Here is a 144,179-nt window from a genome sequence, read left to right as displayed (position 1 = left end):
ATAATCATAGTTTGAAGCGCCAACCAAGAGAGGTGGTCTGGTAACAAAACCTCCTTCTTTGTCCATCCTTGCCAGAAACGATTTCCCTGGAGCTCACCCTAAAATTCAGAACAGGGTGCCTGCTCTGATGCCAATTGAAATTCCTGGCACACAGTGGACAGGTGTTGCTCAAGGTGTAGCAACACTTGTCTGTTGTAGACAGATGTTGTCACTGGTGCGCCAACACTTGTCTATAAACAGAGCAAATAACATAAAACAACACAAACAGTAAAGTAAATAACACACGAGAGTTGTTAACCCAGTTCAGCCTAAAGCCTACTCTGGGGGATACCAATCCAGGAATGAAGTCCACTATCAGCAGTATTACTTCGAAGCTAAACTCACCCGTTTACAACTTCTCACTTAATCACTACCCAATGACCCTTCTACCTAGGAACTCCTAGATATGAGACCCCGTCCCAATTCCCACCTTAGCAACACAGACAGCGCTGCTATTCAACTCAGACGATTACAACGATTGGAGACACACTCCTAAAAACTAGGATTCACTCTTGCTTAAAAGCTTGCGAGTAAACCACACAACACAATAGAACAATCTCCGTACTTCAAAGCTTAGGAGAAGTTCACACTTACAACTCAATAACACTCAGGTCCTAAGCTTGCATCAATGAGACACAAGATAGGCTCACAATTAACACTCTAAAATCCCTAAAACACACGCTTTGTAAGAACACGATTTTAGATGCTTGAAACCTTATGCTTGCCTTCGTATTTATAGTAGTAGAACGACTTGGGCTTCAAGACAAAATTAGGGCTTCTAGAATTGCGGCAGCAGTGATATATTTTTGAAAACAATAGTTATATTTTTGAAACCGCAAAAATATATTTTCCAAAAATATAATTCCTTTGGAAAATAAAACTAGGGTTTAGCTGCCTCATGAAACACATTAAACACGTGCGCCTTCCTCTGTAAGAAACCTTGACATAATTCTTCAAACAGATCTTCAAAAGATTGAGTAGAAAATAATAACATCCAGCTGGCGCGCGCAGAACAGAGTCAGGTGTTGTTCCAAAGTGTCACAACATTTGTCACAACACTTGGGGTCAGCACACTTGTCTCAACACTTGGCTAAAATATGTTTTTGCAAAATGTAGCCAACTTACAAAAACCCAACAGGTACCAAAAGCTGAAATTATGTATCATTCAGATTTACCAACTAGGAAAGGATATGTCCTACCTAGAGTATGGAAACAAGTCCTATGCAAAGGAAGAAGGGCTTATGTCCTTGACCAATGGCTGACAAGCTCTCAAGTTAACAATCAGAACTTGATAAATGAAGAGGAAGAATATTGGGATGACTTTATCATTAACTGTGATAAAGAGTTTCACCGTAGTGATTAAAGTTGTTTCTCATACAACCTATCACTCAAAGAAGTATCATGAATCATTCATGGTATCTGGATAGTGGGTGTTCAAGGCACATGACTGGTGACAAGCAACTGTTTTCCAAGCTAACCATGAAAGAAGGAGGTTCTGTTGGCTTTGGAGGAAATCAGAAAGGAAAGATAATAGGTACAGGTACAGTAGGTAATTCCTCCCTATCTATTAATGATGTTTGGTTAGTAGATGGACTCAAACATAACCTATTGAGCATAAGTCAATTTTGCGACAATGGTTATGTAGTTGTCTTTAATAAGGAATCATGTACTGTGTCTAAACAATCTGATAACACCATGATATTCAAAGGTCTGAGAAAGAACAATGTTTATAAAATTAATCTTTCTGATTTGAATGAACAAAAAGTGATGTGTCTTTTGACCTTGAGTGAAGAAAAATGGATCTGGCATAAGAGGTTAGGCCACGCTAACTGGAGATTAATCTCAAAGCTTAGCAAGCTTGACCTTGTCAGAGGTTTACCTAAAATCAAATATCACTCAAACACACTTTGTGGTTCATGTCAAAAAGGAAAGATTACAAAATCTTCTTTTAAACCTAAGAACATTGTCTCTACCTCAAGACCATTGGAACTACTTCACATTGATCTTTTTGGACCAGTTAACACTGCTTCAATCAATGGGAAGAAGTATGGATTAGTGATTGTTGATGATTACAGTAGATGGACTTGGGTAAAATTCCTAAGAACAAAAGATGAAGCTTATGATGAGTTTAGCATCTTCTGCAAACAAATTCAAAATGAAAAAGGCTACACTATTTTAAAAGTTAGAAGTGATCATGGTGGAGAATTTGAAAATGAACCTTTTGAAAACTTTTGTGAAAAATATGGCATTTTGCATGAATTCTCTTCTCCTAGAACACCTCAACAAAATGGGGTTGTAGAAAGGAAGAATAGAACTCTGCAAGAAATGGCCAGAACCATGATGCATGAAACAAATGTAGCAAAGTTTTTATGGGCAGAAGCTGTAAACACAGCATGTTATGTTCAAAATAGAATCTATATCAGATCTAAGTTGAATAAAACTGCTTATGAATTGTTCAAAGGAAGAAAACCTGATATTTCTTATTTTCATCAGTTTGGATGTACGTGTTACATCTTAAATAACAAAGTCCATCTAAAGAAATTTGATGCTAGAGGTTACAAGGGTATCTTTATAGGATATTCTGAACGCTCAAAAGCATACAGACTGTATATTTCTGAAACACACACTGTGGAAGAAAGTATGCATGTCAAATTTGATGACAAAGAGCCTGACCAAGTGTCAGAGCTTGTGGAAGGTTTGTCTAGATTTCAGGTATCAGAGGATCAATATTCAGATATTCCTAACTACTCAGAACATCCATTCTCTGAAGTACCTCTGAACACAATAGTTCCTACAGACTCTGAACAACCAAGGACTGAAGCATCTGCTGAACATGATGTTGATGAGTCTGAAGATGATGAGCCCCCAAGAAATACTTTCAAATACAAATCATCACATCCAGAGGAACTGATATTAGGCAACAAGGATAGTCCAAGGAAGACAAGATCTCAACTAAGAAATGAGGAATCATTAGTTGGTCTTATCTCAATGATGGAACCTTCAAAGATTGAAGAAGCGCTGAAGGATGATGCTTGGATTGTAGCAATGCAAGAAGAGCTGAATCAATTCCAAAGGAATGATGTATGGACTCTAGTGCCCAAACCTTCACACAAGAACATTATTGGAACAAAATGGGTATTCAGAAACAAGCTGAATGAACAAGGTGAAGTGGTAAGGAACAAGGCTAGATTGGTTGCACAAGGTTATAGTCAACAAGAGGGGATTGACTATACTGAAACCTTTGCACCAGTTGCTAGACTTGAAGCAATCAGGTTACTTTTATCTTATGCTGTTAATCATGGAATAACCTTGTATCAGATGGATGTTAAAAGTGCCTTCTTAAATGGTTTTATTTCTGAAGAAGTGTATGTTAAGCAACCTCCTGGTTTTGAAGATGTCTCAAACCCAGAACATGTTTTTAAACTAAAGAAATCACTGTATGGTCTGAAACAAGCTCCAAGAGCTTGGTATGATAGACTCAGTAATTTTCTTCTTGAAAAGGGTTTTGAAAAAGGAAAGGTTGACTGCACACTCTTTAGAAAAACAACCAAAGAAGACATTTTAATTATTCAAATTTATGTTGATGATATTATTTTTGGTTCTACTAATGCTGCTTTGTGCAAGAATTTTTCTAAGATAATGCAGGATGAATTTGAAATGAGCATGATGGGAGAGTTGAAATTCTTTCTTGGAATTCAAATCAATCAGAAGAAGGAAGGAACTTATGTTCATCAATCAAAATACACTAAAGAACTTCTGAAGAAATTCAATCTAGATGACTGCAAGATAATGAATACTCCCATGCATCCAACTACCAACATGGGCAAGTCAGATGATGAAGGAAAAGTAGATCAAAAGGTCTACAGAGGTATGATTGGTTCCTTACTCTATCTGACAGCCTCTAGACCAGATATTTTATTCAGTGTATGCTTATGTGCAAGATTTCAGTCAGATCCTAGAGAATCTCATCTTACAGCTGTAAAGAGAATCTTTAGGTATCTGAAAGGAACAACTAATCTTGGACTTCTCTATAAGAAATCCAATGATTATGTGCTAAATGGATTCTGTGATGCTGACTATGCTGGAGATAAAATTGAAAGAAAATCCACAAGTGGCAATTGTCAATTTGTTGGTGAAAACCTTATCTCCTGGGCTAGTAAGAGACAAACTACTATAGCTTTGTCTACAGCAGAAGCAGAATACATTTCAGCAGCTAAGTGTTGCACACAACTACTCTGGTTAAAATATCAGTTAGAAGATTATCAGGTAAGCAGTAACAATATTCCTTTATATTGTGATAATACTGCAGCCATTCATTTATCTAAAAATCCTATCCTACACTCTAGAGCCAAACATATTGAAATTAAACACCATTTTATCAGAGATTATGTTCAGAGAGGCATTATAGATATTAAGTTTGTTGATACTGAAAATCAATGGGCTGACATATTTACTAAAGCCTTATCTGTTGAAAGATTTGATTTTATAAAGAAACATCTGAACATGTTTTCAATCTCTGAATGAAAATTGTTTTTGGCAATTAAAGTGTAAGAGGTTATGTATATCAGAACTTATGATTCAGAACATCTGAAACACAAGCTCTGAAGTACTTAACTCTGATAGAGAATTTTAAATAACTCAGAGGCTCTGAACTATTTAAGTGGGAAACGTTTAGTATTCACTGCTGAACAGTTGTCCATTAAAATAGCAGTTACCGAGTAACTTTCTGCACGTGGTCTACGTGTGTCAGGTAGTGGGTGGTTAATGATGATTTTTGGTATTCAACTTTCTGTCAATTAGCGTAACTTCCCAAATTTGCTATTTTCGTGTTAACTGTGTGCATTTAAATAAAACTTACACAATACACTTGCACACTATTCACTTTCACAACCTACACTTTCATATTCTCTCTAAACCTCCAACACAATTTCTTTCTCTCTCGCTAGTTTTCCAAACCCTACCCTAATCTCCAACATGGCTGGACCTTCGTCATCTTCTTCAACAAAGATTCCTCCGTTCATGTTCAAGAATCTTCAGATCGTTGGGAACGAAATGGAGTTTCCAGAATCTGAACTCACGTTTCTGTCTGAGAAGATTGTGGACTTTGATAGTCTTTCTGCAAACGGCTTTGAAGTTAAACAGTACTTTACATCACAAAGATGGGATAAGTACTTCGACATGCTTAACGGTCCTATCTACCCAGACCTGCTTAAGAAATTTTGGATGAAAGCAAGAGTGTTTGATAAACATGAAGCAAAGAAGGAAGAGATTGCTGCTATTGAGAGGAATCCTAGTCTGAAGGGTAAAACTAGGAAGGAAATGGGCTTGCTGGAATTTACAGGTGTTCAGATTAGGTCTAACATCTGTGGGATGAATATGGCCTTCTCACCCATCCATTTCAATGCTCTTCTTGGTCTACCCAACTCTGGGATAGAGTTAGATGTCTTTGAAAAGGATACAAGATATAGAGATGATCTTCTGCATCTCATCTGCACTGACTTTAAGCTGAAAGGGAAAGTCAAAGGTTTGACTGACGAGTGCAGAGTAATGTTCAAGATAATTCTTGCTTCTATCAGTCCAAGAGTTGGAGGGACTGATACAATCTCCTGGACACATCGTCATTTGTTATATTTCCTTCTGACAAGGAAGAGAGTTAATCTTGGAGATTATTTCTTTGAACGGATTTGTGAAGCAATTTTTGCTAGTAAGTCTCAGAGGAAAACTACTATAGTTTATCCCAGGTTATTGTCAGATCTTCTATATCAAGGTCACGTGATTCAGAATCTGCAGAAGTTTCACCCAGAACTAGTTCAGAAGAAGTTTTATCCAGAGATTCTGAATGCTAGTTTTCTATCCAAGATGCGTTTGATTGCATCTAAGCCTGTTGCTCCTCCTAAAGAATTGTCTGTTAGGCTTGAAAATCGTCTGTACGTTGAAGGCTACCCTGTTATTTCTGAAGCTGATGCTGAGCATGTAATCCAAGACTATTTGGAAGTGCTCAGACAAGAAGGATTTGTTGTTGATAGAAGTATGGTTCCTCCAGCCCCTGTAAACTTGTATAATCCTAAGAGGAAGCCAAAGAGGAAAGCTGAACAAGAAAAACCAGATCTTTTGGCTCAGAAGAAAGTTAAAGTTGAACAATCTATGGCTGAGCAAAGGACTAAGAGGAAGCATGAAGAAACTGCAATCAAGGCTGCTGAGGGAGCTTCTAAAAAGCCTATTGTTGTTGAGGAAGATAGTTCATCTGAAGAATCTGAGTCTGAAGATGAGACTGAATCTGATGAAGAGACACTTGCTGAAAGACTTCGTAGAAGACCTGTTCCTATTTCCAAAGATAAAGGTAAGTCTACTACGTATGTCTTTAATGAAAATGAGATTGGATTAGGTTACACCAAACCACTCAAAACTGTTTTACCAACCTCTGATATTCCAACCTCTGATAACCCCTTATCTGAACTAGAAAAACATCTGAGCCCTGACCCTCTTAACAATCAAACTTTCACCCAGAAGCCTTCATCACCTCCCAAACCTAAATCACCTCAACCTCAACCTGAAATTCCACCATCTGAACCTCAACCAGATATTCCAAATGTTGAACCAACCTCTCCTATCAAACAACCCTCTCCACTTAGATCTCCTAACACAACTCCTGAACAAATTGCTCCTGAACCAACACCTGACCATAAATCTCCTGAACCATCTCCTGAGCATATTTACCCTGAATCCACTTCTGACATCTCATCATCTGAACCAACCCCTGAACCCCATCCTAATCCAAGTACTGAACATGCTTCTCCTGAGCGTATTCATACTTGTGCCCCCAAGCCTTCAGAGGCAGAAGTTGTTATTATTGACAACCCTGCTAATGAAACACCCAACCTCTCTACCATTCCCAATCCTTCACCATCATCATCCAACCCTTTTGGTAATCTATCCACTCAGATTCATGAAGACTTAGTTAGATTATCTCTGCTTAAGGACAGGTTTCTAGTTTGTCCTTCTGATGTGGACTTGGAAGTTTCAAACATTAAGGCAAGGATTTGCAATGCTTTGGATGGTGCTGCTGAGAAAATTAAGGCTGAGATTGGAAGAAGAGACTTGGATATGATAAGCTTCTTGAGAGATAGTATGGCTAGGGCTGAATTGAAAAGGTTAACCATGTTCAATCATGCTGGATTTGAACTTGCTAAGCTGGAAGAAATTGCTGCTGTTGAACACCGTCTGAATGCTTTCAAAGTCATCTGGATAGACTCCAAGCTGTTTCAGAGTCTTGAAGCTCAGAGGTCTGAGTCTGAAAGGTTAGAAGAAGCTGCTGCAAGAATTGCCCAGTTGGCAAATGAGTTGCAACAAGAGGATATTTCAGAAGATGATGTGCTGGCTTCTCAGAATCAAGAGGATGTGCTGATGATTGACTATCCAGAGGAAGGTGAACCCTCTGATAAAGGCAAGGCACCTATGGTTGAAGAACAAGTACCTTTGGCTGAAGAACAAGCACCTGTGATTGAAGATCAAGCTCCTGTGATGGCTAATCAGTTGCAGATTTTTCAAGAAGCCCTGAGGGAACAGCAAGAAGGGTTAGAACGTCAAAGAGCTGCTCATGAGACATTGGAAACCAAGGTGGATGGTTTAGTTTCCAATGTGGGATCCTTGAATGATAAATTCGACCAACTCCTAGCCTTTCTTAAGAAACCCTAGGATTCTCTGCACTTATTTTAAGCTTTATTTTATTTTTTTTATTTATCTTCTGAACACTTTTTCTGGTTTATCTATTTCAAGTTGTTTTGTTTATGTTTTGCTTGATTAATTATTTCATGTTCACTTGATAATTATATTGTCTTGATAAATAAGCACATAAGAACACAAGATGTTTTTTTTTAAAACGAAAATTTTATTAATGCTCTAACCATGTGGAGTACATTGGTAAAAAGAAAAAGAAAAAGACAAATCCTAATCAGATGGATAATACTCAGAAGAAATCTCAGATTTCTCCTCAGCATCCTCTGATGAAATCTCTATGGGATCTGGGTTTTGTGCTTCTTCTTCTTCTTCTTGTTCCTCCTCTGGAACATAGCTCGCCAAGAACTCAACATAGTCAGCATCATCTTCATTCTCTTCAGCTTCAGAATCTGATGAGATGATTATTATCTCAGCATCTTGTGGTTTCTTGTTGTCTTCTTTATCTTTCTCATCGTCTTCGCGTTTCTCTTCGTTCTTCTTTCTCTTAAACTCAGCGATGCGTAAACTGAATCTTTTCATTATTCCTACCTTCTCTTGCTTCACTTGTTTATTCCTGTTTTTACGTGAAGCAGGCATGTTAACTTGTTCCTTTTTATAAACCTTTGAGCGCGTTGGTTTTCGTTTTTTGAAATTAATTCACCTTTGTAACAACCTCTCTTCTTTCTTTGATTGTCTTGGTTATATATGTTTTTTTCTTTTTGATAATGACAAAAGGGGGAGTAGTTACGCATTAATTGATATGTTCCAAAACTGAAACCACGCCTTTTATCTCGCTTTTATCCGTTAAATTAAAAGTTGTTACTTTTAAGTTGTTTTACGTATTTCAATGCGGAGACTAAGTTAGTTGAAACTAAAATAAATTTCATAAGTAAGGATAAGTTAAGAGTGCAATTTTAACTTAGCCTTATGAGACTTAGGGGGAGAGCTTGCAAACCTCTCACTATGAAGAAAGATATGAAACTTGTTTTATTTCAGATTATCTTAATCTTATACTAAATTAAAATATCATGGATATAACTTAAAGTTTTGGCTTTAAGGAGTATCAATCTTAGGGGGAGCTTGCAAACCTCATAAACCTAAGAGAAACATGATAAGGTAATTTAACAACAATTGTCAATTAATACTAATGTTTGTCATCATCAAAAAGGGGGAGATTGTTGGAACAAAATTGATTTAAAAATGTTTGCCCCTAAATCTATAAAGGTTTTGATGATAACAAAGTATTAATCAACAATTGGAAGGACTAAAGATTTATTTTGAGTGCGCAGATATAAGCATCATATAAGCTCTGAGTGAAGTTCAGAGGATGTGAATTCAGAAGTTCACAAGCGCTCAGAAGATGTTGGACTTCAGAAGTTACAACATTCAGAGGATGAAGACTTCAGAACTTCTTGTCTGTCTACAAGCTTCATCAACCTCTGAAGATCTCTTTGAAAGTGGTGAAGATTCCCTTTGCTAGTCAACTCTTCTACCAATGAAGAAAAGGACGTTTCAAGTCTGATCAGTTCAGCTACCTCTGTTTTGTCTGTCCTCTTTTGAGAACGTGGGTCTTCAGGTTTGTTAGCTGAATAAGGAAAGTCTTCTCTGCAGTAGTCAAAGTATCTGAAACTCTTTCTTAGTTTTGGATACAACCAAACTGCATCAAGACAGGCTGCTTGAAGACAAAAGATTATCAACTCCAACGGCTCCTTTTGCAACGACTCTTTTCTAGTGGTATATATACTAGAAGATTCAGCTACAACATATATACAATTATTAAGATTTGAACGTGCGCTGAACAAACTCTGAACTCTGTGATATACAAGCTCTGAACCTCTGTTAAGTGTTTTTGCACTTTAGTCAAATACTCTGTACTATTTGTATTTGCTCTCTTTAGGTTCATCTAAGAGCATTTGTATATTTTTATATACTTTATTATTCTTGAGAAACTTAAGCTTGTGTGCTTAAGTGTGAAGTCTTAAGCTTGTGTGCTTGAGCATTGTTGAGAAGTCTCTTGCTTGTGTGCTTGAGCAGGTGTAATCTTGTGTGATTATAGTGAACTCCCTTGGAAGTGCAAGGGGACTGGACTACTCTCGTTTTGTGAGAGGAACCAGTATAAATTGCTTGTGTGATCTCTCTCTCTCTCTCTCTTGTTATTATTTGTGTTATTTATCCGCTGCGAACGTAGTTGAGTTAAGAACTTGAAAAAGTTTTAACTTAGCTAAAACACAATTCAACCCCCCCCTCCCCTTCTTGTGTTTTCACACCTTCAAAGACTGGTATGCAGCTCAAAACATAAGCAAAGATGCTTTGATCGTTGAGATGTTTACTGATGAAGGAGCTCACAGGGAACAACCACCATCATCTCTGCTTAAGAAGGAGTTTAAAATCTTCCACAACATGTGCCAACATTCTTTCTTTCCTAGGACAGGAAGCAAAGATAAGGTAACTGATAATGATCTACTTGTCATGTATCATCTATCTAAAGGTATTCCACTTGATTTACCTTTTTTGATTCTTCAACACATGATCACAATTGCAAATTCTGGAATCAAAAAGATAGCCTTACCTTATGGAATGTTACTCACTAGGATTTTTAGAGATAACCATGTAGATGAGTCTAAACAACTCTTTGATAATCAATGGTTTACTTTTGGAACAAAAAATCTGAGTCACATGAAAAAGGAAATCACTCCTGGCAACACCTCTACTGATATTGGAAACAAAAGGAAGAGAATTGATCCTGATAACAACTTGGATATGCTTGCTAAAGCATCTGGAGAACAATCAGAGAACGTTCTCCCAACTGATGAAAATGTGGATATTCACAACACCATTTCTGATACACAGCCAATCCATTTGAATACCTCATTGAATTTAGGACCAACCTTCTCTCAAGAAGTAGAAACTTCATCTCAACAAGCTGGGAAGATTCTCCAAGGGTTTCATTCTACAACTGCTCCATTCAATACCTCTGTGTTTTCACCACTTATGTCATCATCTCATGGAAGCCTGCAATCCATGTTTAGCACTGATTTTGTAAGGAATTTAATGACTTCCAACAGCCCTGATCCATCACAAATACCTGTTCCCATCTTCTCTGCTGGTACACTACCATCTTTACCAAATTCTTTTGCAACTTTGGACTCTTTTTGCTCCTCTGCAAATGCTGCTGCTGCTACTTGGTCTATGCCTGCTGGTTTTGAAGGAAATTTTCAACATGAGGCTGGTACTTCCACTGATCCCAGGCCTCCCAAACTTACCAAGCTTGAAAAGAGAATGTCTCAAATGAGAAAGGATTTAACTCAGCTGATGAGAGGCATGTCAATGCAAAATGACATGTTAATGTATATTATGCTTGAGTTTCAGATCATGAGAAACTGGTTGAATGAGTGTGTTTGTACTCCTCTTCAGATTGTTCCACCTCCTCCAAATCCACCACCACCTGTTGAGCCATTCCCACAACCTGAAAACTCCACATCCTCTGATGATTCCAGCCCCACCATTCCTGAATAAACTTCTGCTGCAACCCTCTTTTTTCTACCCTTTTCAATGATGACAAAGGGGGAGAATGATTTGAGAAAATGAGGGGGAGATTGAACTTGTCTTTTTGAATGCTTAATCATGTTTTAATTTACCTGTTTAGAGGATTAGATATTTTGGGAAGTTCCTTTTGCTGCTATAAGAACTTCTCCTACTATGTTTTTATTTTCTAAACTAGGATTTATGTTTTATCTTTTGCTTGAATCATTATGTGTTAATCATGAACTAGAAATCATGTTGGATTCTCACTTTGTGAGCTTGATGATTAATGAAATCTGTTTTGATTCATATTATGTGTTTTTGCTCAATTCTTTATGCTTAAGCAATTATGAAAATTGGATGCTTGAATTGAGGGGGAGCTTGAAAATTAAAACACTAAACAATTTATTTATGTTTACTAAATTGATTATATCAGAATCCCATTTTTAAAACATAATTCAAGAAGTTTGTCATCATCAAAAAGGGGGAGATTGTTGAGGCAAAATGCAAAATCCCAAATTTGATGTTTTAAAGATAACAAACATCTTAATTATATTTTAAATGTAATTCTGATCTCATTGTTATCTAACAAGTGCTCTTGAGTGTTTTAATTAGTCAGGAACAATTAAGCTTCTAATCTCAATGATATTCATTATGTTTTGGCAAAAAGAGAAGCTTCAGGATCAGTCTGAGAATGATCTCTGGTTTAATTGCAACATTCTCCTCATGAACAAGAATAAATGCAAAAGCACTTATTTCATTAAGTCAACCATATACAAGACAAAGAAGCACTTTATCTTGGTTTTAACTCACAAGATCACAACAGTTCATGAACATTTAAGGCAAGGAATAAGTTGGAAAGAAAGTGACTTTCCTCTTTGGACAAAGTTAATGATCAAGCATGTGCAACATGAAAATTTCTCAAGGCATCATCTAATCAGGTGTATCAAGAATATTTGGACAAGAATTACATAGACCAATAAGGATGAGACAACACACACTCAACTCATAGTTGTCATGTACCTTCAATGTCAATATTTAATGAACATTCTCCAAGAAATTGATTCTTAATCAAGAAAAGGAAGTACATGGAAAGGACAAGTGAATAGTTATGCAAGGACATCACAGCTGCATTCCCTTCACACTACAGCTGGCCACAGTTCTGCATCATTCTCCATTTGAAGATCAAGTGCAAAAATCGCCCAGATTGGAGAACGATCTCAGAATGATGCTGAGAATGACTGTCCTTTGCTTTTGAAGTTGCAAGCTCATCTACAGCTGGCCAAAACGTGCCTAAATGGTCTATAACGGATATACTTGGTGAGGAAGCAATGAACAACTATCTACAGCCCATTGCAAGCTGTCATTTTGGCCCTTTAAAGTGAAAATATGAAGAACAGCAGGGAGAACGTTCTGAGAAAGATCAGTTTGAGCTTATCCACTCAACAACTCAGCATGAGCTGTCTATTTTGAATCAACTAGCCGTTGGAGAACTTCCTTTGGGACCAAGGAACTGAAGACTCAAGGTTCATCTATAAAAGGAAGGCTTTGGCAACATTGAAGAGCAAGAGTTTAAGCTACAACAATCAATCTACTTGTCTTTGTGATACAAGTTTTTCAAGCTCTTCTTTAAAGATCTCTTTCACTCCATATATTGTAATATCATACTAGGATCAGTATCCATTTTGAGTGAACAAAGAGAGATTTTATTGTAACTAGCTTTTCAACTTAGTTTGAGTGAGAAAGCTTTAAAGATCCAAACCATTATCAATATTGTAAAGATTGGCTCAAGTCAATACGTAACTATTGATTGAGTGACACCTCATAAAGTCTAGGAAAGACTTAGGTAGATCAAGCAAGTGAAGCTTGGAAGATTGTGATCTTGGATTAGATCAAAGAAGAAGTGTATCTTGAGATCGGTAGAATCTCTTAGTGGACAATCTCACAGGAGCGTGGGGACTGGAGTAGCCCATACTATTAAGGGGTGAACCAGGATAAAATTATTGTGTCTCTTCTCTCCCTTAAACTCATATTAATTTTGTGCAAACACTAACACACACAAATCACTTATTGTTTTTGTTTGCAGCTCAGAGATCGTTCTAAGATCATTCTCCTAACTTATATTATTTATTCTGAGAACATTCTAACGTATGTTTTGATATCTAATTTTTAAAAGGACAATTTTTAAAGATTCACAATTCAAACCCCCCTTTCTTGTGAAAAACTTTGCTACTTCAGTGCTGATTGATATTAATTAATTGATTCACTCATCAATACATTTTTTTTACTGCAATTAAAATCATATATGGCAAGAATTCAAAGAATTCTAATTCTAATAAATGTTTACTAGCTCATTTTTTTCAGCAAATAAAATAATGAAATTGAAATATATTAATATATTTGGGCGTAAATTAGCCACACGTTTTGTTTAATTAAAATCGAAATATCAATCTATATAATTATAGCAAATTCGAATTAAAAGTATGAATAAAAGAATATCCTCTAAAAATAATTTTGTATTAATCTTTGGCATAAAATAAAAAACTAATTAAAAGAAGTATTTATCTAAATGATTTTTTTTATATTTTAAGGAAAAATATTTTAATTTTTATATTTTAAATAAAAGGTTTTTAATAATTTTTATTTTTTAAAAACTATAGGTACATTAAAACGAAATAAATTTTTTTAAAATGAAATATTTTTTATAAATAATTATAGCTAAACTAATTTCTTTTTATGAATACATTAAAAAAAATTGACTGTAGTATATTTAAAATAGTTGGAAAATATATGGTAATGCAATATATTTTTGGAAATGTCAAATATTGGATGAACCCCATAAATTAAGGCATTTTAAAAAATTAAGGGATTAGTAAAAGCTTGTGGTGGTAAACAATTTCTCTACCATAAATTCATATTACATTTTTTCATCGATGGTTGAGATGTAGAAAACCCTGCATTTATACTTTTTTTCTTTGCTCGGGGGCTTTATTTTAACACGTTTATACGGGATTTTATACTTTTACTCATATATTCATATATTGACCTATTTTTTTGTATTTTTTATGGGGCCTGGGTTCATTTTTTTGTTGTTGTTATTTATATATAACTTTTTTTTTTTGTTGATTTATATGAAGACTATATATTTATATTCATATATTAAGACGAGAATCTATCTTTATTCTATAATTTATGTGAGACTTTTGTATTTATAATTTATATGGGCATATATTTTTGCACATGTATTATTTTGGGGCTATACTTACATGGCGGTTGAACTCTGAATTATCAGAGAATTCTTCCATGAGAACAAGAGGGTTAATACCAAAAAAATATATTACTATAAGGACTATATTTGTATTCATATATTAACACAAAGACAATTTTTTTTTTAATTTATACGATGTTCTATATTTTTTTATTTTGAGGATATTGATGTGAAAATTAACTAATATAAGATATATTCAGATAACCTTTTTAGGGTATTTTTGTTTCATATTTATTTTCATATGGATATTATGATATTAATTTAACTTTTTTTGTTTGTTTGGGGGACTCTTTTTTTTTTTTTTTTTTAAAGTTTACACACAAGTCTATATTTTTTTTTTGTCTTAGATGAAGTGATAATCCACTGAAATTAAACTCACGTATAATTGTGAGATCCCGGATTCGAACCTGGGTCACGACGTCCAGCGTAACAATTTCGGCATTTTGTCAGTTGAGCTAGGACTTATGGGACCAGCAGTCTATATTTTTATGTATAAGAGAAATGATTTATTTTTTGTAATTTATACGAGGCCTCCTTTTTTTTTTTGTGATTTACACATGAACTATATTTATATATTAATACAGGATCATATTTTATTTAACTTTTGACAAATACGGGATCCTTCTTTCTTTTCTTTTTTTCTTTTTTTAAGTTATAACTTTTCATTTTTCATTCTTTTTATTTGAGAATTATGAAAATTTTAATATTAAAATGTTAGATTTTTGTCTCATTTTACCCGTGCTTGGCACGGGTCCGGATACTAGTATGTAATAAGTCAGACTTATTTGTCTTTCTCTCTCCTCTCCTCATTCCTCACATTTAATGTTGATATACATTCAATAGCTGTCCAATTACTTTGAAAAATAATAGCTGTCCAATTTTTTCCATAAACATTCAATATAGCTGTCCAATTTTTTCCATAAACATTCCCCCGTGCTGTCCAATTTTTTACATCAACATTCAATTTTTTATAATAAAATGGAATATGCCTTATATTCTTTTTTTTAAAACAGTAATATTCTAATATGCCTTATTTCAAAAAGGAATGAAATATGCCTTATATTAAATTGCCTACTTAAAAAGGAAATAATTTATAATGAAATAATTCAAATTAATTAAAATATTCGATTTAAAAATAATAATAAAAATATTTCATTTATTATTATTTCAACTTCAAATATTTTGTTTTTTGACTAACTTCAAATAATTTTAAAAACCAATTTTTATTTATTTATTTATTTTTGTGGATGAAATGATTTAAACAAAATGAAAAAACGTGAAAATAATATTTTATATTTTTTTTAAATGAATCATGGGTTGACCAAAAAAACAAAAGAATCATGGAATTTTCTTTTTTGAAAAAGATGTGATAATATATGAATGTTTTTGATTGTTGATGAATCATGTAATTTATTATTTTGACTAATTGGTCATATTTGTTATTAATGATTTTAATTTCATATTAAAGACAAAATTATTCATATCTCCATTTTTTTCTCTCTCTCTCTCTCTCTCTCTCTCTCTCTCTCTCTCTCTCTCTCTCTCTCTCTCTCTATATATATATATATATATATATATATATATATATATATATATATATATATATATATATATGATCTTTGTGTGAATACTACAACTCACAATTTTTCAAATCTTTTCTTTTGGTTATTTCACTTAGTTATTTTCATTGTTATTTATTTACTTGAATTTTTAATTTATTCTCTCTTTTATCAATCATATTTGTTGTCTTTATAATTTTCTTCAACTTTTTCTTCTTTATTTTATTATTTTGTTGATCATTCTCTCTTCTTCTATTTTTCAGGAATGTGATCATAAAGAAAGATATGAAACACGAAAAACAAAGTTGTTTTCATGGGAGAATGCAAGAATATTGAGAACATTTTGTGGGGCCTCAAATTAACTTCTTAATTTGGATGCTAATAGTGTTTATTCTTTTGCTTGATAGTGTAATAATCATATTAGTTGTCTTCATTGTTAATCATTTGTTGTAATGGGTTGAAGTACATCTTCCTGCATCTTATTTTGATTTTGCCTATAAAAAAAAAACTAAACCACATTTGTTGTCAAATATTAATTAATAAAATTATTTTTGTGTATATCGGTCAATTTCTGGCGTTTTTTTTTCTTTGGTGCCTTAAAAAAAGGTTTCCTCTTTAATATTTGATTGAAAGTTTTCTCTTTACATTCAACTACTCACTCCGTCCCATATTATAACTTATAAGAAAAAAAAATCACTTTTTTATGTCCAAAATTATAAGCAAAAAAAACTAACTTTTATCATTTTCAAGATTTACTTTTATTTATTCTCATAAAATTAAATGCAAATTGCATTTAATTTACTCTCTCTTCTTTCCTCAATAATAAATAACCAATAAAAATTCTTTTTACATCTTCCCATGAAACTTATTTCAAGAAAAACACAAAAAATCATACTTCAAATCATCATATTCCACTTTTCTTAATAAGTGTGATTTTTTTTTTTTGCTTATATTATGGGATGGAGGGAGTATGATAGAAATTTGCATTTATTTTTTTTACAAAAATTTGCATATATAACAAGTTTTTTTTTTTTCTAAAAAAACAAGTTTATTTTTCGGTACCAAAATATTATCACATATAACAAGCTAATTATTACTGATCATCATCATCTACGCGACATTTAATACAATCAATTAATTCAATTGTATTAATCAATTTAGTCCATAAAACTACTAACAAAACACAATTTTAGTGTTGTTTTATAATTTCGAGATCCGAGTCATTTAAACATCTCCACTTCCACTTCAAATCATAAGGAACTTTTTTTAAAAAAAATAAAAAATAAAGAACCTTATTTTATTATTTTAAAACATGCTGTATTTTTAATTTTATAAATAGACCAAATAACAAGTCATGAAAATTGACATACACAAAAAAAAAAAAAACTATACTTATTTATAATGCAACAAAAAAAAATTGTACTACAGGCTATTTTGGCACTACCATATATATCATTATGTTGCACTAGCTTATTTGTACTACAAATATATTTTTAGCATATTTTCTATTAATTTCTATTAATAAGATTATTAAACCAATTAAAGCAAATACGTTTTTAGCATATTTTTAATGCAAATACATTTTTCATTTCTATATTCATAATATCAATTAATTGATTGATATTAATTAATTGATTCACTCATCAATAAAATAGAATGAATTAAAATCATATAAGGCAACAATTCAAAGAATTCTAATTCTAATAAATGTTTACTAGCTCATTTTTTCAGTAAATAAAAAAAATGAATTTGAAATTGAAATATATTTATTTGGGCGTGAATTAGCCACACGTTTTGTTTAATAAAAATGGAAATATCAATCTCTATAATTATAGTAAATTCGAATTCAAAGAATAAAATAAAATCCTCTAAATAATTTTGTATTAATCTTTGACATAAAATAAAAAAACTAATTAAAAGAAGTATTTATCTAAATGATTTTTTATATTGTAAGGAAAAGGTTTTTAATTTTTATATTGTAAATAAAAGCTTTTTAATAATTTTATTTTTAAAAAAACTATAGGTACATTAAATCGAAATATATATTTTTTAAATGAAATATTTTTTATAAATAATTATAGCAACACTAATTTCTTTTTCTGAATACATTAAAAAAAAATTGACCGTAGTAGTATATAATTATTGACCGTAGTATATTTAAAATATTTGGAAAATATGGTAATGCAATATATTTTTGGAAATGTTAAATATAGAATGAACCTCATAAATTAAGGCAATTTCAAAAATTAAGGGATTAGTAAAAGCTTGGGGTGGTAAACGATTTCTCTATCGTAAATTCATATTACTCATTTTAATTTTTAAATCTATTTTATATATAGATCTGTTTGGTAGAATGATGACAGACTCATCTAAGGCATGGGTTTAAGACATTGAAGAATAATTCTTTACATTTTTTAGTTTTGTTTGTCTTTTCAATTTGCTACTTTTACGTTTTGGAGATTTATGTTCAGTTGTTGCAATGTAATGTAATTTGATTTATGATGTAGACATATATAACTTTTTTTTAATTTCAATGTTTGTGTCGAATGCATTATTTATGACAATTTTTTATTACATAAGGTGATTTTATTAATCAAGGCATAAGATATGCTAAAATCGGAACACTCGCACTGTCCAATAAAGTCATATAATAGAAAAGTGGAAGAAGAGGATCTCATCACAGGACATCGTGTTCCTGGAGTTAAACAACAACAACCCCAAGTCTCTTAAAAACTCAAAATTAGAAAAATTATGTCGCGCAATTAAATTAGTGTAGACTATTAATGTGTACGATTAAATAATAAAAAATTATGTCCGCAATTTGTGACTAATTTTTTGGGTCATGTTAATTCTTAGAGTACATGTTAAAGAATCCAAATATCAAAATATTCTCTTCAATTTTGTGCATTTTTTTATATAATAAATTTTTCTGCATTTTATTTATGAAAATTTAAACTTGAATTAACCGCATGAATTTTAATAAAATATTTTTTTATTTAAATCATTATATGTGTTACATTAATTTTAAGGGAACAAGTTAGCATTTTCCTATTTTTTCATAGTTATTTTACTTTAGATATTATGAAATTACTTTAACTTTTTCTGTTTGCTTGGGGGCTTTATTTTAAGATATTTATACGAGATTTTATATTTTTACTCATATATTCATACATTGATCTATTTTTTGTATTTTTTATCGGGTTTGTGTTCATTTTTTTTGTTATTTATATATAACTTTTTTTTTGTTGATTTATATGAAGATTATATATTTATATTCATATATTAAGACGGAAATTTATTTTTATTTTATAATTTACGTGAGACTTTTGTATTTATAATTTACAACCGCATATATTTTTGCACATGTATTACTTTGGGGCTATACTTACCTGATAGTCGAACTGTGAATTATCAGCGAATTCTTCCATGAGAACAAGAGTGTTAATACTACTTAATACCAAAAAAAATATATTAAAATAAATACGTTATTTTTATTCATGTATTAACACAAAGACATATTTTTTTCCAATAATTTATACGATGTTCTATATTTATTTTATTTGGAGGATATTGATGTGGAAATTAAATTAACTAATATAAGATATATTCAAATAATTTTTTTAGGATATTTTTGTTTCATATTTATTTTACTATGGGTATTATGAGATTATTTTAACTTTGTTTTGTTTGTTTGGGGGGTTTTTTTTAAAAAAGTTTACACACGAGTCTATATTTTTATGTATATATTAAGAGACATGATTTATTTTTTTGTAATTTATACGGGGCCTACTCTTTTTTTTTTTTTTGTGATTCACGCGGGAAATATATTAAAATTGTACGTTTAATTTTCGGTAAAATAAAAAATCAGAGGTACAATTTTAATTGAATTGTAAATGATTTTAAAACTATTTTAATTGATTATATTTATATATTAATACGGAATCTTAATTTATTTTATTTTTGACAAATACGGGATCCTACTTTTTTTATGTTATAGTTTTTCATTTTTCATCCTTTTTATTTCAGAATGATGAAAATTTTAATATTAAAATGTTAATTTTTTAGTCTCATTTTACCCGTGCTTGGCACGGGTCCGAATACTAGTAAATGTCAAATATAGAAAAGTACAATCAACAAAAATTGTTGAACGATTTCCATCAATTAATAATTTTTAATGCAGACGAGAGAGAAAGTGCACCCAAATATTAATAATACTGATGCTTTATGGATACAACAGATTCACAACTAAATGACAAACATGTATCTGATTGTTAATGTCATCTTATCAAGAATATTGCTAATAAAAAATTGAAGATTTAATGTCCTAAAAAATTATAATTTCTAAAATCATAAACGGGTATGTTACTTTACAATAGAAATTCAAAAGTTAGGATTAATTAGATAAATAAAATTTAATCAACATAAAGACATGCATATCCAAATTCAAGTTCTACAATATTTACTAGTTTGTAAAAAAAAATAGCATTTATAATTGAAATTTGCATGAATCCCATTCACCCTTTTCTATACAAATATTTATACCCAAAAATTGAAAGGAAAAAAAAAAATGAAAAAAATCCAACTAACATAAAAATGAGAGAACATGAAAAAAACTCACAAATATGAAAGAGAAAAAAAAAAGAACTAGAAAGTTCGGTATGCACCTTCTCTGTTCTCAAGATTGTATAGCTCTCTCGTTAGTATTATGTATATATGAGATGAGATGATATGAGATAATGAACTTTGTGTGTTAATAGTATTCTTTATTTATAAATAATAAATAATATAAGGATTGCAACCTCATAGTACTGCTTGACTACTTTTGGATTGTAACCAGTGAGAAGTCAAGCCCTAATGACGATTATCTAGAGTAGTGACTCTCTTTTTATGTTGTTCAAAAAGAAAGTTACTCTCTTTTTATTTACTTTATTTATATTTTGATTTTTCTTGCGTAATTACTTCTACTTTTTTTCTTCCAATACATCACAATTAGTACCTTTTTCTCTTTTTATGTTGGTCCCAACCCATATTTTTCTTCTAAAAATGGAGGATTTTCGGCGTCCTAAAAGGCGATATATTGTTTCTAACATTCAACCTAAAGATGGAATATCACATTTGAGATTAAAATTCACCTCTTTTGGCATCAAAAGTCGTCACTTTTAGGGCAAACAATATGAATTAGGACCAAAATTGCAAGAAAGGTGAAAATAGAGGGAAAAAAAATTTTGATTTTAAAATAGAGAGACTATTTTTGTGAGTTTGAGGTGAGTGACTCCAACTCTCAAGTAAGTGACACCTCAAGAAAAAAGTGTGTGAATTGGGAGAAATGTGTGTACTTTTGAGGTGAGTGACTCTGGTTGACAGCTTCACTAGACATCAATGATGGAAGAATGAAGTTGTGAAGGATATGGAGATGGAGGCCACCAAATTCTCTCTTAGAGTTTCAAACCTCTCTTAGGCTACCAAATTCATATTGCAAGTCTCATGATAATTGAGTTTTCTCTACCTGTCCTCTAAGAATAGCCCAAAGAATAAAACATATTCCTTTGTTTAGTATTATGATAGTACACTGCAACACACAGGAGGTAACAATTGTGCTGACCTTCTAAATGTCTCTTATCCAGACGCCGGTTGTCTTGCCTTAGATATAGAAACCGATTGATCTTATCTATTTGCCAGCTCACGCCTTGACTGCTCTTTGACTGCCCACATTTCTCGGTTGTATATGGACTCAAGTGTCATGACACTTGTTATCAGATGAAAGAACTGAAACCTTTGCATTTAACCTCTCGTAGGAATGTCATGACACTATCACCAAGCTAAACTCTACATATCAAAATAACGTGAAATCCACCTCACACCTAGTGTGCTTGTCTCAATAATTCTAAAATCTAACTAAAATGACTCAATAAAGGAAATGATCACCATATTAGTAGGTAATAATCCAATTAATAAATGCCTGAAAATATCACATAAAGAGAGTCATCAGGCGTCATATTGAGGGGTTATGTTTAGTCATACAGTGGAAAATATTGATGGACTTAGTGTAGAATGAATCACTTATCTTAAGAGTCTTTGGTCAATCCGGAACAGTTGTCCCCTAATCTTTGTTATGGAATATGGATATAATATTAGTAATGATTTGAATCTCTTCCAAAAGCTTGTCCGAATAAACTACGACCATACGCCTCACCACAATTTGACAAAGATTCAAATCCTTACTAATACTATATCCATATTCCATAACAAAGACTTGGAATATTATCTGTGATAAGTAATTGAACTTAATTTTGTCCTATTAAATAAGTCCAAGGCTTTTTTACCTTTAGACCAAAGAAACTATTTGGATTATAGGCTAATGTAGGTTAATTGGAACTAAAGTAGATCTCTAATTAAGTGCCAAAGCTTGATACATTGTTGATCGTATAATACAAACATCTTCATTAAATTAACAAAAACCACTCAAACCATGCGCAAACAAAATAAATACAAATCAAGAAGTTGAAACAACATGAACAGTCCCCAGGGCTAGTAAAAAGATCTCCCAAAGGGAATTTTTCATCTTGTCATAGCTGGTGAAATAGGTGGTGCCACTGTAACTGATCTTTGCCCTTGTCTTTCCATGTTAGCTTTCCACCCTATATTTCAGTTAATTGTCAAAAACAAATTCGGATCAAACAAAAACAAAAGCTTATGACATTAGACAATTTTATTAAAAAAAATTAGATTTAAATATGTTTTTAGTCCATACAAAATTATGAGTTTTTAAGTTTAATCTAAAATAAATTTATTCGTTTTTAGTCTCTTTTTTTTTTTTTGCATTTTATAGAAACTAATCTGAGGGACTAGAAATATTATTTTTTATAAATAGTTTTTAAAATAGGGACTATTCTTATGAACCGTAATATTATGGAGGATTAAAATTACCATTAAAATTTAATACTATAGACTAAACTTGATAGAAAATGATTTTGTAGGAATTAGAATGTAGGGGTATAGAATTGAAGAAAGAAATGAACAATTTGGTACCTATGCTCATGTCATATCCACGGTTTTTGAGCTCTCTATATTCCTGACAAAGAGCACAAGTTTCACAACAAAAATGAACTAAGCAATCCATACAAGGTGCCTCTGGCAAGTCATATTGTGCCCTTAGTTTGGACCGATAATAACATGAATATAAACATGCAAGTCCTGTCACAGCCAGTAGTGCCCCATAAATTGTTCCATCACAAGTGCAAGCTACATATATAAACCATCATAATTAATAATTAATATTAATTTTAGATCATAGGCTTAAATGCAATTTTGACTCCTAAAATTTTACAATTGTACAATTTTTACCCTCTAAAATTCAATTGCTTGATTTTAACTCTTTAAGTTTTTACGATTGTTCGATTTTGTCCCTCAAGTTTATTCTAGCCTCCGTTGACTTTTTTGCTAAAAATTGCGTATGTGATATTTTAAAATTTTTAAAAATAAAATTAAAAAGATGTTTTAAAATTAAAAATTATAATAATATAAATGATAAATTGTTTTTTTTAAATAACTTATAAAATAATTTTTTTTGTTATATGTAGTTCCTAAAAGAATTTAGTTATAACAAAATAATTATTAAACCTTTTATTAAAAAACAATTTTTAATTATTTCAAAAAAAAACAATTTTTAATACTTTTTTTAAAGCAAATAATAATATTTTATAAACAAATGCTAATTTTAAATTTTTAGTCAAGAATGTCAACGAGAGACTAGCGAATGCAAAAAGAGGTAAACATAGGGAGTCAAAATGAGCAATTAAAATCGAACAAAATTAAAACTTAGGGGGTTAAAGTCAAACAATTTAAATTTGAGGGCTAAAAATAGCACAATTGTAAAACTTGGTGAATGAAAATTGCATTTAATTCTAGATTATATATACATATATATAACTAGGGTGCCCCTAATATGGTCCTCAAATTTAAGGGTCCATTGGTGGTCCTTTCTATTTGACTGCCTATTTCCGGATAATTTTTTTTTGTTTTGTTTTGATTTTTTTGGTTAATTTGGATCAATATCTTTCACTGTTAGATTTTACTAGCTTGTACTCTATTAAGGTATACTTTATACATCCGGTTACTTTTCTTTCTCCGAGTCCTCTCTTTGTCATTGACACATTCTCATCCTCATCCTCCATTGCTTTGGCTAAGCTTACTTACAAGAACATTTTTGAGTTTCTACTAATCCTGCTATAGGTTAATTATTAACTAATACTATGATTCATGAACACTAAAATGGGTACCCTTCCTGCTGCACTATAAGTTAGCAATTTTCGCTGAAAAATATATGATTTTTGAAGAGATGGGTGGTGACCCAAAACGTGAAAACGCCAATAAACCCTTTTTGTGAGGTTGCCTTTGAAGATGGGTGGCTTAAGAGGTTAAGACTGCTAGATCTGGAGTTGTCATGGGAGCTGATAGAGGAATCCATGTGGAGGCTCTATTCCCTCTTTGTGGCCAAGATTTTGAAGAAATTTGGGAAAATTGAAAAACCTAGTCTTTTGATCCTTAAAAAACTGATATTATACTTTTTTCTTCTTTGAGGAAGGAGAAGGAAGAGTGTTTGTGGAAATTGAGGGATGTTTTATTGGTGATGTTTCATAGTGAAGGTTTTGTGAATTAAATTGTTTCATTATTTGATTTTCTCGGGGTTATTAGTTTATGGTGATGAGATGAGTTTGAAATTTTGGTTATCTTGGCCACAAATCAGAGTATATTTTAGTTTGTTTTGTAGAGGCATCAAAATGAACAACAATTGTAATGATATTGGTAGGTCATTCATGTGTTGATCGAAGAGAATGATGAACAATAAGCAATAAAATAGAAAACAAAATTGAGCACAGTTACAATTTGTTAAAACTACTTAATCCTTCCAAATTTGGTCCACCATAGACTATATAGGTAATTATCCAAGTCTTCTGCTGTGGAGAGGGTAACCGGCTATAGAATGTAAAATGCTGAGGATCACCAGTGGACCCTTAAATTTGAGGACCATATTAGGGGCACCCATATAACTAATTTGTTTAAGTTTAAATATTATATGAAAGCTTACTTGAATTGCCTTTATCTACTCTCTCTGCTATCAATCCAAAAGTAATACAAGGGCAGAAGCAAGTGACCAAACCTTGTTAATTAGAAAGAAAAAATAAAAATAATTAACCATAATATATATGTTTTAAAGAAAGATGAATAATGAATATAGGTACTACACGACTCTTTCTTACAGATTCCAGGATCATCAAGACAACGGCAAAGACCAGTTGACCATTGATGTGTCCTTGGGATGACCCTAGAATTGGTGCTGGTCATATATAGAGGAGGAGGAGGAGGAGGAGGAGCATACTGATACTGTTGTGGCATGCCATAACTTGGTATTTGTTGGACATGGCCTTGAGGGGTATGCCTATTTTGACTATGAACTGCATATCCATCTGTTACATTTACTGGAGGATACATATATAATTTTTCGATCTGGTGGAATTACACGAACAATAGTAGAAAACTTTCGCAAGTAGAAAAAAGTACAAGACCTCTTTCTAAATTCAAGGAGTACGAACAATTACATCCTCTCATGAAAATAAAAGAATACTAACATTAGATGAAATCTCACAAGAGAAACTATTTTTACCTTTTTCTATATTTTTTCTAGAAGTTCTACTTGTAGTTGTGTTACTATGATGATTTGGGATAATTAAAATGTTACAAAGAGGTGGGTATTTATAGGAGTGAAAAATCATTGCTCCACACACTTACATTTATGGCATCGTAGTCATTAATAACACAATGGCCAAGCAACTTGTTTGACAATATGCACCCAAAATCTTCATTGATTGATTTTTAGTTATACAGTTCGTAAGTACAAGTTCAAATATACGGTTAATTTTTCTTAAAGAGTTAGATAGTTAGGAGTATACATAGTTGATATGTTGTTTGAGTTCGTGGTACATTCAAATATATATAATAATCGGTATGTTTACGTATAAAAATATTTAATTAACAAAAAAAAAACGATGATAGTATTGATTTATATCATAACAAAAATTAACTTCTACAAATATTAGAGTCTCAAAGTTAACAATAAAATTGAAAGCAAATTTCGAAACATGAGAAATAATTTGTTAAAATCAACAAATAAATGCTCAATTTTTTATTTATTTTTTCAATAAAAAAGCATCGATCTTTTTCAATAAAATAAATAAGCATTTTTCTTAGCCCTGCCCTTCATATTTTTCTATAAAAATAAAAAAGACCCTTTCAACTTTGGTAAATAAGGAAGAATTTTCTCTGCACTATCAAAAGAAAAAAAAAACAAAAGAGTCTACAATAAGGTTAAAACAACAAACAAATTTAGCCACACAAAATTTTAGACAATAAGAATGAGCTAAAGGCTATATAAAGTCTTCGACGACTTGAAAGCTATAGCAGCAAACAAGACACTGCATTAGTAGGTCCACTGATGTTTTACTTTGTTTTTGTTTTATTTTTTGTTAAAAAGTCCTCCAACTTTAAATATAAGCAATAAATTAGATTGACCCTGGTCAAATTAGATTAATTAAATATTATTTAATGAATTTAAAAATTATTAATTGATTACTCGATCAATTTAAAAAATTATTTTTCCTATATTTAAAAATCAAAGGAAACAATACTCACTTCCCAATGCAGTGACTGTGCATGTGTACAATTTAAAAATTAGTTTAAATATTTTTTATATTTATTTCATTTTGACGAAATATTTATTTCATTTGTTGGGAATTTAGTTCACTGTTTATATTTATATTTAAAAATCCAGTTCACTGTTTTTAGTGAATTTAGTTACTATTTAATGAGAATTGCCCCGGACCAATTTGTGAAAGAACCAGGAATAAAAAAAAAGGGTTCGTAATTTCGTACAAACGGATTCGCGGTTGCCACAAATTATATATGTGTATTTGATCTGCTAAAAAGTAAGGGGTCGCGCATGATAACTTCTGTTGTATATTATGTTTGATTTTAAAACTGTTTCTGGTACTGGACAAACTGTGAGCTAAGGAACATGACAAAACTGAAATTATTGTCCTCCACAGAACCACGTAACAACTTTTTGTCCTCTGCACAAGTTGTCTAAAATACCAAAATAACATTTTGTCCATGAAACATCGTACAACACAAAGTTTGTTCAATATCTTAAACGTTTGTCCTAGGTTGTTCTGTCTTGTATTGTTATGTCAAGTACTTATATTTTGCAGATCAAAATGACCCAGATTGACTTAGTACACTAAAGTCAACAATATTGGCTTAAAGTGACGATTATATATAACAAACATGCTTGCTTGGAGATCAAGCTACACAAAACCTTCTACATTTATAGATAGCAATAATAGCAGCACCTCAAGAACAATAGTTTAAGCTATTGATGTGTCCTTGACCATTGGGATTGCCCTAGAGCTGGTGCTGACCATAACTTGGCATTTGTTGGACATATCCTTGAGCGGGGTGATTATTATGACTATGAATCTATGATTATGAGCTGTTCAGGAACGGATACAGGAATTTTAGTAAGTGAGGTCAAAATTATAACGTAAAAAAATATAAATTGTTATTTATATAATTTTAACATTTTCTTATACAAAATTACTTATTTTGATTTATTAGTCAATACTCTTAAGATACTCTTTAGTATTATAAATTAGTCTTATTAATTTTATATTTGTTATAGTGCAATAAATTGACCATATAAAAACAATAATACCAAATATATGAAGTCACATTACATAAATAATACTAGTATTAACTAAAAATATAATAAGCAAGTGGGGTCGACTGACCCCACTACCCCACACTAAATCCGTCCCTGGAGCTGTATATCCATTTGTTTCATTTACGGGAGGATACATATTTTTGGTGGAATTATACACAAACTTTTCTTCCTTATTATTATTATTATTATTATTATTATTATTATTATTATTATTATTATTATTATTATTATTATTATTATTATTATTATTATTATTATTATTATTATTATATAGGAGGAGGAGTTTATAAAGGGTATTTATTTCACACTATGACCCTAACATGTAGGACCAACAACATGTGGGTTTTTGACTATGTTACACAACATGTGGGTTTGTTGTATGGAATTATGCACAACATGTGTGTTATGTCCGGCTAAAATAAATAAAAATAATAATATTATATAAATAATAATAAATAAATATAAACAGACGGCCTATCAAGCTTTGTAGGCTTTTTTAAAAGCATGAGCTTGGCCTATTTATGTAAACAGACGTTTTTCAAAGTCTAAGCATAACATTTTTAATAAATAGGCCAGGCCAGACCAGACTTACACAGGTCAGGCCGAAAGCGCCTGTAGGCCGCCTGACCTATTCCCAACCCTATCCAATACTGCTACTTCTATATGGAAATATATGTGGGTGTATTGAATCAAAACTTTTATAAAATATAAATGAATTTTGTGTTATTCAATTAAAACAATTAAGATATTTTTTAAGACACAAAATCTGTTGATATTTAATTAATTAATTTATTTTTGGATAATAAAGTCATTCCATACTTCTGAGTTGAGTTCAATTGTTGATAATATTATTCATATTATTGTTGAGGCAAAATCCATTTTAGTGTTTTAATGACAACAAACCTTATGGAATAAATGTTAAGTTTTATGAATGGTGATCTACTGATGTTTGCACTTGAGTTTTTGTTGAAAGATAGGTAATGACAAAAGTGGACAAGCTAGAAGCCACTCACATCAACAAGTGCATTTTATATACTCAAACAATGAAAGAATCGGAGTAGCATAAGATGATCATAACAATAGAATCACAAGCTTCATGAAGATTTTTAAAGGATGTTGTTTGAATCATAAGAGGTTTCATTTGAAGATTCAAACAAGAAAGCAAGTTTCATGGTTAATAGTCTTCCTCATCACCACAAGGTTCACAATGAGTATTAAAGATTCAAGGAAGAATATGAAGATCATAGTTGATGGAAATACTTGCATCACGAGCTATAGAAGAACATATTTGATGTTATCATGTCAAAGCTCACATTGAGTTTTGTTACATGCTTTGGGGATTTACTACTACAATTAACATCAATGCAAATGATGCATATGTTGAAGATCTTCAAAACCTACTCAAAGTTTCATCTTAGCTTCTCAAGACAAGAATGATCTAAGAATGATTTTCCATGAATTTACAAAGGAGTTTATGCACCACAAGGCATAAAAGTTTCAATCATTGTCTAAGCTAGAAAATGATAATCCTCATGATGAATACTCCCACGCCTCCACTAAAAGCATCTCAAAGTACTCAATGAACAAGCAACAATGTGTGCAAAACATTAAGAGGAATTGTGGAAAGTTTTGCAGCAACATGAAGATCCCTCCTTAAGAAAATCTTGAGATACTGTTTCAAGAATGATCTGAGAACATTCTTAACAGACAGACTGCACTTTTGAATATAAGCACATTTTGGATTAAGTGCTTTCTGATTTTATAAGTCAACTTTGGACAAAACAAATAAGCACTTTACAAAGGAAATATGGATCAAATCTCTACAGAAGATAATATCTTTTTGGATCAACACTTTTGATGGAAAATGAGCATATACCTTTCCTAGTCATAATTCATGCAATGAATTATAAGTTTGATCTTTTATGATCTTTTATGGTATTGATCATCCAATGAAAATACCTGATCATATATCATAGGCCAATCAGATTGCAACAACACATTATGAACTATGAGTTGTGATGTACTTGCAAAATGACTATGTTGGAACATTCTTCAATGGTGTTGTCATACAAGTACATTTTTGTCTCACATGCCTTTGTACTAATCCAGCTGGTTTATTCCCAAGCTAAGGCTATCTCTGAGTTGTCCTTGAGCCTACTGAACAGCTGCATATCACAAAGGAAATAGAGATGAAGTTTCATCACACTTGCTGATACAGTCAAGACTGGTTCAAGACTGATTCAAGAACGTTCCTGCACACAGTTTTGCAAAACCACCTCCAACTGTCATGAGTCCTTTTACTGAGGTTCCAAACGGCTATATCTGACCTCTGACATTGGAAGGAAGCAGGAAACAACTCATTTGTACTTGCCAACAGCTCACACTTCTTTGGCTCTTGTGGATCAAAGCAAAATTCAGTTCAAGACTGTTTCAAGACTGATGCAAGAATGATCCTGCACACAGTTTTTCAAAACCATTTCCAACTGTCATAAGTCCTTTTTCTGAGGTTCCAAACGGCTATATCTGATACATGACAGTGGAAGGAAGTAAGAAACAACTCATATGTACTTGGTAACAGCTCACACATATTTGGATCTTATGGATCAAAGCAAAATGAAGATCAAGACTGTTCCAAGACTGAACAGAGAATCTGCAATTTTGCAGCAGCTGTCTAAAGCATCTTTGGCACTGAGTAACAGCTATAATTTGCTCTCTAACTGATATACTTGAAGGCCAAGACTCACACATAAGGTTGCATCTATAAAAGGCAAGCAAATCCAAGAGAAAGAGCAAGAGTTCAAGCTAAAAATCATCAAATACTTGTTTTTGTCTACAAGTCATAAAGCTCTTCTTTCATCACTCAAACTCAGGCTCTTCATTCACATCATATTTCTGAGTTTACTGAGTGTTTCTATTTGCTTCTCAAACAACCTTTGAGTTTCTACAAGCAAATTTCTCAAGAGACCACTTTTCAACATAACCCACTTTTAAGTGGTTATATCTTTGTCTCTCAATTTTACCACTCACACTCCAGCTCTCTATCAACCTATTGGATCACAATATTACTGAGTGTATTGAGTGTATTTTGTATAAGCTTCTCAAACTAGTTTTGAGTTTTTGTATAAGCTTAGATCCAGAACAACTTCCCTTTGTAAAAAGAAGATTGGCTCAAGTCAATACATAACTATTGATTGAGTGACACCTCTGTAAGGCTGAGGTAGATCAAGCTTGTAGGGATTGGAGGTTTCTGATCATGGTTTAGATCAAAGAAGATTTGTATTTGAGATCGGTAGTATCTCAAGATCATAGTGGAAAACTCACAGGCGTGGGGACTGGACTAGCCCAGGATTTGGGTGAACCAGTATAACTTTTGTGTGTGAATCTCTCTTACCTTTAACTATTTATTTACTGCAAACACACATCACACAAACCACTTAATCTACATTCACTTTGAATTCTCACGCAGCAGAGAACATTCTCAGAACAAGCTCACGCAGCAGAGAACATTCTCAGAACAAGCTGTTTTATATTCCACTAACTTTTATCCAAGTATACACTTGAGATTAATTTTGTAGAGTGCAGGATTAATTTTAAAAGGGTCACAATTCAAACCCCCCCTTTCTTGTGACTATTTCTTCCACTTCAATTGGCATCAGAGCTCTGGCTCTAAGGTTTGAGCACTTAACAGTGTTAGAGAAAAAGATTCAGGAAGAAGTGATGTCAAAACCTGCAAATCAAAGTGCATGCCGTAAGTGCAAAAAGAAGGGACATCCCAAAACGAAATGTTCTCAAAACAAGAAAATGCAAAGAGAGCTCGCTTCCAAGAAGAAATTCATGATGACAACAAAAGGTGACTTTGATGATTCAAAAATAGAATTAAAAGGCAACAAATGCCTAATGGTAAATAAAGAGGTAACATATTCTAAACCTTGTTCTTTATGTATTAAAAGGGAAGTTGAATTTAATAATATTCTAAATGACTCAAACTCGCTATCTCAAAAGTGTACTTTACTAGAAAATCAACTATTTGAGATGAAGAAAGAAAATGAGAAATTACAAATCTTGAATGATAAATATTTTAAAATTATTCAAGAATTGCAATACTCTCATCTTAATATGTTTGAGCAACAAAAGATTCTCCATGATAAACAAACCACTAATCATCTTTTAGAATGTTCTAAAATTCATAAAAAGGATGTTGTTTTAAAAGAAAATATTTCAGATTTGGAAAAAGACATAACAAGCTCTGTAAAATCTACAAAGAATTTTCAAAACATTAAGGAATCACAAGTTATAATCTTTGACAAAACTAGTTTAGGTTGTAGAACTTTTCAAAAACAAAAGTCATTTGAGGATTGTTTTGTTCCTCATAATGATCAAAGAATACAAAGATACAAATGCTCATATTGTTCCAAATATGGTCATATTGAATCCTTTTGTTTTAAGAAAAAATTCAAAAGAAAAGAACATTCTCATCAGAAACAAGAACAGTCTCAGAATGTTCTGAAAATGCATTTTTATTCCAAATCTTCCTATAAGAGATCAACTTATTATCATAAGAAGAAATCTTATAAGAGGAACAACACTAACCTCCAAGGACCCAAATCACTATGGGTACCAAAATCATTATTAACTTGTGTTGCAGGAATGTCTTTAAGCAATCAAGAAAAAGCTTTGAGGCTTGGAAAATTGATGCTCAAGGAATATGACTTTAGAAAGACAATATTTCCTCACATTTAAAAAGGGAGGAATGGTGAATCTACAACCGTTGCAATCATCGACAAAAATCAAACCAAAGGTACATGTATCATTAAGTAAAATGATTTTGCATAAATTAAGGATGATTGATATGTTAAAGGTCTACCACATAACTTCATTAAATTTTGGGAAAATTGGAATTAAAGTTATTTCATACTCATCCTCATGATTATGATACTTAGATGATTTTTAAATCAAATCATGTTTTAAATGCCCTTGAAAAAGATAAATATTTTGGACATAAAATGGCCTGTCAATTAAGTATGAAAACTCTGGCAAATTTATTCAATTTTGATCTAGTTAGATATTTGTTAAAAACTGATTTTTGAAAAGGATAAAGTTTGTGAAACTTGTATGTATTGTGTCAAGAGCAGTTTTCATTTCAAAAATACAATTTCAACCAAAAACCTCTTGAATTACTACTTACTAGTTTGCTCTTGTCAAAACTACAAGTATTATGACTTTTTAATACTTGATGATTTATTCAAAGATACATATATTCTTAAAACATGAGAATGATTTCTTTAAATACTTTTATGTTCTTTGAAAAATGGTTTAAACTTTAAATCTCAAAAATCATCTCTTAGTAGTAGTGATCATGGGGAGATTATGAAAAACTATATATCAAAACATTCTTTGAAGAAAATGATATTTCACTTGATTTTCTTGGTTTAGAATTTCAGCAAAAACAGAATTGTTATAAAGAAAAATTCATTAGATGAAATATTTTTAATCAAGTGTTGAAAAATATTTTTGAAAGAAACCATAGACATTGCATATGTTTTTGCATCATGTTTCTACTTGAGTAAAATTTCATCCCATGTGAAAATATAAAAATTTAATCATATCATGCATTTATAATTTTGATGTCATTACTATACTTGACATAGTAAAGAAAACATTGAGAAAATTGTTTTAAAATATAAAAAGCATATTTTGTTTACTCTCTACATTAAAGATTATAAAATATGCAATCTCAAAACTCATATTTTAAAAAGCATGCATATTATTTTTTATAATAAGAGAAACATTGATAATAGTGTTGATGATGAATGACAACAAAATATAAAGAACATTCATTACATGAGATAATTGATGTTGAAGCCAAACCTGGAAACAAAAGCTTTTTCAAAACATTTGTTGAAGCTGAATTTTTCAAGGAGTACAATCTGAGAACGTTCTTGCTGTTATGATAACAACTTCCAAAGGCAAATGATCTTTCACTAAGGGTACTGGATTTTAGTCTAAGTCTATTCCCTTTGTGGACCTTGATGCATGCATCGCTGCATTTTGACTCAAGTATATTGGTGTTGATCTCACTCCTTCACAAAGTTACTACAAGAGTTCTTGGAAATTTTCAACCATACCTCATCCTTTCGACAACTCTTTGTTTTTCCCATCTGAGAATCACTATCAAAGATATTTTGATTCAATTTTTAGCTCTGAATTCCTAAACAAAAATTGCTCAAAATACCAATCCCAAAAACCCCAGAATATTTGTTTCCATATTCTCTACATCCGCTGCACCAGTTTGAGATGAAGAAAACATCAGGTCTAAACATTCTAAAATGGGAAGAGAGGACCTTGAAAAATAGAGGAACTTGGATGAGTTACTTTATACTATGTTGAATCCAGTAGATTAATCTGAGAACGTTCTTCCTGCCAAGGCAACAAGTGAAAAGGCAAAGAAGTTCTACTTGAAGATAACCAATTGCAGCTCTATTTTTTAATCTTAACACCTCATTATTCAAGCATTGACATTGGATAAAACTTTTCTACTCAACCGTCAACCAAGTGTTTTATATTTCCAATGACGAGCATGTGGTGAAATTTCAAACAATTAAAGATGCTCTCATCTCAAGTGACGAAATCCATTATATAAGGTACACAAAATTCTAGATCTTATAACATTTGCATTATATTAAGCTTGAATACATTTATGCAATGTTATTATGTGATTGATTTGATGATCTTGAAATCTAGAATTCAGTGTGAAATTTTCTCTATGCAAATATATGACTTTAAAAGCTTAAATTGCATATCATTGTTTGTTAATGACTAATATGTGCAGATGCTTAATTCATATCTTTAATGCACTCTTTGTTCTTACACTTTTTCATGATTTTTGTTCATATAATGTAAAATCATCTCTTTCAAAATATCATGCTAAGTGTTAAATGAATGAACATTGTTGCTATGCAAAATCATCTTTCTACACCTTTGTAAGGAATACATTTTCAAAAATGCTATACTCATATTGCTATCAAAGTTTTTGTTAAGGGTTATTTTATCAAGTTAGATTTTCTCCATATGTCTTAGTCACATTTTTTCAATGATCAATTTTATTTTGACATACCAAAAGACAATTTTATTTTAAATTAACACTTGTCTTAATTTATGATCTCGTGATAAATATTTTAAAAGTTCATAATCACATTGTTGATAAATATTTTTAAAATACAAGTCATGTTATGTGCTTAATGAAAAATTATCCTTAATGATCAATGAATAATTTTTGGAGTTAGTCTCTTAATTATCCTTCATGATAGACCAAAACTTTTAGAACAAGAAAAATGACATAAAACTCATAATTTTGATAAACAATTATATGTCATATTTGTTCTTACATAAGTCCGGCTTATAGTATACTTTTTTTTTTTAAAACACATTTTTTCTATAAGTCTTTTATATGTGCACCGCTCTTAATATAAAACTTTGGATGAATCCAATTTTGTTGCACATTTTGATTAGCCTATAGTTTGCTTAATTGATGATTAAGTAGAACTTTTTGAACATGGCTTCTCAAAAATTGAGATTTTGTTATGACTTATGTAAAAGATCCTCCTTCAAAGGTTTTAAATGAATATCCATTTTTTGTTGAATTTATTATTTGAAGGATTTTAACAAGAGAACATATGATTGGTCTTCATGAGAATAATTTGTGTGTCTACTCTCCATAAAATTAGAATTTGGTCTAAGAATAATAGTTCTTGCACATTATGTTCATAAACTCATATTTGACTTTTTTCTAAACTTATGTGTTTTGATCAGATGTTTTAACATAAAATCCTCTTGAATTTTTTGCTATAAAAAGGAAACATCTTCATCATAGAAGTATTTGGAAAAGAGAGAAATTTATTTTTGAGATATTGTCAATTTACTCTGATTTCAAAGTTTTTCATATGCGCAATTTTCTCTCTAATTTCAAAGTTTTTGGACAATTCTAAATTATATTTTATTGTTAAAATGACCACAACATAGTCTTGTCCATCATTTTTTTTTGGAATGATCATGTTTTAAAAGAAAAAAGTTACCTCTACCCAAATTATTTTGAAACTTTTAGAGAATATTCATCTCATAAGATTTAGGGAGAGTTTTTCTAAATTTTGAGAATATTTGTTTCTTTAGAACTTGCAATATCTTTGAGGTCAAAATCCTTTTTTAAATTGAGAATGTATAACATTATCTTTTAAAATCAAATATGTTTACATGTGATTTAATCATTATTCATGTTGTGATTGCAATATTTGATGATCATACATGCTATGTGCTTTAATGTTTAAATGCAAACTTGATAAGTTTGATATATGAATGAACTTCTCAACTTCATGTATGCAATGTTTATTACATTTGAATCCTATCATTGCACTTCATATTTAAAATTACTCCCAATACTTTTTGATAGATGACAAAAGGGGGAGAGATATATATATGATGGGAGAGAAATGTTAGATGAAACTAATTAATGAAGAATGTTATGAATTAACCTCTTGCATGAATTTAGGGGGAGTTTAATTAGAATGATAAGAATTAAACCCTTGCATGTGTTTAGGGGGAGCTTAATTGCATATCTACGAACATTCTTGCATTTGTTATTATTTCCATCCATAAAACATAAGATTTATTCAAAAGGTTTGTCATCATCAAAAAGGGGGAGATTGTTGAGGCAAAATCCATTTTAGTGTTTTAATGACAACAAACCTTATGGAATAAATGTTAAGTTTTATGAATGGTGATCTACTGATGTTTGCACTTGAGTTTTTGTTGAAAGATAGGTAATGACAAAAGTGGACAAGCTAGAAGCCACTCACATCAACAAGTGCATTTTATATACTCAAACAATGAAAGAATCGGAGTAGCATAAGATGATCATAACAATAGCATCACAAGCTTCATGAAGATTTTTAAAGGATGTTGTTTGAATCATAAGAGGTTTCATTTGAAGATTCAAACAAGAAAGCAAGTTTCATGGTTAATAGTCTTCCTCATCACCACAAGGTTCACAATGAGTATTAAAGATTCAAGGAAGAATATGAAGATCATAGTTGATGGAAATACTTGCATCACGAGCTATAGAAGAACATATTTGATGTTATCATGTCAAAGCTCACATTGAGTTTTGTTACATGCTTTGGGGATTTACTACTACAATTAACATCAATGCAAATGATGCATATGTTGAAGATCTTCAAAACCTACTCAAAGTTTCATCTTAGCTTCTCAAGACAAGAATGATCTAAGAATGATTTTCCATGAATTTACAAAGGAGTTTATGCACCACAAGGCATAAAAGTTTCAATCATTGTCTAAGCTAGAAAATGATAATCCTCATGATGAATACTCCCACGCCTCCACTAAAAGCATCTCAAAGTACTCAATGAACAAGCAACAATGTGTGCAAAACATTAAGAGGAATTGTGGAAAGTTTTGCAGCAACATGAAGATCCCTCCTTAAGAAAATCTTGAGATACTGTTTCAAGAATGATCTGAGAACATTCTTAACAGACAGACTGCACTTTTGAATATAAGCACATTTTGGATTAAGTGCTTTCTGATTTTATAAGTCAACTTTGGACAAAACAAATAAGCACTTTACAAAGGAAATATGGATCAAATCTCTACAGAAGATAATATCTTTTTGGATCAACACTTTTGATGGAAAATGAGCATATACCTTTCCTAGTCATAATTCATGCAATGAATTATAAGTTTGATCTTTTATGATCTTTTATGGTATTGATCATCCAATGAAAATACCTGATCATATATCATAGGCCAATCAGATTGCAACAACACATTATGAACTATGAGTTGTGATGTACTTGCAAAATGACTATGTTGGAACATTCTTCAATGGTGTTGTCATACAAGTACATTTTTGTCTCACATGCCTTTGTACTAATCCAGCTGGTTTATTCCCAAGCTAAGGCTATCTCTGAGTTGTCCTTGAGCCTACTGAACAGCTGCATATCACAAAGGAAATAGAGATGAAGTTTCATCACACTTGCTGATACAGTCAAGACTGGTTCAAGACTGATTCAAGAACGTTCCTGCACACAGTTTTGCAAAACCACCTCCAACTGTCATGAGTCCTTTTACTGAGGTTCCAAACGGCTATATCTGACCTCTGACATTGGAAGGAAGCAGGAAACAACTCATTTGTACTTGCCAACAGCTCACACTTCTTTGGCTCTTGTGGATCAAAGCAAAATTCAGTTCAAGACTGTTTCAAGACTGATGCAAGAATGATCCTGCACACAGTTTTTCAAAACCATTTCCAACTGTCATAAGTCCTTTTTCTGAGGTTCCAAACGGCTATATCTGATACATGACAGTGGAAGGAAGTAAGAAACAACTCATATGTACTTGGTAACAGCTCACACATATTTGGATCTTATGGATCAAAGCAAAATGAAGATCAAGACTGTTCCAAGACTGAACAGAGAATCTGCAATTTTGCAGCAGCTGTCTAAAGCATCTTTGGCACTGAGTAACAGCTATAATTTGCTCTCTAACTGATATACTTGAAGGCCAAGACTCACACATAAGGTTGCATCTATAAAAGGCAAGCAAATCCAAGAGAAAGAGCAAGAGTTCAAGCTAAAAATCATCAAATACTTGTTTTTGTCTACAAGTCATAAAGCTCTTCTTTCATCACTCAAACTCAGGCTCTTCATTCACATCATATTTCTGAGTTTACTGAGTGTTTCTATTTGCTTCTCAAACAACCTTTGAGTTTCTACAAGCAAATTTCTCAAGAGACCACTTTTCAACATAACCCACTTTTAAGTGGTTATATCTTTGTCTCTCAATTTTACCACTCACACTCCAGCTCTCTATCAACCTATTGGATCACAATATTACTGAGTGTATTGAGTGTATTTTGTATAAGCTTCTCAAACTAGTTTTGAGTTTTTGTATAAGCTTAGATCCAGAACAACTTCCCTTTGTAAAAAGAAGATTGGCTCAAGTCAATACGTAACTATTGATTGAGTGACACCTCTGTAAGGCTGAGGTAGATCAAGCTTGTAGGGATTGGAGGTTTCTGATCATGGTTTAGATCAAAGAAGATTTGTATTTGAGATCGGTAGTATCTCAAGATCATAGTGGAAAACTCACAGGCGTGGGGACTGGACTAGCCCAGGATTTGGGTGAACCAGTATAACTTTTGTGTGTGAATCTCTCTTACCTTTAACTATTTATTTACTGCAAACACACATCACACAAACCACTTAATCTACATTCACTTTGAATTCTCACGCAGCAGAGAACATTCTCAGAACAAGCTCACGCAGCAGAGAACATTCTCAGAACAAGCTGTTTTATATTCCACTAACTTTTATCCAAGTATACACTTGAGATTAATTTTGTAGAGTGCAGGATTAATTTTAAAAGGGTCACAATTCAAACCCCCCCTTTCTTGTGACTATTTCTTCCACTTCAATTATGTCGTCATTTGTAAACTTTGAAGTAAAGTTTAGTTAGGAGATAAATGAATTTTGTTGCTCATACTCTTGTTAGGATGGTCAATTCTTGTGCTAATTTTCATAGATTTGATGTTATTCCTTTTTGTATTGAACGGTTATTGATTAATGAAATGAATTAAGTTACCAAATATTAGTTGGTTCAGTGGTGATTGACGCTGAACTTGGTAGGGAGGATCATGATTCGATCCTCCGCAACTGCATTTGAGAGGGGACATAAACCATTTGATGTCAGAACTCGCCCCGAACTCTGGATTATTAGAACTCCTTCCCATAGGAACCAGAGGGTGAAAAAAAATGAAATAAGTTTGTTTTGGTAAAAAATAAATAAAAATAAACGGTGATCAAAATACAAGTAGTAATAATGATCAAGACAAAAAATCCAAACATAATAACATCAAAACATAATATCTCTTATATTCTAAGCTTATTTCGATAAGTTAACCCTAAACCTAATCATTTTCCCTCTCTTTTTATTGCAGTTTTATATTTTAAAAAAAATTTAATTTGTTTACCGTGGGAATCAAACCTACATCCTTTGCTTACAATAAAGTTTTTTAACCACTAGAACATGTGCTTCAATTGTGATTAATGTTAAAAATCCTAATATGTTAACCTAATATTAAATGCATTTATAATTTTCTCTTATATTCTAATTTCTAAGCTTATTCTGATAAGTTAACCCTAAACCTAATCATTTTTCCTCTCTTTTTATTGCAGTTTTATATTAAAAAAAAATTAATTTGTCTACGGTGGAAATCAAACCTGCATCCATCAACAACAAATGTATCCTGCAACCTAATATGTTTTATACAGAAATATTTCGTAATATATCATAATTTTTGTTGTATGAAAATTTATCCAAATTTATTGTTGAACTAATGGTCAATGTTACTCCAATTTTTCATATACATTTTAATATTAAAAATTTTCTACCGTATTTTATAATGTTACATTTTACATCTAATGAGACCCGTGCATGCACGGGTCAAAAGTCTAGTACATCTAAACATAAGATCCATACAATAGTTGTTCTAAATTAAGCAATAAAACTATTTTTTTTTAAAAAATAAAAAATGCTAGAGTTTATATTTAATTAGGATATTTATGTAATTTTTACTAATTTATTAACGGGTATGAATATATGCAGACACATGTAGTATTAAACCCACATTTGTACCTATTAAATGCGGGTAATTGAAATACTCATTTATTTTATTCGTTGATATCTATTGAGCTAACCGCCCTATGTCCGTGACGGAATTTATCTGCAGATATGAATACTTTTTTCCATCTTTGTCTCCAATAATTTTGTTTATCTACAGAGCTTCGGTGTTGTTGTGAGTGAGAAGAAAAATAATGTTGAGTAAATCCTAAGGGAAAAATACACCGAGGTGGGTATCATCTCTATTACTCTTTGGTAGGTGCTCATCTTATTGCTACCGTTGAACTGCAAGATCCAATTTCTTTTGGATTTTGAAATTTTAATTTACACTCGCATTAAGCTTGTCGAGTTCAACAAATGGTATCTGATAAAATAGAACATTTTGTTATAATTTATTATGAATTAAGAATCAATTGTAATTGAGTGATTATGAATTAAGAATACTCGTTTATATCATTTTACATTTATTTACTAGTTGAATGTCAAATTTACCAAACATTTCAATTAAGCTGATTAGTTATCAGACATCAACTATCAACCATAAACTACAAAGCTATCATATAGTAATAAACTATCCGCTATTTTTACCATACAAAGCTTATATAAGCAATTCAACTTAATGTTTTCCTGTTAACTATGTCAAAGGCTTTTTTGACCTTTGAGACCAAAGAAACATTTTGGATGACAAGCTAATGTAAGACAAATATGAGGTTAATTGAAACTAAAGTAGATCTCTAATTAACCGACAAAGCTTGATATCTTATCATATAATAAGACAAACATTTTCATGGTTTAACTACACATTTGGTCCCTTACGTTTATTTTAGATTTCAATTTGGTCCCTTACGTTTAAAAAGTATCAATTTGGTCCCTTACGTTTATTTTAAGTTTCAAGTTAGTCCTTTCCGTTAGTTTTGTCATTAACATCGTTTGAATAGTACACGTGTCAGCGTGTCCAAGTGCCACGTGTCAGTCCACGTATGCAAATTGACTGCCACATGTGACAAAATTGACGGAAAGGACCAACTTGAAACCTAAAATAAACGTAAGGGACCAAATTGATACTTTTTAAACGAAAGGGACCAAATTGAAACCTAAAATAAACGTAAGGGACCAAATGTATAGTTAAGCCAAAAATTCATTCTTTAAAATAGTAACAAAAACCACTCAAACCAAGCACCAAATAGAATAAATACAAATCAAGAAGTTGAAACAACACTAACAGTTCCCATGACTAGTGAAAAGAGCTAGCTCCTAAAGAGAGTAAATTTCATCTTGTCATAGCTGGTGAAATCATAGGTGGTGCCATTGGAACTGATCCTTGCCCTTGCCCTTGTCTTTCCATGTTAGCTTCCCACCCTATATTTCAGTTAATTGTCAAAAACAAAGTCAATTAAGGGTCAAACAAAAACAAAACCTTATGACATCAGACAAAAATTAAGAAAGCAGAGTTCCTGAATTTAATTAGAAAATCAACACTGATATTATGTGGAAGTAATTTTATTTTATTTTAACCATGTTATTGAAGCGAAGTATCAACCAATTTCGAGGAATACTAAGCTCCACCGAACATCGTTGACCACCTTTAATAGTATTTCTATTAGATATAATTAGAGATTTGCTATTGTTGGGCAGTCTGGAGAAGCTCGGCAGAAACAATGGACCAATACTCCAGAACTACAAAAGAGGGAGACGTTTTCTCATACGCAAGTCTTGAGACATTGTTTAAGAGATCCAATTCAAATATCACTCATCAGATCAACGTAATTTTAGCGCATACAAAAGTGTAATCGAAGAAAGAAATGGACAATTTGGTACCTATGCTCATGTCATATCCACGGTTTTTGAGCTCTCTATATTCCTGACAAAGAGCACAAGTTTCACAACAAAAATGAACTAAGCAATCCATACAAGGTGCCTCTGGCAAGTCATATTGTGCCCTTAGTTTGGACCGATAATAACATGAATATAAACATGCAAGTCCTGTCACAGCCAATAGTGCCCCATAAATTGTTCCATCACAAGTGCAAGCTGCATATATAAACCATCATAATCAATATAAATCTAGCTAGATACATAATTAAGTACTAATTAATTCAAATTTTAAAAAACTTACTTGAATTGCCTTTATCTACTATCTCTGCTATCAATCCAAAAGTAACACAAGGGCAGAAACAAGTAACCAAACCTTGATAATTAGAACAAAAACAAAATATGATTAGCCATAATATACATGAGAGTAATTGGTTGATACTGTTTAATTTGGTTCGGAGGTCATTTCTGGCATAAGCGGTTCCAGCCCCCTCCATAATCGGTTGATATTGTTTTAAATAAAGGTGAATGAATGAATTAATGAATTTACTACATGATTCTTACTTACAGATTCCAGGATCATCGAGACAACGGCAAAGACCAGTAGACCAGTGATGTGTCCTAGGGATGACTCTAGAACTGGTGCCGATCACATATGGAGGAGGAGCATAAGGTTGTGGCATACCATAACTTGGCATTTGAAGGACATACCCTTGAGGTGGATGGCTATTATGACTATGAGCTGCATATCCATCTGTTTCATTTACTGGTGGATACATAATTTTTCTGGTGGAATATACACAAACTTTTCTTCCTTATCTGAATTAGTACCTATATATATAAGTAAGAGGAGGAAGGAACTTATAAGTGGATATTCCACATTAATGTGACTTGTAAATTTCAAGGAAAACCATTATATAATAATCAGTAGTTGCAGGTCAAGTATATATATACATCAAGTATATTAATTGTTTGAATATCAGTACTAGTAGCATAAATAAATGGTAAATGCATCTCTCACTGTCATGACTAAGGAAATTGTATATTTATATAATTTAATCAATTATCAAAATAATTGCATTTCCATGCTCTTTCTTAGAAATTGTATATATAATGTAACCAATAATTAATTATGTAACATATCAGCTTTGAAAATCATACTGCAAAAGGATAGGAAGAAAAGACATTGAAATCACCACGCAATTTCCAAGCTGACTACAGAATAAGTTGTTGTCAACTATATAAGATGTCTTTGATTTCAAGTGTGAGGGATTGAGTAACACACAGCTTATGAATAGATAAAAAAGTTAAATATATTTCTAGTCTCAGTAAAATCACGTTCTTTTAAGTTTAGTCGCTATTAAATTTTAATGATAATGATAATTTTAATCCTCTGTAATATTTCAATTCGTAAGAATGATCCCTATTTTGGAAACTTTTTTGGTCGCTCAAAATAGTCTCTAAAATGCAAATAGAGACTAAAAATGAACAATATTTTTCAAGGGACTAAATTTGAAAGCTTATGATTTGATAGAGAATAAAAATATATTTACCCTTCGATAAAATTTATATTCTTTCTTACAATATAAGAATATTAATTGTACTCGTGAGCATAAGGTAAGGACATTGCAAATTATTGCAGGGATCAGGGTTCAAATCCTGAACTCTCACTTATTCAAAGGTGAAATTCTAACCACTAAACTACTTGGAAAAAAATTAACAGATGCGAGCTCCTCCCGAGTTTCTAACAAACCGAAACCAATGATTAATTAGTTGGCAAACCGTTGTTAATCTGAGTAGAATATATAGTCGTCTTTGAATACCAAGTCAATGCAAATGAGTAAGGTACCTTCTTAATCACAAGAAGTCATCATTAACTTATAAGATACTCAAACAAGTTATTACATTATATTATTAAATTTTAAAAAACTGAAATCTTATACAAATACTATGGACAAACAAAACGTTGTAATATGTAATATTGTATTATTTTCAACGGCAAAAGCATTATATTATCTTCAACATGAAGAAGTATATATATATTAGTATTAGAAAATGTAAAATAGAAAATAATTTTATTCCCCTATAAATACAACTCAGATAATAAAAAATTATTAGAATATTTAATGATATGTTAATTTTGCTGCTAAACTAGTCTTATTCATTGGGCCATGGAGGCTGGTGACTTAAAGTCATCCACCTCACCACTTCGATATCTCAATGTACCAAAATTAATATCTATCCACAAAAAAAAAAAAAAAAGTTTGTAGCAAATTTAATAAGGTGAGGATGATTTTTTTTTTCTTTTAAGAAAGTTGAGGATGAATAATAAAAATCTCAACTTAGCTAATTTTTATAATATTCTTTTGTATGTGCATGATTTCTTGTTCTTCTTTTCTTTCTTTGAATTTTTAATTGTTGTATTTTTTAGATATTAACAAGAGCACACTAACAAGTGTCTTAAGGATGCCAATTCTAAGAACACCGGTTAAGAACACTAAAAGTAAAAAAATATATTGAAATTTTTGTTTCAAACTTTAACAAAGTAGAATATACAATTTTCAAAAAAATATTAGACTAAATTAAAGTTTTGATCTCTTAACTTATTTGTTAGTTTTATTTTGATACTGTTGCGGTCGATTTTTCTATGAAAAAGGAGTCGTCGCCAATTTTAATTTGATTTGGGAAAATTGAAAACTACCTAATAATTATTGATCTAGAACCAAAAATTGGATTTGGGAATTGATTACGAGTAGTGAAGGTGTTAGCACCCTAATCACTTGTTAAAAAACGATTGTCTCATAACTAATTGCATAAGAACTACAATATTTTCAACACTATTTAATTACCCCAAAATAAAGAATATATAAACACAAATAAATAAATAAATAATTTACATAATAAGGAGAAAAAAACTTTTCATTATTAGTTAGTTTGACGAGGAGAAGACTTTGCTCATATGTATCCTAAATACAACAGAAATATTTTTATTTTTTTGGTACAAGAGTGGTCAAAACCCCAACTTGGACTATTTTTTAACAAAAGCACACCGGTGGTTTTAATAATTTAAGGAACAAAAGTGCTTTACAAAAGAGACAAAGCAGTGCTTAGTTCCAGGGATGTTCGCGATGCGGTTTGGTTCGGTTTTGATTATAAAAATCATCCTAACCGCGAGATAAAAATATATGCGGTTCGGTTTGATTCGGTTGGTTTTTAAAAAGTCATCCAAACCAAACCAAACCAATGCGGTTAGAGTTGGTTCGGTTTGTCCGGTTTATCACGATATAAAAAATATTACAATATTTCCAACTTATTACAAAATAAACATAGGAAATTTCAATTTATGCATATACAGAAAATTGTATATACATAATAACTTATTTTTAATACCAACAGTATAGTTCTCGATCGCGTGAAATGATACGTTTTGACAAGCTATTGTTTTATGGACTCAATTTGGGTTGATCGCTAATAGTTGATAGAACTAAGTTAAGTATTGCGGTTTGGTTTGGTTTGGTTCGGTTTTCTGAAATGAAAATCGCAAACCAAACCTTGCGGTTTGAAAGAAAAATAATCCGTGCGGTTAAAACTAAATGCGGTTTTTTGCGATTTCGATTTGGATTGGTTCGGTTTGCGGTTTTACTTTTGGATTGGTTCGGATACGATCACCTCTACTTAGTTCATTACAGCGAATGGAATGGTTCAGGAAGGACCACAGTAGTGTTTTGTTGCTGGACATTCCGGCCGTTGGTGCAACGACCATAAAGATCTTATGAGATCGGCACGGTGGGGGAAACAATCCAGAGGGCAACCACAGTTTGGAACTTAAAAGTTGTATTAACGGTTAGATTTTAATAATTTTCTCAACTCACTATACTATTGAATATTGATCATTCTTGGTGTAAAGATTAACGGGGTTTGAAAAAACGCGGCGGCCTGACCATTCTAAGAGATGTCAGGTAGGCAGCGAACAATACAATCAGTTTGCAATAATTATAAAAAGATGTTGCTTAACAATGCAACCAAGAAACATCATGGTATTCTCAGACGGGAGAGTTGGATACCGCACATTTTTCACCGGGGCCGGCCTCAGGGAGGTGCAAACTCCAAATTTTGGGCCTCAAGATTTTTATTGTTTAAAATAGGGGTGCTAACAGCAAGTCAGTGTAGCCTAGCTATGTGCAAACAGCAAGTCAGCCAAGTTTAAGTGTGCTGGGCTGATGAATATAGATTACTGACTTGCTAACTACACTGGCTTTCGCACCCCATAGGTAAATCATTTTTTATATTTATTTACAATTTAAATAAAAAAATTGCTCTTATAAAAAATTATTTCATTAGGAGTTCAATTTTATTAGGGTAAATGATCATTTATTCATTTACGCCCAGTAAAATAAGCGAATTTTCATTTATCCCCTGTGAAGATTTTTTTCCTGTTTACTCCCTGCAAAACATAGATTCCCTCATTTTGCCCCCTGGGTGTACAGCGGGACATGTGACTGTGCACATATATTGACGTGGCTTGTACACATAGAAAAAAATCATTTATATTTTTTTTTAAATTCCACGTCAGATAATATATTATTTTTTTATAAAAAATTCCTAAAAAAAAATAAAAAATTATTTTGCACCAAAAATAAATATTTACTCCAAGATTTACTCCCAAATAAAATTTATTTTTAAAATAAAAATTTTTAAAATTTATTTTCAAATCTTTTTTAATTAAAAATAATAGAATCTTTATTTTTTAAAAACAAAGACCCTACCAGATCAACCATATGACTAAAGGGTTTGGGAATTTGACCCTACCAGAACACACATATCACAACAAAATTTAAATGTCAGTAAACGAAGGGTTAAGATTTCGAAGGAAAAAAAAATCAACTAACGTCACAGAATCGGAATTGCTAAAAGAATGAGCTTCTTTCTTTTTGGTCGTCTTTGTTTTGGTCTTCTTCTTCATGGTTCAGGCTTCGTCGAAAATCGTTTGCTTCCACCGTCGTAATCGTATTCGTCATCGTCTTCTTCAATCGCCGGAGTTGTCTTCTACTTCGTTATTTCTAGTTCTAGGGCAAATAGTTTTGGTAGAAGATGAAAACTGAAACTTCTTTTTCTATTTTTTTACTGTACTTTTTCTATTTTTTTAATTCAAAAAGATTAACATAAAATGGTTTTGTTTTTAAAAAATAAAGATTCTTTATTTTTTTTAATTAAAAAAGATTTGAAAATAAATCTTTAAAATTTTTATTTTAAAAATAAATTTTATTTGGGGGTAAATCTTGTAGTAAATCTTTATTTTTGGTGCAAAATAAAAAAATTCGTTTTTTTTTTTTATTTTAGGAAATATTTTTTTAAAAATAATATATTATCTGACGTGGAATTTTAAAAAAATATAAATGATTTTTTTCACGTGTACAAGCCACATCAGCATATGTGCATAGTCACATGTCCTGCTGTACACCTAGGGTGCAAAATGAGGGATTCTATGTTTTGCAGGGGATAAACAGAAAAAAATTTACACAGGGGTAAACGAAAATTCGCTTATTTTGTAGGAGTAAATGATCATTTACCCTTTTTATTATGAGAGTTGGGCTTACGGCCCTGTGTTTGTTTTGGCATGTGATGTTTGGACATAGAATCGAGTCCTTTTGAATGGGCAGAGCCATGTGCTCTTATTTTACTATCGATGTTTTTGATTATTTCAATTAGTTTATATAATTGAGTCCTTTTGAATGGGCAGAGCCAGGTGCCCTTACAATTCTAAAAGAAGTCATTAGATGCTAAAAATGCAAGATAATGAATTACACCAATATGAAAATACAAGAGAAGACTTAGAAGTTATGCTACCAACAAACCAAAATCAAGAGATATAAATAATTTGATCCACTAAGGATTGCAAGAACAAATGTAAAAAGGACTTAAAATAGCAAGAACAAAGACAATGATTCTGAAAGAGAAAGGTACAAACAATGCAAAATCATATGTAAACACAAAAGCAACAAAAGAAGAAAAAAAAAACAATTTCGTAAAAATAAGAAAGAAAATCACGTACCAATTTCTTTAATTTCGTCTGTCACTTTCGCTATACTCTTTCTTTGCCCTTTTTTCTACCTAGAGAAATTCTTGTGTGAGTCCTCACCTAAACATTAATGGTTACACACAATCAATCAAATGATTACAAGTAATTAACATAAATCTCTACAAATTAAATAAGGAAAGAAAAAAAAATGTTCACTTTATAAAAAAAATTATAATCGGTCATATTTTTTTCATTCCAATTAATCTTTTTTTTTTTAATTTGCTACAAACTAATTAAGCTCTCTTTTTTAATATTTTATTTCTTTTTTTTTTGTTTACAATGACATGGAAATCGAACCCAGTACCTATGACTTATTACCTAAACCCCTCACTACTAAACCAAACATAGTTGCTTTAATTTTTTATTTCTTTGTTCCAATTATATGTATACTATTATTTCTCTGTGTTTTGGAAATTTAGGGACTATACAAATTATTATAGTCCTGTTTTGTAAAAAAAAAATAGTGGGTAGTTAAACAAGCCGTAAGTTATAAGTTCAAAATTTGACATTACAAAACACAGATGTATGAATATGTACAAACTATAACCATAACTTAAATTCAACTAACAACGGCTAGTAAAACTCAATTTAACAAATATTAGAAGAATAATATTGTATTATAAATTCGTCAAAAAAAATTGTAGTATAAATGTATATATTTTTTTTTGTTACAGTATAAATGTATAATATAAATTAAAACATCCTTCACCTTGTTAAACTTAAAATATAAAGGAATAATGCAAAAAAAAAAAAAATGGAACAAGAAATAAACGAAAAAAAAATGAGGGATTGAAAAATAAAAAATTAAAGTGCACCCGTGTTTTTATTATTATTATTATAATTTTTTTTTATAAAGTGAACTTTTTTTTTCTTTCCTTATTTAATTTGTAGAGATTTATTTTAATTACTATTCTATTAATTACTTGTAATCATTTGATTGGTTGTGTGTAACCATTAATACTTAGGTGATGACTCACACAAGAATTTCTCTTTCTACCTATTCCTCACCTTTTTTTTCCCCTATTGAATTGCTTATACTCCTATTTATATATACTCTTATTTATAGTCTAAAATTAGGTTATTAGCTATTAATTATGTAAATCAATAAAATTAATTTCTTGTCAAAATTTACCTTATTAAATATCAATCAGATCAATTTGCAAATTCATTCAAATCAAATATTTCTTCTTTTATTAATGTATTTTCGTTTTTTATTTTATTTTTTTGTCAAGTATTTTATTATTATTTTAATATTGTATTTTTAATCAAAAGTAAACAAAGGAAGTTTTTTGTCCCATGAGCTTAGCTGATAGGATATTGCATTATATATGCGAGGGGCCGTGGTTGACAATCCCATAAACTTATTGTCCTTTTAGACTGAATATGAGAATAAGATGGTTGAGTCGCATTTTACCTATTTTTAGAAGTGTGGTATGCAGACATCGAATTATAATCTCTCCACAAGTTCATTAAAAATCATTCTTTAATGATAGATTCTTTTGTACCCTATTAATTTTATCATGTATTTTTTTATTTTATTTTTTATAGCAAATTTTATTAGGTATATATAATATAAGTGACCAGATGAGGGGTATCAATCAAAACTAGTCATTTGACTGTTTTCTCACTCCTCTCAAAATAAAAACCTCCTTAGGTATGGAAGTTAGTTACTCATACTGAACAAATTTCTTAGGTTTGGAAGTGTAAAGTGTTCACCTTCTTTAATAGTACACACACATTGGCAAAGTAATAATCATATAATAATCATATAAATAACTTTAAGTAGGGTTGCATTGTATACATTTTCTCGCCAACCTAGAGGCCAGAAGCTATAAAGTGGCAATTGTCTTTTTATTTTTTTATTTTTTTTTTGGTATAATTGTCTTTTTAAATATGTATATTATTTTTATAAAATTTGTCTTTTGAAATATTGATATATACTTGAATGCTTGTCTCGAGGAAATTGAACTAGATTATACTATCATCATCATCATCATCTAATAATTGTGTTAATTATGAGGACATAATTAATCACTTTCATCCCCTATATATAGATAGGCATTCAACAACTGAATCATATCCTTTCACACAACAAACAAACATTTCTAATTTCATATTCAATCAAACTAAACTCAAGAAAAATGCCATAAAATAAAAATAACAAAATATGTATAAAAAGTGTACTATAAAAAGAACAAAATTAATGATTTTGTCATGGTGTTTGTGGTGTATTTGAAAACGAAGAAATGAAAAATTGTGGGAGGATAAGGAAGTTAGGCCATCAGTATAGCTACAATCGGCGCGGGATTGCATGAATCATTGGCGTGCACACACTTTACTAATGATGCTGTCACTGACAGTGCAGAATCATAGTGCAGTGGTGTCAAGCGTTCAGCAGGCTGTTTGGTTATTAGTGCCGGAGACCGGAAGGGTGAAGTGTAACGTTGATGCGGTAATTTCCAAGGATCGCAGTTGCTATGGCGTGAGCATGTACGTTTGAAAAGGTTCTTTTATCCGGGCTAAAACACTGTTGGCAAGGCAGCCCCTTACCCCATGAAGCTGAAGCAAGCAATAATTTGGTTAAGGAACTTGGGTTTTTCCTGACGCTTTCATAGAACTAGATAGCAAATGGAGTAGCCAGTAAATCTCAATCCCCAATCTAAATTTGGTGCTATTATGTTTGATCTAAAGCTTCTTTGTTAAATTCACCAAATTTTAGGATAAGTTTGATCAGGAGACAAGCCAATAATGTTTGCTCATCAGTAGTTAGGTAGAGTATCATTGTCTTTTTCTAGTCGACATGAGTTTGATTATATATATATATATATATACCATCATTTTGTATTGAATCTACTTCAATTAATGAAATGAGTTAAATTTATTTTTGTCAACAAAAAAAATGTTATGCATGATTCTCATATCGTCATGGTAATGCACACCTCCATGACCAATGAGAAAATAAACAGTGTCATTTGTCAGCGCGCACAAACGACACTGGCAAATATGCACAAGTCACAGTACCACACAGTTATGACACTGTCACCCGAAAAAGTAAGCATACTGTTATTTATTTGTGGTTGAACGCATAGAGCGACTAATAGTATGTTTATTTTCTTTGGTGGTAATGTATATATTGTTCTAGACTAGACCAAGGCTCATGCCCATCATTTCTCTCCTAGATCCAGAAACACAAAGTCCGAAAAAAAACATGTCAGGCCCAACAAGGTCGACTCTTGAAGCCTTCACCCTCGAATTCCAAGAGATCATAATGCCTCCATTAAGTTAAAGAGTCTTCAGTGTATGACGTTGATTGCGCCGCCTCGCCTCGTAACAGCTGCACTTCAATGCCACCCCTATCCTCCATATATAAGGTGTTCACCTGCAACACTACAAAGTATGGAACTTCTATCCTAAAAACCTCTCACTTCACGTTCTCATACTGACTTGAGTGTCAAAGTATTTGCAGTTACCCCACCAACTCCAAATTGCCTACACACATATGTATGTATGTATGTTTGTATGTATGTATATATGTATGCATGCGATGAGTTGAACCTGAACTACTATTTAAGCTGTCAAATGATGTTTGTCTAATAAAAAGGCTGTCAAATGGTGTTTGCAGCACTGCACACATGCTACCTATAACATTTACACTATAATTGGTAACAGAATTTTGTCATGTTATGCATGTTTGATGTTACAGATTCGACCTCTGCTCTAAAATTAAGGCTTGCATGTGTTTTACAAAAAGTATACCACATTATATATACATCACTCTTTTCTTTACATCAAAAAAACATTGACCTATAGTTATGTTAAAATAATCTGCAATTTGGAGCTGTAGATATTCTCTTTATCTGTTATCAAACATGATTATGAGTTGGATTAGAGTTTTTTTAGGATAGAATCAATTTTATATTTTTTACCAGCTAAACTTTATAATTAAAGACTAACTTCCAGAAATGCAACAGTAGAAAATTTCCATATTTTACAAAATTTAACACTACATCTTGAGAGGTTACTATATATATTACGTTTTGATCAAGATGCATGCATGTCATGGGCACATGAAAAATAAATTAAGGGGTTTCATGATCTAACATAGTAAAATGAGCCTCGAGCATTGAGTGTGTATATATACAGTATATAAATTAGATTAGAATAATGAAAATTAAAAGCATCATTTATTGGATTATAAGAGACAAGTTTTGCTAACAAGATAGGAGACCAAAAGGGGGACAGCCTCACAAGGTCTAGAGCTTAATTATATGTTAACATCAATCTACAAAGTGGGATTCGACCATTAATTTGTCTTAAGCTTAATTATCCTAATTAAGTCCACACTAATGAGGGGTTTCATGTGAAGGACACTTAGAAAAGGAAAAAGTACACGTGAAGGGTCAATAGTTCTTCAACTTAAAGAATCTTTGGTGTATGAATTATTAGTCTAGCATTATTTAATTTGTATACACATATTTTGTTTCCTTCTTTCTTTTGTGCTTAAATATAGCTTTTCCAATTGGTGAAAGAACAGAAGAATATAAAGACATATGCATGATGCTACTTGTATATTAAATAACATGACCAAACCTACATGTGACTACTTCAAAGACAATGAACACATGTTCACTTATTTTCTTTTTCCCCCTTTTTACTCACAAAATGATAGAAATAAATGTTTCCAAGGAAGCTTTAGTGAGAAGTTATTATTAATTACATCAGTCACAATAGTCAAAATCATCGGCAGATAATGTCGTTACCCCTTTGTCAAGCATCAGTTCTGTCTAAAATAAGATAAGGGCAAAGATAATTTTAGAAACTTACATAATCATATTTATTAAATTCCAATTGTACACCAACTACCAATTTGGTGTTGCTCAGTTGGTAAATAATCGGATTCTTATTGTTTATACTTAAAAAAAGTTACATGTCAATAAAAATTGGCAAGACACGGACTATTAAGGATAGTTCATCAGGCGAGTATAAACGCAGTCGAACATGAGTAAGCCAAATCTTTCTTAAGCCTACTGAGATCTATCATGATCGCCAAGACAAGACAATTAGACGTTTTGATCGTGCTCTGAGGGACAAAGTTCTTCCCTCGGTGTAATGGCTTGAAAAGGAAAAAAAAGGAATCATTGTTGAGAGTTGACGAGAGCTTTTGGCCGATTCCACAACTAACTTGGAATCGTGAGAGAAGTCGTCTCCTTAAACTTTGAAGAATGTGTGTTGAGAGAAGTTGTCTCCTTAAATGAATCTCAACTCAATATCTTGATGGATTAGTCTCCAGTTGCAAATTAGGATTTACAACGCTTAGTTAAACTTCAAGTATTTTAGGCCGTTAATTAGAGTTTAGTATGAACTAGCATCTGGCTTAGTTAACAAAATATCTTAAGAGTAATAATATTTCGATACACAAATTCGACGAAAAATATATTGTTAACATAGTTCATTATACGTTTAACGAATCGCAACTTATTAACCATCGACTAAACACAATACCTACAATTTTCAACGTCATTAAACAACTAAGACAACAGGTAATCTTAAAGTGAATAGTGAAGACCCATATTCCAAGCATACAAAGACAAATCTAAGTAACATGTTATGTCCACTAATCAAATAAACAAACACACATAATAGATCACTACCATCATTATCAATATATAAAGCAAACACCTGCATGTGGAAACTAACCCTTCAAAGTTAACAAACAAAATATATATCCAAACAATAAGCATCAAATTTTGTAGTGCATGAGATAATTTTAACCATGGATCCAAGAATCTCTTTCTCCAATGATTTTGTTGTTAGCAAACAAGCAATCAAACATGAAAACATCTACAGAGAAGCTCCTGTCTCTTCGGATTTCGAATTCTCTGTCAAAAACTATTCTATGATATCAGCAGATCAAGCCTTTTTTAAGGGCATGCTGTTGCCTCTAAGTAGTGAAGGCTCCAAGAAGGTGACTTTAAGAGATGAACTACTTAATGATGATGATTCGCCAAAATGGTCAAAGAGTTTAAGCCGGTGGAAGGAACGATTAGGCCTAAAGAGAAGTGCATCTAAGAAAGATAAGAATAAGGGTGATCATGAGTTTGTGTCGAGATCTGTAGCTAACCATAAAGGGACTAGTTTTGGACAAGGAGAAACAACTGTTAACAAAGACATTATGGTAAGATTTTCATCTAATTATTCATCATTGCTTGTTAAGTTAGTTACTTAGGCTTTGCTCGGATAAACATTGTAATTAAGCATGTATAGTATAAACGTCCGTTTATCATATAAGTACTTGTGTCTAAACTATTTCCATAACAAAAATAATAACTTCGAACTATTTTCATATAGACGGATTAATTATAGACACATCTCATAAGCTCTCTCAAAACAGTTTAACAGTGTTCATGTCAGTAGACAAGTTCAAATAAATCAATCGAATCATGTCCTTAATTAGTACTTAAAGTAGCATTTCTCTTTACATTTACACATGCTAACAGATTATTTTCTTATCAGTTACCACAGGAATTGTTCTGTGAAGGAGGTGTAAGTTGCAAACGTAAGTGAACTCCACAGGAACAGGAACAGTATCCCTTGTCCAGGAGGGATGATATGATCTCTACTAATATCTAAAGGCATTAAGTGTTAGAATTTTTGCTGACTTACTTTTGAGCAATTTAAGTTTAACCTAAGTAGTAGAAAGAAAGTGCCTCAAGCATTATTATCTTTGTACAAAAATTTGTAGTTGAAGAAATTCCATGAGTCAATGAGTATTTTAATGTAATGTGTAATGCATCCAGTAGTTGTGGCTTTTTGTTAAGAGATAAAGTAACTATAGCTTCATGTTAATTTTGTTCATGTAGGTTCTCAAGTATCTTCACCTATTAATTCTAAGAAGGTTAATTATCCTATATATTTGCTTTCATATTATCTTAAGTGAGTTTCTTCCACTTTTCTCTTCCTTCATTGTATTAGCTACTTTACTAGCAATCTCCACAAGACACTACACCTTTGTCTCCCTTAGTTGAAACGCATGAACGGTGAACCAGTAGCACCTCCAACTCCAAGCTAGCCATCCACTTCATCCTAGAGTACCCATCTCCTACATGGAAGCAACCTCCTGATGTTTTCTTCACTTGCCTGGAAAAGGAAAATGGAAACGATTGTCGGTGGGCTTGCTCCACCCAGTAGGGATGAGTTCCACAATGGCAATCTTCTTTGATAGCATAAGTCCCATTCTGTCATGTTCTGTGTCATAATTTATATTTTTCTTAAACAGGACAAGAGATGGGGAGGGTCTATTAATCTGTCTCAGTATTAAATAAATTTGAGCACCCAATGGTATTAAACAAATTTACTTTTATATTTGAAAAATTGAGCAACCAATGCTTTGGAACACATTTTCCAAGTGCATTTTATAAGTTGACATTAGTAAGGTGAGGCAGTGTAATCTATTTTTTGATTATCAGAGGGAAAACATAGCTAATAATTTACCCTGCATTAGGTACTTACAAAATAAAGATAAATTTAAATGATTGCACACTATTATCCAGTAAAAAACACCACAATATTTACAACAAAAAAAATGAAGGCAATATACACAAATATCAAGCCTTTCAAAGAATGATATTATCTTATTATGTACATCTAACTAAACCAATGGGTCATCATATCTACAGTGACACCCTTTTAAATGAATAAGGATCAAAAACACCAACCATATTTACAGTATATACAATTACTCTGATGGAAAAGAATCAACCAACTGGTTCAATCTGTACATCTACAGCCGATGCACATGTTCAGAAATGGAAAGTGCAGAGTGAGTATGGTCCAAATGAAACATTAGCTTGTTAACAGTGATTGTACCATCTAGCAATGCCATTCAAAATTAACCAACCAAAGTTTTCTTCTCATCTGCTTGACTTCAATTGATAAAGTGCATTTTTCGTGTGCGGAGACTTCCCGGAAGACTAAAAAAAGCTCCTCCGGATCTCCTTGGTCAATGAAGTAAAAGTGTATACTACTCAATCCTCACATCATAATAGTACAAAGTCAAGGTAAGATGTCACTAATTGCACCATTGATCAGTCTTCTTCCCAGGGTTGTGTAGGACAATATTTCTCCATAGACTCCTTTTTGCGTTCAGGATCAAGGCTGTAAAGGGGGTGGAAAAGAAAAGATATTGGTTAGATACAGTTTCAGAGAATTCAAGAATTACTAAATAGGAAATTGTCTACCGAGAAAAAATCATTTCAAATCAATTTTGCAGCAGACCTATTTCTAAATCCAAGAAGAGCATAGTGTACAGCACTTGCACAAGCCGAAGCAGGAGCTATGGCAGCTGCAGGAACTGCTCGAACAGCAGCAGCCAAGGCAGGTCCTGCACCTGAGCCACGCTGGTACTTTTTCAAGGGGTTCTGAACTAACACCGCAGCAGATTTTCCTAGGCCATCGCTGAGACTCTCACAAGCCTGTAAAATCAAGGAGAACAAACTTAATATAGCAAGGAATAAAAATTAGAAAACATGATGCAAACACACTGAACTTACTTATCGTCTAAGTTTCCATGTTACTAAAAAAAAATCAACATGTGAGGTGAGAGATGCCAACCAGTTATAGTTATAACTATTATTCGGGCCGTGTCACTCTCCAATGCCAGGGCTTTTACCCTCCAAATTTATGATGGACTTAAATACCATCTTAGAATTTGAATTAGGCTTGACCCAACAAAACTGACTTATAAAGTGAGAGATGTCCTTTGTTTGTATACACTATTCACTATTCAGGTCATATCACTATCCAATGTGCAACTCTCAACAGTTTCAATAAGTACAGCGATATTGATGCACATACATTAAATATTAAATTTGCCAAGAGAGACTCCAAATTACTCATCTGGTTTTGGTTTTCATTTACTCGATACATGTTTCTATCGGTCTTTCATTTAACACATGAATAGAAGGTGACAACATAAAGCAACGTATCGTTATGAATGTTATTTTACCTGTTGAATTCCTTGTTGGGCATCCTTAGGTTGATTAGATCGAGCGCCTGTGTTTGATTTATCTTTTACAGGTGAAGAAACTGAAGAAGGTACGCTTGAAAGACTATATTCTGCTTGGAGAAGAAAGTCGTGGGCACCAGCAGCTAGATGAACTCCAAGTGCAACAGCTTCAAGAGAAATGCTTCTAAGAAATGCAATTGTACCTACAAACATATAATAAATTTTAGGGATATAAAGAGGAAAAAAATTGCAGTAAATATTTACTGCTTAGTAACAAATAGCCAATAAAATAGTTAAAAATATTCAAAGAATGGTTAATGGGTAAAGTATTCACTTATATCAATCAAAAGTATAAACCTCAAATTTCTTGGTGTAAATCAGAAGCTGTTTTTTATACAAACCAACCACCTAAGCTACCAGCAAGTTCTCAACAACAATCTTATAGTGGTAGTGTAACTTACAAAATAATATATAAGTTCTCAAAGTAATTAATCGGAAATCCTGATACCAGGGATTGACATAGGCTCCATTCAGCTATATCATTCAGTACATTTGGCTAAAAATACAAGTACTATTTATAATTTTATATCATCTTGGTGATGACAGAAGAATAATGCAGTTGTAAACAAACAACTGTACAACAACAACTAAGCCTTATCTACTAGGTAGAGACAGCAAAATTGATCAAACGCCATAACGTTCACTTTTATATGCTAAATGAGTGTTAACACTTGAGCATGGGGAAATCACTCATAAACTCTCCAAAGTAACAACACAACCTTTTGAAAAAGCCTCCACAAGGTTACTCTTTCATTTTTCTCATTTTTCAAATACAAATTGAACCTAATTACCACTTAATATTTATACATCCAAATCAAATTTAATCCAAAATTTTGTATTATCTTTTTTATCAATTCATTATTGAAAATTAAAACTAACCACCTAAATTTAATTTTCTTTGCAGAATTTTTTATAAGTTAAATAAATGTCAATAAAATAAGGCTCAAAATTGCAACATTTATATTTTTTATATATTATACTAGAATCGCAAAGGAAATCTAATTTATAAATGCATTAAGTAAAAATAAAATATTAGTATTCAATTAAAATAACCCATGCAATGCCGAGGCAACCAATAAGTATTTTGATAAAACTTCTATTACTATTGCTGCTTACTTTTTTCTCAGACATATAGCCAAATTATACAGGTGATCAAACCAGTGAAGAAATATCTACCGATAAAACCTACCTCTTTGCAAACCTTTGATCACTCTCCGCTCCTTCTTGTAGTTCTCTACAGGCGATGAAATCAGTTTAGCAGCACCAGTCCCAACAGCAATTAATGATCGTACAGTAGGAAGCCCCCGTAGTATTTTATGAATCTACATAATGAAAATCATAAATTAAGAGAGCTAAAAATAATCCTCACATTCACAGGGAACATTATCCCAGTTAGCATACCTGATTCTGAGATATATCTTCCAACCACTCCCCTAAAGCTGTTTCACAAACACTGCCCCAACCATAGATGCCAGAAGCATGAACATGTTTCAGGTTAAGCTCAACACCCTGGGACGATTTACAAACATATATCAGTTCAAATAGCATGTCCTAAAAAGAAAATATTTTTATTTTATATGTAAGGTTCACTTTTAACAAAAAATTACAACAATGTTTTATTTTACATTAATTACCAAAAATATAAAAGAATAAAAGGTCGACAATTCTCGTTATAAAATTTTCAGAGTACAAAACAACGAGTACTTTTGAGACAGCATATAAAATCCTTTATTTGATTAGATATACAAATCCAGCATAGTTTTAAAAAGAATGCTTTATTTAACAAGATTTGATACTTGCAAATAAAAGGAAACCAATGTGCTCTGTACATGTCTTTTGTAACTTTTATCAACACAAAATCTATATGTCACTTGCAGTCACCCCACCAAGTAATGCAATAGACAACTTAGCTAATAAACCAAAAGTTGATGATGCTCTACCATTATAACACTGGGTCAATGAGGTGATAATACAAAGTAGATGGAAAAAGCGAAACAATATTAATTTTTAAATCAACAATTGAAGAGAAAATTGTACCTTCCAAGGGATAAGATTTACAAGTTCTACATATTTCCCACGGCTTAATGCTGCTAGATCTACACGACTAGGACTGTAATCCACCCGAACAATAATAGACCGAATATCTAGCTTCTGAAACCAAAATTAATATCATATGATCAGCTAGCCGAAAAATTCATCCAAAAACCATTACCTAAAGTAAAATAAAGTCTAAGATGTAGATTTGATTGCATCTGTTTCTTGAAATCAATTCTTGACAAAACATAATGACAACATAAATGGGGGCAACGTAATGAACTGAATGATTGTAAAGTGCACCCCCATCACAGTAGAGCAGCCAAATTTCTCTCCTTACAAATTACAAACTTTGTGGAACGTTAGAGAACACTGCATTAAAGAATTTAGTTAAACAAGAAATTATATATTTAATCATGTTATAGAACACGACTTGCCTGGAAGTAAGGAAGCAATGCCTCTTGTGCAATTGAATGGCATGCATGATCTTCACTCCTCTCAGGAAATGATTTTGAACCCTCCAAATCATGACAATAATTAGGAGACTGGTCATTTGATGAGTTTTTCTTCCCAAAGAAATCAACAAGAAAATCAAGCTGGCACTGATGTAGATGTAATAGCATAGGTAGAAAAGCAACATTTAACCTGTAATGGAGGAAAAAAGCACATAACTTACGTATAAGGAACTTCCTGCTTATTTCTTCCAATAAATTATAAAATTTTGTAGGAAATTCCATCAAGTTGGCTAAATTGCAATGAGAAGCAAGGATATCTAATATCTTATATACAGTAACACAAATAGATCCCAACTCAAAGAAAAATTACTAGTAAAAAAAAAGTGATAAATGAGGTAATCAGCAGTCACAATGTATAGCTATAGGGAACCAGGCTGCAAAACTCAAACAACAATGTTATTGATAGAGACTTGAATGTGAAAGTGGGGCTTGACTTTGGTCCAAGACTAAGGTGTGGAAAGGAAGAGGAGAAAGGAATGATGAGGTGGCATAGAGACTTGAATGTGAAAGTGGGCCTTGACTTTGGCCCAAGACTAAGGTGTGGAAAGGAAGAGAGAAAGGAATGATGAGGTGGCATGAGAGCATGAAATGCATGAGGACTTATTCTACTATATAAAGAATAGTGAACACAAGGAATAATTTAGCTATAATTTCAGTTAGAATTAATGAAATCACTTTTAGTGATTTGGGGCACTTAGTGTTTTGGGGCTAGTAGACTCTCTCTACGAGTTTGTTACTTTCTTTCCTTTATTTTGTTATCTTCTACCTTGTAATTGAAACTCCATTAATATCAATTGCAAGCTTTTCTTCCATTCTACTTCATTATTACTGTTTCATTCATTTTCATAATTCATAAACCCAACAATTGGTCCGACCTACCAGATCAAAACCACCCTATACCCGATTCACCATAGATGCGACAAAGGACGATGGGAGGCAGAATTGAGTTGTTGGTAGAGAAGTTGATAGAAGGGAATGCAAAGATGCAATTGCTAGCAAAGCAAATGTATCAACAGACTCTCGTGTTGAGTGAACAGATCAGAAGGATGAGAGAAGAGATTCAAAAGGAGAAAACGATAAATTCTGGATCGCTGACGAATTCATCGGTACAACCATCAATCATGAAAAATCACACGGTTGTGGTTGAAGGGATAGAAGAGATTACTGATGAGTCCAAGGACGATGAAGTTGAAGTAGCGATCGAGGCATACGTCGATGACGGAGAAGAAGTTCGCTTCAAACAAATTGACTCTGGATCTGAAACGATGGTTACTGCAATGTCAGTAGGGTTAGAAGCAGTTAACAGTGATGTGATGGGGATGATAAATGGACTGGTCGACCCTCTCATTATTTTCCTCGGATGAAAGCAAACTACTAAGGAAAGAAATTCCCTTCCTCTACAGGGATTGACTTGCTTAGAAGATTGGTTATTTTATCATACCGAAACTAAGTTTCTCTAATTCCAACCGGAGCGATGTGCAAGGCTGTTTTCTTTATAATCTTTAGTGAGGTATTGGGCACACTTGTGGTAGAAGGCAGATGGATTTAGCTTCTTTCTAAGAGCCGGAGCATCGATAAGCTGTCGCAAGCAATCAAAGCGATTCCCTTCCTTATTAGCTGCAGTTACGGATTCCATTGCGACAAAATCGTATTCTGGAAGAGAGAAAGTGGTTGCTCTTGAACCACCGGCGTCGCCGGACACGGAACTGAAAGTGGTGACTAGTGAGATCCAAATAAGTCAAGTTGCTGTGGTTGAAAGCCAACCGCCACAGAAACCGCCTGACGTTGGTCAGTCTGCGACGGCGCGTTCGCGACGAGAACGCCACCCAAACCGCCGGATCGGAACAAATCCGTGGACAGAGAAAGAGAAAGTAAGTTGCGCTTTGAAAAGAGAAGGAACATGCGAATGAATATGGGTGAATCGTCATCAAAATCGTCGGAACCACCGCACACCGGTGACAATTCCATTCACGTGCGTAGTGGTATCGTTGTTGAAGGTGAGAAGATTCTGGAGAAGGTAAGGGCAAAAAGGACATTTGGTGAGCTTTCTAGATCTTTTAATTTGATGAGTCAGACCAAAGTTATTTTTTGTTTGATTTTGGAGGAAGTAGCAACATGGGCTGGGATTAAATTAATGGGCTTAGTTCAATTTAATGATAAAATCTGGATTCAAGAAAAAGGGGGTATGGGTAGCAAAATTCCAAGACAAGTTTTATTATGCTAAACCCTTAATGATCTAGAGATATTGGGGTACAATGAAAGCTTACAAAATTATGGTGCCCTCAAAGTAAGGGGTGTAATCACGCTCACATAACTTGAAAAAGAGGATATAGTATCTCATTCATTTGAGAGGTTTGTGCAACAAGGGGAATTGATGATTGGAAATTATGCAAACAAAGTGAGCAAGTACGATGATCCTTATGTCTTGTCTAAACTCAAATATTTCAATTATAAAGACTTGGTAGCTGAAGATGAGACCATGGTTACAAGAGTCAATGGAGTTTTGGGTGACTTTTCAATCAACAGGCCAACAAAGTTCAAATGGGAGGTTAGGATACATGTTTTTAAAAATTATCAGTTTAGTGGGAATATTATTATAATTCCTTCATATTCCTTGATGTATACAGTTATGGTTGCAATGGTGGTGCCAATTCCGGAAGCTCTAGACTATGTTTTTCGCAAGCAAGTGAATGTCTTCAACAACTACAGTGATATGCAGCTCAGGGGTCAAATCGACAATAATGTAAGATTTTATTTCCTGCCAATTTCAGCTGTTTATTCAGGGTGGCAAACACTGAACTTTTGGGTCCATAAAATTGAAGAAGGAAAGACCAATAGTCTTTCTATAAATTTGATGAAGTTCATGACAAAGATTAGTAACCTTGGTCATTTTTCAAAACCTCAATTGGCGGCTGATAAGGAAAATTGCAATTTTGCAATAGTTCTTATTATGAAGAATTTGGAAAAATTGAGGGAGTATTTGTTAGGCTTCAAAGTGGAGAAATATACAAGGGTGATTATTATAATTCATCACATGATGCAGCCAAGTTTGGATAGATATAATAAGGGGAAGGAGATAAATGTGTGTTCATTGAGATCTTTGGTTGATAAAATTGAATTGCTGTCAACTGCTTTGGTCGAAACACTTGCTCAATTTGCTTGGATTGAAATGCTTATGCTTATGCTTATGCAATCTTTGGAGGGAATGAAGGTTGGGGTTGTTTTGGGAATTATGTTTAGATATGCATTCATACAATGGGATCCAGGAGAACTCAACTTTCTCATTGCAACTACAACTGATGACTATTGCTTAGGTGGCCTACTTACTTTTCATGGATGGTTCAACTTTGTATTTGATAGAGGCAAGTTTGATGGATGCAAAATTTCAACCTTGAGGACAAGGTTGTTTGAAGGGGTGGGTATTGATAGAGACTTGAAAGTGAAAGTGGACCTTCACTTTGGCCCAAGACTAAGGTGTGGAAAGGAAGAGAGAAGGGAATGATGAGGTGGCATAGAGACTTGAATGTGAAAGTGGGCCTTGACTTTGGCCCAAAACTAAGGTGTGGAAAGGAAGAGGGAAAGGAATGAGGAGGTGGCATGAGAGCATGAAATGCATGAGGACTTATTCTACTATATAAAGAGTAGTGAACACAAGGAATAATTTAGCTATAATTTCAGTTACAATTAATGGAATCGCTTTTAGTGATTGGGGGCACTTGGTGCTTTGGGGCTAGTAGACTCTCTCTACTAGTTTGTTACTTTCTTTCCTTTATTTTGTTATCTTCTACCTTGTAATTGAAACTCCATTAATATCAATTGCAAACTTTTCTTCCATTCTACTTCATTATTACTGTTTCATTCATTTTCATAATTCATAAACCCATCAGTTATGCTTTAGCTAAAAAGACCTAGCTACAAATCTACAAATACTTAAGGAAGTTAAAGGAAGTCCCAATTACCACAGCACTCAGGTTATTTTCATTTACTACAAATGACAAAGCTTTATCAAAAAGATAGATTCTTCAAATACCTATAGAAACAGTTTAGATTTGTATTATAACAATCTTACCTGTACTCCTCAAGGGGAGTTAAAGGATCTGGTCTAACTGCCTCCAAGTCCAACTTCAATGCTTTTGAAGAAGATTCCCTCGGATGACCCTTTGAGTGATAATATCCCAGCACCTTCCAATTCAAAAATAGAATTATGAAAACTAAGAATTTGCAAGTTATGAGATGTTCAAGTAAATTAAAATATAATATTAATTTAATTCAACTAAACCATAAATATTACCAGTATCCAAGGTGCATTTTGGCTTCTGTCATAGAGATAAAAATCTTGAACAGACAAATACATCTTTGATACATGTAGTCCACCAACTGGAAATGTATCATACTGAAATTTCATCCCAGACAATGCAAATTCCAAGCAAATAGATGTGTTCCTCCCAGAATGTTGTCCATTTTTATCTGAATCAACAAAGTCAGACCCACCAAACATTTTCCATCTTATATCAATTTTCTTTAAAATTAAGCGTCCACAAGTCTTGCTGTGAGATGAGGAATCATTAGAATTAAGTGTGCCATGATCTGCGGCCTTCATCGGACCAGTTTTTCCATTTTCCTCTGAAATGTGGTTTTCTAATACTTTTGATGAGTTGCCTCTATACCATCCACCACTTCCTCTTTCAATATCTCTATGTGACACATTCCTCAGCTTTATTTTGGAAAGCTCATCAGAATGTAAATCTATAGATAGCTCCGAGAGAGGGCGTAAGTCAGACAAACAATAGCTTTCTATAATCTCTGGAAAGCATCCGTCATGCAGAAATGAAGTTTGACTACCCTCTGGTCCTATTACAGGCACTGACTCATTCAACATTAATTCAGGAGAGAGAACTTCAGGCTCATCCAAATTCATCTTACCAGCCTCAATTAAGCTTCCTTCAAGTGGCATGTAAAATCCTGATTCAAAAGAATATGATTGCCATGCATTATTGTCATTCACTTGAAATGCATCTTCACATATTTCATCCATCAAGCCAGCTATACTAGATCCATCCTTTGAATGTGTTTTAGGGGAGCACTGCTCAGAAGTTGAAGCCATTGTGTCACATCTGAGATGCTTAATTTCATTACTAAATTCATTGCTTTGCTGTGCTTGTTGAACATTATCCCACCTATTCTGCAAATGCACAATGGACTCCTCCACATCAGGGGCAAATAATAGCTGAAGTTGAGCAGCCAAACGAATCAGCGCAGCCATTGTATCATAACAAGTTTCCACATAAAGGTGAGATTTAGATAATTCTAGTTCCCAAAGAAGACCACTAGCACAATTGGTTTTTAAAATTGCCTCCAGAAAAGCCTCCTGAGCAACTTTAACATAACCCGACTTTTGAAGATGTTCTACACTATAAGTGCCAGGAAAAGAATCATGCTTTGATATCAAATGAAGCAGAAGCCCCAGGTCTTGCACTCTAATTTGGAAAACACTTTCAACTGAATCTGCAGTAGATGAACTTGAAAGAGACAAGTTGGATGCAGCCAACAGACAAGAAACACATTGTTCCCCCGTTTCTTCTTTGATACAAGAAAAGCCAGACTCGGAATTAAGGGCCTCAGTCTGAACAAGATTTTTCGTATAGGGCTCATAACTCAAAGCAATATCAATCAAGCTGAGAACAAAACAAGTCGTGTAAGAGATATCTTGTTCCATCTTTGAAATACTAGTATCATCTGCATCCTTAGTATTAGAAGCGGGCAAACTAAAAAAGGATGATATTACAACAAACCAATCCAGACGACCGCCTACAGCAATAAGTGTGCCGCAGCTGACAGCAATAGATGTAATTTTATGAGAAATCTCTGGGTCAGATAGAAATACGATATCAGAACCAGCACATCTAGAAGATAACGCATTAGAACCTCCCCCATTTCCTCGCTTCACAGAGGAGTTGTTGCAATTAACCAGAATAAACTCGTGATCAGGAACCCCTGTAACGAACCCGGACAACTTGCCTTCGCCATGGGTTAGTCGGAAGAAACTCGCATCCTTAACACCACCAGTATTAGTGACAGACAGCAACTCAAACCTTTGTACCTTCAGCTTGAATTGATGCCATTGTCCGGGAAGCTCACTCTTGATTGAACTTTCGCCACTTTCAGATGTATCCATACTAATAAGAATTTCTACAGAATCACATTCCAAAAATACTGATGATTGTGAAACTGAAGATTTTTTATCCACCTTAGCTTCCTGAGTAGTCCCACATGTCATTGCATTTAGCATCTGAAGAATAAGCTGGTATATGCCTTTATATTGAGAATCATTCACATTAATCACAACTTGAGATAGATGAACATGCATTAGAAATGACGAGCTTAGAATCATCTCTTGTTGAGTTTGAGATTTCCAATCTTCCAAATCTTTCACCGTTGATGCAGATGCATACTCATATCCTCTTCCAGCAATATCATCTTTTCCCATTGATTGCTCTGAATTAACAAATGATCTAGCTTTCTTAGCAATCCAAGGACCAGTCACTTGACCCTCCTGCCAAACCATACGAAAAACAGAGAAACAACCCCTTCTGCGAGCAATGGAAAGAAAGCAGCTGCCAAAAAATCTCTCATTCTTCATATCATTGGAGCTTATTCTACCACTGTCGTTACATGTTGATGTGATCAAGTATATATCTAGATCACAGAAATTCAACTGAAGAGATTGTGCTGCTACAGAAGGAAATCTTTTATTTGAACTTGCACTTGAAGTTTGGCTACCAACTGGGGTGCAACCCTTGTTCAAAGGTGACAATGAAGTAAAATCAAGAGCAATGAACTTCTCCCATGAAAATGAAGCTGCATGATCTCCAACCCTTTCAAAAGGGAAACACAGTATTACTCTTGCACTGGAAGTTGATATATCACCATGCAAACATTCTGAACTTCCCTTCGCATCATTTTGAGATAATCCACACTTTTCATCTGACGCTTCAGACAAAATCTCGTCTGCTTTACTATGCACTTCAAGTGATTTTTCAATTTCCTTTAGCAGGTTAGTGAGCAGATTTATCACAGAAAATATTACCCAGAAAATAAATGGGGGCAGGTTCAGCGAGAATGATGTCAGCCTAGTCACACAACCATCTGAAGAATTTGATTGCACCGTAAATTTGCAATTGGTGACACCAGAAGTTTTAAACAATGTAACTTTCAGTAAGCAATCCTTATTTCCAAATGGAAAGTCTGTGGCAACTGGCCCAAATAATGAATCTGAATATAGATTGTAAGAGGTAGACAAAGGGAGAGCATCAAGGACCTTAGTCTGTAGGTGTCCAATCAAAGCACTTCGATTTTCGGCATCACTCCCAATGTTCGAAAAATTAGCAACCTCTACATACTTCACTGTTCCATCAAAAGTTGTCATTTGTGGACATACCTGTTGACATTGCAATGCATTAGGATGGAATTTATTCAAAATCGAATAGCAGAGAATAAAAATAGGTAGACACTACTGGCTACATAAAGCAAACATGAAACCATGGGTAAGGACTAACGAGAATGCAACAAGGTTCAAGGAAAAATTATAGAAGCAAATTATACCTTCAAGGCAACAACAATTTCATTGCACTCTGCACCAAGATAATCAATCTGTGATCCAACAGTGTTACCAATTTTATGCCCATAAAAATGGCTCTGTTCATCATCACAGAAGGACAAAACAACAGATACTCCAGAAAAAGTAGCCCTGAGAATGGTTTCCATGTGTCTCTGCTCTGTTGACCAATATCGTAAAAAAGTAGTTAGTATGAACAAACTATCAAAAGGAAACATTATATATTTGGCATGCCTGGTTATTAGCAAAATCATTGGAAACAGGTATCTCCCATCCCAAATATATTTTCCTATATTGAGACATGAAAAGGGTAATGTGCGAAAATGAACAGTACACAGAAAGTTCTGAGCTAGACTGAAAATAATAAAAAACTGCAGTGCAAATAAAAATGAAGATACAAGTTGCCATGACAACAACTGTAAATAATATCATAAGTCAAGTACCGGAGGGAATATGCAAAGATCCAGAGGCAAGGCTGGATGCAGCGGTAATAGCACTGAAAACCGAACAAGTCCAATTCCACATTCCACTACTCCCTAAAGCAGATTGAGAATTCCTCATTCCATCAAAACATTCAAAAAACTGGTCCACACTGCATGAATTCCCATAATACCAGAATTATCAACAGACCAATAAAATACTAAAACTACAGACTTGATTTAGCTTTCATCTAGACAATAGCAATCCTGCTCAGAAGTGATATTGCAGGGACATTGTGAACATTAAGTAAAATTGCACAACTTACACGAATTAGTGAAATTAGCGGAAAGTAATAACAAAGAAAGTTTAGTTATTAATACAAATGAATTCGAACTACACTACCATGTTAAAGTTTTTAGACCCATCTACAACACATTCAACATGTAGAGAATCTAGAGATATTTGAATGTTAGATATAAGTTTTTTAAACAAAAATAAAATCAATCGAAGAGTTGTTTTCCCTCTCTGAAATATGGGTACTCCAAAATTTAAGTTGTACCCAGTAACATACCCACACCGGATAGGGCACTCATTGGGGGTAAAAGCCGAATCCGTACCAAAACCTTTTAATAAAATACAAATTGGGTACTCCATTTGAGTACAGTGTTTTTTTGAGTATATACCGGTCCATACCTCTGATAAATAAATATATGTTTCTTATTTAGGACAAAACGTTACAAACTAAGGCTTTTCCGTCTACTTTTTTTAGTTTCCCTATTACATTGTGCATTCTTCCCCTAATTTCTAATATACAAATAGCCTTTCTCTATTTTCTGTCAAGCAATATATTTTCTTCTTATCCTAATATTCCTGTTTTCCAATATTTATTTCCTAATTACATTTTGATTTGTGATGTTGCAAATAATTTGTGTATCATTTCTATCTTTTTAAACAATCTAATCATGATTCTATAAAATTTATACTGAAGTGCCTATACCTTAATTTTTTTGAAAAATTTCATATCTCGTACCCAGTACCGGTACCATTCTTATATCCACACGCAATATAGCATATAGGACAATATTTTAATTATGAGATTTACAGGAGAAGTGAATTGGTCAAACTTAATAAGATTTTCATATTTGCCAAATTCTCTAGAAGGACTGGTGGCCGCAATTTATTTCTATCACATTCTTCTCTAAAAATAAAGGCATTTAAATTAAAACATGTCAAACAAGGACGTACCTTGCCCCAAAATCAGGTTCTTGAATACCATCTTTAAGATTTAGATTAGTAGAAAATGGCACCCAATCTGAAATAAGATTAGCAGCAGGAAGCAAAGCTTCGGTGAGGGATTCTGGATCTTCTGGTTTAGTCAAGGAGGAACAATTGGCGGGCAAACTACCATGGCCAGTTATCATTTCACCAGTGACATTGGTAATAGAAACTGAAGTTGGTGAAGGACACAACAACGCAGAATTTAAATGGGAAGATCCTCTTACGTTGTGATTCTTGCAACCTTTTGCACCCTTATTCAAATTTTTAAGAGTTCCCCATGACTTCAATAGCCATTCAATTGAGCTAGGTTGAAATCTTAACACTACTGGATCAACACAAACATCTGCATCCACCTTGCAAATGTCCAAAGAACCATTCTTCCAAGGAATACTTAATTTTACAATTCCACCAAATCCGCCTTGCTTCCCAGTCATGACCGGACATGTGGATTTATTTGATCCCAAAATAGGATCACCCCATCCTGCTTCTGCCACATTTTGAACGGGTAACTGGTTATTTTCGTTATCTATTTTGAGAATTTCAAGTACTGCCCCATCAAACTTCACAAAGTTTGTCAACTGGCTTATTCCAAGGACATCAACATTAGACTCAGTATCTTCAGATAAACTTGTTCCACACTGTATTTCAGAAACCCGAAGAACTAAAGTCCGATTACTATCTATTTCCTCTCCTTCATTTTCCAAAGACGGATCAAACGCGACAATCACGTTTGTTATTTTCACATGGAAACTTGTAAGCAACCACTTTATCATCTTTGCAATAGTTTTCACACCTTCATGAACATCCACTGAAATTGACTTCATAGCATCATCTACTGTTTCATGCTTGGTCTTGTTTGAACTATATTTGATTTCATAAGTATCGTTATCAACATCGGAACAACCAACTTCATCTTCAGTTGTCGAGTTTTTATCTATGCACGGAGAAACTACAAGTTCGAGTTCATTCACTTCAACCTCACAACCTTCGCCACTCCAAGGCATTTTAACCAACAAGTATCCAATTGATCCTTCTTTTACCATTATAGATGCTGTTTTACCAAGCTGTTACAACAATAGCAGAAGAAAGCAATAAAGCATTGTAAAATAATAACATACTAATGATGAATTTTAACAGAGAAAACCTTCAATGAAAATAACATTAATCCTACTTACAACAACAACGACAACCAATCCTTATCCCGCTAAGCGCGGGTCTACATGGATCAAACGACACCATAATGTTCTATACTTCTATCATACTACCTCTATCCCTAACTATAAGACCCTCTTGAGAAATTTTCTTGTCCCTTTTTATAAGACCCTCTTTGAATTTTCAACCACATTGATTATTTCTTTACCAATATACCCCTAATTATTATACCTCTTTTTCTACAGTCTACAATGAATACTATTACTAATGATAGGAACATAAATAAATTATCTCCCTTAAAAGGATAAACTAGTAAAAACAACACCCACTATTAATAAATTTATTATTACTACCAACTTTCTTAATTCTCGTGATTTAGTCAACAGAGTCTTATATACAGGGACGGAGGTAGTATATTGTATCCCTATCCAACTCATTAATCCCTATATCTTTGCTAAAAGTTTCTTTTATAGTTTTTCTAAGTCTTCCTCTCCCTCTAGTGATTTGACTACCCTCCTTCTTATTGCTAAATCTACTAGTCTTGTCTCTACATGACCAAACAACCTATGCCGAGTTTCCACCATCCTTCCTAGTCCTACCATAGGTGCTACCCCAACTCTCTTATTAACGCTAATTTACACCCTATGCTACAATTCTACAAGTTAGTCCAACTTCACCTAAGAACTTCATAACATATAACAAATATAACAAAATTTCGGAATAGGAAATAAATATAAATAATAAAAAAGAGAGAAAGCGATTATTGGATAATTACCTTGGCGTTGATGAAATCAAGATTAAGAGCAAGATCGGTGAGTTGAATAGTTCCTTGAGAAAGTTGAACATCGAGCTGATCAAGGTCAATTTCACCGAGAATAAATTGCCCCAATTTCTTCTTAAGGAAAAATTTGCAAACCCTCTTAAGAGCCCAGCGGGAGAACATGGCTTCCGCGGATTTTGCAATGTTCCAAGGAAACATGATTATGGAAAAGGGGGAAATTGAAGGAAGAATTAGGGTTTGAGATGAAACGGAGGACGGTGATGATGATAGGTTTTTGCGATTGCGATGTTTTTGGGTGGCGGAGACCAAAAACGGTAAAGCTCCATACGCAAAATGAAAAATCGATGATTGAAATAAGATAGGAATAGAAATAGAAATAGGAATAGGAATGATGTTTTTTTAAATTTTCAACTTGAGTCTTCGATTTTCTTAATTATTAGTATTTAATGTATGTATATTCACTCCTTTATATTTTTTGGAACAACTTTTCATACAAAGTATTTTTAATTATTTTGATAATTTTTCATTTGTATTAGTTTTCGTGTCAATTCGTATCGTCTATTATATTTTTTTTAGGTAATATAGTGGCGACTCACACATTTAAACGTGGAGAAATGTGAAATTCGATGTTCGAACTATACTCACTCCAATAATATAATAATAAGTTTACTTTTAAAATTCATTGTAGAATTAGGGTCGTTTCAATTTCGCTTATTTTTTAGTTTATGAAAATAGTTTATGCTGATAAATAAACTTTTGTGTTGATTCATAAGTGTCACTCACAAAAATTGTATATTTATAAGTTGTTTTTATCATAAACTACCTTAAAAAGCAAATAATAATATATAAAAATTTATTTATTTGCATAATATATTTCGCATAAACTCAAAAATAAGTCAATCCAAAAAGGACCTTAATTTATTTATACTATGATATAAGCTCTATTTGTAATATGTGTAACATAACAATCTTATATTAACTAAATGTTACATAATTCCTATTTTATATTTCCTCTTGTCATATATATAAGAAACATTTCATTTTTTAGATTTATTGTAGAATTGATGTATCTAAACAAAAATGTAATTTAAATACATACATTTTACAATAAATGTAAAAAGTGAAATGTTTCTTATATATAAAATCGGAGAAAGAATTAACTAAACATGTTGGTTTGCATAAAGGATTTGTGATCATAAGTGAGAACAAGACAAGTGCAGCAAGGTGATTATGATGATAATTTGTGTTTTATTGAACAACAATAACACTTACTTTTATGGTATGAAGATGTATCAACATAGAAAACATCTTACTTCAACACAAAACTCCATGAACCCAAGAAGAAGGAGGAGGAGATTTTTTTTTTTTTTTTTACTATTATAGGAGAAATGGAAGGTGATTGAGATGACCCATTTGGTGAAAGAGGAAGAAGAAACAGGGAAATTGGAAAGTGGGTAAGTGAAAAGATTCAAATAAAAGACACCTACATGAATAAATATTCAATGTCGATGTCAATATACTTTTACTCTCAACCACATTCTATCGATGTGACGAGAAAGATGGAAGAATTTTTTTAACAATTTTGTTTATTTTTGTAAATGACTTCTTTAACAATTATTCTTATTTAAATTTACAAGTCACCTTTTGCAACAAGTAATTTAATAGGGATCATCCATGATCTCATAAAAAAGAGTCTATATTAGGGTTCTCATGGAAGAAAAGTAAATGAATAGAATACCAAATGTTATAAGAAAGAGAATAGAAAACGTAAATGAAAAATTTTGATGGGAAGAAAAAGAGTAAAGGAAAGAGACTTTGTATAGATGTGAGGAAGATATTTATTCCGATAAGTCTATTATCAGATATGTGAAACCGGAAATACAAAATTAAAGTGTATTGGCATACAATTATTTAATTATTAGACTTGAAAGATGTATTAGATTTTTCATTAGGCTTTTGATTGAATTTAAAATGAAAAAAAATAAAATAAAAAAGGACACAAAATTAGGCTTTTAATTAGAAGATTTGAGGGTAATAATGGATAAATCATGGCAATCAAAATTCTTAGGAGAAAGCTTAGTTGTATTTTTTATTCAGTCACACACATATTTAGAAAAAGGTAAAAAGAAAAAATAATTAAATAATATGTATTTTTTGAGATGCTATTTCGGGTGTGTTTGGTAACACAAATAAGCTAGCCTATAGCTTATTATATGAGCTTATAAGCTTGTTTCAAAAAATTAGAGGTGTTTGGTAACAAGCTTTTTGTACTAGCTTACAACTTTTTTTCAGATGCTATTTCAAGTAGCATTTGAGCTTATAGCTTATAGCTTTTTACAATTTATTCCATTTTTACCCTTTAATTTAATAACTACCCACTCTAAAAAATAAATTACCCACTATCAATTATGTAATTTTATATTTAATAACCACTTTAAAAGCTAATTTTACCAAACACTTTAATTTCAATAAGCCGGCTTTTCAGCTATCAGCTAGCTCATAGCTTATTTTTACCAAACAGACCCTTCAAGTAGCGTATGAGCTTATAGCTTATAGTTTTTTCATTTTATTCCATATTTACCTTCATTAATTTAATTTATTTATTTTTTAAAATTATAATAACTACCCACTAACACTTACAAAAAAAAAAAAACCTACCTACTAACCATGTATTTTTATGTCATTTTGTATTTACAACAGCTAAATTTGTCAAACACTTATTCTACTAGCTTTTCAGCTATAAGCTACCAGCCATCAGCTATCAGCTAGCTTATAGCTTATTTTTACCAAACAGAGCCTAAAATTCTCTTTAGGAAGATAAATAAGCTAGCTTACTAGCTTATAAGCTGAAAGTTTTGTTTGGTAACGATTTTTAAAAAAGAGCTTATAACTTATTTTACTAACTTATAACTTATTTTTCAAACACAAATAGCTTATGAGCTTAAAAAAATCCGCAGTTTATCTTTTATATTATAAGCTTGTATACACAAGCAAACTCTAAACCCTAATTTGTTTTCCATGTTTTCCCTCCATTTTATCTTGCAATTTTTATTAAAAAATAATACAATTTTGTCTTGACAAGGATTCGAACCTATAACCCTTCAGTGCAAGGCAATATTTCCAACCACTGTGGCGAGTATATCAATTGTGATTAAAATTATGTGCAAGAATTGATAAGCACCGTCAGTTTTAAAAGTATATCATATCAAAATTATCGTTGAATATATTATTCATCACGAAATATTTTTATGTCTTTCCTGATCAAAGATTTTTTTTCTACCGGATCATAAATTTAGAGAATAATTATCATGTGAGATTTGGAAAAGTTATTATAACGTGTGATTTGGAAAGTTGTTATCAAACTCAATTATGTTAAATCAATTTTTTTTTTTTGCAATACAACCAAACACAACCATAGTCATGTCACTAATCACATTCATTATTTTGATTTTAACATTGCAGATTTAATATTAACTGAGGTGATCAATTGATACAATATGCACTAGCAGATATTGAGATGATGTTACGTAGTTGTGGGAATAGTTTAAAAGATTATCCTCCAATGCCTAGAGCAGCCACATCATTAGTTCATGATATACAAAATAGTTTAATACACGACAAATTGAATTATAACAGACAATCATTAGCTTAGGAACATGTTAGATTGATGTCAACTATGACTTCAGAGCAACGTAAAGTATATGACACAATCATGAAGCACCAATGATGCACAAACAATGTTTCGAAGCTGTTGATCGAACTTTAAAAGATATTCTCAATTCTATTGATGAAAAAAATAAACACATTCCCTTCGGTGGAAAAGTTGTTGTTTTTGGCGGAGATTTTAGACAAATTCTACCAGTAATACCCAAAGGTACAAGGCCAAAAGTTGTTCATGCTACTATTAATTTTTCGGTTCTTTGGAATTTTTGTGAAGTTTTAACATTGAGTAAAAACATGAGGATTCTCGGTGGTGCTTCGAGTGTAGACGTTGAACAAAGAAGATTGTTTTCTGAATGGGTTTTGGGTGTTGGCGATGGAGAAATTGGAGATGACAACGACGATGATTTATAACTTGACATTCCATCAGATTTATTGATTCCAAATTCAGATGATCCTCTTGCCTCTATCGTTGAAAGCACTTATCCCCAACTTTTACAAAACATGAACGATATAACGTATTTCCAAAATAGAGCTATACTAGCTCCTAAAAATTCAATAGTCGACACAATAAATGATTATATGTTGGATTTAATTCCTGGTGAAGAAAAAACATATTTGAGTTATGATACTCCACTCACACAAAATGTAGACGGTCAAACAGTGGATGATGTTCATACTCCCGAATTTTTGAACACGATTTCTACGTCGGGACTTCCAAATCACAAGTTGAGACTTAAAGTTGGAGTTCGAGTTATGCTATTAAGGAATTTGAATAAAAAATTAGGATTATGCAATGGAACAAGACTTATTATTACGAGATTGGGAAAACGTGCTCTTGAAGGAAAAATTATTTCAGGAAGTAATATTGGTGATCAGGTTTTCATAATTAGATTTTCTCTGACACCATCTGACGTGAGAATTCCTTTTAAATTTTAACGGAGACAATTTCCTATAATGATTTCTTTTAAGATGACTATTAATAAGAGTCAGAGACAATCTTTAAAGCATCTTAGGATATATCTTTCGTCGCCAGTGTTTTCACATGGTCAGTTGTATGTTGCAATTTCAAGAGTTACTTCTAGAAAAAGATTAAAAATATTGATCATCGATGACAACGGTGAAGATACAACTAAGACTTCGAATGTGGTCTACAAGGAAGTCTTCCGTAATATAACATAATTTTCTTTGTATGAATATTTATCCAAAATTATTGTTGAACTTTCGTTTAATGTTACTCAAAAATTTTCATATTATATTATTGCAATTATCATATCGTAATTTATAATTACATATCTTACCGCTAATTAGACCCGCGATGTTCTAGTTTTTGACAAAATAAAAAACACGAAATCTCAAATTGAAAGGCCAAGTTTATGATTTACATTGATTGGTATCAAAAGATGAGAGAGAGCATGTGTGGGAGTATGATCCCACCAAATCGCAAATTGGTAAATGGTAATTAAATTTGGTAATAACATGACATTATCACTGCAGATTGTAGAGTACTACATAATATTTGTCCTTATCCTTTCATTCATTGATTCATGACGCAACGCAAGTCAAACACCGGCAAGTTGATTATATTATATTACGCGAAGAACGAGATAACAAATATTTTCGCTATTTTCATTTCGACGAAAACAAAGAACAAATTTTTGAGACTCATCATCCATCATCATTTATCGCTTTCCTTATTAAAGTAGTTTATTTTATTATAAAAAGATAATAATCAAACATAAATAGAACAAGATTATTTCCACCCGAAATCCGATTCTTAATTATTGAATTGTCGCTTTATAACAACATACTACACTTACTCTGTTATCGATCTCATCGTTTTCAACAAAATACTTGATATCTAACACCACCAAAAGAACGATAATGGAGATCAAAGCTGGTTTATCAGCACTTGTCACTGGTGGTGCTTCTGGAATCGGTAACTCCAATCATCCATTTCACTTTTCAATTACTACTACCATGTTTCGTATCAAACAACATGCTTCTATATTTTTGGTATTCAATTATTGGAAGTGCTTTCAAAATTGAAATTGGTTATTAATTCACTTTTTTAGACTTTGTTCATTTGCAACACAATTCACTCATTCAATCCCAACTTGGTCAACCCCCGTGGGTTGGCCAACGGGTAAAAGCTTGGAACCTTGGAGTGTGCTCCTTCAAGGTCTCTGGTCGATCAGAGATCGTGTCTTAAAAAAAATTAATAAAGAAAGTAAAATCCCAAGTTCGTCGAGTCTTAATTCTTATTATCTAGTACTCCCCCGTTCCAAAATATAAGCAAAAATGAGTCAAGGAAACTTGATGTATTTGGTTAAAAATTTATACAAAATAAATTCACTTTTGTTGACCAATTTTTGTTTATATTTTAGGACGGATGAAGTACATATGTAAGAAATTTTAGTTCTATAGTGGCGTACTAGAAAAAAATGAAATTATTAATCATTTGTGTGTGAATATATGCTTGATACAGTCTATAATAGTGTTAGTTATACTATTGATGTGTGTAATCTGTCTGTACAGGTAAAGGTCTTGTCCTAGCTCTTGCAGAGAAGGGTGTATTTATCACAATTGTTGATTTTTCTGAAGAAAGGGGAAGACAAGTCGCGACCCTTGTTGAGAAAATTAATACCAAGTTTCATCCTAAGTTAGAACATCCATCTGTCTTATTTGTGAAATGTGATGTTACCAACTCAAGTAAGTGTGGCTCTATTGTTTGATGTCTATCATCAATGCCCAAACCTTCATTTGTTCTTGCATTGTGAATATAATGTTGTTTCTGTTCCATGTAGTGAAGTAACACAACTTAGGATAAGGACCTCGACACACATGACACTGATACTGACACGTAGACTATACTTTATGAAAAATTTAAGTGATCGAATGTAACTACATGTGTGGTGACACCAAAAGTTGTCGGACACTGTGCGTGCCTTCAATCTGAAAATGTCGTTGCTACATAATGAACAACCTTCCTCTGGGAGATCTCGAGACTAGTTAAATAGTTACCACTGAGTGAAATTGTTTGTGATTTAGACATGAATTATATTTATCTAGATTGGGTCTCTAGTCTACTGGCAGCTCCAGCATGTTATTGGCGCTCTATCAACAGACTTGGGTGCCTCCCCTAGCTTCCAATTTATTCAATAAAAAAGAAAAAATAACACCACTTAGCATTGGCCTTCTACACCTTTCAATCTCCAACTATTATGAAGTAATATAATATATAGTAAATATAAATGCCATGAATCATCAAATACACTTGCTAGTTTATTATACAGACGTATTAACTCAAAGCCACCAACAGGGGATCTAGCGGCTGCATTTGAGAAGCACGTTTCAACATTTGGAGGACTAGACATTTGTATTGCTAGTGCAGGGATTAGTAACCCTATACCATTCGATAAGGATGATACGGATGGCACTCGTTCATGGAGACACACTCTTAATGTGAATTTTATTGCAGTTTTAGACACCACCCGCCTTGCGGTAAGTTTGAAATGTGACCTGGATTTGGTTTTTCATATCCTTTAAGAAGACCTTTTACTGGATTCTTCCTAAAGAAAGTTGGTTCACATTTTTAATGTGGAAAATATAATGGTTTTCTTTCACATACTTACATTATTGATCACACAGTTCACCTTTCGTTGCTTAAATAAACAAAGGGGCTTAAAACCATTAACCATTTATTATTATTGACGTTGATTGCCTTCATTTCAATAGACTAAAACCATGGAAGCTTTGAAAAGGCCTGGCACGATCATCAATCTGGGTTCTGCTTCTGGTCTTTATCCAATGTATTTCGACCCTATCTATAGTGGTTCTAAAGGTTTGCCATTTACTGGCTTGAGAGCTTTCTGTTCAATTTCAACAAATTAAATTAAATGTTAAGGATATCTTATGGGTCTTTCAAGATGTAGCTTTTCTTGTTTTTCTCTACCAGTAGTATATTTTCTTGCTTATGCCGAAAATACAAGAAAAGCGAGTCACAAAATTTTTTGGCATCTTGGAGTACACTTTACTCCTAGTATTATATAATTTTTTGGTTACCCAATGAAGAACTTACTATTGATTCCTAAACTGTTACTTCACTTCGGCAGGTGGTGTTGTTATGTTTACTAGGGCACTTCGTTTTTACAAACGTAAAGGAATCAGAGTCAATGTGCTTTGCCCTGAGGTAAGAGTTGTTTTTGAACATTGAAGAATATTTTTTTGGGTTATAAAAATTAATCTTTAATATATGAAAATAATAGAAGCGATTTATGTTAAGCAAATATATCTTTAATCTATGCTTTTTTTACAATTTACTATAATTTTTCGAATGTTTAGTGCAGTTTGTTGAAACTGAGATGGGCTTAATGGTGGATCCCAAATTCATTGGTATGATGGGGGGCTTTGTACCTATGGAAATGGTGGTGAAAGGTAAGTCTGCATGTTTCCTTGTCCTTTGGTATGCTTTGGCTAAAAGAGTGTGGGTGTTTTTAATTTTGTAGCATCTAACTTATGTTTTAACTTGAGATATGGTGTTAGAATATCTAGAAATATATCATATGTTTTTGTTTTTTTGATAGGAAACAACTTCATATATTAAGGCAGCAAGTTATTTGGACAAACTTTCAACAGTTTCATTTAATATTTAATAATGTTTTTTATTTTACGAAAACCAATTTATTCGATTATTTTTATAAGGTACTTACCTATTAAGAAGCGAGTATTATTAGATACACATTATGAGAATGTCGATGAGTTTTTTTTTTTTTGACAGATGAATGTCCCTGAGTTTTTTTGACAAATGAATGTCCCCGCGCCAATAATTCAGTGATTGGTCTATATTTCTCATCATGTATAAATAATTTTTGATATGAAAGTATTTAAACCTCTGAAGGTGCTTTTGAGCTCATCACGGATGAGAGCAAAGCTGGTCATTGCTTATGGATTACTAATCGTCGTGGTCTGGAGTACTGGCCCACCCCATCAGAAGAAGAAAAGTACTCGATACGTTCTACACGTTTCAGGAGAAGAGCTGAATACAAATCTCCATCAATTAAACTACCTGAGAGTTTTGAAAAAGTGTATGTATTTCTACTCTATCTTTCTACGACACACACGCACACACGTGCGCGTATGCCTCCGGAAGGTGTTTATTCTCTATTTCATTAGTTCTAGACGAAGTGTTCTCGTGATTTTATTCATTTAAAGATGGGTTGTTTGTAGTTTCATATAGCTGCCAACTGTTTGCAGAGTTGTTCATACCTTGAGTCACAACTTTCGGAATGCTACTGGCATAGTGAGAGCACCACTGAGATTACCTATCAAACCAAATCATGTTCTTGTGAAGATAATTTATGCTGGTGTAAATGCTAGTGATGTAAGTTGTTACTTCTTTGTAGAGGACTTGCGTGCACATTTAGTTTTTTCTTAAATATATCTCTTAGAGACATGTTCAGGCCTTAGCTTCCTGTCAAATGGCCTCGTTCAAAGTAAATTAAGGATTAACCCAATAAGTTCAAATTCAAAGGAAACATCACGGACTTAGCATTAAATTCATAATAAGCTTAATATTCTGATATACCTGTGACTTTCCTATATACTCAAAACACTCTACTCGTGTCTGTCTTTAACATGCTATATTCTCATTTCATAAAAAAATTGTAATTTCATCCAGAATTCTAACAAGAACTTGTTGTAACTATAGGTAAATTTTAGTTCAGGACGCTATTTTGGTGGCAATAACAAGGAGACTGCAGCTCGTCTTCCATTTGATGCAGGATTTGAGGTACAACGTATCTCCAAACATAGATTTCTTTTATGAAGCTACCATATCACTCAATGCAGTATGCCTATACTCATGTGTACTGAGTGTCGTTTATTTTTTATTTTAGGCCGTGGGAATAATTGCAGCAGTTGGGGATTCTGTCACTGACTTGAAAGTTGGCTTGCCTTGTGCTTTCATGACTTTTGGAGGCTATGCTGAATTCACAATGGTGAACAGTGTTCAACATATTTTTAATATTCTTTCATACAGTGACATAAATAATCACCGATTCACCGATGTTTTCATTTACCACTTTTTATAAAACTGATGCGATACTTATTATGGTGTAAGTTATTGATGATGTTGTCTTGTTAATTGGGTTAGATTCCTTCAAAATACGCTCTTCCAGTGCCTAGACCAGATCCAGAAGGTGTTGCCATGCTTACATCAGGATTAACAGCTTCAATTGCTCTCGACAAGGTTGATTAATATAAGATTGTCTCCTTGCTTCAGATGTATCTTGATTCGCTAATATTTGTAACTGTGGTCATCTCATCTATCAATGAAATCCAAACTTTTTCATGATTTACTACTATCTTTGAACCTTATATTTAGTGTTGGTTTGTCTTCTACTTGATTGGCATGTCCTGATACGATTTTTGTATACTGCAAAGGCAGGACAGATGGAATCTGGAAAAGTTGTCCTTGTTACTGCTGCGGCAGGAGGAACCGGTCAATTTGCTGTTCAGGTGCCTTCACAAATCTAACTCCACCTTTTTCAAACATATTCATATTGTGTATGTGTTACTAGGAATTTTGTTTTTGAACAAATTGGATGCTTCTTGATATTTTGTACTTGTAGGGAGAGCTTGGGCAAAGCCAAACTAGTCATCATGATTTAGACAAAATTCAGCATCTTTTGTTTTCTCTATTTACTTTACGATCTTATTTTGCTGCATGATATTCATTATTGATACTTTTTATTCACTTTTTTTCAAGCACTATTTGTTCTTTAGTTCATAAAACGGACTCGTACACGTGTTCCCTTGATTCCTTGAAACCTTAGTTAACCAATTACTATTTAAGACAAAGATTTCTAGTTGTTCTTTTGCAGTTATTTTCTATTGCCTGGCCTTTAATATGAAATTCTATATGCAGCTTGCAAAATTAGCAGGTAATACCGTGGTTGCCACTTGTGGTGGTGGGGAAAAGGCCAAGCTTCTGAAAGAATTGGGTGTTGACAGAGTCATAGACTATCGTAGTGAAGATATAAAAACGGTAATCCTTTGATTTGTTTAGGGTTCTGACAACAATAACTATGATATACTGTATATAGTATGTGGACCAGTGGTGTGATCTGCAACATTTTTGGATAAGATATACATAAATAAATATAGCTAGGCCCTATAAGAGCGTATTCATTGAATTCAACTCAAGCACATTATGATATTCACATGTTTTTTGAGTCCTTGATATATATATAGCTAACTTAAATATCCAACGTGTGACTGCCCAGTTTCTAATGAATGATGGTAATTTTATTCATTCGGGGAACTTCTTATGCTATCTTGTATGCTTTGTTAAAAGAATTTCGAAACTTAGTTCCCAGAATATTGCTACTATTGACAGACCTCAACCTCTGCTCCCTTCTTTAGCAGTCCCTTTTTATACCATACAATACAATTATTATCATTTCATAGAGAATAGCCACCAAAGGTGAACCTCTTGGACATTATATTAGATATATTTTCACAAAAGATATATTTATCATTCCCGGAAGTGAAGAAAAGTAGAAATCCATTTTAAAACTGTTGAGACAATAGTGAATATAGTGATACAACATCTCTGTTGAACAATTTGCATTGTGGACTGTGTATATGCTCTCAATAAAGTATAAACAAATATGCTTCATCAAATAGGAAAACTTTAAATATCAATCTATTGCATTTGCTGACAAAAGCTTAAAACCAAATGGGCGTAGCCTATGTAAACTGCTTACTATCAACGTGTTAAGTTTGTGAGTTACTTTTGCAGGTTCTAAAGAAAGAGTTCCCAAAAGGTATTGACATCATCTATGAGTCTGTTGGTGGTGACATGTTAAAATTGTGCTTGGATGCTTTGGCAGTCCATGGACGACTTATTGTCATTGGCATGATTTCTCAGGTTTTTACTAATTTTATTTTTCTTCTCATGCCACACTTGTACACACATCCGCACTTGTGAAATTTCACTGCATCTATAAAATGTATGAAGCAGTTACCCTCTATTAGTAGTTTGCTAGATACAAGCTGTTTCTTTCCCCTCAATCGAAATGTATTGCCAATGAACAATATTGATTTCATATTTGTTGTTTTTGTTAATATCAGTATCAAGGAGAAGATGGTTGGACACCGTCAAAATATCCTGGACTTTGTGAGAAGCTCTTGGCGAAGAGTCAAACTGTGGTATGTAGAAATATGAAGTTATGCACTTGTAGGCAGCCACTGCATTTTGTTGTTGTTTATGATTGATTATAAATCTTCAGAGACTACATTTTTCATCCCAGAACTTGCATTGTTTTTAAATGTTAGAGACTTAAAAATTATTAATACAGGATTAGGAAAATTATTTTTAAGTAAACAGTTACTATAAATATTAGCTGTAAATGATTTTTGTATTGATTTAAGTAAGATTACGAATTAAACACCATAAACAAAGTGGGGAAATTTTGGATTTTATTTTCAATTTGCAAATTTCTATCCAAAATATTTCTAATTTGGGACAAGCGGTATGATCAACCCAGTAAATAGACACCTATTTGTGTTATTTGTTTCCCAACTCCCGAGTTAAATATTTTTATTCCAAGATATTAATCTCCGGTACAAACTTCCATTTTTTACTGCAAATTATTTTTCTTATTGTCATATATTATTGGCCAAAATTTTCAGGCTGGCTTTTTCCTGGTGCAATATAGTCACTTGTGGCAAGAACATCTTGATAGACTATTTGATGTTTACTCTAAGGGAAAACTAAAGGTAATTTATATGCATTTTATACCCGTGGATCAATTAAAAAGAATCAAGACATATTAGTCTGGTCTTTCCTAGTCGTTATCCTTCGCAATTGCCTTGCTTTTAAGTTTTGAAGTTTGCGTTTCGTTGCTTTTTCTCGTTTGTTCTCACAGGTTGCTGTGGATCCAAAGAGATTTCTAGGCCTGCATTCTGTTGCAGATGCTGTTGAGTATCTCCATTCAGGCAAAAGCGTTGGGAAGGTAATTTACTTTCTTAAGAAATACTATACTATACAGTGCAGTTTTGATTTTGTAACTGTTGTGTTACTTGTGTAATACATTACACAATCTAATTATATAACTTTTTTCTAGGTGGTTGTCTGTGTCGACCCAACCTTCGTTAATCAAGTTGCCAAATTATGAGTCAGCACATGTCAAATACAGAAAGAAGTCAAGTTTTGAGCTCATAGTTTAAAGATTGTTCTAGAATGTTACCGAAAATAGTGCTGAAATATTCTCGATGCTTTTTTATTTTTGGATTACTTGAAAGAATAATGCTCAATTATGTATACCATATATAGTACAGCTATCAGCAGAACAAAACGAGATATCATGTTCTTTCATTTGTATGTCTACAAAATAAATTATAAGTCCTTTCATTTGTAAAACTCTCTTGCTTTTGTGAAAACTCATCAGTCCTTCTATTTGCTTTGCTCAAAAGTTGAAAGCGGCTTTTCAAATGATTGCGTGCTAATTTGGTTTGAATGTTGAAAGGATTTGGTGAGTAGTAACTCATTCTGATAAGGAGAGATATTTCAATCATTAATTAAAAAGATCCAGAGAATATAATTCAATAAATTTATAATTTGTTGAAATTTTTATAGTGAGCAATTTTGAAGTAGGCCTATTCAAAAATAGTTCGCATCTAACCTGGTGAGACTGTGAGAGAATGATCTTGTATGAGTCAGGATCCGTTGACACCAACTAGTTTGACACCAAATGTTACACCTCTCAATAACGTTTTAACCGATATAAATTTTATAAAATCCACCGTTGGATTGAAAGTTTACATCATATAGATCATTTGTGTAAAATTTCAGACAAATCCAAAATAATTTGATATGCTATTGAGACACATAAAGATTAACGGCATTTAAAAAAATACAAAAACCGTTAATTTTGATGTATCTCAATAACATATCAAATGATTTTGGATTTATTTGAAATTTTACACAAATGATCTATATGATGTAAACTTTCAATCCAACGGTGGATTTTATAAAATTTATATCGGTTAAAACGTTATTGAGAGGTGTAACATTTGGTGTCAAACTAGTTGGTGTCAACGGATCCTGACTCATCTTGTATAATAAGAAGAATGAAATTATTTAGCCTGAAGTATGTATCACAAACTTTACTTACTTAGCTCGAAGGGTGAGAGTGTTCAAAGTCCAAACATATTTGTACACTCAACAGTCTGGGAAACTAAACAATGTGGGACTCCAAACAACTTCGATAGATTCAATTGATTTTAATTTATTGATAATTGGTTTTAATTTTATAAATTTAGAGTATGTTGATAAAATAATAATTAATAAAGTTAAAATGAAAGGTCACTGTGAGTTTATTCCAGTTGACAGGGACATCGCATTATTTACGCATGAGATGAGGTTTGAACTCTAAACACTTCACTTATTCACTTTTAAGGCGAAATTTCTAACCACTAAATTATTTGACAAAAAAAAAATTCAATCAAATGAAAATTTCTTATCAAGATACAAAATTTTTTATCAAGAGTTGGTAAAATATTTTCAAATCATTTGACGGAAAAAAAAAAGGTCAAATCCCTGCTATAACCAATAACTTAAGGTGGACTTTTATCTCATAGAAAAGAAGATGTGAACCTTTTACTATCTATCAAACACATGGCATGACGGTTTCAAATATAAAACAGTAAATATTATATCAAAACAAGCCCTTATAGCTCAGTGGTAGAGCGTCAGTCTTGTAAACTGAAGGTCCGCAGTTCGATCCTGCGTGAGGGCATATTCATATTTTATTTTTTTTACTTTACTTTACTTTGTTTTGTTATTAAACACACGATTTTCTCTATGCTTAGTGTGTGTTTGGTTCAGCGGTGGCTAGAATTGAGTTTGGTAGAATTGAGTTTGACAGAATTGATTTTAGTTAAAAGTGAGTTGGTCAGAATTGATTTATGTTTGGATACATTATTTAAAAGTGATTCTCAATCTTTAATGTTGTTTGGTAATTTAAAATTAAAATTGCTTTTAGACGTGGAAATTACCATAAGGGTATAATATGCAATACCAAGATACTCCTATACCTGTTTAATATTTTGAGTTTATCTAATTAATTAAAATAAATTTAAAAAACAAACAAGAATTCTCTAGAACCATTAATCAAAAATATAAAAAGAATTCTCTAGATCCCAATGTAAAGATGAAGAAGACTATTCCGATGCTAAGATGAAGAAAATTGTTCTCAGTCTCAAAAATTCTATTGCAAAATTTCATCTCCTTCATTCTCAATAAAATATGTCACCAACTACCCAAATCTCTTTTTACTCAAAAAAATAAAATAAATACTTGCACAAAAAAAAAACACAAATCTCTCATCGCACAAACCACCGTCAAACAGATCAAGATTCGCCGTCATGCAAGCAACGATTTTTCACCCAAACTCTACGCTCCTTGTTCTCTTGTTTGACTTCTCCCTCTTTGAAACAACAACCATGGACACTCATCTTGAACAACAAACATGGCAGATACTAAAAAAGGGTAATATGGGAATATGAGCCTTGGGAAACAAAAACTAAAGTTCAGAATCGATTCTAGGAAACGCAGAAGCTCCGAATCTTAGCTTCAGCTCAACGTGAGTTTGAGAGAGAATCAATTTTGATTGAATCCAAGCCAAACATGAAATTTCATAGTCAAACCACGTTTGACCGTGTGAAACGCGTGTCTGGGTCGTTGTAACGCCAAACCAAACAGATACTTAGTCTATCACTAATGTGGCGTAACGTATTCTCAATGTCAATGACTTTAAAAAAAATAAATTGAAGTATAATCTTCGAAACATTGAATTTTTAAAATCGCACACTAATGTGACATACAACATACTACTCTGTCCCAAAATATAAGGGAAAATTGGTCAAAGAAAGTTGATGTATTTGGTTAAAAATTTGGACTAGATACATCAACTTTAGTTGACCAATTTTCCCTTATATTTTGGGACGGAGGGAGTAATATTGAGTGATTTTAAAATAGAGAGACCAATTTTGTGATTGAGTGAAAATAGAAGAACCAAAACTATAATTAAATTTCTTTTTTTATAATTTGACGAATTAGGTTGAAATTGGTAATTTTTCATTTTAATTCTTAGTAAATTTCCCGAAAACATCTAGCATTTATCTTTTACAAGAATTGTTTTCACTTATTCTCATGATATTGAATGTTAATTGCATTATTTTTTTTTCTTTTGCCAATGTGGGTGATTGCATTTAATTTGAGCTCTCCTTTTTAAAAATTGTTTTTACATTTTTATATGAAATTTATTTTAAGAAAAAGACAAAAAAGTTACTCCAAATTACAATATTTTTTTCTTAACAAGTGTATTTTCTCTCTCTCTCTCTCTCTCTCTCTCTTTATAATTAGGAAAAGAGAGTAGTTTAATTGGCTAACAACATTAATCTCATTTCATGAAACTTGATGAACTTTTGAAAGTTATGTGAACAAAAATGTTTGAGCAACCATACCCCATATCAACTTCTGCCAAATAATACTATTCAGTAATCAAGAGACTTGAAACTCCTATCCACAAATCAAACAAAGTAAAACCCTGAAAGATTCTCTTTTTTTACATGTTAGACATGTCTAATTTACAATTTTCAGCCTTAAACATGGCACTTTATTCCCTCATATATATGTGTCAATGTGTGTGTATATATATACAGAAATTTTCATGCACCAAGTACATATTTCCTATTTCAAACAAATATATAACCTAGTGAGTAGTTACCATAGTCAAACATCACCCAGTTTATTTCTAACAGTAAGTATTCTCCTTCATGAGTGACAACAGTTATAACTTATGATCACCTGTTTATTTCTACGGCAATCAAATCTGATGGAACTATCCTTATCACCCTTCACATCAACCGTGAAATTGATAGTTGAATCATCACAACCATTACTGCCAGAAACAATGGCCGGTTCATTGTTGCACCAAAAAATCTATCATATTCACATCCTTCATTGTCTCAGAAAATTCGTGATGCTTCAAACAAAATTATCGCAAAGTATCTTCTCAAGTCAGATCTGAGCGAGCACCTTCATAACCTGGAGCGACCAACGCGTTTAATACCTCTAAAAGGTGAATGCCTAGGAGCTGAAGCACACGACCTCCCATTTAGATTCCCGCATAATTTCACATCCCAACCTTCAACATTCTTAGGAACACAAACGTCAAAAAGAAATTGCCCAAGAACACTGTGAGCGCTGATGCTAGGGAAACTCGGAACACAAACAGGCTCTTCTTTCTGTTCGTCGCGTGGAATCCCAGATTCTCTATCACTGTTGTTATGTCCTGCTGAACTAGGCAAAAAGAAGTGGTCACTTGGACCTACTGCAACTCTTCTAAAGCTCTCATTTGAATTGATTGCAACTTTCTGCAGGTCACAAATTAACTCGGATATCTCATCATGCGTACCGTCTATACCAGTTCTTTCTCGTTCAAGTATCACTTTTCGTGAATACGTTGACACGGCCTTCTCCAATAAATGGCTCACAGCAGCTCTGTATTGGATTGGATGATGTCTGTAATGACCTGAATCAAATAATAGTAACTATTATGACTAGTTTGTCAAACTCGTTCAAGCTTGCCATAACATAATTAACATGGATCTCAGACTAACCAACATGAGAGGAGCTTCTCATATTTACAAGATTGACATCACCATTGAGATTGCGTAATCGTTGAGCAAAATCATATATACTTTGATATCTCACAAGGTCATCATTCTCCGAACATAAAATTAGAAACGGAGCCCCAAAGTTCTGAAGACAACAACAAAATTAGGTTTAATTTACTAAAGTAAAAAATAAAAACATACAAAACATTCAAAATGGTAAAAATAGATACTTACAACTGAAGAATATAAAGCCTGCCAATGTTCGGCTGATTGAGATTCAAACCTAGTCAAGTATAAAGCATCTAAACCAGATGCAACAGACTTTGCTACCAAAGAAGCAAGCTTTGATGGTCCGGGCACTTTTGCGATGGAAGGGTGTAGAGAAAAGCGGAAGCCAAAATCACTTGTAACATCTAGAGGGCCAGAATCATATATATGTCCAGAAACACAGTTTCTAAACAATTGGCAGTCATGCTAGAAAATAACAAATTAATTAATAAATAAATTTCATGATGGCATCGAAGCAAAACACATCATCAATCAACGAAGAAAGTGGGGTTCGAAAAAAGAAAGAATTCATTAAATTAAAAATTGAAAAGTGCATTACCAAGTTGAGTGGAGCTGTACATCTTCCTTCACTAAGCTGCATTTGTGTGAAAAATGATTATTGTGAGCATTTCAAAACTTCAGATAATATTCTCCATACCAAAGATAAATATTGGACACCTGAAATTACCTGAAATAATTTGTACAGACAAGCTTTTGATCCGGCAGAAAAAGAAGCAAATACAACAGGACATGGTCTAGTCCTCAGTACCTGCATAAACCAAAGTAACTTGTTTCACTAAAAACCTACGACTATGATGCAGCGGAAAATGGTACCTAGAAATTTGGGGTAGCAGAATAATTATTTTAAAACTAACCTCGACAAGTTCATCAAAAACATAAAATGCCAATGGCACGGTGCTTTCCTCATTGAATCTGGATGAAAACAAAATTATGATATCAAAATTCCATCAGTATTATACATCAAACCACCAAGTCCAGGTATGTACAAATTTAAAAAGGCGGTGACGTGAGACCAATGAATATTCAGTTGGTTATGAAATGTGCAAAACAAAGTTTGATGCTCTACTCTGCCATATTCCTTTTACAATAAAAATAACCTTGTGCTTCTAAATATCATTGACTTGATTAGGGAAGTAGAACTTCTTTTTGGTTTTTTTTTCATGAAATCAAACTATTTGAGCTTTGTAATAGAGCACTTCAACCAGAAATAAAAGTGATTGAACAAATGTAATATGTGGGGGAGAAATGTATTTTCAGACAAGTCTATTATATTTCCATAGGCATCAAAATGGAATCACAAACCTCCCACAATGGTTCCAGCTGAATCCATGGCCTATGAAGCACGGACACAAACACGGATACCAGACACGACACAAACACATCGACACCGATAACAATTTGAGAAAATGACATAAGCCAATGTAATTATAAGTGTCGTGTCGGAAGAGTGCCCGTGCTTCTTACAAGATTCAACATTATAGTTTGGTATGAATTAAATACGTAAAGATAAAATTTACTGGTATGGACACGCCTAGTCCATGGCTTCTTACAAGATTCAACGTTATAGTTTGGTATGAATTAAATACGTAAAGGTACAATTTACACCTCTCTAACCTACCCGTATTCTAAATTTCACAAGTCTGTATAAGGTACACATATATTACCAGCCCACCCAATTTTTGGAGTAACTTATTCTATTCTCAGCACATGGTCCCCTTTCTAGTTGACAAAGCAGGTCAGCACATAATTTCTACCAACTAAGAAAAAAAGCATAAATAAAGAACACATGAGATTTGATCAGAGTTTGGAAAACCGTCCTACGTCTCCGATGGCATGGCGGGTGCAGCAATATCGTTCTATCATTCAAGCTTAGGGTTTATAGATTGCAAATAGTGTTTAAATCTCGCCAACTCAAGCAACCTTCACTTGCCCTCTCATTAGTAAACTATGAGTAATACCCAACTGTTTACACTTGTTCGTAATTCAGAGCGAGACAACTAGCGGATGAAAAAAAAAGCACCTAATTCTAAGAAAAGGTGTCAACATACAATCAAATGTTTCACATAAAAGAGCATTATGCTACTTTCACAATGAAAGCATAAATCAAGGCAATATTTTGTTTCTATAATAATTCCACATGGTTAAGCAAGCATAACATGCAATTCATAAAAAGTTGTCCTCTCACAATTCTTAAGGCCAAGTATCTGAGCAAACACACACACACACACACAACTCTAATCTATGAAGCACGTACACTCTTTTAGATTAGGTGTGTCCCGGTGTCGAAGTCGAACACGCGTTGACACTTATGATTACACTAAATTATGTTATTTCCTCATATTATTATTGGTGTCGACGTGTTAGTGTTTGTGCCGTGTCCGGTGCCTGTGCTTCATAGACACTCTAACCCAGAAGTACAACATTCTGAATCACAAACCTCAAAACCATATACAATAAATTGATTCCGAGATTACAAATCCTAAGCACTTAACCTCCAAAATGTAATAATTCTGATTGATAATCCAGTTAACTAAGCACACATACCAATAACCAAAAACATACATGACTGCACTTTTAATTACCAAAAAACACTAACCAAATAGTATTATTTTAGTTCAAACTGTACAAGAAAGCTCGGATTTTTACAATATCCCATCCACAAGTAACACCAAACCCACCAATTAATTATGTTATTAATCCACTAATTAAAAGCACAAAAAAAAAAGGGTAATCATATTTTTTGTATATGAAGAACAAAATAGAAACACTTACGCGGTTAAATAATGAGCATAACAAACAAGAGAATTCCATCCCAAAGAGGAGTAAAGGTCAACGAAATCTTGTAACAACGTTTGTGGAACTGAAACCCAAGCAAAGATTACAACAATTCCTTTGAAATCAGTATCATGTTTTCTTCCCCAATAGATATTACCACCTCTGACAGCACAACCACCACCACCACCACCACCACCTTCTCCTTCAGCTCCACGCATAGCTTGAATTGAAGATAGATGAGATGACCCAGTAAGCAAAACAAGAGAATTTGAGCTGGAAAATTGAAAAGTTTGCAACTTTGTTGTTGGTCGATGACAACACAACAGAACACAACAACGATTGTTTAGAATTCGGAAAAGATAGTGTTGTTGTTTTTTTAGATTAATTTATTATTATTATTATTATTATTATTATTATGGCTGCTAATAAAGACAATAATATGAATAAATATGGTGGGTAATGCAGTGGATATCCTAATTGGGCTTTAAGTTTAGGGTATATACTACTGTGGATACTTTTGTCGTCTTACCGATTAATCAAATACTGATCGTTATTTAAGTAACGGACGAATTTTTTTCAAAATTTTTAATTTTACAACATGTCATACTTAAATAGCGGGCATATAAAAATATAGGACGCGCGAGAAATCAATAAGATGCAAAAATAGGTCCCATATACGTGTGGTGTCTGTGGGTAAAATCTAAAAATTGAAGGTGATGGAAGCTTGAGGGTTCATTATTGAAGGTCCTTGTAGATGACCGACCCTACATCTCATTTCATATTCATGAATGAGGAGGCACCTTCTCTTTCCGCGTCATCATCCTCTAACTTCTTACTAGTTACTAGAAAAAAACATTGCAAACAATTGGAATGTAAATTGGTTCGGTTTGAAGTTTGAACTGTTTTTATTTTTATTTTGTTAAATACATTTTTTTGGATAATATTTTGTTAAATACTCTCTCCGTCCTAAAATATAAGTAAAAATTGGTCAATGAAAGTTGATTTATTTGGTTTAAAATTTAGTTCAGATACATTCACTTTTGTTGACCTCCTTTTGCTTATACTTTGAGAGTACATGTTTTAACTTTAGATTGATGAAATTTTTATAATTTGGTTTGTTTTAGTTTTTAGTATTTTTTAAAAATGAAATTGAGTTAAATTAATTAGTTGGGTTGATCATTTAAAATATTTTTTAAAAATAATATATTCATTATGTCTATTTTTACTATTATTTTTTTAGTGCGTTCTTTGCAATTTTTTTTTTTGTTACGTAAATTTAGGAAGAGGGAATAGTGCGTCAGTGCAAGGCATGGAAGACCTTGTGGAGCATTTACAAAGATATATTTATCTCCTCCAAGAATACTGGCACGACTCGAATCCGTAACATCCCAGATTCAATATCTGTCTTTTTACAACTAGACCAAATCTTTGGGGTTCTTCTTTACTAGTATGATGATTTATTCAAACTATTATTTTTTTCATATAAATTATTATTTCATGATTTCTATTTTTAATAAATTCTAATTAAAATCGTCAAAAGAACTTCAAATTAAAAAATTATACAATATACTTAAAATTAAATAAACCAACATAATTCTCTTACAAAAAAAAAAAAAAAACTAGACAATGTTTTATAATACAAACCAGATAAAGTTAATAATTTAAATTCATTTTATTAGAGTGCATTAGTGGAATATTTTTTTAATTTTTATTTTTTGGTTTACAATATCTATATCTATATTATGATGGACGGAACATCCGAATTTTTATACACCTGGATAAAATTAAAAATTATTTAGGTTATATTAGTGGCTAGAGTCACACCCTTTTAAGTATAGAGAAATAGTGAATTTGTGCTCAAAATTTCTCCTAATAATGTCCGGTCTACCAACTAAGTTATACTATGAGACCACGAGGATGAAGATTTTACAAGTAATAATGAATGTTTAATAAAAATGATATATAAACATAATTTTAATTTATTTAAAAAAATACCATTATTATTTAAGTATTATTATATTTAAAATGGTAGACATATAAATAAAGTTATTACAACTAAAAAAATTTGAAAAAATAACCAAGATATTGAGCTCGAGCGGTTAATGAGTTCCTTCTGTGATAAATCATCCGAAGAATTGAACCTAAGTTTGATTCTTATGTGAACAATTTTTGACCCGATTTTACTTATCTCGCGGTCGAACTTTGAATTACCAAGGCCATAATAAAAATTCTGAAAAATCTAAACTCACCTCAAAATTCAAAGTTGAATTTGTTACGTTATAAATGTACTTGAAAAAGTGAATTTTTATGAAAATTGTGAAGTATGAATTGAAAAAGTGAATTTTTATGTTCATGTTTGGGTTTTGAGCACGGTCTTAAAATCGGTACATCATCTTTCTATTTAGAAGTAGCTTAATTAATTACCACCCAAATATGTCTTATGTAAGGTGAAAAAGATGTGAAAATTAAAATGCTGATTTATAGTTTTGAAGATGATCAAATTCACCTGATAGGCTAAACATGAAATTTCTTGATTGTACATGACACTATTTAATTTAATCTTTATTGTTTGGATCTTTAATTTCCTAATGTGAAGTGTAGTCATGGTTAGTGCAAGTAAAGGCAACGCTGTTCTATTTGGTTTTATTTTATGTAGATTGTTATCCGATTGTATAAATTATTGCTTATAGAGTTTTATTGACAATGCATGTGACTGTAGCATCGGCGGAAATAAGTTTTTCAAAATTAAAGTTGATTAAAACCTCAATGTCACAAGAGAGAATGGTTTGACAACTTTGTCAATTGAGAATGATATGCTGGAGAACATTGATGTTGATGTGATTATTATAAATGATTTTCCATTTCAAAATGCTCGAAGAAACCGTTTCTTATAATGGGGTGGTGGATAGTTGAGAAGATGAGGTTCAAAGGTTAAAAATGGTTTTAAACTGTCTGCTCCGTTCTAAAAGGGTGTGGCGGACGCTTTGTTTAATGTCGTTTGACCGACTAACAAAGATTAACTAAGTATTTTAACCAAGTACAGTCCCAAGCCTTCCCAGCTTTGTATAATAATTGTGGCAATGTCTTGATTGCTGCTCCACCTGGAAGTGGTAAGACAATATGTGTTGAATTGATTGTGTTGTGGAATGATAAAGAACAGCCTCATAAGTTGATGCGGGTTGTTTACATTATTCCAGTTGAAGCCCTTAATTAACAAAGGAAATGTATCATCATTGGAAAGGGAGAGATTTGAAGGAGTTCTTGATCAGAAGGTTGTTAAATTGATCGGAGAAAGAATAACTAATAAAAATTGGTAGAGATTAGTAATATAATCATTAACACTCCAGCGAAATAGAATTGGCTCGTTTACAAGATTGTGCGTTTATTGAAAGTGAGGATGAAAGTTTTGTAGAACTTAATCCTCTCATTGTTTGGAGGATAATGTCAAGGTGTTATGTTAGTTCTGAGACACCAATTGTTGCGTTTTTGTAATTTTGGGGCCAAACACAACAATGGAGGGTCTTTTGGAGGTTCTATATATGCTCGACTCCTAACTTTAATTGCTTACCAACAAGATATGGGTATGGTGAGATGATTCACAACTTAATTTGTCAACAACGATTTCCAAATACAAAACCCCGAAGTCATATATTTACAGGCTAAATCTTATTATGTATGGTTTCAACCTCATCTCTCCAGATCTTTTGTAAATGGCTACCTTAAAGAAGAACAAAGAAAGGTTGTTTTAATTGCACAAAAACTGCTTTCAGCAATGATAAAACTAATAAAAAATAGTAAGATCAGAGATTATATAATCAACATACTAGAATTCATTCAAAGAAACAATTTGACAGTAAATGCGATCTTTGAGTTCAACACTCGGTCCCCGACAATGAATGGTTGATAGCTTTAATGTGTTTAGTATATGGTTGATACCTAAAGTCTCTTTTGATGTCATCTTTTAAGTTTGTATCTACTAGAAATATCTATTTAATTTTGTTATTATTTCTTTTTATTTTGGGCTTACTTACCAAAAAACACACTTCATTCAATTTAGGTTGAAACAAAATGTTAAAGGCAATAAGATCAAACATTAGAGAAACGTTTGAGTCAAAGATCATACCATGTCTATCTACCTAATTATAGAATAAGCAACTCTAGTGGTTATGTCTACAAAATATGACCCTTAAATTTTTTATCTTTATTTTTGCAAATAATTGAAACATCAATATATAAGAAATTAAACAAATGCAATATACTATTTTAGGTTCTTTGGACAAAATCATTGAGTTTAAGGCACCAGATTTTCAAACCTAGCCACACAGTCTGGCTGCTAGGAGAAGGCTCAACAAAAATGCATTTTTACAAGGAAGCTGGTTTAGAAGTTAGACAACTTCCACAAAGAACTACCTCTGATTTCTCCCTAGAATAGTTAACTACCAAATGAACGGCTTATTTTAACCTAATAAAAATTCCTAGGGACTGAAAAGTAAATCCGAAATGCCCTTTTGTTGCCAGAGAAAGAGAAATATATTATTAGTCTGTCATTGAGTGAGTTTGCCTTTGTTTGGGGCTCACACTCCCACCACGGCTAATATTCAAAGTGGTTTAATGCCTTTTGGATTTCCATTGTCATGGCACTATCAACACTCCCTGATGATAGCCTTTTAGTATGAGATTTCTGAAGATGTAGCTTAAGTGAGCTGCTACTCAGGCCAGCATTCTTGCCACATATAGGACAAACTTTCATTGTTGGTTTCCGCCGCTGCCACTCCATCGTTTTTGATCAAGTTCTTGTAAGATCTTTGCAAAACCATCATTAGGCCGCGCTCGACGGTGAACTTTTCTCATAGCATTCCATGCTTCTAATAATGTGAAGTTCCCGCATCACAATCACTTTTAGTTCCAAAACTATCGCAGATCTCACTTGAATTGATAGTCTTAACTATCAAGGAAGATGAATTTAAGATTCCCAATGTTACACATACTAAAATGAATAAAAGCCAAGGCTCCACTCCAATACAAAACTAGAACAATCCTATATGAAAATGCATGAATATAAATGATATAAAGAAAACTTAGACAAGGAAATCAACTGTATCTCACACAAAAACCTTTGCAAATAAATCAGTAGCATAATCGGGGGTTAAAAAATAGACGCATGAGAAAGATGGCTTACCGAGAAATTTTTGTAAGTAAACAGATCAGGAAATTGAGAATCTGATTGTCCAATTTCATTAGTACACAAACACAAAATATGAGTGATTCCCAAGTGTTGCATTGTGTATACAGATCTTGCAGATTGTGCTCCACCGATGAACAAATTACTTGTAACAGCAGATGGTCTCTCTGTATTTGCAGCCTCAGATATCGATAAAATCCTTTCAAGGATATGCTCAAGTCTGACCTGAAAGTTAATGAAGTAGATACTATGAATATATATTCTCTACAAATGAATTGACTTAAATAATTCTGCATAATCGTGTTGCTATCACTACCTTCAATTCATATGCATAAACAACAGTGTAGCTATCACTACCCTCAAAAAATCCTGAATTGAAATTGATCTCCTGGAAAAACTTGATAGCATAATTTTTAAGCATTTCATTCCAGTGGTCTAATTCTTTATAAGATAGACATCAACCTGAAAAGTATGATAAAGTATAAGACAAGAGAAAAAAGTAGAATGATGATAGAGGAAATGCTGTATTACGAGGAAAAGACACCACATCAATTAAACAATAAAAATACGAGCAAAAGGTAAGAGTAACATGTTTCTTCAAAATAAAAAAGCAGTAACAAATTCCCCAGAACTCATGCCCCCACTCTAAAAAGCAACAGCCAACAAGAGCACATCCGATTTAAGAATAAATTTATTTCTTTTTATACGCCTTTGATCATTTCTTTTTTTTGGTATACTTAATTTTGTCTTTTATTTCTTCTTTAGGTATACCAACACGTCTTTCCATTTCTTAGAAATGCCAGAAGTTGCTGGATAAACATCAGAAAGGAAAAGAAAAATAACTAGTCTCTAAACTAGTTGTTTACAATATTGCAAGAAATGCTTTATCAGTGCAAAACTTTAGGACTTATCAACTAGTTTAGTACTTCCTTTGTTATCTTATTTTTATTTTTCTGACAAAAGATAATGATAGTTGTACAAATATTGCTTCCTACCCTTGATTTGAAGCTACAGTATCAACCTAGAGATACACTTATTAAGCTAGTTTTGTCCAGGTTGAGGACTGTCATGAACTTAAATGATATGGAACAATTTGTTAATCAATTTTTTTTATAGAAAGAATGAAGTCTCAGATTATATTATCTATTTTTGTACATAAATTGAACAAATAATGAATAATGAGTGTGTTGGTGTCACAAAAACAATGTGTTTTTGCCCAACAGCTGAATAAAATGGCATTATATAAGTAACCACTGCTACTTGCCACTATTTACATGTTGCAAAAGAAAAACTTAAAGAAATTATTCAAAATCATGTGCAGGTAAAAGAAGTTAGGATTCCATCACTTCCACCGGGAAAATGCATAAGCCGCATCTTCTTTGCGGGTGGCTCCGCCCAAAAATCTAGTTTTATGTTATCAATGATCTGGACATCATCATTGAAGACCTCATTATCTACTGCAGCATTAGAAACTCGATGCATTTGCAGAGTTGGTGACCAATCCAGCTTCAAGTTATCAATGATCTGAACATCATCATTGAAGACCTCGTTGCTAATAGGAGCATAATCATACATATCAGGAAAGTGTTCAAGATTTTCTGTCGGTGTACAGTATTTCTCACGACGTCCATCTTCAAGCGATGATCTTGATTTGTTTTGAACCGGGAAATTTTCAAAGATTTCTATGTCATCTGAATCGTCCATATCTGGAAAATTGATAGCAGCAGCAGAATCACTCAAGTTATCAATGATCTGAACATCATCATTGAAGACCTCGTTGCTAATAGGAGCATAATCATACATATCAGGAAAGTGTTCAAGATTTTCTGTCGGTGTACAGTATTTCTCACGACGTCCATCTTCAAGCGATGATCTTGATTTGTTTTGAACTGGGAAATTTTCAATGATTTCTATGTCATCTGAGTCGTCCATATCTGGAAAATTGATAGCAGTAGCAGAATCACTCAAAATATGTAAATGTTGCTGAATGTATTCTATGGACATCGGGTAGGATCTTGATTTTTCTTCAACTGGAAAATATTCAATTATTTTCATTTCATCCGTTACACAACTTGATGTGTCTAGAGATGACTTAGCCTTTAAATGCTCTGCTTGAAGATGCTCACTGAGATCCGTATATTTCTCCATTGTAGATATTGAACCATTGAAACAGTGATTAGATTTAGATGATCGCTGGTCAAAAGATTTGGAACGTCTCGGTGAAGTTCCCAATATAGCTCCTGGTACAAAATGCTCCTTAAGAACCATACTAGAAGTATTCAAAGGTTGAGCCAGTTCTATTCCTTGGCCAGATGCCTCTCCGTTCATTAAATTACACTGACCACCAATCCTATTGTCATTATATTCTGAGCACAGGCAATCATCACCATTGTACGGGGAAAAGCCTTTATGTGAAAAAGTTGCATCCGCTGCAATATTATCAGACACAGAACTTGATGGAGTACTGTAATTCACACATTCATCAGCCTCTAAATTAATGTAAAATGATTCAGTCTGCAAAAAGAATTGAACAAAGATTAGTCCTGCAATTCAAATCCCTTCCTTAGAATATAATTAAACTCACAAATAGAGGTTACAGTACATTGGATTAAAACCTTAAAGAAACATAATCTACCTGACTTGATTGTAACAAAGATACATCACCACCGGTATCTTCTGTCTCAGGTTCAACAGAATTCTGATGTTGGTGATTTTCCAAAGTGGTACTCTTTGATAATTTCACAGCTTCAAAGTCATAATTCTTTGTGTAATCATCAAGAGTGTTTCGCAGCATGTTATCCAACACATCATCAGTCTCCAAATTCAAATTATCAATAGCCCCATCAACATCAACACAAGAAATACCATCAAAATCAATTACCTCGAACTCCTCGGCTACATATAAAGTTAAAGTCAGTTAGTTTGAAAGAAAAAAGAAACAGTTATCATGGAAACCATAACAGAACTCAAATTTTATTAACAACTATAGTCACTAATGTTTTTGGTTTAACATTAAGAATTCATTTTCTTTCAAAATTGAATCTTTCATTTGCAAAGTTAAAAATAAAGAATTAACACGCAAATCTTTCATTCGCAAATCCCACGAGATCTAGCATACTACCCGAATTCCTAGATCAAGCCCCAAAATTTTTCATGAGATTATGACATTACATATGCAACAAAACTTGTATAAAAATAAGAGGAAAAAAAGAACTAAAAAATTAACACGCAATGGAGAAAACAAAATTCAAAATTTTTCAGCAATAGAAAACAAATGATAGAATTCTACCAAAAAAAAAAAGAAAACAAATGATAGAAAAATGTCTTACCGAGAAACTCGTGGAGCCGTTGAAGATTTGGAGAGGAAATATGGAATGCATCCATGGAATCGAGAGATTCCAAAACCCTAGGAGGAAACTCGTTCATCGTTGTCATCAAACGAGATTTAGGGATTACGTTGTGAGTCGTGACTCGGGAGAAGTGAATCAGAGACACAGTGACTCGGACTCGGGCGCGCGAAAAGGAACAGAACAGTGATGAATTGAACACCAAGAGTTTTTTAGGTTTAGTCGTATAACTTCAACGGCACTGTTTTTAGTTTACTTATAGGGTAAGATTGCGTGAAAGATAAGTTTTTTTTGACGAAGCGTGAAAGATAAGTCGAAAATATTTATGATTAGATTTTTTTTTTTAATTAGATAATTTAGAATTAGATTTTAATTTTTAAACTCTATTATCCTTAAAAAAAACTCTATTATCCTTATATGGATATCATAACTTGTAAAAGAAATTTAGTATTAGATTTATTTTTTAATCAAATAATTTTGAATTAAATTTTAATTTTTAAACTTTATTATTATTATTATTATTATTATTATTATTATGTTTACAAATAGCTAGGGATCGAACCCAGGACCTAGAGCTGTCAAAATGGGCTAGCCCGAATGGGCCGGGCCGCCAAACCCGATTTTTTCCCAGGCTTAGGCCATGAAAATCCTAACCCAAATTGTTTTCAGACTTTTTAGCCCCGCCCGATAAAGTTCGTTTAAAATATGGGCTAGCGCGAATGGGCCACGGGCGGCCCGCAAGCCCAAATAAATTATAATATTTTGTTTAAAAAAAATACTATAAGTAACTTCTTTTTTATGATTTAAACTTAATTTGTATTATAAAAGTTTTTTTTTTGCCGTTCTACGAGTGTCTCAAATATCATCCTCGACTTAAGTAGCAGACGGTGTTTTTTTCCTCAAATTTCTCGTTTCTACTACTTAGGTAGCGGATGAGAAAAAATAAAGCGCGCGAGAAACTCGTAGGTAGCGGATGAGTAAAAATAGGGCGCGCAAGAAACTCATAAGTAGCAGATGAGTAACAATAGAGCACGCGAGAAACTCGTAGGTAGCGGATGAGTAAAAATAGAGCGCGCGAGAAACTCGCAGTTAGCGGATGAGTAAAAATAAGGCGTGCGAGAAACTCTTAGGTAGCGGATGAGTAAGAATAGAGCGTGCGAGAAACTCACAGGTAGCGGATGAGTAAAAATAGGGTGCGCGAGAAACTCTTAAGTAGCAGATAAGTAACAATAGGCCGCGCAAGAAACTCTTTGGTAGGGGATGAGTAAAAATAGGGCGCACGAGAAACTCATAAGTAACGAGTGAGTAAAAATAGGGCGCGCGAGAAACTCGTAAGTAACGGATGAGTAAAAATAGGGCGCGCGAGAAACTCTTAAATAACTCGTAAGTAACGGATGAGTAAAAATAAGGCGCACGAGAAACTCTTAGATAGCAGAAAAGTAAAAATAGGGTGGGCGAGATTTTTTATTCTATGTAGTATATGTATAATATAAGAGTAATATGCTAACGTCAAAAAAATAAAATAACATGAGTAATGATTAACATAGCTTTTTATCCTCTCATGACTGTTATTCTTCGTTGAAAATTGAGGTTTTGCTGTTTCTTTTTCGATTGCTGTGTAAGTTAAATTTCAACACACTAATTTTGATTTTTTTTGCATTTCTTATGCTTCTTTTCTCCGATTTAGTTGATTTTCACTAATTGGCCTCTGAATTTGATTTGAGCGCTATGAGTTTCGTGATTAATTAAGGTTATTGTATTAGTGTTCGATGATTTTTAACACTGTCAAGCTCACTGAATAATCAAGTCATGAGGAGTGCTAGCAACACACTCTTTAATAAACACACTATAACACACTCTCTTCTATTGGTTAAAATTTATATGGGTCCCATAAAAGTTATATGGGTCCACATTTTTTTATGGGACCCATGTGAATTTCAACCAATAAAAGATAGTGTGTTGGAGTGTGTTTGTTAAAGAGTGTGTTGCTAGCATTATTCATCAAGTCATATCGTTGCTCTAAATTAGAAATCATAGGGTTCATAGTTCATTGCTTGTTTATTTGCATAATGATACACTCACTAAGCATTGAATATTTGCATGTTATTATTTGCACAGTAGTCCTTAAAGCATTAACAGGTTCAGTAGTCGTTGAATCTAGTGCTTTGAACCTTCAATTTTTGACTGTGACACTCCATTTTCATGAACATGAATCTTTTGTTTTGCCATATCCAACACTTGAATGGTATTTCTCTATGTTTAACCATCAGAGGATGTGAATTTGAAAGACTTGTTGCTCATTGATTACCAGAAAAATGTAGCCTCTGAAGTTATAATTTTACCTTTAATCGCTGAGCTAGGTAGGAATGCATGTTGACCCTGATCTTGATGATTAGTGAATTTTTACTTTTCCTGCACTTGGCCTCAATTGATACAATGTATTGTTAATGTTGGTTTCAGCTGATCAACAACTTTATGATGATTCAAATCATGCAAATGGAACCATTGGGTGGGAGTTGACTGATGGGTTTCAGATCAAAGAACAGAGTAAAATATTGAGTATGAAAAGGAAATTGCAATTATATTAATGAAATCTGTGAACAAATTACAAGTACTGCAATGGTGGAATGTAAAATAACAAAGACAACAAACTGATAACAATAGCTATCAGCCCCAAGAGCTCAAAGGCTCCTCCAATCACCAAGATGATGACCCATTCTTTCTAACAGAATTCTTCCTCCTTTCTTCCCTCTCCCTGCTTCCTAATATATAGTAACTATCACATGAAATGCATACACCCTGTAGCCACGTCATCATTCTTTTATTCCCTTTTTCCTCCCTTAGTCTTGGGCCAAAGTCAAGGCCCACTTTCACATTCAAGTCTCTATCATTGACACTTGTTACGGCTCAAAGTTCAAATGAGAGTGCTGAAGCAGCTAGTATATTGGTATGCTTTCTTCTTCAATAAGCAGAGTAATTATTTTATTTTCAGGTCGGTTACTGTTTTTGTCACTACAGGAAAAATCAGATTAACTACCGAACTCTGGTACAATTATGTATTCCAACTAAATTGCAGTTGATCCGTTGCGCTTTTACCACAAATTGAAACTTCCCTAGCTAATAATGCTTACATTTTAAAACAAATGCAACAATTTGGTTGGTCATTCAGATATATATATATATATTTTTTTATAAAACCAGTAAACTCTTGTTGGTCTGATCTGACACGATCTTGCTGCTCGTTGTGCCACTGGTTAGTTTTGATCAAAACCTAACTTCTACAGTTCTACTGTAATCTTTGTCTCGTGTATTTGATTCGGTCGATTTGATGATATAGTAGATGAATTTTCCACATGAATCAAAATAGATGTAGGGTTGGGAGTGTGTTGCATGAGATGGCATTGTTCCATCGCGTTCTCTAGAGGTTGGAGGATGGTGATGGAGAAAGTGTTCCTGGGAGAGAAGTATTCCTCGATTCATCAAACACATTTTGCTCAGTTATAGCATTGGCGCTTGTGTTCGGAATCATTCACTCCAACATCGACTCGATCCTCTTCGTCGAATTCCTCCTTCCTCTCTATAAATTTCCGTTTTTTTTTTTGTTTTCTATCCCTCTCGTGACTGTTATTCTTCGTTGGAAATTAAGGTTTTGCTGTTTCTTTTTTTATTGCTGTAAGTGAAATTTCAACACACTAATTTTGAATTGTTTTGCAGTTTTTATGCTTCTTTTCACCAATTTAGTTCATTTTCACTAGTTGACCTCTGAATTTGATGATTTGAACGCTATGATTTTCGTGTTTATTTTGCATATTAAGGCTATTGTATTAGTGTTAGATGGTTTTTAACTCTGTCAAGCTCACTGAATAATCAAGGCATATCATTGTTCTAAATTAGAAATCGATGCTGCAAAATCGGTAAATTAGGGTTCATAGTTCATGCTTGTTTATTTGCATAATGATACACTCACTAATCATTGAATATTTGCATGTTATTACTTGAACAGTTCCTTAAAGCATTAACAGGTTCAATAGTCGTTGAATCTAGTGCTTTGAACCTTCAATTTTTGTCATGAACATGAATCTTTTGCCATATCCAACACTTTAACGGTATTTCCCTATGTTTAAGCATCAGAGGGTTTGAATTTGAAAGACTTGTGGCTCATTGGTTTCAGGTTTGGCTGAAGCCTGTAGAGACGATTTTGGAAGACTTGTCTCTAAAGGTACACACCAGTAGCTGAAAATGTTGACAGAACACAATTTAAGCTTTGAAGTCTCACTTTCTTTGAATTATTATGTTAAAAATAAACTATTTTTTATAACGATGCAGAAGGTGGTAATGATACTGAAAAACCTAAACATGTAATAAGATCTCCACTGTGAGAATTGAAATCAAGTTTGCTTAATATTATAGAATTTTGAAAAGGTGATTCTACATAAAGTAGAAATTCATTTTTGCTAGATTAATACTATAAAAGGAACTTTTATATTAAAGTAAATATGATTATAGTTGTCTTCTCTAAACCACATCCAATAAAAGGTGATATGATTATTGAGCTGAAACTCTCCTTTGATAGCAGACATATGCTGTCACAGAAGAAGAGATATACAAATTTATAGGTTCATGAATTCATTGGATCCATTATCCTTACAGTTGAGTTTGTTTCTCCATAATTGATTTCTATTTTCTAGTCCAACTAGTATGATTTATGCGTTTGTTTCTCCATAATAAGATCAATTTTACCCGACAAATCCTAACGTGTATTTTTTCATTAAAACCACATTTTATATGAGACAAATCAATTCTGATAGAATTCCCGTAAACTCAAACATACACCTCACAGAATATTTATTTATAAGAAAATGTTGGTAATTAAGTTAGTGATTATGTAGTTTTTTAGGGTTTGAATCTGAATATCCTTAAAAAAAAACTCTTCTTTTGGCATCTCTTAACTCACTAATCGAACTGCCTACGCTGGACCATTATCTTGTGACTTGCCAATAATTTATTTCCATTTGTTTATGACATCCAACTTTCACAAAAGCTTTCTGTTTCGTTTCCGAGTACTTATTCCTGCTTGGTTTAAGTGGAAGGAGGAAAATTTTTGGGGGAATATTAGAAGATCAAAAGTTGGTTGAATGATAATCCAAAAGACAAGCATGTTTGGACTAGATAATTCACATTGGTTTTATGAACAATAGAGAAAGAACCAGTGAGGGTTAATTTTTTTCTATTTCGTTTTGTTTTTTCTATTTATGTAGCTTTTCTTTCTTATGCAGACCAATTTGTGCAAAATTGCCCTGCAGAAACCAATTTGCTTGACTTATTTTCTTCCTCCTATTAAAAGTTACTCACAAAGTTCTGTTTTTTAACTCTCAATCTATTTTTCTTGCAATAATTTAAAAATGACCATGATTTTGGAACCAATTTCTGTTATTTGTACTTCAAAATATTCATGGAACATTTGAGCACAGGTTATCCGTCTTTTTCAATCGTCGTCAAACTTTGTCTTTTTCCGTTGAAATGGTTTTGTTGGATGTTGAGAGTGGGTAAATTTCCTGCTACCATAAAATAGTTACGAAAGCTACCATTTTATAAGTTATACAATCAAATAATGTTATCTTTGTCCATATTCCAGTATGTGTTTGTTCAAACATTGCTAAAGTCTAATTGCTAATGTGTTCGTTTGATATGCTAAGAGTGTACTTCCACCACTACCATTCATTATTGATTACTAAGTGTATGATTGCTTTAATGATTTCTTGAATTTATAGAGTTACCTTAATGATTGCTTTATGTTGCATTTTTTGACAAAGTTTAGTGTACCACATCTTAGAACAACCTAGGGAAAGGATTCACCCTCTTCACATGCATAGAGGAGCTCTATAAAGCATATAATAAAGAAAATATCAGCAGAAGTGGTGTTGAATTTAATATAGTGTGCTTTTCTTTGAATTAGCAACTAAGAGACCCCAACATGTTGGATTTCGGTACTAAAACATAAACAAAAAAGTACCGGAATATATCTTTTATAAGCAAAAATACGAACTTTTGTTGTCGTCAACCTCTGCCAAAATCCAGATTCTTTGGCCTTTTATCTTCTCCCACATCACAATTCCCAAAACAGTACTTCTGTGGTCAATAACACTTTGCTTCCATTTCAATCTTTCTTTCCTGCATGGAATCGGAACAGAACGGCTTATGGTGATAAGATATAAAGTTTTACAAATTCAAATTTGCACATCTTGCAGCAGTTGAGGTATATTCCAAAGCTTCTCCCAGCAGGGAAAACCGATTGCCGGTTCCAGTACTTTAAAATGATGGTGACATGGCCCAATAACCAAGAGTGTGACCAATAGTGTGTGTTAGAGAGTTTGTCTTTAGCATTTCTCTCTGTCTGTTTGCTTAGTTTTCTTGGTATCAAATTCTGGTATTGGTGTGGGAATATAAGTTTTCTTATTGATTCTAATGTTTTTTTTTTTTTGTATTCTGTTTTTTATTATGTTGAATGAATTCTTTTGATATTGAGAAACATTATGTTGAAGCACACTCAAAGGGAGGAAATTATTGAAAAATGAAGTTACTGCAACACGCCAACGCCTCATCTCGGTGCCAGTAGTACCAAGGAAGCTCAGGTAAGTTACTTTAAACAATTGCGTATGATTGTGAGTGTTACCTCTGTTCCCCCTTTTGACAGTAAGTTGTGTAATAACTTTTGAAAATGATGTCCAGGAAGGTGTGGCTATAGAAATAGCAGAAGCTGGTATTGTTGGGGGCTTTGAGAGGGGAGCTTGCTGCTACTGTTATTATTTCACTGAGTTCATTAATTTTGTGTATCCAAATTCATTTATTGAAAATGGTATTTCGAATCAAATGGTTGTCCTAAATTGATATTTGCTCAACTGTTTCAAATTCAATACTACTTAAGGAAGTGTACAAGCTTGATTTAATGAGTTTTTATTGCTTGGCTCTATCTTTTCAAATTTGAAACTTTGGCTTTATCTCGCAACTGCCATCGGGAGGGGGCTGGAACAACTTAATGCCACAACTGACCCCGGAACCAGATTAAACTGGTGGTGAAAGCAAAAAAAAAAAAAAAACTTTGGTTTTATGTTAAGCTTATCATGATACGGATCTGGATCCTCTCTAATTCACTCTCTCCTGCTGTCCGTTCCGCCATCATCACAACCATTCATCTTTGTTTTTTCTCCCTTCAAAACTATTTTGTTAATTAATTTATTTTTTATGCATTCTCAACCGTTGGATGAAGAGCAGAAGAGATGACTGCCTGTACATAGTCGGGGTGATTTAAAAGTAAGGTTCGACAACTATGATAAGTGAACCAATACACGAAACGTTTAGGCTTATTATTGTGAACATCATCAACTATCATATTACAATCCATCTCTCAAAAATCACTTTATTGCATCCCATCAAAGCAACCCATTCAAGACCTTTTTATAAGCCCCTAGCTTCCGCCTCTTTTATCGTAAATGAGCCATTATCATGACATGAAAACGCTACTATGAAGCCTCATTCCTCATCTCTGAGACACAAGACACACACCCATGCTAACCTTATTATAATGCATAAAAACAGGTGTGTCGATGTTGTATTTGCGGAAAGTAGGTGGTGGTGGTGGCTGCCATAAAACCGGTTGACGGTTGTTGTTGTTGGCCTGCTAACAACAATGTTGTTTGCGTGTCTCCAGATATATAGGGTGTGATTCAGCTATAAAACTATAGTATTGAGTCAATTCTAAAGAATAAATTAGAAAATAAATTATTAATTCGTATTTAATAATTAATAATTATATTTCTATCTAACTAAATGATGGCGCTAGTATTAATGGGTGAGAAAATTAAAACCTTTTTAATGTTTCGTTCACTTTCCTCACGCCTCTCTTGTAAATCTTCTCAACCTTCTTCTTCTCTTATTCAGAGGCGGCTCCTATGGGTGTGCAAGGTGTGCCACCGCATAGGGCCCCTCTAAATTTGGAGAAGTTGGAGGCCTCCTATGTAGTATGTACTATGGATCTTCAATATATGATATCATGATACCAACTACCATATCAATGAATAGTAGTTATATTAGTAACAATAAGCGTAAACAAATAATACTCATGGAAATATTATTATTATTATTATTATTATTATTATTATTATTACTACTACTTAGTAATAAACACAAAATTAATAAATGATGAATAAAATGAAGACTTAATTGATCAATTTGCTTTAAAAAATGTTAAAATGTTGACATCTTATAAGTAGCTAGAAGATTGATAGTAATATTAACTTGAAAATTATATTTAGATCTTATTGATTATAAAATGTCTTTTTTTTTTTTTTTCGGAGATCGCTTTTTATGTTGGTTACAAGAATGATTTTTTTAATGTTATTTAAAACTTATATAGAGAGGATTTTTTTTTCATTTTTTTACTAGGGCCTATTTTTAATAATTGAGCAGGGTCTCTAAAAAGTTAGAGCCGCCCCTGCTCTTATTGAACATCAATCTACAAATTTTTCAAACAAACTCTTCAAAGAAGAAATTATTCTTAGTCATGACTCACTTCTAGGAACGGTAGAATCCATGCTTTAGTCATGGACCTATCTTTTTCAATTGCTTTTCAGAGTTAACTATAAGCTTGAATGACAAAAATATCCATGGTTTATTCCTTAATGTTACATTTCACATAAGTTACATAATTTTGTATCATTAGAACAAAATATTAATGTATAAAATTCAAAGTGGTATCATTATCACCATTAATGATGTTTTAATAATATGTTTTTAAACTCACTAAATAAACACATAAAAGTATTTAGATAAGATGGCAAATATCTCTCAATAAAAAAAAATGGTAAATATCTCTTCCGCCTTAATCTATTGAGGGAGTGTACTAAACTATTTGCATCTAATCTGAAACTCAAAAAAATTATTTAAAAGGCGGAAATTTTTCGTAAATTTTACTAATAAAACATATCATGTTTTTCACTTTTTACTAGTATTAAAATTTCTATTTTACTTTGGTTCAAAAAATTTCTATTTTACTAATAAGACATGTGAGATATTACACCCCTAAAAAGACATTACTCTCTCTGGTCAAGGCCGGCCTCGATTATTTGAAGACTCTGTTCAAATTTTTAAAATGGACCCATAATAAAAAAGCACAACAAAATTAAAAAGAATCGTCCTCAATTACACTGGAAATAACATTAATAGAATACAAAAAATAATCATCCTTGTAACTATAATATAAAAAAGATTCATATTCTAATCAATAACAACAAAGTATCTTCTAACTATCTTAAAACAATTCTTGTAGTATTTTTTGAAACAAATTCATCTCTTAAGTCTTCATGTTATATGTTCTCAAAGAGATCATTCTCAATTGTTATCAATATTAAACCATTAAGTCTTTTATGATATGGTAGATCGCAAGAAGACTTTAACAATTTAAATTTTGAAAAGCTTTTTTTTCTAGAGATTATTTGGTAAGTTTTTTTTTTTTAAAATGTTATATCCGTTATTTACTAATACAACTACTCTATAAATTTGTTTTGAGGTCTATATTTTTATGAGATCTTATTGCATAACTCATGTGACACATGTATAAAGATCGGACTTACTTTTAGTCCTATATATGTAAGATAATAAAGTTTGACTAATAAAAATAAAATATTTGATCTAAATTATACTTTAAATCCTATAAATAACTTTTGTTAACTCAACTTTTTTTTATAATATAGGACCAGAGAGTTAGGAAGTACGTATTAATTAAATACTCTGTGAGAGTAAAGATTATATATGTAACTTAACTTAATATCTGTTGGTTATATGTTCTGATATAAAAACTTATTCTATTTTTCTTTTCCATATGCTGGCGGGAAAAAATCTATATGTATCTCTTTTGTGCGATTTTTTTATCAACATGTCGTGCACTGTATTTTAAAATGGCAAAAAAAAAATGGCACATCAGATCCAAAGCAAATTAAACCGCGCAATATTACTCTACCATACCACGTGCAAAGTATTCTACTTTCATCATTTAACATTTATATATGTTTTATTCTACTCGTTTTTTGATTCATCACATAATAAAGGAGGATGAACATTGTTCAATGTCTGGAAATTGCACATTTGGCTTCATGATTACATGGACAAAAGTTGTGGTGTTCCCATTTTGGACACGTGTGTAATGATTATAATGTACATGGGAGCTATAGACTTTGTTCCCTTTTGTTTAATTTCCTCCTTCAATTTCTTTCGATAATTACCTCTACAGTCAGTCGTATGAAAGCTTCCTCATTCTTTTTTATCTCATGAAAATGATTCACAACGAATATTATGTCACGTCTAGGTGAGCCCTATTTTTTTTACTATTGTACAAAGTTTCACCGAATCATTAATCTCTGTCGAGAAATTTGTTGGACACCCGAGATAAGTTCTTCCATCTCAACCGAATTTTCTCGATACACATGAGTAGTAATCGAATCCAGAACCACATATTTACGAGGATCAAAACTCTTACCACTTAAATCAATTCATTATCGGTCTATGTGATTGTGAGACTTACTCTACGCCTTAATAATTTGAGAGTATTTATCTAACAATTATGTAATAAAAATAAGTCACAAGTAAATTTGTTTGTGATACTCACAACTAACTTATAATCAACGTATAATTGTTTCTTATTGGTATATATATATTCTAAAATTATTAAAGGACAGTGTAAAAAATCCCACGTCTATTTTTTCTTTCTTTCTTTGTACATATACCCACGTCTATTATTTACCGAGAACAACCGTTAAAAAACAAGAAGCAAAAGAGAAAAAGGAAACATATAGAGTTAAAGATTAAAAGCTACTTTCCTTTATCCTATTAATTGCTCAAGCTATATTTAGCTAGCTATATATGCTACTATATATGTAAAAGACAAGAGCACTTCCTAATTTGCTTAGTGGGTACATGTTGATAACGACTGTCATGTGAAATTTTAAACGTTCGCTTTCAACATTTAAGGCATGCGATAGTTTTCTTTACTACCTTTAATATGTTTAAGAGATAAACGTACATATTTAGCAACTTCTAATAATTGAAGACCAATCCAAAAGACAAGAACACTTATAAAATGGACTAGATTCTCTCATACGCATTATATTATGTTCATTTTATAAAAAGTTGAATCTACGGAAACAATGCAAATAAGAACATGGTTTCCACTAAATAACCAAACAAATCTATAAATTGAATGATATATAGGGGACCGATAATGATGGATTGATAGAGTACTAATTAAGTCCTCATATTATTATATTATTATATATATATATGGTATAGCATGTATGTAGCTTTGGTTGTCATTGGTAAGTGGTTATTAATTTCGTGCATGTTGCTAAGCCAAAATATACAGCTACTATAATCAGAGTTAATTAGTTCTTAAGAATGAAAAAAATGGAAGAGCTAAGGTGAGACCTACACTACCATTTTGATAATTGGAGGTATTTATATTTCAACCAATTATAACAAACTACATATATAAAATTTGCATAAAGTAGCCCCACAACTAATTTTTACTTCACAAGCATGTAGTTTTGTTCTCATCGTTTGTCGGGTATTAACGATACCGTAGAAAAAAATTGAGTGTGTATTTAATATCACAATGAATATGTTAGAATTACAGTAATCCAACATAACTTTGCATAATTTTTTTTTTTACTGTATAATTTTGCATAATTTATAGAGTATAACTTTTGAAAAATCATATAAATCACCGCGATTCTGATATACCCCGTAATACCAAAAATGGGCTAAGAGGTAATTAGCTTATCGAGTCATTTGTTTATGTGCCAGGAACATGGTCCCCACACTGAGTTGGGGCATCATAACTTGGGATCGAGAGGATATTCTAAAATAGCATAAAGGAAAGAAAAAGAAAGAATTTCATATTCCATACATCAAAATCAAAATAAAAGTAATTGAAGCAGCAGAAAGCCAAAGAGAAAACGTGCACCAAAAAGAGGAAGCTCCAACAAAAGACACTTTTCACATAAAATTACTACTACCAGTACCAAATTAAGTTCTATCAATTATTTCAAATTATTTCCCAATAAGATCGAATGAATAATAATAATGTAAACATCCTAAGCAAGAGCTAGCTGATTAATTCCATTATTATTATTATGAAACAAACACTGAAATAGTCACAGCCCCACTGTATTAATTAAATTAACCTGAAGAAAATAACAAGATTCTAAAATTCTAATTGTATCTATGAGAGAGCTCAGCTGAGATTGTTGCAGAAAAGCTAGCTTATTGTATCCAACATAAAGAGTAAATTAAGCAGTTACAGTAAAGTTATAGCTGTACAAAAATCCTAACTATAGTATATTATTGCACAGTAAATTTCTTTTAACCTTGTGTCAGGTTAGCTTCCTTATACTAGTTACCTGTGTCCAGTGGGAACCACTACTCACAACACCCTAATTACTACCATCTCATCTCACCCTCTCCAAATGGAATAATCGACTTTGAAATCTGAACTGTCTAATCTCAATTCAACTATTACACAAACTGCGGTTATTCTGATTACAGGAATGCGTCAAAATGCAGACATTCATGGTCCCACATTCTCCCCTAATTCACCCTCCATAACTCTCTCTCTGACTCTAAAAACTAAAAATAGCACGCACTCTTTGTTTTTTCCTAATCTCTCTCTTATTCATAGCACATTCAATGTAAACGAACCCACTCATAACGACCCTCCAACGGCAAATCTCTAACAATATCAAAGTTGTACCTACAAACAAGGGAAAGTTGTTAGTTAGTTAGCGTTCTATTCTGTCACTGCGCCATGATCAGTACCAGAGAGAGCCACAGATCACGGCTCTCACATTCCTTATCTTGCGTCACCAATTCCCAAATAATTAAAATTTAATTTAATTATTATTTAATGTACTGTATTATACTTACTTTTCTGCAAACCTCTTTTGCTCTTCCCTCTCAAATCTTGCAAAGAATTCATCAATATCTTCCTCCCTGAACAACATCATCGAAGAAAGAAAAAAAAATGAGTCACAATTTTTTGTTAGAAAATTGAACTGTAACGGAAAGAGAAACTAGAATATAAACCTGAACGATTTCAAATTGCGTTTCGTTGCGTTTGAATCTACCGTTTCAAAACCCTTGGTTTTCAGCTGCAGGATCATCAAATCACATTAATTCGCGAATATTAGTTAACTAAATTTCTAGGTTAAATTCAATTAAATGCGTTAGTTAATTTTCTGAGCTTCTGAATGAAAATTAAAAAAAAAACTGAAGAATTAAAAAACTAAGTCCATTTGGAGAATTCAGAATTTGGAAAAACAAACCTCCGGATCTAACGGCGTGCGGTCATTTTCCGTAAGCTTGCCGGAGCTGAAGCTAGACGTGAGCGGACTATGATCCGTGTGAATTTCATTGGAAGTCACCGAGACAGCGGAGTTGACGGAATTAACCAGTGATATAGCTTTTTCCGGTGAGTCGGTGAGCGAGTTAGGAATTTGGTGTGGCATTTCAGAAGCTAGTAACTGTGAAGCAGAAGGAGTAATTTTTCTTTTCTTGGAGATGGAGGTTCCGTTTGGAGAAGAGTCGTTAATAGCTACAATTGTTGGAGAAGCGCGTTTGCAATCAGCCATTTTTAGCTTATCTGAATTTGGTTTTGGTATTTTGAGACGAGTTAGTGAGGAGTGAAAAAGCGAGGTAGAAGAAAGAGCTTATAAAAAGAGAGTGATCGATCGTAAAGAAATGTTAACGAGGTTAATGATTACAATGAACGGTTCAGATTTAATTATATTAGTAATAAAATAACCGCAGGAAAAGGATACACCTTTTTGTCTCCTGGCAGTAAACGGATCGTAGGTGTAAAAAACGTCATTGCCATGATAATTGCAAATCCGTTACGGCTGGAACTTTATTTATTACTCTCTCCCTCCGTTCCATTTTATAAGATTTCGTTTGACTAAATGTATTATTCATATGTTTTGTTTTGATTGTATTTTTATAAAAATATATAAATATAAATATTATCATATAAAATCTTGTTTGATTTGTTTCAACGAGTATTTTCAAAATATGAAATTTCTATAATTTTTACTGATGCACAATTAAATATATTCGTAATCAAAGTTATGTATTGATATACGTGTAGTGGTCAACTAGTTCTTATATTTTGGGACGGAGAGAGTATTTTACTTTCAATTTTTTTTTTCCATTTATTTCCTATGCCAAAGTTTTTCAACTTATATCAATCATTAGTTGGTCCAAGTGTGATTGATGCTGGATTTGATAGGAAGGATTATGGTTCGATCTTCACAATTGCAATCGGGAGGGAGCTTAAATTAGTTGATGTTAGAACTGAATCCCGAATTAGATTATGTGGTACAGTGAGCCGAATACTGGTAATGAAAATGAATTTTTTTTTAAAATTATTTAGAAATTATGTTATACTTTAAATAATGATTTTGAATACATTATAAAAAAAAAAATTGAATACATATTTACTTTTTTTCTTACAAAAATAAAATATTTTTATTTAAATTAACAGAGTTTGAATATTGTGAAATGAGTTAAACGCCCAAGACATGCAGACTATTTTCGAATTCTAACTTAGATATAGATAGGTGCTACATTTTGTGTTTAATAATACTAGCAGCAGAGGGGCTGAATGATGAGAGCAATGGTTCAGTCTCAGATTTTTACATGTTACAGTATTGGTTCAGTGGATTCCACAGTTGTTTCTCATCTACAATTCGCTGACGACACTTTACTCCAAGGTGTCAAGAGCTGGGCTAATGTTCGTGCCATACGAGTCGTTCTTGTCCTATTTGAGCAGGTGTCTGGGTTGCGGGTGAATTTTAAGTTTTTAACAAAAGTATGTTGATAGGGATATTAGTGATTCTTGGTTGGCTGAGGCGGCTTCTATTTTGGGTTGTATTGTGGGCAGGGTTCCTTTATGTATCTCGGCCTCCCTATAGGGGGTGATCCTAAGCGCCTATCATTCTGGGATCCGGTTTTGACTCGCATTCGAACTCGACTGTCTGGGTGGAAAAGTCATTTTCTCTCTTTCGGTGGTCGCTTGGTTCTCTTAAGTCTGTCCTGACTTCTCAGCCTGTCTACGTTCTTTCATTCTTCAAAGCTCCGCCAGGTATAATCTCTTCTATTGAATAAATTTTTTTGGAGAGGGAGTGAAGGTAATAGGAAAATTTCTTGGATTAGTTGGAACAATGTTTGTTTAGGAAAGGAGTACGGTGGGCTGGGGGTTCGTCAGATGAGGGAGTTTAATACGGCTTTGCTAGGAAAGTGATGTTGGAGGCTGTTAGTAGACCGAGATGGATTGTGGTATAGGGTGTTGGTTGCTAGGTACGGGGAGGTGGCTGGAAGGTTGGCGGTTGGGCGCCAGACTGGTTCTGCGTGGTGGAGCGAGATATAAAATATTCGTGATGGGGAGGGCACTGTCGGGGGCGGATGGTTCGAGGAAAGTATTGGGAGGAGGGTTGGTAACATGTGGATACTTTCTTTTGGACAGATCCATGGTTAGGTGGTGTCCCTCTGAGGGAGAGATATGGGCGACTTTTCGACTTGTCTAATAATAAGTCGAGTTCGGTTGCTGTTATGTTTGAGTTAGGGTGGAAAGAGGGCGGGGGTGTGGCAGTGGCGACGCCAGTTATGGGCGTGGGAGGAGGAAATGTTAAGGGAATGTAGGAATCTACTTTATGACATTTTTTGCAGCCTAACATTTCAGATCACTTGGTGTGGAGGCACGACCATGTTGGAGGTTATTCCGTGCGAGATGCTTATCATTTACTCACCGCTACGGAAGTGCCCGTTGCGGAGGCGACATCAGATTTGACTTGGCATAAACAGATACCCTTGAAGGTCTCAGTCTTGTCTTGGAGGCTTTTTAGAAACAGGTCACCGACCAGAGACTTCTTGGCGTTACGTAACATTATACATCAGGAAGCTCAATTTTGTGTGACTGGGTGTGGTGGATTGGAAACAACTCAACATTTGTTCCTTTCTTGTCCTGTTTTTGCATCCTTGTGGAACTCGATTCAGGCTTGGATTGGTATACAGACAACTGATTCAGCCCAGTTACAGGATCACTTGGTCCAATTTGTTCATTCTTCTGGAGGATTGTGTGCTTGTCGTTCTTTCTTGCAGCTTGTCTAGTTTATGTTACATTTGGGTTATGTGGCCTGAGCGGAATTGTAGAATATTCAAGGCACAAGAGACTACAATTCCCCACATTGTAGATGAAGTTAAAATGTACTCCTTGTGGTGGTTGAAAGCGTATAATGCTACCCTTGGTTTAAACACCCGCATGTGGTGGTCGAGCCCTTTTGTTTGCATAGGCAGTTTGATTAGATTATTAGAATTTAAAAACATTAGATTTTTACCATGACCACTTTTAAAGTAAGTTATATAATTGGTTTTATTGTGTGTACGTTGACAGATTATTTTTTTTTGGTTGATAGACGAAATGGCAAAACCATTGAAAATTCACACACACAAAGTGGAGTGACCACGGTTCGAAACCCGGTTCCAACGTCCGACACTAACAATTTCGACATTTCTACCAGTTAAGCTAGGATTTGTGAATGTTAACAGTTTATATTTTAATATTACAATCCATCAAAATTAAACCATATATATATTTTAATATAAATACTCCACTATAAACAATTTGACTTTTTTATATCCTTTTATATATATTTAAAATAATTACACATAAATAAAAAATAAACGAATAACAAGTTGTGTCATTTTTTTTAAATGGCAAATATTATATATATATAAACAAAATAAAAGTACAAGAAGGTTAAAAAAAAGTGTACCAGAATACACTCCATCAAAGCTTACAAGGAAACAAGGATGCACACCCCAACAAACTAGAACCGGTCAAAGATACCATCACAAGAAGAAGAATAACCCCAGGAAGGCAGGGATCAACCACAAGTAGGACAAAGCAACAAGAGACTTTAAATCCCCGTGACCCATATCAAGACCCAATGTGACACCTTAACAAACTCTATTGGTTCCAGCATAAAGTATGAAAGATATCTCACTCGTAAAAGGAACATAGGGAACCAGAACTTTTACCTAGAAACTATTTTCAAGATAAAAGTTTTCACCTATATATCTACCAGACACTTGACATAAAAGACCCCTTTCGAAAGAAATACGTCATTTCGAAATTTCCAAAAAAAATCCCTTCAAAAAAATCACTAATTAGTAATTCTTTTTAAATGACAAAATAAATCATTTTAAAAATTACATTCATACCTACATGATACGATTGTTAGGGATGACCAATTGACCTTTTAAAATCTTTTCAAAAAATCCACAATTAGGGTGCTAGCTAGAAATGGTAAAGACTAAAGAGCCACGGTTGAATATTTTTTAAAGGTTTATTATATTATTATATACCTTACATTTTCAAAACACTCACCATTTTGAAACAAAATGAAAGTGTCAAAGTTTTGAAAAGGGTGTCCACATGTATATTCTATATTTGAAACTACATACTTATTTTAGAAACACCAAAGCTGCAATATAATTATGGAAGAAGAATAATTCGTACTAGTTTAGTTAGTAATGGGGTTAATTGCAATGTAAGTTCCACATTGCCAATGAAGGAGAAAATGCCAAGCAAATTATATTTGAGAAGTCTCGCATTGCTTAAAAAAGTGGAGAGTGAAGGAGCTCAATGCTATATAAAGAGATCTCAAGTTCCTTGTTTCAATACACCAAGTAGTAACACTTGTAAACACTTTAAGTTTATATTTGTGTCTTTTTTCTTTTCTTTAATGCTCTTGTTTAAGAGTATTTGAGATGTAGTTCAAATATTTACTTTGGAGAGTGTGGGTGTACTGGGCATGAGGTGGTTAAGAGTGAAGTCTATATGTTGTAACAATTTTCACATAGTGTTTATTCTCTGGTTGTCGGTTTAGACAACAGCCGTGATTTTTCTCCGGTTTTGGAGTTTCCACGTTATATTCTTGTGTTGTGATTGTCAAGGCCGGCCTGCACACAAGTGCGGGATGTGCGACGACATCAGGCCTCAACTCAAAATTTTGAGGTTCTATAATATTACTTATATATTATTTATACCTATAAAATATTAGATGTATATTAATAGATTACTTTTTAGGCCCTAAAATAATATTATATATTGTTAATGTTCATAAAATATTATATGAGTATCAATAGATTAGTTATCTATACTCGTAAATATAGTTCTAGTCCATTTTAACCTTTGTAAAAAATTTAATCTTAGATTAGGATGTTCCTTTTTGACGTTATATACAAAGATAATTATTTTATATTTCTTGTCTCATTTGATTTAATGCAATTGATTTAATATTGATAATTTATATGTCTAAAAGAATAAAAATATTTTATTTATTTATTTATATTATATGCAATTTAAATCAACAAATTTTTTTATAATATTTTTTTTATTAAGGAACCATTTTTATATTTTGCATAGAGTTTCATAAAACTCGAAGACGCCCCTGATAATTGCATTCTTTTATTTTCTCTATGTTTTTTTCAGAAATGGATAAAAACAAAAGAAAAGGGAAAAAATAAGTAGAGAAAGGACTATAGTAATGATTAAATTGCACTAAGCATCATGTTTTTTTACAGATGGAGTAGATGCAACAAGTTATTATAAGTAACTAAGTGATCTCGTGGGGACAATATATTGGCACTAATTTCAATGAAAGAAATTTGGTAAAATAGGTAGAAAAGTAACGGTGATTTTAATTAGGTTTCCTTTGCTTATGTTAAAGTTTTTTTATGTATCGAACATTCAAGGAATTATTGTTGTTAATTTATTGCTCTGGTATTCATTTGGTTGTGAAATTAAGAATACTGATACACAATTTAACATGGTTGTTGAGCAGAAAATTTCCATGTTGATCTAATTTGTTCACGAGACTTTATATGCCATTGAATTGTTAACATTGCATGAATCGATCCATCGATCCTAGTACTAGTAGTACCTTCTCCTCTCCTATAATATATTGAGGATAAAGTGGATACAAAAACGTTTCTTAAAGCAAAAATAAAGGGTATGATTCCACAATCCTACTCCTACGTAAGGTTTTAACGGAAAGAAGTTGGCTTAGAGTAGTTTCTTTTTTTAATCGGTGGTAGTGGTCAGAAATTTCACTCATAAATTGGATAAATGAGATGTTCGGACTCGAAGCTCAATCTTTGTATATAAAATGCAATGACCTTATCAAGTGTGCTACAATATGAATAACTATTTTAAATAGTTTATAGAAATTGTGTAATAAGTTAGAGTATTAAAGAAATTTGGATACTTGACATAAAAAAAAATAAAAAAATTAGATTAAATATATTTTTAGTCCTTATAAAATTAAGAGTTTTAATTTTAGTTCCTAAAATTATTTTATTCACTTTTAGTCCCTATATGCATTTTATAGAGATTAATTTGAGGACTAAAATATCCATTTTTGTTTGATTAAAAAAAAAATCCATTTTTGGAAAAAGTTTTTAAAATATGGGCTATTTTTACTAGTTGCAATATTATGGAGGACTAAAATTACTATTACAATTTAAAAAGGACTAAACTTGAAAGAACGTGATTCCGTAAGGACTAAAAATATATTTAATCCAAGAAATTTTAAATGGTTTCACTATTCTCTTTATAAGATGAATAAATGAAAAATAGACGATTTTCATTATAAATGTATTGAACTAAACAATATTATTTCTTATTTTTAATATAATGTAGTTTATAATTTTATTCATGTTTAACCACACCAATATGTAATGTTTAGATCCGCCCGTGCTAATACAACACTTTTTTTTAATTTTATGTAATGAATCTAATTCATTATTCAATAGTTATTCATACTATCTCCTCATTCTAATTCATTATGAAAGAGAATCAACAATTCACCTAATCATTAACCATTGTTCTTTATAGCAATTGATTCTAGCTAATTCAATATGCTTCAGTTTCCATTTCCAAGGAAAACAAGTATATAATACAAAATGACTTTAAGCAACTTATTAATTGATTCTTATTATGCTTCAGTATATGATTACATTCCACACTTTTACGAGTGTCAAGTTGCCAACATAGAGATAATGAGCTATAAGGGAAGAAAAATTTCATATTTTTGCTATTTTTTAGTTCAAAATTTTCACACTATCTCTGATTTAAATTGTTATACAGATATATGATAGTACAAATAATTTTAATAAGATTTGTGCGGTATTGTGATTAATTCACACTGTAACGACAGTAATTCTTAACGCAACATCCGTAACGGCCGAAATCGTGAAAACCTTAATTAACGCAAACGTGACCGCGCCCGCTATTTAAAACTTTGGGTCAAGTATCCTCTATTTTATGTTTAGTTTTGAGAATGTAATGCATACCATATGCATTTATTAGAGAACTTGTATATACTCGTGCTTACGCACGAGTGGTGGCGTTCCCACAATTTTATAGTGACGATTCAATTTTTGTATTTACATATTTATGTGTCTAGTCAGATTATTCAATCAATTTTTGGTTCAAACAATCACAAAACAAGATGGTTATCATATATATTAAAACTGAAACATAAACTGAATGGCCCATTAGCTCAGTTGGTTAGAGCGTCGTGCTAATAACGCGAAGGTCGCAGGTTCGAGACCTGCATGGGCCATTATATTTTATTTTTTTTGTATAGTCTTTCTATGTGTTGCAGGATCTTTCTGGGTATCTTCCGTAAAATGTGGATACTTGGTTTCTTGTCAATATGTACTGAGTTGTGAGTTAGCCATTCATCGCATTGGGCCATTTTATCACAGATTGAGACTTCAAATTCAGATCAAGAACTATATTTGAAATTTCAAATTATAAAACAAAAAACTTGACAAATGTTTTTACATTCATAAATTGGTTTTAAAATCAAATTATTGTAGCTATTTAAAAATATTGAAAGTATTATGTGGAAAAAAAATTGAAAGAAGTTTTTAAATTAAAGTAGCTAACATTTTTATTTTATAACAGAGTTAAATAAATTTGTTGTCCTAAAAAATATAGCGAATTTTGATTTTAGTCTCTAAAAATAAAAATGAGATGTTTTTCATCCTCTCAAAATTTTCTTATAGTTTAAATAAAGTGGTTGACTATTTAACATGAGCTGAACTAATTTGTGAGACACTTTTGTACATTTTTTAATTGGTGAAGGTGATTATCGAAATTTTGGGTATACATTGTGATATAAAAAACAATTGTGTTCTGCTGATTTTGGCTAAAATAAGACTTAGAATCAACTAAAGAAACAATAATCATAGTTGTCAAGTATATTTCTTTTGAAATCAAAATATGTGAGTGGAAACAAATGTTAATGCGAATGTGAGATGAAGGACGCAAGAAAGAGATAAGTAAGATTGGGTTTGAGTGGGAATTGCAAAGAGTGAAGAAAGTGGCATGAAGGTTGGGAGATAGAGAGGGTGCAGCAACCATAGATGAGAAAAGTAAGACATGGTTCTTGGGTTTAAGAAGAAAAATGAGTGAGAAAAGTGTGGGTGAGAAGAAAATAGTGGGGTGAAAGAAAGTTTGGGTCATATGAAAAATGCAAGTGGAGGAAAATGTAGGTCAATAGGAAAGAATGCGTGAATAACTTCTCACAACACAAAATAATACTAAACCGAGGCTAATGCTACAGTGGACTACTTGAATTTTACGAAATTCACTTTTAAATGGAAAGTTTATATCGTATAGATCATTCATAAATTCACTTTTTCTATAGATGATCTATATGATATAAACTTTCAATTCAATGGTAGATTTTGTAAAATTCGTATTCGTTATAATGTTATTCATGACTGGTCCACCATGGACCACTTAATGAAGTGGTACATATACCCTAAAGGAAATAATGAATATTACAATTTGATTTTTATTGTTGGTGTACCACAATGATGAAGTTTTAAATGAGATTTCTATTCACAAAATTTTGAAAGTTATGATTAAAATTTTTATTATCCCCGTCAAACCCTATTTTCTGTGTTTGAAAATCAAAACCCCTAAACCTATCAAGTATTTTAAAAAATGTTTACATGACTGTTACGGTGAATTTGTTTTTTATTTTATTTTATCGGGTTCAATATGTTTTTGGTCCCTATAAATATCTCAAATTTCGTTTTTAGTTCCTATAAAAATTTTCAACAACTTTTGGTCCCTAAAGTATTTCTTGTCATTATTTTTGGTCCTACTTTTCATTCAACTCGTGCATATCATTCGAAATTAATTTTTTTCCGCTGTCATGTTTAATACATTATATGAACCTTTCTTACAAACGTTTTCATTTTTTTAACAAGAGTTCAATTAAATATGAATTTTTTATTTTTTGCACATAAAATTCATAAATAATTCATCTTTTGTTAAAAAATTCTAAATTTTATTTGAGATGTTCTTATAATATTATAAGTATGAAAACAAAAAACCGTTCAAAAACGTGAAAGTACACAAGATTTTGATTAAAAGTAAGGACCAAAAGTTGTGATAGAAAATATTTGAGGGACCAGTGTTGAAAATTTTTATAGAGACTAAAAACAAAATTCGAGATATTTATAGGGACCAAATCTTATTTAACCCAAAATTCAATATTCACTATTACGTGTAATACAAATTTCAATAAAAAGTTAAATTTTATTTTCTTAACAACTTTGATAAATAATATTTAGTTATTATTTAATATTTTTAATAATAGGAAACAAATTCTTTCAAAAATTACTCAATTCTAATTTATTATGAAAGAGAACCAACAACAATTTACTCTTTTTTTAACCATTGTTCTTCACACCAATTGATTATAAAGAACCCATTTCTAAGAAATTGAGAAAATTGAAGTTTTAACAAATTGGGATTTTAGGAGTCAGCTGAAAAAGAATAAGGAAAAATTGAAATATTCACTTTACCTTAGATTTTCAATCATCCATAAGCTTACAATTGGTAGAAATGGAGCTAAATATCGAACCAATGATCGACTTTTTTTGCCCAATTCTGCCACTGACAATATTATCGGTTAAGTTGAATCTTATTGACCAAAAAATATATTTATCTATAAACCATATAATTTAGAAGAGACAATCTCTCTCTCCACCCCCCATTTCCTTTATATAAAAATTTAGAATAAATCGTCCGAAAATAAAACACACACACGTTCACATTTTTAACATAGTTAAGTTGGTAAAAATATTGCATATAATATATAGGATTAAGATTCGAATTCTAGTACTTCCATTCCATTTATTTTTAGAAAATAAAATTATAGTCACTAAATTACTTAACAAATAAATCATCTAATAATATAGTCTATTTCCACCAAATCGCAACATCATATCCACTTTAATCAAATACATGAGAAATGAGAAATTATTGGTTTCCATTATGCAGCATATCGATTAACCTCTTATACTATTCTACTTCCACACTTATCAATAACATGATATTTTCAATCCCTTTTGATGAATGAAACAATTTGGCTAAGCAAAGCCAAAGCATTATCACAGCTTGGTTTGAATATATGAAAAATATGATCCTCATCCTCTGTTTCAACAACTTCCACAACACCACTCCAACCATTTTTTTCAAGCAATTCTTTATAATACAAACCTCTATCCCTCAAAATATCTTTCTCAGCAACACAAATAAGCACTCTCTTACAACCCAAACTCCCCAAATTCGGATCCTTAGCCGGGTTAATTAACGGATCATCGGATCCACTCGTGTTTGGACATGTAAAACGCCATAAATTATGAATCTTTTCTACAAATTCAGCTCGATCCGATTCTGACCCAATTGCATCCACACCCCAAAAATAAGGATGAATATAAACAACCCCTTCAAGATTCACACCATACAAATTTTCCTTCCCAACCCGAAGACCCAAATAGTGTGAAATATTAGCACCAGCACTATCACCTCCTAAGAACACTTTCTCAAGATCTGCATATTGATTCAACCATTCATCAGAGCCATTTCCATTAACATGTGAAGCAACCCATTTGAGTGCAATCCATGAATCTTCATGAGCAGTGGGAACAGGGTATTCTGGTGCTCTTCTGTAGTTAACAGAGACACCAATAACATTAGCAAGTGAAGTAACAGAGTTAAGATAGTTATGGTAATTCGGCGAGAAAGGGGTTTCAATGCAGAAAGCACCACCATGGAAGTAAATAAAGATAGGGAGTTTTTGTGTTGGTGGGTATGTTGTTTTAGGAATGAAAAGTCTTGCTGATATGTTATGTTCTTTGGAGATTACAACATCTTTTGATTCAACCTTTGTTGTTGGATCAAGAGATGGTGGAACAATCTCTTCACTCATTAAGTTTTCAACATGACCGTTTTTGTATACTCTCAAGATTGGAGGTATATCAATGGCTATTTCATTGTTGATGGTGGAGTTTGAATCCATGGTGCTGAAGTATTGAGAGGAAGGAAGGAGAAGAAATGGGAGATGAGATTGGTGAAGTAGTAATTTGGTTTGGTTTTGAAGCCATAGAAAGAGATATTTGAATTGGTGGTGTCTAGTTAAAGCAGCCAGCTGCAAACCTTATCATTTTGTTTCGTTCCTCCCACTTGTTTTGATTTTACATCAACAACAGTCTTTTAATCCAGTCCAAAAAAATCTTGTAGTCATCCATAAATAAATATAAAAGTTTAAAACTATGAAGCAACTAAACTTCTCATATTAGATGTATTCCGGTGTCGGACACATATGTCGGACATCAACACTTATATTATTATATTGGCTTAAATGCAGTTTTGGTTCCTCAAGTTTCACAATTGCTTGATTTTGGCCCCCCACATTTCAATTGCTTGATTTTAACCCTCTAAGTTTCACAATTGCTTGATTTTAGCCCTCCAAGTTTCAATTGCTCGATTTTGGCCCCCCAAGTTTACCCCCTTTTGCATTTGCTAGCCCCCGTTGACTTTTTTTACTATAAATTGCTTGTGTGACATTTTAAAAAAATAAAAAATATGATTTAATTAAAAAATAATAATATTTGCTTTTATAAAAATGTATTAAAAATTGTTTTTTAATAAAAAGTTTAATAATTATTTTTTATTTACAAAAAAGTTTACAAAGTTTTTAAAAAATAATTCATAAAATGTTTTTTTTTACTTTTTTATATAACAAAATTATTTTACAAACTACATATAATAAAAAAAATATTTTATAATTTAGTTTTTAAAAAACAATTTGTAATTTATTTATTTATTTTTAAATACTTATTTAATTTTAAAATGCCACATAACCAATTTTTAATTAAAATATTCAACGGGGGGCTAGCAAATGCAAAAGGGGATTGGACCGGGCAATGGACTTGAGGATATAGCCAACAAGCCCAATGAATACCAGAAAGGGAACAAGGCCCAAATCAAATAAATCCCAAACACCCAATTAGGCGACACGAAGCCCAGGGCGTGACTAACGATAGCGAGGCAACGCCCAGAAGCTGAATCCCGTATTATATTAAATATCTTTTCCTTCCCTGTATTAGCAACTGACTTGGGAAGGAAGAAACCAACTCCCCGCAACCGCCATAGCTTGGAGACCAAGGTTTTTCATCCCTATTTTCACGCTATACCTCCGAAGAAGATGCTAAAGACCGGATTTTTAGGAACCCTAGCTTGGAGAAGAAGACTTTAATAGTCTATAAATAGTTTCATATTTTCATCTGTAAAGGAGGATCGAATTCTGACTTATTAAACTCCCAGGGTTGTTGGGATTGAATTGAGTGTAATCACACCATTTAATCAATAATACAAACCCCCTTGTTTTTTACCAGAACATTTTGGCGCCCACCGTGGGGCTGCGGTAAAATCATTTGATCCCAGCCTATCACAGCAACTAGACGAAAAATCAAACATCTTCACATGGCTGGAGAACACGAAAACAACGACAACTCTAGCGTTAACACCCTGCAAGCCGCCGTTGTAGAAATACGGCGCTTACAAACTCAGATTGCGGCCATCGAAGCCGAAAGAACTAATGAAAAAGAGAAAGCGAAATTGATTTCGGAGGAGGAGGAGGGAGAGGGCGTCATGGACGTACAGCCTTTAGCACAACACTTGTGGGATTCCCAAGTGGTGGAAACAATCAAGGTTCCTCACCTTCCTACCTTCGACGAAAAGACGGATCCAAGGGAGCACCTGATGGCAATCGGAACACAAACCGCCATAATCAATGCTCCGGAACATCTAAAGTGTAAACTACTAGCCGGCACCTTCAAGGATGTCGCCCTACGTTGGTACATGAACCTTCCAAAGAATTCAATCGAGAGTTATGCTGACTTTCATAAAAAATTTATTCACCAGTTCGCTGGATCGAAACACGTGAAAGTCACATCAACCAGTCTTTTCTCCATCCGCCAAAACCATGGCGAATCATTGCGTAACTTCCTCGCCAGATTTAGCGAAGCCACCATCAAAGTCTCAAATCCAAATCAGGAGATGTTCGTGGCAGCCTTCCACAATGGGCTAAGAGCAGGACATTTCAATGAGTCCTTAGCCCAAAAGCCAGCCTCGTCAATGCAGGAGGTGAACAAGAGGGCGGAGTGTTATATAAAGGGCGAAGAAAGTAACGCCGAGAAAAGACAAAGAGACGTTAAGGAGAAGGAATACGTGGGCCGTGCCACTAGAGCACCCGAACACCCACGACCAAAAACGGGAGGCCACCAAGGGGACCCATGGCAGAGGCATCATGGGAAGCCCTACCGCCAACCGCCCAGAAGAGAATTCAGGAACCATCCCGCCAATGAAGACCTCACGCCATTAAACGCCTCAAAAGTTTACGTTTTAAACGAAATTCTGGCCACTGGTTTGGCAAACCTCCCCCCAAGGAGAACCAGTAACATCCCCATGGGGCTGGACGATAACGCCTGGTGCGCATATCACAGGTGTAGAGGTCACTCCACAGAAAAATGCTTCCGCTTAAGAGATTTAATCGAAGAGCTGATAAAAAGCGGACACCTTCGCAAATTCATTGACGACGCCGCCCAAGGGCGGGTTGTCGTGCCAAAAGTCTCCCGACAGGAGCCAAGGGACCCTCCTGGGCCAAATAGAGAACCTCCCAAGGGGAGAATCTCCGTGAATACAATAGCGGGAGGATTCTCAGGCGGGGGCGAATCAAGCTCGGCAAGGAAAAGGTATGTACGCCGAGCCATCTCGGAAATATACCTCGTGAGTCAACCCCAGCCATTAGACGTGCCAGATTTGGCGTTCACAGCAAAGGATGGGTTGGAGGTAGCGCCTCATGACGATGATCCATTAGTGATTCAAGTCCAAATTTTGAACTGCGATGTAAAAAGAGTACTGATAGACTCAGGGAGTTCAGCGGACATTATGTACTGGGAAGCTTTCAAGGCCATGCAGTTAGCAGAGGAACAATTGCAACCATACTCCGGAACCCTGGTCGGGTTCTCTGGCGAACAAGTGGATGTAATGGGCTATGCCTCTCTTCTCACCACATTTGGAGAAGGCAGCAACGCCAAAACTATCAAGGTGCGATACCTGGTAGTTAAAACTCCCTTTACCTCCTATAATATTATTATAGGTAGGCCCGCCTTTAACACATTGGGGGCGGCCATGTCCACTCTATACCTAGCAATAAAATACCCCCTTGATAATGGGGGAGTAGGGACGGTAAGGGGCGATCAGATTCTCGCCAAGAAATGCTACGAGTCTAGCTTAAAGATACGACACCGAACTTCCAGCGCAAGCGGAAAATTCGAAAGAAGACAAGCCGCAATTCCAGGCGGCATAAACATCATAGAGAGCGCAGATATGGATCCGAGGGAGGAATTTCAAGATCGAAGGGTAAGCCCTATAGAAGACCTGGAGCAGGTTCAAATAGGCGATCACCCACACCAGACAACCAGCTTGGGAACAGCGTTGCCCAGCGAGGAGAGGAGACGAATCATCAAAATCTTGAAAGATAACGCTGACCTATTCGCATGGAAGCCTTCAGATATGCCAGGGATTGACGAAGGGGTGATAACACATAAACTTTCAATATCACCCAGCACAAAACCAGTCTCCCAAAGAAAGAGAAAGGTAGGAGAAGAAAGACGAGTCGCTATAGCGGAAGAAGTAGAGAAGCTAAAGGAGGCTGGATTCATCGAAGAAATAAAATACCCCTCATGGTTGGCAAATGTCGTCATGGTGAAAAAGGCCAACGGAAAGTGGAGAATGTGCGTGGACTTCACAGACTTAAACAAGGCGTGTCCCAAAGATCCATATCCCCTACCCAACATAGACAGGTTAATCGATGGCGCCTCGGGGTGCAAGATGCTGAGTTTCATGGACGCCTACTCCGGATACAATCAAATAAAGATGAACCCCTCAGACGCCTGCCATACAGCCTTTATGTCGAACACCTGCAACTATTTTTACAACGTCATGCCTTTTGGATTGAAGAATGCGGGAGCAACATACCAAAGGTTGATGGACAGGGTTTTTGCCGAGCAAATAGGGAAGAACTTAGAGGTATATATCGACGACATGGTAGTAAAAACTTCCGAGGGAAGTCGCCATGATGATGATCTGTTGGACATCATGGGATCAGTAAGAAAGTACAACATGAGACTAAACCCAGCAAAGTGTTCCTTTGGAGTACAAGCCGGAAAATTCTTAGGGTTTATGCTCACCAGCAGAGGAATAGAGGCTAACCCCGAAAAATGCCAAGCCATCATAGACATGAGGAGCCCTACATCCGTGAAAGAAGTACAAACCTTAACAGGCAGAATAGCGGCACTATCCAGATTTCTATCATGCGCGGGCGAAAAGGGTTTCCACTTCTTCGCATCCCTTAGAAAAAATGAGAGATTCTCCTGGACACCAGAATGTGAAGAAGCCTTCAGACAACTAAAGGAGTTCCTAGCATCACCACCCATCTTGACACGCCCATTACCAGGTAACACCCTTTACCTATATCTCGCAGTTTCGGATAGAGCCATGAGTACAGCTCTAGTTCAGGAAATAGAGGGCGAAGAAAAACCTATATACTTCGTAAGTAGAACCCTGAGGGGAGCAGAAACAAGGTATCAAAGAATAGAGAGGTTATCTCTCGCGGTAGTTGTCACAGCCAGAAAATTAAGGCAGTACTTTCAAGGCCACCAGGTAGTTGTTAGAACAGATTACACTATCAAGAACGTCCTCCGAAAGCCAGACTTGGCAGGGAGGATGGTAGCATGGTCCGTTGAATTATCAGAATTTGACATCACCTTCTCGCCTAGAGGGGCCATTAAGTCACAAAGACTAGCTGATTTTGTATTGGAAATGTCTACTCCGCCAACAACAGAGAAAACGGCGTCTTGGACACTCTCAGTTGACGGGGCCTCCAATGTGCGAGGAAGTGGAGCCGGAATAGTACTGGAAGGACCAGATGGCGTTATGATAGAACAATCACTACGTTTCGCCTTCAAAGCCAGCAACAACCAAGCAGAATACGAAGCTTTGATAGCAGGAATGAAGTTAGCAAGCGATATGGAGGTAAAAGAGTTAAGGGCCATGAGTGATTCCCAACTGGTAACCAACCAAGTATCAGGGAAGTTTCAAACGAAGGAGCCGCAGTTAATCAAATACGTGGAAAGAGTTCAAAACCTAGCTAAGCATTTCGATTCTTTCGAATTAGTTTACGTTCCCCGTGAACAAAACATGAGAGCAGATCTATTGTCAAAGCTGGCGAGCACAAAAAAACCAGGAAGCCATAGAACCGTTATCCAAGAGACTATAAAAACCCCCAGCATCAGCGGGGAAGAGATGATGATGGTAATAGAAGAAGAAGACTGGAGATCGCCCATTATCCGGTACCTCCAAAAGGATGAGCTCCCGAAAGAAAGGGAAAAGGCTTTTAAATTGAAGAAAATGGCGGCATGGTATTCAATGATAGGGGATAAGCTATACAAAAGGGGATTTGCATCCCCCCTCCTTTTATGCGTCAGTACCGAAGAAGCCAAACGCATCATGTCTGAAGTACACGAAGGATCGTGTGGTAGTCATATCGGTTCAAGAGCATTGGCAGGAAAGATATTAAGAGCAGGATTTTATTGGCCAGATATACATGATGATACCGCCATGTATGTAAGAAACTGTGACAAGTGTCAAAGACACGCCAACCTGCATCACGTTCCGGGGGAGCCACTAAAGTCAGTGTTATCCCCCTGGCCCTTTTTCATGTGGGGTGTAGATATCGTTGGTCCATTTCCGATTGGCTATAAACAAGCGCGATGGATCATCGTCGCCGTGGACTACTTTACAAAATGGATTGAAGCAGAACCGGTATCCAGCATCTCGGCGGAACAGGTAAAAATCTTTTATTGGAAGAAAATCATCTGCAGATTTGGATTGCCCAAATATATCGTATCCGACAACGGTACACAGTTCGCCAGCGAAAAGGTCGTAGAATTCTGTCGAAGCAAAGGAATCAAAAACACCTTTATATCAGTGGAGCATCCACAAGCTAACGGACAAGCGGAGTCAGCAAATAAGGTGATACTAAGAGCCTTAAAAAGGAGGCTAGATAGCAAAGGCGAAGCTTGGGTAGCCCATATCTCACCCATCCTCTGGTCGTATCACACCACTCCCCAATCCTCGACAGGAGAAGCGCCATTTACAATGGTCTATGGTTCAGACGCGATGATCCCGGTGGAAATAAATCCTCCTAGTTGGCGCAGAGAAACCACGACGCAGGAAGAGAACAACAGAGCTTTGGAAGAGAACCTAGACATGATCGAGGAAAGAAGAGAAAGAGCGCATTTCAGAGAATTCGCCATAAAGCAAAGGGCCGCTAGGCGTTATAATACGAGAGTCAAACAAAGGAGTTTCCAAGAGGGCGATCTAGTGCTGAAAAGACCTATGGGAAAGGATAAAGGAGGAAAGTTCGCAGCAAACTGGGAAGGCCCCTTTCGGGTGCAAGAAGCTTTCGAATGAGGAGCATATCGTCTAGAGACCTTGGAAGGAAGAATCCTCCCCAGGACGTGGAACATAGCAAACTTAAAGTTCTACTACAGCTAATCGCGGGGCATCACGTTACCGGTGGAAGAATAAGTATAACCATTCTCTTCTTTTGGCAATATTTTTAATGATGTATAAGAACCGTTTTCATAAATGAATAAAAAGACAATGAGACACTCTTTTCCCCTGCTTTAAACTGGGGTTTTTATCGAGGCTCATTGAATTTCAAAATTCTAGTAGTTTATATCTTCTTGCATATGTAAAAATATATACGGACTCTGAACCGACGAAAATGGTTATCTCAAACTTGAGCTCTGAATCTTTATCAAAGATCAACTCAGATGTGAGCGCTGAACAATAAAACAAGGTTGAAAGGCCTTGGCGTTACCTGTAAGTCTTACGAGTTGGGTACGTCAGAAAAAGAAAAATAAAACAAGGTTGAAAGGCCTTGGCGTTACCTGTAAGTCTTACGAGTTGGGTACGTCAGAAAAAGAAAAATTAAACAAGGTTGAAAGGCTTTGGCGTTACCTGTAAGTCTTACGAGTTGGGTACGTCAGAAAAAGATACAGCAAAGAAAGGCGAAATTATCAACACCGCCAGAAGAAGCTTACACACAACCAAAGCAAGGCAATTCACTATAACGCCAAATGACAGGTATAAAGTATTTTCTATCGATTCACAATTATTATAACGGGTATAGGGACAAAGTTTCCAAGCTGAGAATGACAGAAGGCGTTACCTCACAACGTAATGCAAAATTCATCCGCAAAATTATGAAGAAAGAAGATTATTGCAAATAAAGGGATTAATAGAAACCCAATAAAGGGTAAATTGTTCAAACCACGAAGGGACATACAAGTAGTTACAAAAGCCACATAAGGGCAGAATTAAATTCATTACAAACAAGGTCATATCATTCACTGGGAGGTACATAGGGAACAAGCTTTCCATCAATAATCTGGTTCATCGCATCAGCTTCAGCTAGGCGCTTGGCGTCGAGGTCTGGGAAAAGAAGCTTGACTTGCTCAAGGGCATAGGCGAAGCCTTCCTCGTACTGGTTGGCAGCATACAGTTGAAGCTCCTTCACGTCAGTTTCCAACCTCTCCTTCTCTTCGCCCAAGGTCCCCACGGAGAACACCGCTGCATCTTTCTCTTTAGAAAGCTTAGAAATCATCTCATCTTGAGCAGCAGCATTCTCTTTCAGCTTGGTCTCGGAGGCGGCATAACTTTCCTTCACCTTCGCCAGCTTATCCTCATATTCCTTCTTCAACCTCTCAGCCTCGCCCTCCTGGCTATCCTTCAGCTTCCTGATATCCTCCTCCAGCTTGGTCTTGGTCTCAGAATATTTCTTCTCAATGTCAGCAAGATGGTCATCAACGACTTTCACCTTCCGTTTCGCCTCTTGGACCTCCTGCTCCTGCCGATTCGTCAACAAATAGTTGAGAAGAGTACCTTTTACCTCATACTCCAAGGCTTTTCTCCTCAAGTCTTCAGTAGAAGTGTTAGTAAATCGGGTCATATCGCCAACCATAGTCACCCCCCTCTCAATAAACTCGAGGGGATCGAAGGAAGCCCAAGAAAGAGAAGCAGCGGCTTCAGTATCTTCAGATGAAGGCTGAGTAGAACTGGAAGCTTTGCCTTTGCCTTTGTCAGCATCTCCAGCTGGTTGGCTAGTCTTCTCAGTTTTTTGTTTTTTAGAAGGCGGGACGACACCCTCTTTAGCAGCAGCCTTTCCTGGGATCTCAACAGGGATGCGCCCATCATGCTTTCTCTTGCTCCGTCCCTCTTTAACTCCAGCCTCTTCCACTTGTAGCTGCTTCAGAGGGTCGGCAACGCCAGCAGCAGGATTGGTTTTTTGTTGACGAGCTTTCGCCAAGAACGCCAGTCTTTCTTCATTTGAAATGGTCCTCATTCTTTCTGAAAAATAAAGGAATCAGAAAAACACAGGTTAGTAATAAGGCGAGATCAACATTAAAATAAAAAGAAATATGCATATATGCCAAGTTCATCACTTACGTAAATACTCTGTCAAAGCTTCGCTATTACCCTCACATCTAAGGATATCAGCAGTGTCCATAAGAGCAAAAGAATCAAGAAAGTGGACAATGTCCTGCTCAAAGTCACTCAAAGTCTCAAAGATGGTTCCCTTTATAAGCCTAGGGTTGTCAGTCCAGTAGAAAGGGAACAAGGGATCTCCTATCTCATCATACATTAGATCGGGAAGTTGGTCGCTACTGCGAACCCTAAAGAAGGAGTCCTTGAAGCCTTTGAAGTTGGAGGCATACAGACTCATGAGGCGATGATTGGGTTGACTACTAAGAGAAACCATAGTCTGGGGTTTTAGGTTCTTGATATGGTAAAAACAGAAGAAAACACCAATCGAGGGTACCAGTTCAAAACCTAGGCACATCACCTCGAAGGCTTTTACGAAGGCCCAGCTGTTAGGATGAAGTTGAGTGGGGGCGACATTAAGAACCCTCAACATCTCCGCCTCGAAAGAAGTAAAAGGAAGCCAGAGGTTTAGAGGTTGGATCACGCCAGTGTAGAGGTAAAAGTAATCCGGCGGGGTGCCGTTCTTAAAAAAGACAAACTCATCTTCTCGGACAGGCTCAGTGATGATAGACTCCTCATGTTTGGACTCTGTAAGTCTGACGGCTTTCCTAAAGCTCATCACCATCTCCGCACTAGTGTATTTTGAAGGAACTTCCATGGTGACGGGAGTATAGCCAGCAACCACCAGATCTCGGCAAGGGTTTTTCCGCTTTCCTGTGAAAGAGGAAGGGGAAATTATGACACAATCACTATCACTACCGCTACTACTATCGCTATCACTGTCACTATCGCTACTGCTTCCAACATCAAAACCCCACAACTCCGAATAAAATCCCCGGCTATTAAGAACGCCGTTTGCCCTAGTATAATGGGCGCGAACTTGTCGCGCCCACTCAAAGTAACCAGGAGAAGAGGCCGAGATTCTCCCCTCATTCTCATCTAACTCCCTCAGGATAACCATTCTCTAAACCTATGAATTAGGGTTTTTCTCCTTTGAGCAAAACTAAATCAAGAAAAAGAGTAAAGGTACAAAATAAAATACCTTACGGGTAACACTTCAAAGCCGAGAGGAACGGACGTCTTTAAAGGAAGACGATTGAGAAGCCCTACCGAAGGTTGAAGAGGAAGAAAAGAAGCTCTACCGAAGTTACGAAAAGAAAGACAAGTGGGTAGAACTAGGTTAGAAGTTGCAAAAGGAATGGAAGGAAGGAAAAGGGCAAAAACTCCCTATTTATAAACCTCAGTCCTAACGTCGATTCGAAGTTATAAGGTTCGAACGAGTAGTGTCATACGAGTCGTCGGATCGCGTACGTGTCAAAGCGCACATCCCAAGAGTAAATCATAGAAGATTTATCGTCAGATGTTTAATTACAACGCCTATAGGCGAGACGACTAACTATAACGCCTTTAAAGGAAGGGCCACGCCAGGACAAATTATCTCGCCGAAAAAGTTTGATTCGCCCGTGGGGCGCGGCGAAGATATCCAAAACAACGCCCAACGAGAAGAAGCCAAAACATCAAGAAAAAATAAAAGTAATGCATTCTACTCAAAGCAAGAAAGAAAATCTTTATTATTAGCAGCAAATAAAAAGTACAACGAGAAGAAACCAAGGCTACATGGAAAAATCCTAAAATCCTATCAATCAGACTCCGAATCCTTTTGCACAGGCTCAGGGAAAGTCATCTTGGATTCCACGGTGACCCGGGACCCCTCTTCCTCACTGGGCGAAGAAGCACAAAGCTCAGGAGGAACATAGGTCTCCAGAAACGAAACGTAATCCTCATCGCCACTACCAGAATCGGAGGTATCCGAAGAAAGAACGATAACCTCCACCTTTTTGACATCCTTAGACCTTCGGGAGCGGGTGGAGTTGGAGGTAGACACCTCTACCCTTGTCTTCCTTCGCTGAGTCTGAGACTTCTCAGCAGCAGGTATTTTGGCATTGTTCTTTCCCATCGTGATGATTCAAAACAAGTTGATATAAATTTGAGTTTTATCAGGTGATATTTATAGTCAACTTTTAACCTTAACATCGTTATTAACGATAGCAATAAATGTTTGGACGGTCGTAACCACCAACTTTTGACTGTCTCGAGAAATGTCACTTTACGTTTCCAAGGAGTTAAAAATTTGACCCATTTTAGTTACGGAAGATTGCAAAGGGAGGCGGTACTAAAAGGAACAAAAGAACAACACGTAAGGAAAGGAAATTGCTTAATATTCAAATTTTTCGAGGTAGACAATACAACGGAAACAAAAAACAGAATGAAAATAACGAAGGTTCAAAGATACGGAAACAAATTACAAACATAGGAAAAAGACATAAAAGAGCAAATAAGTAAAGACTTCATGGCATGGTAGAACTCCCCAATTCACCGGCGTCGGCGGCGGCGAGACGGTGCATTTCCTCCAGCGCCCGTTTCACCCTCTTCGCCTTCACCATGTTTTCTTCAATGGGCTTCAGATCCTCTCTCAGCTCGTTCTGCTTGTCTAAAAGGTCCATCAAAGAATGGCGCCTGGAAATCAGCTTAGCAACATCGTCCCTAATCTCGCCTTGGAGAGCCCTCTTCCTCTTCACCAGCGGCTTCATCTCCTTGTTCAGCAGCGCCAGACGATCGTCCACTCTCCGCTCCTCGTTAAAGCATATTCCTAAGATTTCCTCTTGCACACCCATGGTCTCTTTCGTGATCTCTATCTGGCTATCAACAGCTTCGGTGACTTCAAAGTGACATTCCTTAACATTCTCCACAGCAATCACAAAGGAGGCATTAGCTTTTAACTCCTTTTCCAGGCGCAAGACACTATCGAGAAAGCGTTTCTCCTCTTTGGTCAACCTCCAGCAGTAGTCGTTAAGCTCCTTGACGAATTCAGAAAATTCGCCAAAATCCTCCATCAGGTCTTCAGTATTTATGGTCAGCATACGACGGAGCCGCTTGATAACCGGAGAGGCGGGAGACTGACCGCATTCAAAAGGAGGATTTTTGGGAGACATAATTTTGAAAAGAAGTATAAAATATCAGCAAACAACAAGGGATGAATTGATCGGGGCGCTGAACGCTTCATTTATAGGTAAGGAAGTCTCATCGTGGCAGTAGTTAGTGGGGAGACGGTTGATGAAAATTACACACGAACGGAGGAACGTGCGCCAAGAAGTGGGAGAGGATGTAATTTCGCGCCAGGGTATTGAGAGGGAAAATTCGAATCACACTTAAGTACTTCACTCCTTCGGACTTCGTACTTGGGGGGCTGTGGACCGGGCAATGGACTTGAGGATATAGCCAACAAGCCCAATGAATACCAGAAAGGGAACAAGGCCCAAATCAAATAAATCCCAAACACCCAATTAGGCGACACGAAGCCCAGGGCGTGACTAACGATAGCGAGGCAACGCCCAGAAGCTGAATCCCGTATTATATTAAATATCTTTTCCTTCCCTGTATTAGCAACTGACTTGGGAAGGAAGAAACCAACTCCCCGCAACCGCCATAGCTTGGAGACCAAGGTTTTTCATCCCTATTTTCACGCTATACCTCCGAAGAAGATGCTAAAGACCGGATTTTTAGGAACCCTAGCTTGGAGAAGAAGACTTTAATAGTCTATAAATAGTTTCATATTTTCATCTGTAAAGGAGGATCGAATTCTGACTTATTAAACTCCCAGGGTTGTTGGGATTGAATTGAGTGTAATCACACCATTTAATCAATAATACAAACCCCCTTGTTTTTTACCAGAACAGGGATAAACTTAGGGGGCCAAAATCGAGCAATTGAAACTTGAAGGGCTAAAATCAAGCAATTGTAAAACTTAGGGGGTTAAAATCAAGCAATTAAAATGTGGGGACCAAAATCAAGCAATTGTGAAACTTGGGGGGCCAAAACTGCATTTAAGCCTATTATATTAAATTATGTTATTTTATCAAATTATTATCAGTGTTGATGTGTTAGTGTATATAATTGTCGGGTGTGCGTGTGTTTCCCTTCATATTCTACAAGTGCATAAATTATTTTACAAATTTAAGAATTTACTTCTTTTTTCTTCATTACGTTGAAATCTCTATATTGTAACCCTCACAAACAAAGTGAAAGAAAAAAAATGAAATAAGCTTATTTTTTGTATCAAGGCGGATATATATTAGAATTTCGATGACCCCCGTGGTTTTTCAAAAGATATATTATATAGTTTATGTAAAATCACGGTATATCACTATAATTTTGACTATCATAATACCAAACGTACACTAAGCTACCCACCAAGTTTCATTTGATTAAGAAATTCAAAGAGGAACCGTATCCTCCACCACACTCAATATCTTGTTAAAATTTTATAGAGCACTGGAAGACTAATGTTCTGCTCTTGTTGCTGAATTCCGGTCTCTTTGCAGAGAAGGCAAAGTATTTGGCATCGTTAGATGTTTGGATACCTACATATCACACAAAAAATGACTAAACAACAGCATTCATTTAAAACATGAGATCATTGATGCAAATGTACATGCTTAACTTTGTGTTGTTATTCGTTAAAACTTAAAACACCAACGGAAACTTATAAAAATCCATTTTGCATTTCATTCCTAGCAAGAGAACAATGAAGTTAAATGGATATATGGCATAATAGGAATACCAAATCAACAAGTAGTCAAGTACCTTTATCATCTGGATCTCCAGCCCACTTCCTAGCCGTGTGCTTGAACGATCCGGCTTTGCCTTTGCTACTTTCAAGTTTTTGAAATTTTCCGATAGGAATTTTTTTAAACATATATTTCCTGGGACTCGGGGTCGCACTATATGGTATCCTCGGACTCCTAATACTTGCATCTCAGGGTGAGTTTGAAGTTTAAAAGATTTCCTGACACTTGCACTGTCAGGGTGTCGTAATGATGCGATTTTTGCTTGTTTATAGCTTCCATAAAATCACAGTGGATCACTATGATTCTGACTATCGTAATACCAAATGTACACTCAGCTACCCACCAAGTTTCTTTTGATTAAGAAATTCAAAGAGGAACGTATCCTCCACCACACTCAATATATTGTTAAAATTTTATAGAGTACGGGAAGACCAATGTTCTGATCTTGTTGCTGAATTCTAGTATCTTTGCAGAGAAGGCAAAGTGTTTGGCATCGTTAGATGTTTAGATACCTACAACAATATCACACTAAAAATGACTAAATATTGCAATTTACAACAGCATCCAAGTTCCTAGTTTACTATCATTTTGTACTCTCCCTCCTCCAAAATATTGTCTCACCTAATATATTTGTTAACTGAATCATGAGCTTAAGGTCAAGGACATTTGAGATTTTAAATTGAGGGAATGCTTAACATTGCGAAGAAACATATCTTTGATAACATTTTACAAAAATATGATTTGATCAAGAGAATAACTTCTCCCAATAACCGTTACAATTCAAAACATATTTATAACTTCCCCGTTACACTTTTTGCTAAAAATTCGAATTCTGATAATTTAAATTAATTAACAATAAAAACAAAAAACAATAAGACCCAGGAACTGAACCTTGACCCTACAGATCATTAGATTTGGATCAAGTATGAGGCCACTAGGCCATGTTTAATATTTTGATATATTTTTCAATCTTAATCATTATATCTAGTAATACGATGTTTATTTCCAAGTTTATATATTTTGAAAATATCTCTTACAAAATTGTTATGCAAGGAATCCGGATCCATGTAACCGGGTACATGGAGTTCAAGTCTACTTGGAGTGAAGCATATTTTAATATTTTATATTCACAAAAGACTAAACAAAACAAAATGATGATAAGGTGTGTCTATGTGGCTACAAAACCAAGCTACAACTTGATGATTCTCAATTCTCATTCTTTCTCCTTCCCATTAACAAAACGCCCTCTTTTTCCTTCATTGAAAAAACCCTTAATCATACACTGCACACAGCATCAACAACAACAACAACCGTTATCCAACATGGATTCATCCTCCTCCACCATAGACGATGAAATAGCCGTTGATCTAACTCCAGTCCTTAAACTTTACAAAAACGGTCGTGTTCAGAGGTTAGCAGGAACTGAGGTTGTTCCACCATCTCTTGATCCAACAACAAACGTTGAATCAAAAGATGTTATAATCTCCAAAGAACATGACATATCAGCAAGACTTTTCATTCCAAAAACAACATACCCACCAACCCAAAAGCTCCCTCTCCTTGTGTATTTCCACGGTGGTGCTTTCTGTATCGAAACCCCTTTCTCACCAAACTACCATAACTATCTTAACTCTGTTACTTCACTTGCTAACGTTATTGGTGTCTCTGTTCATTATAGAAGAGCACCAGAACACCCTATTCCCATCGCTCATGAAGATTCATGGCTTGCACTCAAATGGGTCGCTTCACATGTTAATGGAAATGGCTCTGATGAATGGTTGAATCAATATGCAGATTTTGGGAAAGTGTTCTTAGGAGGCGACAGTGCTGGTGCCAATATTGCACATTATTTGGGTATTCGGGTCGGGAAAGAAAAATTAGATGGTGTGAATCTTGAAGGGATTTTTTATGTTCATCCTTATTTTTGGGGTGTGGATCCAATTGGGTCAGAATCAAATCAAGCTGAATATTTAGAAAAGGTTCATAATTTATGGCGTTTTGCATGTCCAACCACGAGTGGATCCGATGATCCGTTAATTAACCCGGCTAAGGATCCGAATTTGGGGAGCTTGGGTTGTAAGAAAGTGCTTGTTTGTGTTGCTGAGCAAGATTTGTTGAAAGATAGGGGTTGGTATTATAAAGAGTTGCTTGAAAAAACTGGTTGGGGTGGTGTTGTTGAAGTGATTGAAACAGAGGATGAAAATCATGTTTTTCATATGTTTAAACCAACAAGTGAAAAAGCTAAGATTTTGCTTAATCAAGTTGTTTCCTTCATAAAAAATGCTTGAAAATATCATGGTGGAAGTGGAATAGTGTGTTATGTGTTCCCTTTATTTTGTTTCCTGTGTATCTATTATCATCAATTTCAATTTGTTACTATTCCTCAGATCGGTTATGTATTCGTCTTCTTCACGCTTCTTGTATTCTGCTGGTATATATGCGAATGAAGACAAGTTATTTTTGCACCTCTTTTGCAATGTTATGTTTATTAATGTCCAATAAATGTAAACACTTTTTATGAAGTAATTTTTATTTGAGAAATAAAAAAAATGTCAAAATAATCTCGGTAAGCTTAGCTCAGTTGGCAGGTATATCGCACTTTATGTGCAGGAGCCCGTATTCGAACCCCGGACACTCTACTTATCCACTTTTAAGGTGAAATTTCCGGCTAATAAATTACTTGACAAAAAAAAAAGGTCAAAATAAATGGAATGTTTGAGAGATCGACATGTGAAGTGTTGAAGAAATGAAAGGTTACACAAAATCACATGTTTTGGAAGGACAAATATCTTCGTTTTCGAGAACTTACGTGCAACGTGAATATCTATCGAGCAAAACATCGAGTAAAATGCTAAATACTTCCTTTGAAATTTCAGAGTTTTTCAAATATCCCCATGAATTTGTAAGACGTCTATCAAATATTCCTTGCTCCGTTTATTCCGTCTGTTGTGATGACATGGCCGTTAACTGCATATGTGACACTCGTCAACGTGATGCCACATCACAATGGGTAATTGATCGGGATATAGGTCACATGGGAGTAATTAACTAGAATTTTCAAAATTAGATGGCTATAATTGATTGAAATTCGATTTGCATAGAAAGAAAGAGAAGTAGAGGAGGGAGAGTTAGAGAGAGACGGGAGTAATTAACTAGAATTTGCAAAATTAGATGGCTAATTGATTGAAATTTGATTTGCATAAAAAGAAGGAGAAGTAGAGGGGGGGAGAGTGAGAGAGGGGGGGGGGGGGGGGGGGGGGGGGGGGGGGTAGAGTTAGAGAGAGGGAGAGACGGAAAGAGAGGGAGAATAGTTGCAACAACAACAACAATGTAAAATATTCAAATTAGTTTGAGAGAGAATGAAAGAAGAAGTTAGGGAGAGAGTGGGGTAGGGGGTTAGAGAGAGAAGGAAAGGGAGAAACAACGATAGATAGGGGGAGATAGAGTGGATATAGTTGCATTATTAACAATAATAAGGATAAAAGTGGAAGAAAAACATGTAAAACTATAATTATCGAAAAAAACACTATAAAACATAAGTTCGTTATGAAAAGACACAAGTCTTTTATTTTATAAGCTATAAGATATAAGTCAACTTTTTTGTCTTCGTCAAACAGACCTGAAATCCAATATCACGTCTGTCAGTCAAATACTACATTTATTGGCGTATATAAGCTAGCTTCATCCTATGAACTTTTAAGGTACTCCCTCCGGATACAATTATAAGCAGAAAACCACTTTTTAGGTTCATTAAAAAAGTAATGTATCTGGTCAATAATATAGACTAGATACATTATTTTTTCAATGAATTTAAAAAGTGTTTGTTGCTTATAATTATGTCCAGAGAGAGTATGACTCAATCTAACTTAACCTTCACCTCAAACTTGAGAATGGATAATATCAAACAAGTGATATTAAGTTAAAATCTCTAGTATGAATATTTAAGTTATTGATTGTCAAAATAGTACAAAAGTTTAATAATAATATACCAGATGATGTACAAGAACAGCAGCATCAACAATGGGTACCGCCAAGACAAGGGTGGCTCAAATGTATAACGTCGATGCCGGAATCCTCAACAGTGGAAGAATTTGTTAGAATCAGAGATACAAAATAGAGAAGCGAACAATGGAGGCTAGGGTTAGAAACATCACAATTGCATTAGTTAATAAAATAGAATTACAAAAGATTATATAGTAAAACCTAGTGGACTATAAAGTTAATGGGTCCAATAGCATAAGCACAATATTTTATTATCTAACACTCACCCTCAAACTCATGATGCATCAACAAGAAGCATTGTGAGTTTGTCAAACAAAATACTAAAAACATCTAACAAATAAAATAAACTTATAACATTACCCCTCAAGCTAAAACTTACTAAGCTTTAAGCTTGTTACAAATTAACCCATTAAATAAACTAACCCAACTAATAACTAACTGATTGAGAGAAGTAACCAAAGTGAGTAATCATCCGAGAGAGAGAAGTAACATCCAAAGAGATAAACCATCATATAAATAGATCATCAAAGAGAGACAAACCAATTCATCATCCAATACAATCCAAGCTAACCAAATCCAAACCAATCCAACAAATCCAAACTTTACCAAACCAAATTGTTTCAATCCAAACTGAACCAAATCATACAAAGTACAAACTACTCCAAACCAACATAAAAAGAACCAAACCACCAAACAGAAGAATCAGTAAATAGAAAGAGAAGCAACCAAAATAGAAGAACAGATAGAGAGGAGCAATCCAACAGAAGAGAAATCATTAGAGAGAGAAGCAATCAGACACAAGAAAACATCATAGAGAAGCAATCAAACAGAAGTATTGACAGAGAGAGGGTCAACCAAACAATCAAATAGAAGAATTAACAGGGGGAGATAAAATCAAACAAGAGAGACCAATAGAGAGACAATCAATCAGAAGAAACCAAATTGTGAGCACTCAACTCACCAAACAAAACCAAACCAACAAATTGTGAGTATTACCTCACCAAACAAACAAATCGTGAGCAATATTTTTATTCACCAAATTGATTCATTCAAACTAATCTCCAAATTAATGGAACCAAACCAATGAAACTAAATCAGCTGAACTCAGATGATACCAAACCAATCAAATGAAACCAAAATCAAACCAAATGAAACTGAACCAAATGGAACTAAACTGAAGGAGACCATATCATACAGAACAACAAAACTAGCCCAAAACAAAATAAAACAAAAGAGAGAAGGAACCAAACACCAAAACATACTAGAAGCATAAAAAAGGCAACAACTTGTCAAAAACAAACAACCAAATCCGTCGTAGAAGCACCACAACATAAGCACAGCAACTTCAATCTAGATTGGATAGTTTAACCGAACACGAACCGAACAAATCAACTTTGGCTTGGTAGAAAACAATGGTCTTAATCCAATAATCCAAAACAAAAGCTTCAATCTTTATAATTCCCACCAATGATTGCAATCGGTGCCTTTTTAATCTAGAGACAACAATCCATATAATATTTTACCCTCAAAGTGAATCTACAACAACTAAGCTATTACCTTTACAATCAAATTGCGGACCTTCACAAGATCTCCCTTTTTGCAGCGGAAGCACAATAACACGGACAATCGATCGATCATAAGAAACAAAGCAAAAACATTCTCAAACTTTTTGAGAACACAAGCGCGGAAGCGACGAACAGTTCAAGGCGGATCGAACCTTGCTCTGTATACCATGTTAGAATCAGAGATACAAAATAGAGAAGCTAACAATGGAGGCTAGGGTTAAAAACATCACAATTGCATTACTTAATAAAATAGAATTATAAAAGATTATATAGTAAAACCTAGTGGACTATAAAGCTAATGGGTCCAATAGCATAAGCACAATATTTTATTATCTAACAGAATTATCAGTGGCGGTTGGTGCATTCGCGATGAGAACGGCCAATTTATCTGTGTGGGAACAAATTGGATGAGAGGAGCTCTATCAGTTCATGAGGAGAGACTTTAATTCTCCTTGAGGCCATGCAATCAGCTTACAACATGAACCTGCATAATATTATTTTTGAAACTGATGCTCAAGTGGTAGCAGGAGTTGTTCACGCAAAACATGGAGGGGTCTCAATGTTTAGTACACTTATCTCCGGCATTAAGAATTTATTGTTACTAAACCAAAATTTTGAGGTGAAGTTTGTAAAGTGTTAAGCGAATTCGGTTGTTCATAAGTTAGTGCGGGCGACCAATTCTTGGGCTAGTCGCTGTGTTTTTTATTCAATTCCTCTTTGTATTGAACACCAATTGATAAATGAAATGAGTTAAGCTTGTTTTTGTAAAAAAAAAAATATTATTGATTGTCAAAATCACTCTTTTAGTAATTTATGTGAAGTTGCATATAGCTTGTTCTCATTGGTTGCTGGGTATA

At 33.6% G+C, this 144,179-nt stretch overlaps 11 protein-coding genes, 1 long non-coding RNA gene and 2 other non-coding genes across 16 annotated transcripts; 7 read left to right on the top strand and 7 right to left on the bottom strand.

The window, feature by feature from the left end:
* Positions 1-22,496: 22,496 nt before the first annotated feature.
* LOC123924298 (cell number regulator 2-like) lies at positions 22,497-25,836 on the bottom strand. 2 transcript variants are annotated; one of them, XM_045977139.1, is made up of 4 exons: positions 25,365-25,836; positions 25,193-25,264; positions 23,134-23,346; positions 22,497-22,742 (listed from the first exon to the last, which is right to left on the bottom strand). In XM_045977139.1, the coding sequence occupies exons 1-4, from the start codon at positions 25,594-25,596 to the stop codon at positions 22,663-22,665; spliced, it is 597 nt and encodes a 198-aa protein (XP_045833095.1). In that variant the 5' UTR covers positions 25,597-25,836; the 3' UTR covers positions 22,497-22,662. The 2 variants fall into 2 exon arrangements, with proteins under 2 accessions (XP_045833095.1, XP_045833096.1); XM_045977140.1 differs by having other exon boundaries at positions 25,484-25,835.
* Positions 25,837-41,690: 15,854 nt separating this feature from the next.
* On the bottom strand, positions 41,691-43,464 carry LOC123924299 (protein PLANT CADMIUM RESISTANCE 2-like). The gene is made up of 4 exons (XM_045977141.1): positions 42,948-43,464; positions 42,684-42,755; positions 42,386-42,598; positions 41,691-41,926 (listed from the first exon to the last, which is right to left on the bottom strand). Exons 1-4 carry the CDS (start codon positions 43,156-43,158, stop codon positions 41,838-41,840), a joined length of 585 nt encoding a protein of 194 aa, XP_045833097.1. The 5' UTR covers positions 43,159-43,464; the 3' UTR covers positions 41,691-41,837.
* Positions 43,465-54,152: 10,688 nt separating this feature from the next.
* On the top strand, positions 54,153-55,366 carry LOC123924297. Its single transcript, XM_045977138.1, has 2 exons — positions 54,153-54,633; positions 54,972-55,366. Exons 1-2 carry the CDS (start codon positions 54,232-54,234, stop codon positions 55,020-55,022), a joined length of 453 nt encoding a protein of 150 aa, XP_045833094.1. The 5' UTR covers positions 54,153-54,231; the 3' UTR covers positions 55,023-55,366.
* A 611-nt stretch (positions 55,367-55,977) lies between these two features.
* LOC123924296 (autophagy-related protein 2) lies at positions 55,978-71,767 on the bottom strand. The gene is made up of 13 exons (XM_045977137.1): positions 71,312-71,767; positions 69,352-70,448; positions 68,130-68,278; positions 67,674-67,846; positions 64,363-67,509; positions 64,141-64,253; positions 59,994-60,201; positions 59,560-59,673; positions 58,924-59,031; positions 58,712-58,844; positions 57,463-57,665; positions 56,733-56,929; positions 55,978-56,612 (listed from the first exon to the last, which is right to left on the bottom strand). The coding sequence occupies exons 1-13, from the start codon at positions 71,513-71,515 to the stop codon at positions 56,543-56,545; spliced, it is 5,916 nt and encodes a 1,971-aa protein (XP_045833093.1). The 5' UTR covers positions 71,516-71,767; the 3' UTR covers positions 55,978-56,542.
* Positions 71,768-76,347: 4,580 nt separating this feature from the next.
* LOC123924295 (prostaglandin reductase-3) lies at positions 76,348-84,407 on the top strand. The gene is made up of 18 exons (XM_045977136.1): positions 76,348-76,916; positions 77,516-77,689; positions 78,300-78,481; positions 78,716-78,821; positions 79,093-79,169; positions 79,327-79,414; positions 79,878-80,064; positions 80,234-80,360; positions 80,688-80,768; positions 80,875-80,976; positions 81,132-81,227; positions 81,422-81,496; positions 81,906-82,025; positions 82,782-82,910; positions 83,114-83,191; positions 83,675-83,761; positions 83,911-83,997; positions 84,109-84,407. Exons 1-18 carry the CDS (start codon positions 76,862-76,864, stop codon positions 84,157-84,159), a joined length of 1,902 nt encoding a protein of 633 aa, XP_045833092.1. The 5' UTR covers positions 76,348-76,861; the 3' UTR covers positions 84,160-84,407.
* Positions 84,408-85,710: 1,303 nt separating this feature from the next.
* TRNAT-UGU lies at positions 85,711-85,782 on the top strand. Its single transcript has one exon. It is a non-coding gene; the product is annotated as a tRNA-Thr (tRNA).
* A 1,740-nt stretch (positions 85,783-87,522) lies between these two features.
* Positions 87,523-91,919, bottom strand: LOC123924294. Its single transcript, XM_045977135.1, has 7 exons — positions 91,508-91,919; positions 89,590-89,647; positions 89,403-89,483; positions 89,274-89,309; positions 88,901-89,140; positions 88,670-88,811; positions 87,523-88,581 (listed from the first exon to the last, which is right to left on the bottom strand). Exons 1-7 carry the CDS (start codon positions 91,726-91,728, stop codon positions 88,088-88,090), a joined length of 1,272 nt encoding a protein of 423 aa, XP_045833091.1. The 5' UTR covers positions 91,729-91,919; the 3' UTR covers positions 87,523-88,087.
* Positions 91,920-97,843: 5,924 nt separating this feature from the next.
* LOC123924293 lies at positions 97,844-100,261 on the bottom strand. The gene is made up of 3 exons (XM_045977134.1): positions 100,022-100,261; positions 99,328-99,587; positions 97,844-99,206 (listed from the first exon to the last, which is right to left on the bottom strand). Exons 1-3 carry the CDS (start codon positions 100,125-100,127, stop codon positions 98,004-98,006), a joined length of 1,569 nt encoding a protein of 522 aa, XP_045833090.1. The 5' UTR covers positions 100,128-100,261; the 3' UTR covers positions 97,844-98,003.
* Positions 100,262-101,599: 1,338 nt separating this feature from the next.
* LOC123924292 lies at positions 101,600-104,251 on the top strand. The gene is made up of 3 exons (XR_006814657.1): positions 101,600-101,657; positions 102,500-102,986; positions 104,211-104,251. It is a non-coding gene; the product is annotated as an uncharacterized LOC123924292 (long non-coding RNA).
* Positions 104,252-112,219: 7,968 nt separating this feature from the next.
* On the bottom strand, positions 112,220-113,821 carry LOC123924291 (cyclin-dependent kinase inhibitor 7-like). The gene is made up of 4 exons (XM_045977133.1): positions 113,410-113,821; positions 113,171-113,235; positions 113,012-113,077; positions 112,220-112,838 (listed from the first exon to the last, which is right to left on the bottom strand). Exons 1-4 carry the CDS (start codon positions 113,713-113,715, stop codon positions 112,772-112,774), a joined length of 504 nt encoding a protein of 167 aa, XP_045833089.1. The 5' UTR covers positions 113,716-113,821; the 3' UTR covers positions 112,220-112,771.
* A 6,873-nt stretch (positions 113,822-120,694) lies between these two features.
* On the top strand, positions 120,695-120,768 carry TRNAI-AAU. Its single transcript has one exon. It is a non-coding gene; the product is annotated as a tRNA-Ile (tRNA).
* Positions 120,769-123,330: 2,562 nt separating this feature from the next.
* On the bottom strand, positions 123,331-124,731 carry LOC123924290 (probable carboxylesterase 12). The gene has a single exon (XM_045977132.1). The coding sequence runs from the start codon at positions 124,528-124,530 to the stop codon at positions 123,568-123,570; it is 963 nt and encodes a 320-aa protein (XP_045833088.1). The 5' UTR covers positions 124,531-124,731; the 3' UTR covers positions 123,331-123,567.
* Positions 124,732-126,980: 2,249 nt separating this feature from the next.
* On the top strand, positions 126,981-131,826 carry LOC123922235. Its single transcript, XM_045974972.1, has 2 exons — positions 126,981-127,937; positions 131,776-131,826. Exons 1-2 carry the CDS (start codon positions 126,981-126,983, stop codon positions 131,824-131,826), a joined length of 1,008 nt encoding a protein of 335 aa, XP_045830928.1.
* Positions 131,827-138,807: 6,981 nt separating this feature from the next.
* LOC123924289 (probable carboxylesterase 12) lies at positions 138,808-140,281 on the top strand. 2 transcript variants are annotated; one of them, XM_045977131.1, is made up of 2 exons: positions 138,880-140,076; positions 140,113-140,281. In XM_045977131.1, exon 1 carries the CDS (start codon positions 138,907-138,909, stop codon positions 140,041-140,043), a length of 1,137 nt encoding a protein of 378 aa, XP_045833087.1. In that variant the 5' UTR covers positions 138,880-138,906; the 3' UTR covers positions 140,044-140,076; positions 140,113-140,281. The 2 variants fall into 2 exon arrangements, with proteins under 2 accessions (XP_045833086.1, XP_045833087.1); XM_045977130.1 differs by having other exon boundaries at positions 138,808-140,281.
* Positions 140,282-144,179: the final 3,898 nt, after the last annotated feature.

Source organism: Trifolium pratense, linkage group LG4, assembly GCF_020283565.1.
Source record: "Trifolium pratense cultivar HEN17-A07 linkage group LG4, ARS_RC_1.1, whole genome shotgun sequence".
Taxonomy (NCBI): domain Eukaryota; kingdom Viridiplantae; phylum Streptophyta; class Magnoliopsida; order Fabales; family Fabaceae; genus Trifolium; species Trifolium pratense.
The sequence above is the reverse complement of the archived record's forward strand: the minus strand, read 5'-3'. Positions and strand labels throughout refer to the sequence as shown.

What these genes read in the sequence shown, in the direction of transcription:
- LOC123924298 (XM_045977139.1), bottom strand. Translation starts at nt 25,596, where the DNA reads ATGTATCCTCCAGTAAATGTAACAGATGGATATGCAGTTCATAGTCAA. An exon ending in AGTAGATAAAGGCAATTCAA is followed by an intron (nt 23,347 to 25,192) that starts GTAAGCTTTCAT and finishes TTATATATGTAG; the next exon opens with CTTGCACTTGTGATGGAACA. An exon ending in TGGATATGACATGAGCATAG is followed by an intron (nt 22,743 to 23,133) that starts GTACCAAATTGT and finishes ACTGAAATATAG; the next exon opens with GGTGGAAAGCTAACATGGAA.
- LOC123924299 (XM_045977141.1), bottom strand. Translation starts at nt 43,158, where the DNA reads ATGTATCCACCAGTAAATGAAACAGATGGATATGCAGCTCATAGTCAT. An exon ending in TCTCGATGATCCTGGAATCT is followed by an intron (nt 42,756 to 42,947) that starts GTAAGTAAGAAT and finishes CTAATTATCAAG; the next exon opens with GTTTGGTTACTTGTTTCTGC. An exon ending in TGGATATGACATGAGCATAG is followed by an intron (nt 41,927 to 42,385) that starts GTACCAAATTGT and finishes ACTGAAATATAG; the next exon opens with GGTGGGAAGCTAACATGGAA.
- LOC123924297 (XM_045977138.1), top strand. Translation starts at nt 54,232, where the DNA reads ATGGATCCAAGAATCTCTTTCTCCAATGATTTTGTTGTTAGCAAACAA. An exon ending in CTGTTAACAAAGACATTATG is followed by an intron (nt 54,634 to 54,971) that starts GTAAGATTTTCA and finishes TTTTCTTATCAG; the next exon opens with TTACCACAGGAATTGTTCTG.
- LOC123924296 (XM_045977137.1), bottom strand. Translation starts at nt 71,515, where the DNA reads ATGTTTCCTTGGAACATTGCAAAATCCGCGGAAGCCATGTTCTCCCGC. An exon ending in ACTCCCCTTGAGGAGTACAG is followed by an intron (nt 60,202 to 64,140) that starts GTAAGATTGTTA and finishes CCTCCATTACAG; the next exon opens with GTTAAATGTTGCTTTTCTAC. An exon ending in TAAATCTTATCCCTTGGAAG is followed by an intron (nt 59,032 to 59,559) that starts GTACAATTTTCT and finishes AAATCGTCCCAG; the next exon opens with GGTGTTGAGCTTAACCTGAA.
- LOC123924295 (XM_045977136.1), top strand. Translation starts at nt 76,862, where the DNA reads ATGGAGATCAAAGCTGGTTTATCAGCACTTGTCACTGGTGGTGCTTCT. An exon ending in CTGGTGTAAATGCTAGTGAT is followed by an intron (nt 80,361 to 80,687) that starts GTAAGTTGTTAC and finishes TTGTAACTATAG; the next exon opens with GTAAATTTTAGTTCAGGACG. An exon ending in ACTCTAAGGGAAAACTAAAG is followed by an intron (nt 83,762 to 83,910) that starts GTAATTTATATG and finishes TTGTTCTCACAG; the next exon opens with GTTGCTGTGGATCCAAAGAG.
- LOC123924294 (XM_045977135.1), bottom strand. Translation starts at nt 91,728, where the DNA reads ATGCGTGGAGCTGAAGGAGAAGGTGGTGGTGGTGGTGGTGGTGGTTGT. An exon ending in TATGCTCATTATTTAACCGC is followed by an intron (nt 89,648 to 91,507) that starts GTAAGTGTTTCT and finishes GTTTTCATCCAG; the next exon opens with ATTCAATGAGGAAAGCACCG. An exon ending in GTACAGCTCCACTCAACTTG is followed by an intron (nt 89,141 to 89,273) that starts GTAATGCACTTT and finishes GTTATTTTCTAG; the next exon opens with CATGACTGCCAATTGTTTAG.
- LOC123924293 (XM_045977134.1), bottom strand. Translation starts at nt 100,127, where the DNA reads ATGACAACGATGAACGAGTTTCCTCCTAGGGTTTTGGAATCTCTCGAT. An exon ending in ACGGCTCCACGAGTTTCTCG is followed by an intron (nt 99,588 to 100,021) that starts GTAAGACATTTT and finishes CTTTATATGTAG; the next exon opens with CCGAGGAGTTCGAGGTAATT. An exon ending in CTTTGTTACAATCAAGTCAG is followed by an intron (nt 99,207 to 99,327) that starts GTAGATTATGTT and finishes TTCTTTTTGCAG; the next exon opens with ACTGAATCATTTTACATTAA.
- LOC123924291 (XM_045977133.1), bottom strand. Translation starts at nt 113,715, where the DNA reads ATGGCTGATTGCAAACGCGCTTCTCCAACAATTGTAGCTATTAACGAC. An exon ending in GCACGCCGTTAGATCCGGAG is followed by an intron (nt 113,236 to 113,409) that starts GTTTGTTTTTCC and finishes ATGATCCTGCAG; the next exon opens with CTGAAAACCAAGGGTTTTGA. An exon ending in CAAAAGAGGTTTGCAGAAAA is followed by an intron (nt 112,839 to 113,011) that starts GTAAGTATAATA and finishes CCTTGTTTGTAG; the next exon opens with GTACAACTTTGATATTGTTA.
- LOC123924290 (XM_045977132.1), bottom strand. Translation starts at nt 124,530, where the DNA reads ATGGATTCAAACTCCACCATCAACAATGAAATAGCCATTGATATACCT.
- LOC123922235 (XM_045974972.1), top strand. Translation starts at nt 126,981, where the DNA reads ATGGGGCTGGACGATAACGCCTGGTGCGCATATCACAGGTGTAGAGGT. An exon ending in AGGAATTTCAAGATCGAAGG is followed by an intron (nt 127,938 to 131,775) that starts GTAAGCCCTATA and finishes TAACGGGTATAG; the next exon opens with GGACAAAGTTTCCAAGCTGA.
- LOC123924289 (XM_045977130.1), top strand. Translation starts at nt 138,835, where the DNA reads ATGGAGTTCAAGTCTACTTGGAGTGAAGCATATTTTAATATTTTATAT.